The 144,179-nt window shown below is 38.9% G+C and overlaps 1 protein-coding gene and 1 pseudogene across 1 annotated transcript; one reads left to right on the top strand and one right to left on the bottom strand.

Annotated features, from left to right (window-relative positions):
• Window positions 1-71,532: 71,532 nt before the first annotated feature.
• Window positions 71,533-110,233, bottom strand: MAP3K7CL (MAP3K7 C-terminal like). Its single transcript, XM_068545727.1, has 5 exons — window positions 110,152-110,233; window positions 108,039-108,147; window positions 94,905-94,966; window positions 84,677-84,792; window positions 71,533-72,604 (listed from the first exon to the last, which is right to left on the bottom strand). The coding sequence occupies exons 2-5, from the start codon at window positions 108,106-108,108 to the stop codon at window positions 72,424-72,426; spliced, it is 429 nt and encodes a 142-aa protein (XP_068401828.1). The 5' UTR covers window positions 108,109-108,147; window positions 110,152-110,233; the 3' UTR covers window positions 71,533-72,423.
• Window positions 110,234-110,956: 723 nt separating this feature from the next.
• On the top strand, window positions 110,957-131,305 carry LOC137765969 (large ribosomal subunit protein uL11 pseudogene; annotated as a pseudogene).
• The last annotated feature ends 12,874 nt before the right edge of the window (window positions 131,306-144,179 follow it).

Genomic DNA, 144,179 nt, shown 5'->3' with positions numbered 1-144,179 from the left:
TAATGAAATAAGCATGGCTACAAAAGGCAGGGCAGTGGAAGGACTAACATTTACTGAATATCTCCTATGCACTAGGCTCTGAGATGGATGCTCTTCATATGGTATCTTATTGTTTTAGTTCTCATATCCCATGAAGGAAGTGGGATTATCTCCATTTTACAGTTAAGGTTACCATTTAGAAACTTTCCCCAAAGTACTCAGATCTTTACTACCAAAGTCAGGTCTAGAACCTCAGTCTGATTCCAAAGTCTACATTTTTTCTGCTACATCACATTCTAAAGTCCTTTAGTCTAAAGTCCTCAGGAAAAAAGAATATTTTCTTCCTTCATACTTTGGAAGGACAGCAATAGGATTAAAGAAAAATTTTAAAGAAACTGGTCCTCTGAAAAATGGCAAAATAGGAAGTATTTTATAAAGGTCACTTCCTTTGAAAAATCCCAAGAACTCTGCATTTTGTTCATGTTGCAATTTAAGTAAAAAGGTATTTTTTGAACTTTAATTAAGAATTCATTAAGGTATTTTTTAAAAAAACTGTAACCATATGGAAAAATATTGGTATTCTTGAACAGAGGCAGTGGTATAGAAATATGAAAATAGGTTCCATAGTCAGACAGAAATCCTGCAATCCTGACTTTGCAATTTATGCACTACATAGCTTTGGGCCAGTTATTCAACCTCCCGGACCATTAGTGTCCAGCTCTGAAAGATGTAGGTAATAGAACTTCTTTGTGTGTTTGCTGCGAAGAGTAAATAATAGAAGTAAGGAGCGTAGCATAGTCCCAGCATATTATAGGTGTTCATAAATTATAGGCATAAGTTGAATATCATTATTTTTGAACTGCAGGTGATTCAACTGTGCAGCCAAGTGTAAAAAGTGGCAGTCTGAACTATTACACATAGAATGGATGGATAACAAGGTCCTACTGTATAGCACAGGGAACTATATTCAATGTCCTGGGATAAACCATAATGGAAAGGAATATAAAGAGGAATGCCTATATATGTATAACTGAGTGACTTTGCTGTACAGCAGAAATTAACACAACACTGAAATGAACTATACTTCAATTAAAAAAAAAAAGAAAAGAAAAAAGAATTTCAGTAAAAAGTGGAAGCTCTGCTCAGTGGTTTTAAAAAATACTGATGCCTTGGTGCACATCCAAGAAATGTTGATTCAGTTGCTCTTAGGTGAGGCCTTCCTGAAATCTTGAAAACCTTTGCCGTGTGATTCTAATGTCCTGCAAAGTTGAGGCTGTCTGGGATAGAAGAGTAGTGGTGGTAAATCGTGGTGGCAGCAGGGGATGGAATGAAGACTCCAAGCCCTCCTAATAGCTTTGACACATCATAGGGAAGGTAGCATGTGGACACCTGTTACACAGGAGGCATTGTTTATTGGTCAGTGCTGGCCAGACATGCTGCGGCAATCTGCCAAAAAGAGGTCTGCAGCCTACCCCCATCCCATGTAGGGAGACTCCACTCTCCCTTCTTGCTAGCCCATACCAGAGGGAAGAACAAGGTAGTGGGAATTTTAAAAATTTTGTTGGGGAGAAGAGTATTTCCCCATTTCTTCCTCTAAGCCATAAAGAAACAGGCTTATCCATACCAGGGAGAAGATAATCTTTACACCAAAATTGAAATTTTAAAATGAATAAGACTGAGTTTTACATACATTTCTGATGACCTACCACTGTGTACCATATCATTCTAAAATGTAGTGGCATAAAATAGCAACTATTTTATTATGCTTGCCTCCATGGATCAAGACTTCAGAAAAGCATAATGGGGATGTTTCTCTGTTCCACAGTGTCTGGGGCCTCAGCTGGAAAGTCTCAGTCAGTTATTTTCACTAACATAACTGATACCTAGCCAGGGATAATTTAATGGCTCAAATTTTGACCAGAGTTAAATACGGCTTCTGCCTGTTACTTGAGCTTCCTTGCAGCATGGCAGCTTCTAGCTAGTCAAACTTATTATGTGGTCTAGGATTCCAAGAAAAAATGTCAGCTGGTATTTTATAACCTCAGAAATCACATAGCAATTACTTCTGTGATTCTCTGATGGTCAAAGCAGTCCCAAGATCACCCAGATTCAAGGAGAGGGAACAGAAACAACACCTGTCAATGGTAAGAGAGTCTTGGAGAATTTTCCAATACGTAAATAGGTCTGAGCTAATGCCCAGAGTGACAGGAAGTTAGACACTCTGGCCAAGATGTTGGTAAGAGACAACATACCAAGCAGGAGCTAAGATGGTTATACAGTGCATTTGGGAAGGAAGAAGTTATTAAAATAAAAGTTTTATGTTTATGCCATATCCCTTTAAGAATCCTCGATAAACCACTTACAACAATATTCCATATGCAAGAAGAAACCAGAATCCGTACACTTATGTGAAGACAAAACCCAAGAAATCTATCATTTAAATATGACCCGTTGCCACATGCTTGCCTCTCGGCTTAAGAGACAGTTTCCTCTGAAACATTGACTAATTAAGAATATTCTGAATTAGGTATCCTTTCAAAGTTAAAATAAAAGTTAGAATTTTCAGTTATAAACCTCTTTATAAATCTTATTTGTACATAACCCTGCCAAATATACTGCAATGCATTAGCATAATTTAGCCCTTGTCTCAAATTTTAGGAAAATAAGTGTCTCTCTCAAGATCACAAAATGAATGTATGCAAGCCTCATATTTTAACATATGACCCAAGATAGGTGCTACTTGGAAAACAATGGATACTTCCTGAAATAGTATATCTTGTTTAAAAAATGTTTTGAACAGTCCTTTACAAACTGAAAAAGACAGGGAAAGCAGGTGATTGCATGCCTTCCCCTATAGCTGGTAGTTGCAATCTGCTGCACTCTTTTTCCTAGAGAGATAAGAACTGTGAATCATACCAGCTCTTGCTTTGAACACAGCCCACAGACACTGTGAGCAGATGGGCTTTTTGGCACTAGAACCACACTTTGCTGTCCACCACAGGTGAGTAGTAGGTACCCCCTTAAATAAGCCACAACTGCTAATTCAAGAACTAGCCAATTATGAACATGACAACCAACTCATGGCAGCATGCTATACATATTTAAAGAAAGCTGACAGTCTTTGGACTCTACTTAAGTAAAGTAGTTTACACATATTAGAAAATGGTAGCCAATCACTGTATCAACAATCATGCCAGTTTTCATAATTGTATGTTACCTACAAAACAAATTAGGAACCCTTTCTTCAAATAGGTAGACATTGCAAATGAGATTGTAAGATTTTCAGTTACGGTGGTAGCAGAAAACACTGTGCTACAACAAAGGTGGGAATTAAGAACATGAGAAAACACTCAAAGAGATGATAGGCCACACTAATTTCAGCCAAATATGTGTGAAGAACTCCAACCCATATGTAAGGAGACATGAATTCCCCTTAAACCTCAAAACCCCCATAAGGGATCAGGCAGACAATTGAAACTACACCCTGTGTAGTGTGTGTGCACACAGTGGGATGGAAGTCTAGGGTGGGAGAGAGGAGAAGGAAGAGTATTCATTTTTTGTGGGACACACCATCCATAGACTTCTGAAAAAGACTTCTGAAGGATGTGGGGAAAATGAAACCCTCACACGTGCTGGTGGGAATGTAAAATGGTTTAACCATTTTGGAAAAACAGTCCTGCAGTCTCTTAAACCATAGGCCAGCAATTCCACTCTAAGGATTTACACAAAAGAAATGAACGTATGTGTGAATGTTCACAACAGAATTACTCATAAGAGCCAAAAACTGGAAACAACCTAAATGTCCTCCAAGTGGTAAATGGATAAACAAAATTTGGTACATTCATACAATGGACTACTACTCATCAATAAAAAGAATGAACTACTGATACATGAAAAAACATGAAGGAACCTTAAAAATATTATACTAAGTAGAAAAAGTTAGACACAAATGACTACATAGTCTATGATTCAATGTACATGAAATTTTTAGTGAGGGCCATATTTGGAGACAGAAAACAGACAAATGGTTGCCTGGGGCTAGGAGTAGGAGTGGGAAATTACTGCAGACTGGCAGCTGTGAACTTTTTACTGTTTGACAAAAGTGTTTTAAGTGTCCAGGTTTTCATCAAAAATTACGAGTCATACCAAGAACCAAAAAGACCTTCAACCAAATAAAAATGACAATCAGTAGATGAAAACACCGAGATGACAGAGTCTGAAGGAGTTACTTAAAATTTTTCAGTAATACATTATATATTTTTAATAGGATGGTGGCTTGGTGACTTTAGAAATTAATAAATCACTTAACAATTCACCATTTGAGACGAACAGATAAATGGTAGTGAATCTGTACAGTAGGATATACTTAACAATAAAAGGGAACAAACCAGTGATATATCTGACAATGTGAATGAATCTGAAAAACATTACGTTGAACAAAAAACTCTGGATGTTAAAAAAATACATACTCTGTGATTCTATTTAAATGAAACACTAGGAAAACTGATCTACAGTGATAAGAGAATATCAGTAGTTGCCTGGGAAACTGGAAGGCTGGAAGACAGTTTTGGATGTGATGGAAATGTTGTAGATCTTGACCGTGGTGATGGCCACTAATTTGTGGCTAGGCTCAGTCTGCCAGGTGTGCATCTGGGCTCTGTCATTTACCTTGGCAGGTTAGTTAACCTTTCTGGGCCTCAGGTCCTTCACCTGTAAAATGGGCATCATAATAGTAGTGTCTAGTGCATAAGGTTGTTGTAATTGTTAAGAAATGGGTTAATAAATATGAAGATGTTAGAGTGCCTGAAGAGATAGAACTGTCTAGAGAGATAGAACTGTCTAGATGTGTTAGCCATTATTGTTGTTAACAAAGAACAAAGTTATATAGGCGTAAGGATGTTTGTTACAGTGGGGTTTTAAAAAGTAAAAACCGGCTTGCATAGAAGTGGAAGCTATGATGTTTTCACCTGATGGAATATTTTGGAGTCATTACCTGCATTACCTGAACATTAGAGAACCTGTTAGTATAACTTGTGGTGTTAATAGTTCACATGAGAAAAATCAGGTAAACATCTCAACAAAGGCAGAAAATAAATGACATAAAATCCAACATCCAATCCTTATATAAAGCAAAATAGGTCAGTTTTTATAATCACATCAAAAGCCAGCATGAAATTTAATGATAAGACTTTAAGTTTTCCATTCAAATTACACAAACAAAGCAAAGGTGCTATCACCACTACTACAATTCATTGTTCTGGAAGCAAAATTCAATGTAATCAAATAAGAAAAGTAAATAAGGACTCTACATACTGGAAAGGAATATACAAAATTGTCATTATTAGAGATTATATGATTTCATAAAAGGTTGAACTAAAGTGGCTGGTTAAAAATGTCATTTATAAAAATGAATAGTTTTCCCACATATAAGTGATATTTAGGTAAAAATTATTAAACAATCTCTCAAAAGAGCAAAACAAATAATTAGGAATCATCTTAAGAGTGAATGTGCAGAACAAATACGAAGAAAATATTACAACTTTGCTGAGGAGACATAAAAAGAAAGTTGAATAAATGTTCCTGTATTATTATCAATTCAATCTTCAAAGAAAATCAATCAAAAAGGAACAAGACTTTGGGAGGTATTTGACAAAACTATATTAAATTCATCCAGAAGATTAAATACACCAGAATAACCAGGGGAAAAAATTTTTGGAGAAAATAAAATGAGAAAGGACTTATTTTATCAAAGGTTAAAACATAAAATTCCAGGAGCTAAAACATTTAGTGGCAGGACTAGTATATTAGTGATCTATTGCATAACAAATGTCCCCAAAACATCAGCTTACACAACACAAGTTTTTATCTCATCATTTTTGTGAGTCAGGAATCTAGGCATGGTTTAGCTGGGTTTTCTAACTCTGGGTGTCTCACAAGGCTACAATCAAAGTATCGTCCAAGGACATGGTCATCTCAAGACTCAACTAGGGAAGGATCTGCTTCCAAGCTCACTCATTTGGCTGTTGGAAGGATTCAGTTCCTCACAGGCTGTTGACTAGAGATCTTCCTCATTTCCTTGCCATATGCCCTCTCCATAGGGCAGCTCACAACATGGCAGGTGGCTTCACCAAAGCAAGCAAAGAAAAGGGAGAGGAAGGGAAGGATGGGAAAAGTGTATCACTTTGAGTCCTAATAGGAAATTGATGGTGCACTCAAATTGGGTAATTTGAGTAGAGTTCAATAGGCTGTTCACAAAGGTAGAGCACAGTGTAGAGAAACAAGCAAGGCTAGTTCAGTATCCTAGGACTCAAATAGCAAGAAAGGGAGCAGATATCAGAGGAGGAAGGTAGGAGCTTGGGAGAGAGAGAGAGAAAGTTTGAGAGAAGAAGCCAGCCTCCAGCAAGCAGACCAGAAAGAGCCTGGGGAGTAAATACCAAAACCTCTTACTGCTTCCTCTTTCTAGCTTCCTGCAGCTGCTCCCATTGGCTGAACCCAACAACAAGCTAGAAGCACATTGATATGATCCACATGCAGATCAGTCTCCCAGGGAACAAGCAAGGTGGAGAGTGGTAGAGAGTGGAACTGGAGGGGCCCAAGGAAAACATTCTTCATAGCAGAGTATCATTTTCTAATCCACACAAAAGTGTCACAGAGTGGGCAGCTATCTTAGTACCCACATTTTATAATTGCAAGAAAACAGAAATAATTTAAATGTTCATAACTGAATTAATGTACATGATACAACAGAATGCTATTGAGCTTTCTTTAAAGAAATTATAGTTTATTTTATTTTCTTTATTTTTTAATTTTTATTGAAATATAGTTGTTTTACAATGTTGTGTTAGTTTCGGATGTATAGCAAATGATTCATATATATATATATATATATATATATATATCTTCTTAGATTCTTCTCCATTATAGGTAATTACAAGATATTGAATATAGTTCTCTGTGCTATACAGTAGGTCCTTGTTGGTTATCTATTTTATATACAGTACTGTGTATAGTTTATCCCAAACTCCTAATTTATCCTTCCCCCCACTTTTCCCCTTTGGTAACCATAAGTTTGTTTTCTATGTCTGTGAGTCTATTTTTGTTATATATACAATGGAATATTACTCAGCCATAAAAAAGAATGAAATAATACCATTTGCAGCAACATGGATGTACCTACTAAGTGAAGTAAGTTAGACAGAGAAAGACAAATATCATATGATATTGCTTATATGTGGAATCTAAAAAAATGATATAAATGAACTTCTGAGCTTTTTCAAAAAAGACAAATGAGGAAAATGTTTATGGACTGGTCTGAAAAAGAAACCAAGACATTTTAATATGTTAAATAAAGTATGAATGATTCTCTCAATGTATGTGTGCACTTCTAATAACATGTAATGTGGAAAATATTACATTATATAAGAATAAACTTTTATACACCTGGAAATTTCTAGAAGGATACCTGAAACTCTTAAAAGTGGTTCACTCTAGGGAGTGACGGGAAGGGGGAAGGGACTGTTGGACGGAGGAGAGAATAGGAGACTTCACATTTTCATTTTATATTACTCATAATGAAAAAAAAAAAACTTAAAAGTTTACTTTGGCAAAAACTCTTTTTAGTATTCTTTACCAGAGATGTAATAATACTGTGAAAATACAGATGATATAATATTAAGGCATGGTGAAATTTCATACACAATATGATTATAAAAATATTTTTTTAAAAATATACAGGGGAAAAAACATCTTTAAAAAGGAAACACCAGACATTACCAGTGGTTGTGTGTAGGTGGGATTACTGGCATGTTTTAACTCTTTGTATTTCCTAAGTGCTTTTAATGAGAATATGATACTTTTACAATGGAGAAAGGAAATATTCTAAAATCATGGTTTTAAACTTTTAAAGAAGTGGAAATCACTTTCAAATGAATTCTTATGCAGAACCCCAATCATAAGAATAACATTTAAATATTTTCTAGGTGAATTTTGAATGCTAAAAGTTAAAAATATTGGGGAACATCAAATATAATAAGATATTAAAACACCTTCAATCTCATTACATAAAGATACAGAAAAGTGGGTATTGTTATCAGTCATCACTGAATGTTTAAAAAAAAAAAAGTACAAACACATTATTAGTACTTTTTTAAACCAAGTTCTGATTTCTCAGTTTTGTTCTTCATTGGACAAAGAAACAGATTCTAGGAAAATTTTGAAAGCTGGAAATGTTAAGTTTAAACATGAGAATAAATAGAATTTTTAGTCCTAGCTTAAGCTGAATAGGTAGTTTAGTTCTAAAAATCTCTACATATAGTCTTCTTATCAGGAGAGAAAAGATGGTTATAAATTGTACTATTTCAAGAGTTTGGATGGAACCCCAGATTTCTAGAATCTGGAAAAGGAGAAAGACAAAGGAATGTTTGTCTTTTTCTTGAGTGATGCTCACCCCCACCCACGTAGCTCTCCACAAAGAATGAAAGCCATGTGAAAATTCTTCTTCTCATTTATGACTAAATGAAACATTAGAACACTTGCTGTAAGATATAATTTTTAAGGGAAGGTTAGCCAGTCTTCTTGGAAGAAGAAATGAAATCATCCAAAAAAAGCACTTTGGAAACTCTGATGAAAATGGGGAAATAAGCCCTTCCTCTTGTGAATAAAGATTCAGTGTTACTGTATCTAGTAGCGAATAAGCTGAAAATAGAAACTGTTAAACAGGGAGCTTAATGTCTGTCGATACAAGAAAGATAAGTTTACATAAAATTTACTACCCAAATTAGAAGTTCATGTTACCAAAAGGCAAAAATTCTACTGGAAAAAAAATAATAAAAATAAATAAAAATAAATAATAAATAGTAATAAAAAATTAAAAAATAATGATCATTCAGTACTATGCATTCTACTATTTACGTGAACAAGAATCATTACATCATAAAGGGGAAACGGCTAACTGGGTGCTGCATGAAATAGCATTGGATAACTTTTATCTTTTATTAACTCAAGAACTGTAGAGTTATAAGGGATTGAGATGTACAGCATAAACCTAAGTTTTTCCATTGGGAGACTGTAAAACCCACATTCTGAACAGAGGTCAAAATAAAGTTCACTGCCTGCATTTCCTCACCTTCTTTATCATAAGGATTTTGAAGTATGAGAAAGCTTCATGTGGACATTCTTAGGAAAGATGAAAAAATGTTTTTCATTTTTCCCCTTGTACAATCAATTAAAATATGAATTTTAAATGTAAAGTGTGAATATAGCTATAATTTCTGATTTTTAAAAAATTATTTTAATAGGCTTTATTTTTTAGGGCAGTTTTAGGTTCAAAGCAAAATCAAGAAAAAGGGGCAGATATTTCCTACATACCCCCTGCCCTCACTCATGCATAGTCTTCCAGCTTCTCCATTATCAACATCCCCCCTCCCAACCAAGAATGTACATTTGTCACAATTGATGAACCTACGTCAACACACAATCATCGGAAATTCGTAGTTTATATTAGGGTTCACTCTTGGTGTTGTACATTCTATGGGTTTGAACAAATGCATAATGACATGTATTCCCCATTTTAGTATCATACAGACTAGTTTGTCCTAAAAATTCTCTGCGCTCCACCTATTCATTCCTCCCTCCCCTGATCCCTAGCAACCAATGAACTTTTTGTCGTCTCCACAGTTTTGCCTTTTCCAGAATGTCATACAGGTAGAATCATACAGTACGTAGCCTTTTCAGGCTGGCTTCTTTCCATCGGTAATATACATGTAAGTTTCCTCCATGTGTTTTCATGGCTTGATAGATTTTCTTTTCTTGACACTGAATAATATTCCATTATCTGGATGTACCATAGTTATGTATCCATTCACTTACCAAAGGACATCTTGGTTGCTTCCAGTTTCAATGGTTATGAATAAAACTGCTTTAAACATCTGCAGTTTTTCGTGTGAATGTAAGTTTTCAGTTTCTTTGGTTAAACACCAAAGAGTGCAATTCCTGGATTATATAGTAAGAGTATGTTGAGTTTTATAAGAAATCACCAAACTGTCTTCCAAAGTGACTGTACCATTTTGCATTCCTACCAGCAAAGAATGAAAGTTCCTTTTGCTCCACATCTTTGTCAGCATTTGGTGTTGTCAGTGTTCTGGATTTTGGCCCCTTTCAAAGGTATGTAGTAGTATCTCACTATTGTTTTAATTTCATTTTCCTGATGACATGTAATGTGGAGCATCTTTTCTTATGCTTATTTACCATCTACGTATCTTCTTTGGTGAGGTGTCCAGTGTTAGTTCTTTTTTTTTTTTTTTTTTTAATTGACATATAGCTGATTTACAGTGTTGTGTTAACCAGTGTTAGTTCTTGGGAAAAATACTCCTCAGAAGCATAGTCAAATCCCTGTCTGCAAAAGCACAGCCTCAAGAGTGGTCAACCTCAAATTAATATCCCTGCATAAATTTCACAAAGCTTTCAAGTGAAGAAATTCTTTCCTTTAGAAGAAAATCTGGGGTTTGCTAAGCCAGCAAATGGCTTGAAATATGAAAACCTGGATTTCAGACTCTGCTCACTCTTAGAAGCTTTGAGCAAGACACAACTTCACTTGACCTCAGTTGCTTCATTTCTAAATCAACAGGTCCCAGATGACTATCACATCCCATAACTCCCACCGACATCATCCCAGAAATACTTGTTCTAACAAATCCAGGTTCAGGTGAAGATTGTTCTGTAACCTGGTTCTGCGTTTCCTCCTAACACCTTTTCCCGCAAGATCACTTACTTAAACATTTTAGCTTGTTCAAGACAATGCCCTATGATAAACCTATAATTATGTCTCTTATAGCCAAGCATTCTAAACAGATACCTTTTAGCTAACAGTGTAGCCTACACACTGCTTGTTCTTAATAAATATTTGCTAAAATGCATTAAAGAGTATAATCTGAACCGTTTGTCTTCATAATTACTAAAAAGCATCAAATTAAAATGTGGGTTATATTTTCTTAAACCATTTCTCATGAATACAAAATTTGAATTGGGTAGAAATAATAAATTTGAGGTATATTCATGAAACATTTCTCAAAATCATTGGCAAGTCACAACGTTATATCTTTGCAGCATACTACTATATTATGTTACTACTCAGCTGTAGTAGCATAATATGACCTTTAATAGGAGTAGTATTCTTATCATAAAATTTGACTAAATATCTGCCAAAAAGCTCAAAGCCCTAGGTTTGAAAGAAAATATGAGTAGAGATAAATTTGTGTGCATATTTTTAACATTTGACTGACACCGTTTGGAATGAAAGAATATAGGATTTACAGGTCCGATCTGTCCCTGTAAGCTGTAACTTTGGGCAATTGATTTTAACCAATGGCCATCACTTAATAATGGTCCTCATAGTTTGGTGTGTGGAGAGTAGAAAAAATATACGGAATCCCAATTTAACTCAGATTTTTGTGCTGATGGCACAGGAAGCTCGGTTCTTTTGTGACAGTTAGCTTGATGGCTCTGAGAAACAGCTTGGGAATGGCATCAAACCACCACAGTGTGTTTTGTTGTAATGGAAGTGGTGGAGGTCATTGTGGTTTCAGTGACTGAGTTTGCAGAGAGTGGGCAGAGAGCAAAAAGTCACCGAAATTTATCTGCCCACGCTCTGCTATAAGGTGAAAGTGTGAAGCTTCTCTGAAGTTGCAAGTGTGAGATCGTTTGCAGCTCCGACAACCCTGGGTCAGGTCCATGCTTCCAACAGTGGATCTTTTGGATGTTTACAGAAACATATGCCTAAAACAAGTTCACCCTCTTCGGCTGCCAGGATGAATGCCCCCATGGAGCAGGTCTGAGCTGTTTTTAGGGGCATGGCTTGGGCAAGCTGTTGAGAAATGTGGCCTACTGTGTACAGGATTCCTGACATAGGTAATTAGGGCTGATGGTCCAGTTTTCAGAACTCTCCCAAATTAGAGGAGGTTCATGCTAGGTCTGGTCTTGCCCAGCTCTCTCATCATTGCTTCCTGTCTCTCTGGTAAGGGTCCTGAGGAGATGCTTGCCAAGACGAGCACATGGAGAGACACACTTACCCTAGTAGTTGGCAGATCAGAAACAGAAACTCAGTTGCCTGAGTTTTCGTCTAGCGTATTTCGCAGCCACACTTGGGGAGGGTAAATAAACCATTACTATTTATTCATTTGCCTATGAAAATAATAGTTTAACTCTTCTGCTGGATGGAGTACGCATCAACACAGAACCCTTTGCCGTACGCTCTGCTTTGTGTACGGTCTGGCCACAGACTTCTTTTGGAAGCTCCTAGTTTAGCTTCTTTCAATTTACAAGACATCCACGTGGAGGTTCCTGAGGAACGATGTGTTCAAATATTTGAAATACCCTAGGCCTCATCTTCCTAATCTTTAACACACCGCTCTTAACAAAATTGATTTATATTTTTCAACCATGAAAATATAAGAACTCAATGTGGTTGTGAGTTCTGGAAACCATCCTTCTTGAAAGTACTTACTTTTTTTGAGTCTTTAAAATATTCAAGAATAATTACAAGACATGAAATCCTAAATATCAAGTAATGGGATACGACTTTTGTCCTCCTCCACAATTTTGGGATTTCTCGCTCTTTCATACAACTGCTGATTGATTGAGAGAGGAGTCCCTTGACTTTCTAATTTTTTATTAATAAAGCATGAAAGAATTGTTGCCATTAAAGATGAATCCAAACCCTTAAAGGGATGGTAAATATGGGCAGAGACATAAAAAATACGGGAAGAAATGGGACCCCCTCCACCTTCTAAAGTTCAAAAGGACCCATATGAAATGGAAACACATAGTGTTAGAACAAGAAGGGACTTAGAAAATATCTACACCCCCCCACCCAGCTTTCCATTTCATAGAGGAGTACACTGAGGGAAGAAGTTTGGCCCTTTGTGACCAAAGTAGAATCAGAAAATAGATTTCCTGTTTCTTTCCATTAAACCAGACCTCCATTACTAAATCAAGGTAAGTCAATGGTGTTCTAGAAGAAAATCTGCATTCCACTCCACCTTTTTGTTCATAGCATTCAATCTTGTCCTTTGTTTCACAATGTAGAAAGAATAAAGGGGAGATAAAACAAGGGAAATATTGCAACTGGTGAGACATGGTTACTTCCTTATTGCGGTGGGTATAGAAATAAAATATAGGGTGTTCCACAAAGTCAGGAAACATAGGATAAAAAACTCACTGTCAAAAATGCGTCAGTTATATTGTCAAACAGCTTAGTCTGTATTTCTTCAATTTTCAGACCCCTTAAAAAGTATAATGATTAGGGCTTCCCCGGTGGCGCAGTGGTTGAGAATCTGCCTGCCAATGCAGGGGACACGGGTTCGAGCCCTGGTCTGGGAAGATCCCACATGCCGCGGAGCAACTAGGCCCGTGAGCCACAACTACTGAGCCTGCGCATCTGGAGCCTGTGCTCCGCAACAAGAGAGGCCGCGACAGTGAGAGGCCCGCGCACCGCGGTGAAGAGTGGCCCCGCTTGCCGCAACTGGAGAAAGCCCTCGCACAGAAACGAAGACCCAACACAGCCAAAAATAAATAAATAAATAAATAAATAAATAATTTATTTTAAAAAAAAAAGTATAATGATTATACTAATGCCCTGTACTTCCAGAATTTTTGGACAGTCAGTAGTGTTCTTTTAGAGTTTTTTTTTCCATTTTAGCAATTAGGCCCATTGCTTTAAATCTAGAGCAAATCCACCTCATTTGGAAGCATCTTGAGCCTATTATTTGACAATATAACTAACATATTCTTTAAAAGTGTATCCTATATTTCCTGACTTTGTAAATACAATATAGAATGGGGACCAAAAGACAAACAGCAAAAATTTATTTGTCAAGAGATGCAGTAGATGAATAATGTAAGCTGGCTTCTACAAGTGGCTAAGACCTTTTGAAAAATGCTGAATATGTAAAACTATGCTCTGATACTTTTGAACTACTTAAGCCTTAAAAAATACCAATCTCATTTTTTTTTAGAATGTGCTGTTTTGATGCTAGAGTTTCAGCTCCCCAAGGGTAAAGGGGTATATGTCAGTTTCATTCACTGTGAGTTCCCAGCAGTTGGAAATGTGTCTTGGCACGTAGAAAGCATTCAATAACTATTTTAAAATGAATGCTACCATAACATGGAAAAAGGATTACTTCGATTTGGCTAGTGAAACAAACAACAACTCATCTGAACATGGAGCAGTAGAGCAAAATCCCCAGCGACTCTTGTTCAAGTATGAGTTGCATAATGAGAATCTCTCTGACCTTGTAAGTTATCTAGAAATTAAATCAAATATGTCAGCTTAACAAAGACACCATGGTGAGTTATCTTGCAAATTCATCTTCTGCATGTCTAAGGAAACACAGCCCCTTTTGACAGACAGCCACAATTCATGGTTTCATGATATAATTGACATAATTGCAGCGCTTAAAATAAGTTTTTCTTACTTTTGGATAGCTCTTACCATTCTCTAATGCACAGTGTCTATTTTTAGAAGAGGATATAAACAGTGAAGAACAAACATCATAATTATACCAAGTATGTTCACATCATTCTTTTTTAAAGGAAAATTTCCTCATTGTAAGTAAGTTATTGTCAAATATATCTATATTATAGAAGCCTAATTCTGAGAGGCTGCTACTTTCATTGGTAGGATGAAAGAAAGGCACTAAGGGAACCTAATGATTTATAAAGAAACTGAGAAAGTGGAAAATATTGGGAATTAAAATAAGACAGACGAACCAAGCTTTGAGTTTCTATGGTATCAATAACTATCACTTTGCAGTTGGAGGTGGAGACTCTCCTCCACCTGCCTGACATACTTTCAGGAAAAGTCTAGGTTGAGGTGTGAGGTATGTAGGCGGGGGCCCCAGAAAAAAATTATGAAGAAGAGTTGTGCTCATTTTGAAACAAAGCAGTGTGTAGATCATAGAAGAGCTACTGCTGGAGGCGTGCGCAGAAAACCCAGGCAACTTGACTGTGAAAATGCCAACCCAAGTGGCTGCATCTCAAGAAAGAGAATTTTATGCTAAATCAATCTCTTTGGGGCATGAAATAGAATCTTTTTTTCCCTAGCAATATCTTTTTTCCCAAGCATGAGTTGTAGAATCAAAGAACCATTGTTCTCATCTGAGTCTCACCACTGGCCAATGGTGGGTCGCTGGGCAAGTCTCTCTCTGGTCCTCTGTTCTGCATCTCCAAATCGGAGAGGACAGTTCCTCTTCTCATGTCCGGAGGGGCCTTTGCACAGGGTCTGGCATACAGGAAACCATCAATCAGTGGTGGCTACTCTTTTTCATCTTTTGTATGAAGGGGTACGGAAATTGTTTTTCATTTCTTTTTGTATTTTCCCTTGGTATTTTAATCAAGTTCTTTTTGAAAATATTGAGCTCTATGGGAATTCCCTGGCAGTCCAGTGGTTAGGACTCTGTGCTTTCACTGCTGAGGGCGTGGGTTCAATCCCTGGTCGGGGAACTAGAATCTTGCAAGCTGTGCCGGGTGGACAAAAAAAAAAATATTGGGCTCTACCCAAAGTGCCAACGTGGAGTAAGAAAAGGTGATATTGTCATTGCTTGGATTTGAAAGAGAGTGGCAAATGCAGGGAGTCCTGGCACAGGAGCTGCAGTTCCAAGAGGTATCTCAGCATGAAAGGCAGGGGCACCAAGGAAAGAAGCTGGGGAATCTGGGACAGTTAGTCCTCTCCTTATTAACTGGTCCGTATTAGATATTCTTTTCTTTTCTGGCACTAGACTGTGTGCTCTGTTCATTTATGTGTTTAGTTACTCGTTCCATTCAACACAAATGCCAGGCATTGTACTCAATGTGGGGGAGGGGATAGATAATGGCTGGGAGCCCAAGTGAACTCTTTCAAATCCCAAGATCCAGGAGCGGAACAGACAAGGAAACTGACAAATGTAATGCTGGATGATGAAAGGAAAGGGTTTCAGGAAATGTTCCCATGCAATTCCATTTCTGATAAAAGACCACTAGTTTTGGTGCCAAAACACATGTAGATACGGCAAAATATTTTACTGATATTATGTATTACAATATTTATTGTCTTTCAAAGAGACCAATAAAAAGAAATAATTACAGAAGGGTTTATTTTACTTTATTAGCAAAGATAGTTTGCATATCCAGGAACCATTTTATTTTTTGAAAGAGAGGGAAATTCTCTGATTATTCTACACTGAAATCAGATTCTTCTTCCATTTCAAGTTTTATTATAAGAATTCATCATCATCATCATCATGAAGAACCTAGGGGCAGGACAGGAATAAAGACACAGACGTAGAGAATGGACTTTAGGACATGGGGAGAGGGAAGGATAAGCTGGGACGAAGTGAGAGAGTGGCATGGACTTATATATACCACCAAATGTAAAATAGATAGCTAGTGGGAAGCAGCCACATAGCACATGGAGATCAGCTCGGTGCTTTGTGACCACCTAGAGGGGTGGGATAGGGAGGGTGGGAGGGAGATGCAGAGGGAAGAGATATGGGGATATATGTGTATGTATAGCTGATTCACTTTGTTATAAAGCAGAAAGTAACACACCATTGTGAAGCAATTATACTCCAATAAAGATGTTGTTTAAAAAAAAAAAAGAATTCATTATTGCCACAGGTCAGAAGCACCCATCCTCCAAGGAAGTCTAAAAGTGAAGAAAAATAGTTCTTAATTAATTAGTCAACCAATCAAGTAATTCATTAAAATCATACAAATAGATGCATTTATTCTTACATCTCACTTTTCTTCCATCTTCTACTTCTTGAACTCATCTTGATGCCCAGGTCTCTGGGTATGTCAATTCCTGCATCTTCTGGCCTGGCTCCAAACCACAGTGATTTTGCAGCTGCAAAAGCACTGCTACAGAGTCAGCCAAAAGAAGAACAAAGTGGACTTTTATAAACACCAAAGCCACCAAATGAAATAAAAAGATGAAGTCAAACATATAGAAGCAGCTCACAGTATAGGAGACATGGTTTAAGGCAGGAATCGGGGAACCTCAAGGGAGTTAGTTAGAACAGAGTCAGACTTCATCTTATAAAAGGAATGCTGGTATAGGCCTTCCCTGATGGGAAAACCAAAGAGACCTTCTCTGTCTCTTTCATATGATAGCCCTCAAGGATAGGAAAGATAAATCTGGGGATCACAGGCTTCTGTAGAGAGCCTTGCCTTTCTCATGAACTTACATGTCTGGCATATCAGCCTGATGTGATGAATTATGCTATTCTTCCCCATATTGGCTCTCTTCCTTGTAGGGTGATTACACATCCCAGCCCATTTCCAGGTGACTCAAAGTGCCTCTCTATAGGTGGAGTATACTTCTCCGTCATCTTACCAGGTTTGACCATACGACTTGTCTGAGCCAATGAAACGTAAGCAGAGGTGAGAGTGTGCCAGCTCCAAGCAAGCACTTTGAAGAATCACATTTTTTCAGCCAATTCTGTTTTTCTCTCTGCCACTAAAATAGCACGTCCCAACTAAGCACTGCTCTTTTGCTGGTTCCTGGAAAGAAGAGATACCTGGAGTGGAACTGTAGCCACTGATGAACCACTATCACCATGTAATGCAAGTTGGAAATGAAAATGTGTTAGTGTGAGCCCCTGGGATTTGGAGACTGTGTGTTACTGCAGCTAAACTGACTAATATATCTGATACCACAGAGTAGTAGTACAACTCCATTGGGATAAGCATCTCATCTCTAAGGGCATCCCATCCCTTAAGGGACTTGGATTTTATTCTAAAGATGAGCCAAAGGAGATTAAATAGGATTGGTTCAAGCCCTATATCATCTGTAGTCTGAAAGTACCAGGGATAAAAGAACAATGGTTGTACCATGCTAGAAGAGCTGGGTTGCTATAAGGTAAGTCATAGTTACCCTGACAAGTCATAATTAACTGTTACACATTTCTGGGAGTGGCCATGAACTAGATCAATGTTGAAGGAATGGGGCATAGCACAGGTTTATATTTGCCCCACTACAACCCATTTCTTGGAATCCACAGCAAGTTAATTTGTCCTCCATTCCTGGAATCCAGAGAATAAACACACACGGTCAGGGCTATTAAAGGGCCACTAAAGAGAAACTACTTGTTTGGGCTCCCAGTTCTGCAACTGCCTTTATGGCCCCACCTCTTCTTTTTAATTTGTTTGTTTATGGGCTGTTTGACAGCTCTACTGCTAAGCCAGTGGCCTTGGGGTGCAATTCCAAATACTTTAAAACTCAAAGTTAGCATGTTGTTTTTTTTTCAAATCAATTAAAAGCATTTAAAAGTATCTGGAGCAGAAGCCAAGAGCAACCAAAGTCCTAGCCATCTGGACAGGCCCACAGGGACTGACAGGGCCTGACAAACTCCATCCTGCCAGGACCAGCAGGGAGGGGAGAAGAACTGTGATTCAGAAAATGAGTTGGATGGCAGAAGAGCAGGGCTAGGCAGAGGGGATCTGTTCCTAGAATGCCGCTGCCTAATCCAGGAAGGACAGACAGGGCTGGGAAGCTGACCACAAGCATAGCTGCTCCCCAATCCCTGGCAAGCTTAGCTTGGTGGAGGGGCCCAGGCCTCCTGAGAGCAGCAAGCAATGAGCTGACTGGTGCAATCAGAGATGCTATCTACTGTCTTTGGAGTGATTCTTCAGAAAATTAGTAGCAAAGAGGATTCATTCTTCGGCTACGCCCACTGGAGGGGATGACTCACCCTCCGGGACATAAAAGTCTGGAAAGGATGAGCAGAAAGAACTCAGGGAAGGCAAAGCTTGACGGAAGCAAAACAAGTATTTTCCACGGAAGTCCTATCACAGAGCAGCCACAGCCGGCAAGGACGTTAGATCCAGCTTCCTCCATCAGGCCAGTCCCCTTCTTTTACAGATGAAGCAGCTGAGCCCAGAGAGGTGAAATGACCCACCTAACACCATAGCCAGTGAGAGCATGGCAGAGGCAGGGCTGAGGGCCGACATTCCCATCTTCTGCTGAGAGCTCTTTCTTAGTCCCCACACTGGCCTGTCTGCAATAAATATAAGGGCTTTGCAGGAACCCTTAATGTCCAATCCAGAGCAGCAATGAGAAGGTGTGACCACCACAGGAAGGGCTTATGACTCTTGTTGCAATTGACAAGTGATCAGCCCAGGACAATCACCTTTCTACTCTAAATTTCCAAAAAGGATAAGGGGATAAGATATTGTTGTATGGATATTATCTACATATTGTGGAGGTGAAAATCAAACCATGTGACCTCCAAACCATTGAAACTTCATATTGGAGAATTCTGCAAGTCATCCACGTTGTCAGGGGTACGGAGCCTCCCTAATGAGAATTCCATAAAGCGTAAGTAAGATACATCACCCTCCACTGGGGCGGGGGATAGGGAAGGTAGGTGGGTGGAGAGGAAAGGGCCTAGAAGAGGAAGGAAGATGAGGGAAGTGCTTAACAAAAACATTTACTGACAAATAATGAAAACAAAGAACTTGGCTGGGGTGGGTGCTCTTAAATTAGGTTTTCACGTGAGAAACGAAGCAAAGGACTCATCTGAAATCTTTGCAGGGAGAAAAGAGAGCTGTTTTAATACACTGGAGTGGGGCTTCCCTGGTGGCGCAGTGGTTGAGACTCTGCCTGCCAATGCAGGGAACAGGGGTTCGAGCCCTGGTCTGGGAAGATCCCACGTGTCGTGGAGCAACTGGGCCCGTGAGCCACAACTACTGAGCCTGCGCGTCTGGAGCCTGTGCTCCGCAACAAGAGAGGCCGTGACAGTGAGAGGCCCGCGCACCGCGATGAAGAGTGGCCCCCACTTGCCGCAACTGGAGAAAGCCCTCGCACAGAAACAAAGACCCAACACAGCCATAAATAAATAAATTTTAAAAAACAAAAATACACTGGAGTGACAGAAAGATCTTAGAAATATACAGAAAAATGCACATTTCTGTAGATTTCCCTCACCCTTGCCAGTTGCCATACTTTCATTTCCTCCCAAATCAGATTCTAAACAACCATTCAGCAAAATATAATACATGACATCCTAAACAGATAACTTCAGCTCTCAGAAGAGCAACTTAACTTCATTCTACAGTCATTTTCAGGCTTCAGTGGAAGATGCTCTTCCCTGTATCACTTGCTTGCCTTCAGATGGCACCGAATGATGAAGTTCACAGGAGGAAACACTTCTCTGGTACTTGCTGGATTCGCTTAGTCACTTCATCAAATGGCCTCTCATGGTGCCTGTTTCTGCTATGTGGGACAGACTGTAACCAGAGTTTCTCTTTGCATAAACCACACAATAACCATAACCTCAGAATAGCTTTCAGGGAGTACTGAGCTGTGACAAAACTCAAACAACAGTGTACATTAAAGGGTTTCAAAGAATCACTGAGGCATCTGAATCCTTCTGAAAGTGATTTTATCACCAGGTTACCTAATAGGGACCAAAACCTGTTTGAAAATTAAGAGAGAATGAGAAAATAGATAGGCAATGTGATACCATGTAACTCGGGCTTTTCCTCTGCAAAGAAATCTAAAGCAGACACAAGAGGGCACTTGAGCCCATACTCATTTTAGAAGCAAATTCTTTGTAATTCCCTCCATTCTCCTAGTCCCCTTACCTCAGGTCGCCACCCGCCACCCTGAACCTGTTCCTTAAAGGAACTAAAACCCACCTACAAAAGGGAAAATATTCAGTGGATTGATTTTAAGCTCCACACAACAATGCATCACATCTCAGAGCAATACTGATGCTAGGATTGATATTAAAACAGAAATTTAGTCTTTGTCCAGAGTAGTAACTTTATAGCCAACTCTTGATCACAAGGCATGATGGGGTCACAGAGATAGCATGGCTCACACTCAATCCAGAAGCCTTTTCTAGTTTCAAAATCACCCTCCCCAAGAAGGGTGAGCAAGGCTGGTGTGAGAGAAACCAAATTGGTCAGTTGGAGTTTCATTTCCCTCCATTCAAGAAGTCATGATGAAATGCCACAAAAGTAACTGCTTTAAAAACCACCTAGATTCCCCAGGTTATTTTCGATTACCTCATGGGAAAGAGCAAAATATATGTGTGCTTGTTCATACACACACAAAAAACTTTAACAAACGTTAAAGTACAGATTTTTATAGGCTACATTATCTGATCCTAATTAATAAAATTATAAGTAAATAATAAAAAGGTGATCGAAAATATCTTAATTACCTGGGCTTTAAGAAATAACCTCCAAACTAATCCTAGGTTCGTTTTCTTCCCACTAGTTAAGACCTCAGGTAGGGTATACAATGTGAGCTGAATTGGGTCCTCCTCAAAATCCGTATGTGGGAATCCTCTCCACTAGTGCCTCAGAATGTGACTGTTTTTGAAGAAAAAGTCTGTAAAGAGATGATTAAGGTAAAATGAGTTTGTTAGTGTAGGTCCTAATCCAATATGACTGATGTCCTTATAACAAGAGGAAAGACCACATGAAGACACAGGAAGAAGACAGCCTTCTACAAGCCAAGAAGAAAGGCCCTAGGAAATACCCACACTGCCAACACCTTGATCTCAGACTTTTAGCCTCCAGAACTGTGAGGAAATAAATTTCTATTGTTTAAGCTAGCTAGTCTTGGGAATTCCCTGGCAGTTCAGTGGTTAGGACTCAGCGTTTTCACTGCCAAGGGCCTGGGTTCAATTCCTGGTCGGGGAATTAAGATCCCCCAAGCTGTGAGGCGTGGACAAAAAAACAAAGCCAGCTAGTCTTTGCACTTTGTTAGGGCAGCCCTAGCAAACTAATACAGTATATTAACTCTTTCACAGTTTACATACATACCCCAATGCATACATTAGTAAGTCCAAAATTCAACATTAAGAAGTCACTTAAAAACTAAATACAATCTGTCTCTCACATTTAATGTTTTGTTAATGTGCACAGTTCACTGGAACCGTGTCTGAATAACTGAAATTATGACAAGGTCAGCCTGGAAATTTAGGCTATAAATCCTTAACACTTTATCCAACTAGGTTACTATCATCTCCATTTTAAAGATGTGAAAAATGAAGCCTTAAAAGGCTAATCAACCTGTTCATGTTGTGCAACTGGAAAAGGGAAGGGCTGGTATTTGAACCTAGGTAGCCAGAGTCAGAAGTTGTGTTTTTGGGACTTCCCTGGTGGCACAGTGGTTAAGAATCCGCCTGCCAATGCAGGGGACACGGGTTCAAGCTCTGGTCCAGGATGATCCCACATGCCGCGGAGCAACTAAGCCCGTGCACCACAACTACTGAGCCTGCACGCCTAGAGCCCACGAGCCACAACTACTGAGCCTGCGTGCCACAACTACTGAAGCCCACGTGCCTAGGGCCTGTGTTCTGCAACAAGAGAAGCCACCACAATGAGAAGCCTGCACACGGAAACGAAGTGTAGCCCCGCTCGCCACAACTAGAAAAAGCCCACACGCAACAAAAAAGACCCAATGCAGCCAAAAGTTAATTAATTAAAAAAAAAAAAAAAAAAAAGGAAGTTGTGCTCTAAACCATTGTGGGACACTACCTCCCCAAGCAGGGAGAAAAGAGACTGTGATAAATTCTGAGCTTTAATGGCTGACAGAAAGGCTGTATCACTGGCAGAAACAGAGAATATCCCAAAGTTTTGTTTTGAGGAAAAAGCTAATGAGTTGAATGTTAGCTCTGCTAACTCCCACAGGGACCCCGAACAAAGAGCTGGGAGGAAAATAATGGGGCTCCCATTATTTCTCCACTCTCCCAAGTGGAGAAAACGGAACCCTCCTACACTGTTGGTGGGAATGAAAATTGGTGTAACCACTATGGAGAACAGTATGGAGGTTCCTTAATAAACTAAAAATAGAGCTATCATATGATCCAGCAATCCCACTCTTTGGTATATATCCAGAAAAGATAAAAACTCTAATTTGAAAATGTATATGCACCCCAATGTTCATAGCAACACTATTTACAATAGCCAAGACATGGAAGCAACCTAAATGTCTATCAACAGATGAATGGATAAAGAAGATGTGGTACATATATACAATGGAATATTACTCAGCCATAAAAAAGAACAAAATAATGTCATTTGCAGCAGCATGGATGGACCTAGAGGTTATCATATTGATTGAAATAAGCCATACAGAGAAAGACAAATATTATATGATGTCATTTATATGTGGAATCTAAAAAGTAATACAAATGAATCTGTATACAAAACAGAAACAGACTCACAGACACAGAAAACAAATTTGTGGTTATCAAAGGAGAAAAAGGGGACAGGGATAAATTAGGAGTATGGGATTAACAGATACACACCACTATATATAAAATAGATAAATGACAAGGATTTACTGTATAGCACAGGGACCAATATTCAATACATTTTAATAACATAATGGAAAAGAATCAGAAAAATATATATACATATATATATAAAACTGAATCACTTTGCTGTACACTTGAAATTGTAAATCAACTATACTTCAATAAAAAAATAATAATGGGGTTCCTCCACAGAAGCCGTGGAAGTAGATAAGACCTCGAAGAAGATCATGAGGAGAGAGGAGAATGACAAGGACTTCATCTGAGTAGGGCCACAGTTAAGGTGAGAATGAAAAAGAGGCATCTGGGAAGAAGCCAGAGAGGGAGAGCAGAACCAGGGATCAAGGGTAAAATAATGTTAAGAATACGGTGGTAAATACATTAAATAGCAAACCAATGATTTGTGTCGTTAGCAAATTGAAATGTGCTACATTAAACTATTATGACGGCAGGCAATAGATTGGACTCAACTTTCTAATACTGAGTTATTTGGGTTGCTATACGATAAAAAAAAACTAGCATATTTTAAAACAGTTGTCAGTGTTCTCTTAAGTATGAAAAAATGTAAAATACATAGAAAGAGAAACATACTATTGGCCTTGCAAGTAATCACAATGATCTGAATATGAAAGAATGCTGTAAAATCACTTTTTAAGTTCAGAAAAATATTTAAGGGCTAAAATATCCAACAGAAAGATAGTTACATTTTGACAAGAGAATGGATATTAGTAATGGAAATATCTAGTGATCCCTAATTGAGAAATTAAAGCTGTAGTTTACTAAGAAAAATATAGAAACCCTGTGGCTTGGCTAAATCTATGAAAAGAAAAGATCTTTTAGTGAAGTATTATTGTTAATAGAAAACTACATATATTCCACACATTTATTGTCATTTTTCAAAAAATTATACTAAATCTTACTACTTAACATAGAAACTCTGAGTTGGAAAGGTCATTTAAGCTAAATCAGCCCAACATATATATCAGCAGGAATTCCCTCTGCTACATTCCTAACAAATGGTCATTCAATAGTCCATATCTTTGCCTCCATTAATTATAGAAAGTTCTCCTTAATATTGACTTTAAAGCTGCCTCCCTATAACATCGATCAAATTCTTCCCTAGAGACAAGATAAAACAAGTCTGGACCAAAATAATTAGCCTGTTTCTCATTAATTTCCTCTTCTGCACATTCCTAATTCTTCTATTTGATCTACTAGAACATAGTTTTCAGACCCTCCCTGCTGGGCCATCATTATTTGTGTGCATTCCAGCTTAGCCACTGACCCTTAAAATGTGATGGTCAAATTTTCACACAATACTACAGCTATGTCTTGACCATTATAGTTGTTATTCAACAAACAATAACTGAGGATCTATTAAATGCAAGACACTGGGAATATAAAGGGGTATAAAACACAGCATTTAGAACTCAGATCTTCTGGGGAATATCTGCAGTATAAGACTGGGTTAAGTTTCTGGCAGCCATGTGGTATTTTGGTCTCACAGAAAATTCACAGTTGACTGATTTGTCCATGTTTTATTTTTGTTTTCTCAAAAACTGCTGTCAAAAAAGGTTTGTGTATCTTATCACTGTAAAAGTGACCTTTTGAAGCTGACAATAGGAACTAACATATTTCATGTCATTTTATAGCCAGTTGTCCAGCCTGTTGAGATCATTTCAAGCCTCTCATCCCAGCTTTGTAAACTGCACATTTGTAAATTTTATACATAAGGCTTTTATGTTGATGTCCAAGTCACTGATAAAAATTTTCACAGGAACAGTCCAAGAACAAAGAACAGTGGCATGTCTGGAGAAATTTACTGCCAGGTTAAACTCCCTTGATTTATAGCCTCCCACGTGATTGTCCAACTACCTGAAACGGCGTCTGTTTGTAGCATCAGCGATCCTGCATGCCTCCATCTTGTTCTTAAGATTATTCAGATAGCCTTTATCCAATGCAGTACAATAATAAAGATTGCCAAGGGTTTATTTGTGCTATTTATATTTACTTCTATGGGAAGAAGAAAAAGAAGAACTGTACAGATAGCTAACTGATAAGAAAGCCAAAGGAGGAACCAGCCACACAAACAACAGCAGAAACAGTCCATAAAGAAACCACAGGGCTCCAATAGTGGGGCACACCACCAAATCATGTGTAAATGGTCCTGAGAATGCAGAAATCTTTATCCCATTAGAAAATGTCCATCTTTCTGGGAAACATGCTTCTTCACTCTCCCAGGAATATTGTGAAATAATTTGGGGTGTGAAAAAGGGACACACGGTATAAATGTTATAGGATGTAGATGCAATGATTATAGACATGGAGGACACCTGCCTGGGTCATGGAAGACAGTCTTCATGGACTCTGGCAAGAGCTGATCATTTTTTGGACAGTATTGAGACTTGTCCTTTTTGGTTATCAAAGGTAGTTTTAATTTGAAGTTGTTTCTTACTTTATCTTCTTCTATGTGGATTTTGATCCAATGATGACAACTGGAGTTCCCAGAGCTAATAAGTATATACTTTGTCTGCTATTTTTATGATGATCATAAAATCTGGGATAAAAGAAAATGGGAGTTTACTTTGACCTATTCTTAGCAAATATATGTTAGTCTTTTATTGATTACCATCTTCTGTTCCAAGAGTTCATCAGTCATCTATCTAATAAATGGTTCTAGACGTCTCAACTCTATTTTTTAAACCTTTGCACATTACCAGGTTTCTCTTCCTTCTCCAATTTCCTAATGTCTCTGACAATACATCCTGAAGACCTTTATACTCTGAGAGGCAATTTATCTATACTGAAGGCATGATCACATTTCAGATCACTTGAGGCTCTCTTATTCTCTCTTTCTAAATCCCAGGCTTGGTGACAAAGTGGAAAGAAAACAACTTTGGATTCAGAAAATCAAATATCAAACTCCTGGCTCTGCACCTGTTAGTTGTGTGATTCGGGGCAAACTGCTAACCCTAACAAGCCTCATTATGTTTCTCTGTAAATTGTAGATACCTCATAATTCACAGGGTTACCATAAGAATTAAATGAAAATATGCAAGCAAACCAAATACATTTTAAAAAATCAAATAAAATCCAGCAATATATATAAAAAGAGTTATATAATATGACTAAGTGGGTTTTATCCTGGAAATGCAAATGTGGGTCAGTCAATGCAATCCATCATATAGAGAGCCTACAGAAGAAAACCCACATGATCTTATCAACTGATCAGAAAAGGATTTGACAAAATTCAACATCCATTCTTGATTAAAAAGACAAAAACAAAAACCTCTCTGCAAACTAGGAATAGAATCAAACTTCCTAAACCTGATAAAGGGAGTCTTTGGAGGACCTTCAAGATGGCGGAGGAGTAAGACGTAGAGATCACCTTCCTCCCCACAAATATATCAAAAATACATCTGCATGTGGAACAAGTCCTACAGAACACCTACTGAACGCTGGCAGAAGACCTCAGACTTCCCAAAAGGCAAGAAACTCCCCATGTACCTGGGTGGGGCAAAAGAAAAAATAAAAAACAGAGACAAAAGAATAGGGACAGGGCCTGCACCTCTGGGAGCGAGCTATGAAGGAGGAAAAGTTTCCACACACTAGGAAGCCCCTTCACTGTTGGAGACGGGGGGTAGGGGAGTGGGGGTGGGTGGGGGGAAGCTTCGGAGCCACGGAGGAGAGCGCAGCAACAGGGGTGTGGAGGGCAAAGCGGAGAGATTCCCGCACAGAGGATCGGTGACGACCAGCACTCACCAGCCCGAGAGGCTTGTCTGCTCCCCCGCCGGGGCGGGCAGGGGCTGGGAGCTGAGGCTCGGGCTTCGGTTGGATCGCAGGGAGAAGACTGGGGTTGGCGGCGTGAACACAGCCTGAAGGGGGGCTAGTGCGCCACAGCTAGCCGGGAGGGAGTCCGGGAAAAAGTCTAGAACCGCCTAAGAAGCAAGAGACCATTGTTTCGGGGTGCACGAGGAGAGGGGAACCAGAGCACCGCCTGAAGGAGCTCCAGAGACAGGCGCGAGCCGCGGCTATCAGCGCAGACCCCAGAGGCAGGTGCGAGCCGCGGCTATCAGCATGGACCCCAGAGACGGACATGAGATGCTAAGGCTGCTGCTGCTGCCACCACGAAGCCTGTGTGCGAGCACAGGTCACTCTCCACACCGCCCCTCCCAGGAGCCTGTGCAGCCCGCCACTGCCAGGGTCCCGTGATCCAGGGACAACTTCCCTGGGAGAACACATGGCGCGCCTCCTGCTGTTGCAACATCACGCCGGCCTCTGGAATGGCAGGCTCGCCCCGCATTCCACACCCCTCCCACCCGCTGGGCCTGAGTGAGCCAGAGCTCCCTAATCAGCCGCTCCTTTAACCCCCTCCTGTCTGGACAAAGAACAGACACCAGAGGGCGACCTACATGCAGAGGCAGGGCCAAATCCAAAGCTGAACCCCAGGAGCTGTGCGAACAAAGAAGAGAAAGGGAAATTTCTCCGTGCAGCCTCAGGATCAGCGGATTAAATATCCACAATCAACTTGAGGTACCCTACATCTGTGGAATACCTGAATAGACAATGAATCATCCCAAAATTGAAGCCATGGACTTTGGGAGCAACTGTAGACTTGGGGTTTGCTGTATAAGACAGACTAGTTTCTGATTTTTATGTCTATCTTAGTATAGTTTTTACCACTTATTATCATTGGTGGATATGTTTATTGGTTTGGTTGCTCTCTTCTTTTTTTTATTACATTTAATTTTTTTATTGTAATAATATTTTTTATTTAATAACTTTGTTTTATTTTATTTTACTATTATTTTCTTTCTATTTTTTCTCCCTTTTCTTCTGAGCAGTGTGTCTGACAGGGTCTTGGTGCTCTGGCCAGGTGTCAGTCCTGAGCCTCTGAGGTAGGAGAGTTGAGTTCAGGACATTGGACCACCAGAGACCTCCTCACCCCACGTAATATCAATTGGTGAGAGCTCTCCCAGAGATCCCCGTCTCAACACTAAGACCCAGGTCCACTCAATGACAAGCAAGATCCAGTGCTGGACACCACATGTCAAACAACTAGCAAGACAGGAATACAACCCCACCGATTAGCAAAGAGGCTGCCTACCATCATAATAAGGTCACAGACACCCCAAAACACACCACTGGATGTGGTCCTGCCCATCAGAAAGACAAGATCCAGCCTCATTCACCAGAACACAGGCACCAGTCCCCTCCACCAAGAACCCTACACAACGCGCTGAACCAACCTTACCCAGTGGGGGCAGACACCAAAAACAATGGGAACTATGAAACTGCAGCCTGTAAAAAGGAGACCCCAAACACAGTAAGTTAAGCAAAATGAGAAGACAGAGAAATACACAGCAGATGAAGGAGCAAGGTAAAAACCCACCAGACCAAACAAATGAAGAGGAAATAGGCAGTCTACCTGAAAAAGAATTCAGAGGAATGATAGTAAAGATGATTCTAAATCTTGGAAATAGAATGGAGAAAATGCAAGAAACATTTAACAAGGACCTAGAAGAACTAAAGAGCAAACAAACAGTGATGAACAGCACAATAAATGAAATTAAAAATTCTCTAGAAGGAATCAATAGCAGAATAACTGAGGCAGAAGAAAGGATAAGTGACCTCGATGATAAAATAGTGGAAATCACTACTGCAGAGCAGAATAAAGAAAGAAAGAATGAAAAGAATGGAAGACAGTCTCAGAGACTTCTGGGACAACATTAAACACACAAATGTTTGAATTATAGGGGTCCCAAAGAGGAAGAGAAAAAGAAAGGGTGTGAGAAAATATTTGAAGAGATTATAGTTGAAAACTTCCCTAATATGGGAAAAGAAATAGTCAATAAAGGGCACTTCCCTGGTGGCGCAGTGGTTAAGAATCCGCCTGCCAATGCAGGGGACATGTGTTTGAGCCCTGGTCTGGGAAGATCCCACATGCCGCGGAGCAATTAAGCCCGTGTGCCACAACTACTGAGCGTATGCTCTACAGCCCGTGTGCCACAACTGCTGAAGCCCATGTGCCAAGAGCCCGTGCTCCACAACAAGAGAAGCCACCGCAATGAGAAACCCGCACACCGCAACAGAGTAGCCTGCGCTCGCCGCAACTAGAGAAAGCCCATACGCAGCAACAAAGACACAAAGCAGCCAAAAATAAAATTAATTAATTAATTAATTTAAAAAAAAAAGAAATAGTCAATCAAGTCCAGGAAGTGCAGAGTCCCATACAGGATAAAAGCAAGGAGAAACACGCCAAGACACATATTAATCAAACTATCAAAAATTAAATACAAAGAAAAAATATTAAAAGCAGCAAGGGAAAAACAACAAATAACATACAAGGGAATCCCCATAAGGTTAAGAGCTGAACTTCACCAGAAACTCTGCAAGCCAGAAGGGTGTGGCAGGACATATTTAAAGAGATGAAAGGGAAAAACGTACAATGAAGATTACTCTGCCCAGCAAGGATCTCATTCAGATTCAATGGAGAAATTAAAACCTTTACAGACACGCAAAAGCTAAGAGAATTCAGCACCACCAAACCAGCTTTACAACAAATGCTAAAGGAACTTCTCTAGGCAGGGAAACACAAGAGAAGGAAAATACCTACAATAACAAACCCGAAACAATTAAGAAAATGGTAATATGTACATACATATTGATAATTACCTTAAATATAAATGGATTAAATGCTCCCACCAAAAGACATAGATTGGCTGAATGGATACAAAAACAAAACCCGCATATATGCTGTCTACAAGGGACCCACTTCAGACCTAGGGACACATACAGACTGAAAGTGAGTGGATGGAAAAAGATATTCCATGCAAATGGAAATCAAAAGAAAGCTGGAGTAGCAATTCTCATATAAGACCAAATAGAGTTTAAAATAAAGACTATTACAAGAGAAAAAGAAGGACACTACATAATGATCAAGGGATCAATCAAAGAAAAATATATAACAATTGTAAATATGCACTCAACATAGGAGCACCTCAATACACAAGGCAAACGCTAACAGCCATAAAAGGGGAAATCGACAGTAACACAGTAACAGTAGGGGACTTTAACACTGCAGTTTCACCAGTGGACAGATCATCCAAAATGAAAATAAATAAGGAAACACAATCTTTCAATGACACCTTAAACTAGACGGACTTAATTGTTATTTATAGGACATTCCATCAAAAAACAACAGAATACACTTTCTTCTCAAGTGCTCATGGAATATTCTCCAGGATAGATCATATTTTGGGTCACAAATCAAGACTTGGTAAATTTAAGAAAATTGAAATCCTATCAAGTATCTTTTGCAACCACAACGCTATGAGACTAGATATCAATTATAGGAAAAACTGTAAAAAATACAAACACATGGAGGCTAAACAATACATTAATAAATAACTAAGAGATAACTGAAGAAATCAAAGAGGAAATCAAAAAATGCCCGGAAACAAATGACAATGAAAACACGACCACCAAAAACCTATGAGATGCAGCAAAAGTAGTTCTAAGAGGGAAGTTTATGGCAATACAATCCTACCTCAAGAAACAAGAAAAATCTCAAATAACAACCTAACCTTACACTTAAAGCAATTAGAGAAGTAAGAACAAAAAAATAACCCAAAGTTAGCGGAAGGAAAGAAATCATAAAAATCAGATCAGAAATAAGTGAAAAAGAAATGAAGGAAACAAGAGCAAAGATCAATAAAACTAAAAGCTGGTTCTTTGAGAAGATAAACAAAATTGATAAACCATTAGCCAGACTCATCAAGAAAAAAAGGGAGAAGACTCAAATCAACAGAAATAGAAATGAAAAAGGAGAAGTAACAACCGACACTGCAGAAATACAAAGGATCATGAGAGATTACTAAAAGAAACTATACGCCAATAAAATGGACAACCTGGAAGAAATGGACAAATTCTAAGAGAAGCACAACCTTCTGAGACTGAACCAGGAAGAAATAGAAAATATAAACAGACCAATCACCAGCACTGAAATTGAGACTGTGAATAAAAACCTTCCAACAAACAAAAGCCCAGGACCAGATGGCTTCACAGGCTAATTCTATCAAACATTTAGAGAAGAGCTAACACCTATCCTTCTCAAACTCTTCCAAAATGTAGCAGAGGGAGGAACACTCCCAAACTCATTCTATGAGGCCACCATCACCCTGACACCAAAACCAGTCAAAGATATCACAAACAAAGAAAACTAGAGGCCAATATCACTGATGAAGATAGATGCAAAAATCCTCAACAAAATACTAGCAAACAGAATCCAACAGCACATTAGAAAGATCATACATCATGATCAAGCAGGGTTTATCCCAGGAATGCAAGGATTTTTCAATATACACGAATCAGTCAATGAGATACACCATATTAACTAATTGAAGAATAAAAACCATATGATCATATCAATAGATGCCTAAATAGCTTTTGACAAAATTCAACACCCATTTATGATAAAAACTCTCCAGAAGGTAGGCATAGAGGGAACCTACCCCAACATAATAAAGGTTATATATGACAAACCCACTGCCAACATCATTCTCAATGGTGGAAAACTGAAACCATTTCTACTAAGATCAGGAAGAAGACAAGGTTGCCCACTCTCATCACTATTATTCAACATAGTTTTGGAAGTTTTAGTGACAGCAATCAGAGAAGAAAAAGAAATAAAAGGAATCCAAATTGGAAAAGAAGAAGTAAAACCGTGACTGCAGATGACATGATACTGTACTATACATAAAGAATCCTAATGATGCTACCAGAAAACTACCAGAGCTAATCAATGAATTTGGCAAAGTAGCCAGATACAAAATTAATGCACAGAAATCTCTTGCATTCCTATGCACTAATGATGAAAAATCTGAAAGAGAAATCAGGGAAACACTCCCATTTACCATTGCAACAAAAAGAATAGAATACCTAGAAATAAAACTACCTAAGGAGACAAAAGACTTATATGCAGAAAACTATAAGACACTGATGAAAGAAATTAAAGGAGATACAAACAGATGGAGAGATATACAATGTTCTTGAATTGGAAGAATTAACATTGTGAAAATGACTATACTACCCAAAGCAATCTACAGACTCAGTGCAATCTCTAACAAACTACCAATGGCATTTCTCACAGAGCTAGAAAAAAAATTGACAATTTGTATGGACACACAAAAGACCCTGAATAGCCAACGCAATCTTGAGAAAGAAAAACGGAGTGGGAGGAATCAGGCTCCCTGACTTCAGACTATACTACAAAGCTACAATAATCAAGACAGTATGGTACTGGCACAAAACAGACATATAGATCAATGGAACAGGATAGAAAACCCAGAGATAAACCCACGCACATATGGTCACCTTAACTTTGATAAAGGAGACAAGAATATACAGTGGAGAAAAGACAGCCTCTTCAATAAGTGGTGCTGGGAAAACTGGACAGGTACATGTAAAAAAATGAAATTAGAACACTCCCTAACACCATATACAAAAATAAACTCAAAATGGATTAAAGACCTAAATGTAAGGCCAGACACTAGAAAACTCTTAGAGGAAAACATAGGCAGAACACTCTATGACATAAATCACAGCAAGATCCTTTTTGACCCACCTCCTAGAGAAATGGAAATAAAAACAAAAATAAACAAATGGGACCTAATGAAACTTAATAGATTTTGCACAGCAAAGGGAACCATAAACAAGATGAAAGACCATCCTCAGAATGGGAGAAAATATTTGCAAATGAAGCCACTGACAAAGGATTAATCTCCAAAATTTACAAGCAGCTCATACAGCTCAATATCAAAAAAACAAACAACCCAATCCAAAAATGGGCAGAAGACCTAAACAGACATTTCTCCAAAGAAGATATACAGATTGCCAACAAACACATGAAAGGATGCTCAACATCACTAATCATTAGAGAAATGCAAATCATATCTACAATGAGGTATCACCTCACACCAGTCAGAATGGCCAACATCAAAAAATCTACAAACAATAAATGCTGGAGAGGGTATGGAGAAAAGGGTACCCTCTTGCACTGTTGGTGGGAATGTAAATTGATACAGCCACTATGCAGAACAGTATGGAGGTTCCTTAAAACACTAAAGATAGAATTACCATATGACCCAGCAATCCCACTACTGAGCATATACCCTGAGAAAACCATAATTCAAAAAGAGGCATGTACCACAATATTCATTGCAGCACTATTTACAATAGCCAGGACATGGAAGCAACCTAAGTCTCCATCGACAGATGAATGGATAAAGAAGATGTGGCACATAAGTACAATGGAATATTACTCAGCCATTAAAAGAAATGAAATAGAGTTATTTGTAGTGAGGTGGATGGACCTAGAGACTGTTATACAGAGTACAGAGTGAAATAAGTCAGAAAGAGAAAAACCGTATGTTAACACATATACATGGAATCTAAAAAAAAAAAAATAGTTCTTATGAACCTAGGGGCAGGACAGGAATAAAGATGCCAACTTAGAGAATGGAAGGGTAAGCTGGGACTACACATTATTTTCAATGTGACTACTAGAAAAATTTAAATTACATATGTGGTTAGCATTATATGTCTATCAGATAACATTGACCTACACAGTTCTTTAGGAAAGAATATAATAACCACCCAAGGTGTTTTAAAGTAATTTTTAGCAGGCATACATTTTTTAATATAATAAAAGGAAATTCAGATCTTATAAAACTTTACTGAAGAAACTCCTTGATGAAATTCAGAAAAGAATCAAAATAAAGGACTCAAAATTGAAGAAGTCATGGTAAAGAGGGCTAGTGATGAGCACTGTATCCATTTAAATGTAATAATACCAAAAAATACAGGAATTACGGTTACAAAGCAGATTATAAGTATTATAAATCTTGATAATATAAAAAGTAACAATATAACAGGGGTCAACAAACTTCCTGAAAAGGGCCAGTAAATATTTTAGGCTTTGTGGGCCATATGGTCTCTGTCAAGACTATTGAATTTCACTGCTGTAGCTCAAAAGCAGGAATGGATCATACATAAACAAATGGGTTTGGCTGTTACACTAACACTTTACTTACAAAAACAGGGACATTTGTCCCCATCAAGACTACTCAGTTTCACTGCTGTAACCCAAAAGCGAGGCTAGACAATACAATAAAAAAATGAGCATAACAGTTGAGCAAGTTACAATAAAACTTTATTTACAAAAACAAGCAGCAAGCCAGATGTGGTTGTAGTTTCCTAACCTTATAACAGAGGGAAGGGAAAAGAAATGTGGTACAATAAAATCCCCATCTTCATAGTGAGTGTTTAAAAACTATCATCTAAAATTGAAATATATTGTTTTTTTAAACACATAAAATCCATTTTTTAATTTTATATAATTTCCTTTAAAGAGGACTTTTCACAGAAAATAATATCTTTGGAGATTAAGAAATCAGTCTAAAATTCATTTATTTCCTCCATTTCACCTAAGTTTGATTTTATCTATCAGTTCAATTCAAATAATGTTGAAAAAAATTTCTTATTTAAGAAAATTACTCATAGATTCTTTTCTATGTCACAGGATTAATGTATTCCTTCACTGTTGCTGTTTAACTTTTTTTATAACCACATCCCCAAAAATGAGTATGATTACATTTCTTTAAAATGGTCATTGAAAAATATTTTTACCCATCAATTTCACTTGCAACTGAAAAACTTCAGAGTATAAAATAAGCAATTGTGTTACAATTACGATCTGCCATGTGGGTCTAACATTCTCCAGATTTGACCCATCAGAACCATCCCTGCTTTTTCTCTGAGCTCCATACTGTTTTTCTGTAAAGCGTTAGCTATACTTTAAAATAAGCCACTGTTTTTGTTTTTTCAGCTTAGGCTCATTGGTTATCTCAGGTCAAATATCCTGATACTCTGTGATCCCCTCTCATATCATCTGACCCTAAAAACATATCCCTCCAAAGTCAAAGAATGTGTTTTTCTCTTCAAGTCATTTTGACAGGTATCCAATTCCTAAACTAAAGAATTATAACAAATGGAATTTAGGGCGTGAAGACCACTGAGGGGAGAAAATCCTTTCATCAAGACCATTGTGTCCAGTCACCATTTCTGCTCTAGTTTTTGTCCTTTAGTTAGGAAAAAAAAAAAGAGCCCATTCTCTGAAGGTAGAGTCCTGTTCATAGAGCACAACTAAAATCAAAAGGGACTTCCCAGTTCTCTGAGAAAAACAGCAACTGGAGCTTCATAAGAAAGTGCCAGTAACTCATAAACAACTCAGATATCTTTTACAAGGGAGATTAATTTCCAAAACGATAAATCTTTTGCCTGATACTTGTTCAAACATGAACTCAAACTGCCTGAACCCTTTACCAGATACTGTCTTTCAGGATAATTTCTTTTTTTAATACTTGAAAAATCTTACTACAATTCCATGCATGGCTAGAGCAACTTGAGCAAGGTTGCCAATCATTAATTAAATGCTAACTATTTAAATGTTAATGCTTTTAATAACTTCTACCATGTATTTGAACATTAATCCAAATATAATGGTTCAGGCCTAAAAAGAAAAAAAGAAAAGCTTTTTAACCTGAATAATCCCCATAATCCCTCACAAGTAATCTCATCTCAATAACCATCCATTTTCTGAAGATCGCCCTCACTATGATAGAACCAGTTTATCGTAGAAGAAAAATGAAGTTCCCCATACTGTCCCAATTATATCTATTTTCTTCTGATCTCATCATGGTTCTTAGGCTTTGTCGTCTTGGTGGCAATGTATATTGTGAATTGTAAATTTTTATGATAGATATATTTACTCAAAGATCATTCAAATACTTAAAAACAATTGACTCTTGAAGAGAAAAATCTATTCCGGACTTCAGATAGGATAATTCTCCTGCACGCCTTAAATAGTAAGGTACATCATCAAACCCAAAGTGCCAAACACTCAGGGTCCCTACAGAAATAGTCATTGTGTTTGTTCAGCTGCACATAACCCCACCTATCTCAGCCCTATGCATGCCTGGTATATTTAGTAACCGTTCAAGTTGCTTATCTTTCTTTAGCATATTCCTTAATAATCCTAAGTAAGAAACTTCTGCCACTCTAAAAATGTTTGCCCATTTTGCTTAGTGTCAATGAGTCTTTTGGTTTGATATTCTTTCACCCATGCTCTGACTCAGAGGAGTTTATCACTTCTCCACAAAATTCCATTAAAGGAGTTTAGATATGAGATTGTATTAGCAATGTAAGAATCACCGGTGTCTGCATCCACAAGAGTAGCATTGTGGTAACCACCCAAAGGCAATATGAGAGTCAGAATGGCTGGGCCAATGAAGCCCGTTGCTTTGCTGCAGAATGTCTTGATTTTTACATCTTAGTCAGTGATGAGGAGAGGAGTGAGTAAGGGCTATGGTGAATTTGTATTAATATATCCAAAATATTGGTAGGTGCTTTCTGGATTCCAAAGAAAAATGATGAACTACTAAATAATTTCTAATCAAGCCTCAACAAATTTTTGTTCCAGGAAGACAAGGAGAAGTTGCTGTATTTGTTCTTTTTTTTTTTTTTTCAATTATGAATAAAGAAGGAAATAAAAAGGAACACAGGTATTTAAACAGCAACATCTGAGATCTAGATTCAATTCTGGAAGGATGTTTAGACCCATCAGTTAAATATAGAAATGATTTACTGGATGAGTTTGTAAACTTCCCACATGTCAGGGTTTTAAGATCCTGAACAGTCATTAGAAAACAACCACTTACTCTGGACTTACAAATAATCACTTTCAAAAAAAAAATCATGGGTCCAAAAACTTTAATATGTCTCCCTCACTAGTACTGACAATCTGTCTAATACTATGGTTACAAGCATGGCTTCTGAGCCAAACTTCTTGAGCTCAAATCCAAGCTCTGCCATTTATGAGCTTGGTCAAGTTATTTATGAGCTTGGTCAAGTTAATCTTTTGGTGACTCAGTTTCCTTGTCTGTAAAAGTATCCACTTCAAAAGACTGTTGTAAAAATTAAATGTGTTAATTTAATGTGCCTGGTGCATGGTGAGCATTACCTGTGATGGTTGCTATATTTTTATTGCACATCTCACTTTCCATTTCTCACCAGGATAAAATACTTTGTTTAAATTTAATTTGCTTAATGTCTTTATAGATGTAGCCTACTATGGTAACCTGGCATAAAGGCAAAGAGAAGTGAATTATTAAATTCTATTATTCCTCATCTATTCACTCACTTTATGTGTTCACTCATTTATTCATCTGGCGTGTATCGAACATCTATTATGAACCCTGTAGAGTGTAGGACCCTGAGGGCACAAAGGCAAATAAAATATAATCTTCAGGGAACAAGAGCAAAGCATGTGTGCTACTAAGCACATCAATGTCATAGGTCTTATGATAGAAGAATGAACAGTGCACAGTGGAGGTATGAGTGAGGGAAAGAAGAATTCCACCCTGGAGAAGCGTTAGGAAAACTCCATTGAAGAAGGGTCCTTTGAGCTGAGTACTGAAAGATGAGCAAAGTTTCCCTGGGGTCTGGGTCAGTTTGAGAACAGGTTCTTCTACATGCTCAATACAGTAGCCTTAAAAAAAAAAAACATAGCCCAGCTTGAAAGAAGGAAAAGGGAACAAACCCGTAAGTTCAAGACATGAGAGGGAAATCAAATGCAAAGAAGTCAATCAAGCTGACTTAGCAGCCTCCCAAGGGGTTGTCAGCCCTCCTGAGGAATGGAGGCTGCGTTTTAATGTCCAGGCAAGAAAAAGAAAAGGATACAGCCCATGTGAGGTGGAGAGCTGAACTGAGATCTCTGCACTTAGCCAGGGCCATCTATGAAAAGGTAACTAGAAATACTCTACCCACAAGCCTAGAGAAGCAGCAAGTACGTTTGCCATCTGCCTGAAAGTCAGAGTGGGGAAAAATTTGAAAACCCCAAACCCAAGCTACACATGTATGTGAGGGTCCAATTTATATTTTCCCCATGGTATCAAAATCCCAAGCTAAGACATTAACATAAAGCTGGTGTAGGACCCAAGAAACCACTAGAAAACTAGTCAAATTGGTACTTCCACTGCCTAAAGCACTATTCCCATGGGGGAAAAACCAACCCCTACTGAAGATGATCTCAAAATAAAATAAAAATAAAACATATCATACAGGGACTTCCCTGGTGGCGCAGTGGTTAAGAATCTGCCTACCAATGCAGGGGACACAGGTTCAAGCCCTGGTCCAGGAAGATCCCACATGCCACAGAGCAACAAAGCCCGTGCACCACAACTACTGCGTCTGCGCTCTAGAGCCCTCAAGCCACAACTACTGAGCCTGCGTGCCACAACTACCAAAGCCCGCGCACCTAGAGCCCATGCTCCACAACAAGAGAAGCCACTGCAGTGAGAAGCCTGTGTACTGCAAGGAAGAGCAGCCCTGCTCGCTACAACTAGAGAAAGCCCGCGTGCAGCAACAAAAACCCAACGCAGCCAAAAACAAATTAATTAATTAATTAATTAAAAATAAAATATCACACAGAGACACACTAGGAATCAATCCATCATCACAAGACAGAGTCAGTAAACGTAACAAATGGAAAATTCACATCACAAAGACTAGATATAATAGATCTGAGCAAGACTTTAAAATAAATATGTTTTAAATAACTAAGGAGATAAAAGAAGGGATAGAAACAATGAGAGAACAGGATAATGATGAAAAAAGACAAAAAGCAGAGGTTAATGCAGCATGGTCCCTTTAGATAATTACTTGGAACTCAGCACCTCTAAAGTGGGTAGGTGGGTGGGGAGTGGAGAGATGTGGGGTGATTGTGTGTACTGGTAGGGGAGCAGATGGGGGAAAATGGAGAAGATGCATCAAGAGATAACCCCTGAGAGGTGGACAGGATCAAGTTATGCAGGGTCTTGGATGGCATCCTAAAAAGTTTAACTTTACCCCTTAGCGGGAAGACTTCGAAAAGTTTTAATCAAGAAAGTAATGAATAGATTTCTTTTAGAATGTTCTCAGCAGTAATTGGAGAATGTTTGAAGGGAGATAAGAATGAAAAAATGGAGACTACGCAGAGGATTTTTTTACAGTAGACCATATATCTTTAGTTCCAAACTGAATTTACAGGCCCAAGGAACATTCATATACACTAACCAGAGTTCCAAACTTGGATTGCCCTGCAAGCACCAGCAGAGCCCCAGAAGCTGCAGGACTGCTCCCAGCTTTAACGCGCATAGAGCACTTATGCTTTCAAACTTTCCAGATATTGGGGGTACAGAGAGAAATAAAACATGAGCTCTGTGTTTCTCTCCTCCAAGTTCTCACAAACTAACAAGAGAATGAGACATGAACATAAATAATCATTACACAATGTGATGTATATAAGAGAGGTACGAACAGAACACTATGGAGGCTGGGGCAGAGGGCTGTAGACAAAGGCATTACAGAAGACGTTTGAGTTGAACCTTGAAAGAAGAATAAGAACATTCAAGGTAGAAGGAATTTTGTAACTGCAAAGGCTCATCAATATGATGTAGTTTCAGGAAGACTTCCAATGAACTTCATATAGTGGTGATATTCTGTCATATAAGTCATCATGCTGTGTACGTGAAGAATAAAGCTTTACCTTCAGGGAGCTTCTAATGTAATGATAATTCTTTTTTTCACTTTTTTATATTTTTAATTATAGTTAATTTACAATATCTTGTTAGTTTCAGGTATACAGCACAGTGCTTCAGTTATTTTTTTCCAATTCTTTTCCCTTATCAAAATATTGAGTATAGTTTCCTATGTTATACAGTAGGTCCTTGTTGATTATCTATTTTATATATAGTAGTGTGTGTATGTTAATCCCAACCTCCTAATTTATCCCTCCCCCTCCCCCTCCCCCCACTTTCCCCTTTGGTAACCATAAGTTTGTTTTCTATATCTGTGAGTCTCTCTGTTTTGTAAATAAGTTCATTTGTATCATTTTTTTTCTAGATTCCGCATATAAGTGATATAATATAATATTTGTCTTTCTCTGTCTGACTAGTATGATAATCTCTAGGTCTATCCTGGTTGTTGTAAGTGGCATTATTTCATTCTTTTTATGGTTGAGTAATAATCCATTGTATATATATATATATACTACATTTTCTTTACCCATTCATCTGTTGATGGACATTTAGGTTGCTTCCATGTCTTGGCTATTGCAAATAATGTTGCTCTGAACATTGGGGTGCATATACATTTTCAAATTAGAGTTTTTGTATTTTCTGGATATATACCCAGGAGTGGGATTGCTGGATCATATGGTTATAATTCTTTATTTTGGTAAACCATAAACATTTTACAAGCATTACACACATTCTCTTATGTTATCCCCACAATAACTCTGCAAGGTTGGTCTTATTCTACCCATTTTGAGATGAAGAAATTTATTAACAGAAAAGTAATTAAAAACAAGTGTGTGTTATCATGGTAGTGGGTCCACAGTAGTTCCAGTTCACAGCGAAATTCACAACTGTTGTGGTCAGTTGTGAATCTAGGCCAGAACACCATGTTTTTCTTTCACTCTTCCTGCTCTGACAAGGTGACTGTAGGGTGGCAGAATACGCCACCCCAAAATATGCCACTTCTGGCATAAGGATTATTTTGAGCTGAAGGCAGTTGAGAAGAAGCAGATATAAGAAAAGTTCTCTGTAATCCTCCTATTTGCCTAAAAGCAGGACATAAATTTACAAAGGTATCCCCTCTCCCTTCTCTACCAGGAAGGACAAAAGTTAATCACCAGAGATAAGTTAGGTTCTTATCAGCCTGGAGAAGGCACCAGGGGGATCCACATAACAAACTTTACTAATTAGCCTTTATCTACCATTAGTTCCCCATATATTTGCCTTCCTACAATTTACTGTCCTAGAAGCTCAAAGTTCTTCTCCTTTGTCTTGTCATGTTTCTAAAAATGTAGTTAATGTTCCTTTGCTAAGGTGCTATATAAGCCCAAATTCTGCCAACCTTTTGAGTTACTCATCTCTGAGTACTCCCATGTGTTAAGTGTGAAACACATGCAAATAAATCTGTTTGCTGTTCTCTTGTTAATCTGTCTTTTGTTTGTCCAATTTACAGAGCTCCAGCCAGAAAACCCAGGAGAGTAGCACAGAAAAAAAAAATTCCCCTCCCCTGAAAGTACTCCACCTCTGTTCAGCGGACAAATCCAGAACTTTTGGCTGGTGGGTTGTCCAGGGACAACAGATTACTGAGGGCGAGTTGATCTCAAGAAGAGTGTGACATTGACACCCTGCACGTCCTGGTCCTTCCTTCTACTCCCTAGTTCCACTCTGATGATTCTGCGGCCTCCAGACCATCCTCTCATGTACCAATCGCCCTTTTGCCATGTTCTCCTCAGGGTCTCAGTCCCAGACTTATACGGTGTTTACAAGCAAGCATCTGAAACTGCTTGCGTGGGTGTTTGATTAGAGTCTGGGAGTGCCCCTGGGTTGAAGTGAAGGTAAGACAGATGGAAAGGGAAATACACAGATATCGGGTTAATATTCAAAATAACCTCTTCATTTGTGTTGCAGCCTACAGGGGAAATTGGAGATCAGAAAAGGAACCGCTAATTTAAACTTAGGAAATGTGCCAAGACCAGAGCTGGGCTGGGATGGAAAAGAGGCATTTGGAAAGGAGAAAGAAGCTTATAAGTCTGAGGACTGGATGGGACCTGAGAGATCTTGGGAGTCTGTCCTCCTGTCACCTTTGCATCTTGACCTGGTGGGAAGAGACACGTAAGCAAAGATCCAGCTTGGACCAAATGGAGCCCTGAGAGGAGGCCAACCTAACAAAAGATGTCATTAATGTCAGGAAATGGTGGGAGAACAGGAGGACTCAGAGAAATATAAATCTGTGAATAATGAGAATTTCCTTTGATAAACAGAGCCAGTGTTAAAATTTTATTAAGTACATAATTCTTGTCCATTAAAGCGTCCAATCTCTTGATGACCTGGGAGACCCTAGGGGAACAAATTGTTCTTAAGAATGTACTATTTTTTTGAACAGCTGATATTCATTGTATCCTCCTACTCACAAGCACATTAGAGTTAGTGGGACTTAAACTGCTCTCTCTTCAAGGGGAAGCTACCTCTTGGTTGTAAATTACACATCTTTGATTGAACATCAAATCTGCTAGACCACTAGCAAACTATTGAGAAAATTAATATTCCACCAGAATATACTATCATTTAAATCTGTAAACATACTTTGAGTTCTGGGGAAGAACAGCCATATACAAATAAACTCTTGGTGTGGAATTAAGTCAAGTCAGTAAACCACTCTTAGTTTAGTGCAGGAGCTGGCAAACTTGAGATCCCTAAGGCCAAATCTGTGTGCCACCTGTTTTTGTAAATAAAGTTACATTGGAACACAACCATGTCCAATCATTTATGTATTGTCTGTAACTACTTTCCTGTTACAATCGCAGAGTCCAGTAGTTGTGAAAGAGACTGGATGGCTTGCAAAGCATAAAATATTTACTACCTGGCCCTTTACCAAAGAGTTTACCAGCTCCTGGTGAGTCGTAGATTTGTTGATTGCAATATGTGATTAGGAATACATCCCGATCCTACCTATTTTCCTCTCCCCAATAAACATTTATTGAGCACCTATTCTGTAATAGACAGTGAAATGAATAGACACTGCAGGGAGAGGGGTACAAGGATGAAAAAGAGAAGGTTCCAGCCAGGAAAACTCTAAAGGCTGAGAAACATGAGTTATTTCAAATTGTGTGCTAAGTACTGAGATAGAAATATGTGCTGATATTATGAAGGCAAAAAAGGAGGAGAACTTACCAGAAACTAGAGAAGGAACTCTGGAGACATCAGACCTCAGCCAAATGACAAAGGATGAGTAGAAGTTAGCCAGTGAAAGGGCTAAAAGGAAACAGATGGCACAAGAGCCTATTGTGACCATCAAAAGCCAAAATTTGTCTCTTTGCATTTCTGCTGTAACAATCTTTACTGAGATAATAGATACCTCAGGCTGGAAGTGGGTGGGAGGGGTCTTGTACATTTCATAGTTTGCATAGCTGACATCATAATGACTACTTAAAGACTAATGAAGAGGAAAGAAAGAATGAAAAGCTTTAATATTAAACTTGTGTAAAAAGAAGCTCTTGTCTCCACAAAACTCTAGTTTTATTTTTAAAAGCCACTTAGAACTTATTGATAAATAATTCTACTTGCAAAAAGTATAAACAGCATATTTTTTTAATGTGCAAAAGTCTGGACAACATCCACTATTGTAACAGAGTACGAAATAAAACTTTTTCTACCTCATTTTTGCCCAAGCCCCCAAAACCAATTCAATAGGTGGCACAAAACCTCTAGAAGAAATTCTTTGTAAACTTGTCTACATGGTATGAATTGGAGAGAACAAAGCAGGTCCTAAGCACCAAAAGTATCTCTTCCACCAGCCACCATAGTGCCTTAAATTCTGGTCATTAGAGGCACTCCTGTGGATTAACACAGTAAATTTCCAAAGGCCGTTTACTGTTCAGGTGTGTACATTTGGTACCCAAGAGGTATCACACACAAATGTCTTTTCTTTCACCAAAAACACTAGCGGGAATTTTTTTTTTTTTTCTGATTAGCAAATGAAAAGGAAAACCTAAGACAAAAGACACACAAATCCTGCCAGGGTTTAGGAGGCTAGAAAGATCTGTAGCTTGAGATACTGCATTGGAAGATGTAAATGGATTATACATTATAGAAAAAGGACCAGAGAACAAATAGGAAGCATAAAGACTGAGGGCTTGTTTTTCCATACGGAGTGTCTGTGAATACGTGTCTGTGTGTTTGTGCTTCTGTGTCTCTGTGTTTGGCAGGGGTAGAGGTTACAGAGGGAAGGAAGGCGGGTAAATATATCCTAAGCCTAGTGAAGGTATTTCCACATATTAGTGTACAACATGGACTATTTGGAGGTGATTCAGGGTTAACAAGAGATGAATATTAGTATTTTTCCATTTTGAACATCATACGCTAAGGGTTAGGAAAAGTTTTTTTATGCATTTATAGTTCTTGCTCTTTATAAATCATGTACCCCATCATTTTGGGATTGCTTCCACCAAATGCCCTTTAATTCTCTCCATTTCGTGAGGGTTATCACAGTGTGTCATTTCTCAAGTCCTAAAGAGAAGTGTTATCTGTGCATGAGTCACCGAGAAGTGACTCAAAACTCATCTACCCCACATTCTTCCAGCTTCTCTACAGGAGGTGTAAGGAGATTAATAAGGATGTCTTTGCATGTTTGTCCTACCTCCCCATGGGAGAGTGGGAAGAGTGTTTTTCTCTCTTTCTCAAGCTGTCTTAGTCAGTTCTGGCTGCTATAACAAAAATACTGTAGACTGGGTGGCTTAAATAGCACATATTTATTTCTCACAGTTCTGGAGGCTTGGAAGTCCTAGATTAAGGTGCCAGGCAATTCAGTTCCTGGTGAGAGCTCTCCTCCTAGTTATGTGGTAGACAAAGAGACAGGAACCAAACTCATTTGTGTCTCTTCTTATTCAGGCATTAATCCCATCAAAGGACCCCACCTTAATGACTTAATCACCTTCCAAGGGCCCCACCTCCTAATACCATCACAATGAGGATTAGGGCTTCAACAAGATGAGTTTGGGGAAGACACATTTAGTCCATAGCACACAAAAGAACCAGTTATAGAGACAGGGGTGTCTTGCAGGAGGGATTATGACATCTCACCACCACTACTCTCTCCCCACTGAACCCCACCCCCCGACAGCTGATGCCAACTAAGTTGGAGAAACTCCTGGACCCCGCAATGGCATAGGTCCTGAGTGGAGTTTCTCAGGGAAAAATGAACTAGAGTTTCCTGGATTTGTGGGGAGGGATACAGGTGCCTGACTCTCACCTGTCAACATCTAATGAGAGGCTGGGCTAGGGCTCCCTCCTAAGCAAAGTGAAGAGAGGACCCACACCTTCAGACTCCATCTGGAGCCAGGTGAGGAGTGTTCTATGGGTTAAATGGTCATTCTGGAAGGTAACCATCTTGAGAAGTCTTGAGTGGACCCTATGAAGGGAGACTGCTTGACAGAGCGAAGAAACCTTTGTAGAAGAGGCTGTGGGAGGAGCTCCATCAGAGGAGGTAGCTAAGCACAGCTCATAAGCAGTCATCCAGACACGGGGTTTACTTCGTAACCGGAAGGTCTTGAACTCAAAGCCAGAGAACGAGGCAGCGCGCGAGGGCCCTTTGGGCATTCTCACAAACCACTGCAGGAGAGAAAGTGTTGAGTGTGCATTTGGGCCTCTGTCCCCAGAGGGCCCAAGACACCAAACTGCAGCAGTGCCAGCAAGCTAAGCTTTGCCTATCCTCTGGCACTCCCCACCCTCCTGCATCCTACCCTGGAGGCATGAGAAGCAGCCGGTAGTCAGCGAAAGATAAGGTGGAGGGAGTAAAGAAGTAGACCACATAGCCCTGCCCCACATGCAGACCTCCAGACCCAACAGACCAGAGCTAAAGGGGGGGGGAGGGGGAGGGAGAGGGGGTGTTGAAAGAAGATTATTTTCTACTTTGCCTCCTGAAAAGTCCAGCCCATTCAAAACGGGTTCTATATCCAAAGCACAATTATCAAGCAATGGGGCTGGTCCCCTTACGTTGTATATAAACCAATCTGGAAGGAAAGGCCCAAGGAAGATGATGTTTAAACACCATTAGCATTCCATTTAAAGCAAGGAAAGAACTCGCAGGGAGCCAACCACTGCTGCTAGTTCATTTTCTGAGGTCTTTACTGGGTGGCCAGTAAGCAGTGTACACATCTGAAAATGCAGTCTCTTAATTAGTCTAATTTCAAATTTTAAATGCCAGCCAGAAAAGGATAAAATATACCAAAGGTCTTGGTAAAGTCGTTCAAAAGTAGTATAAAGAGAAGCAGAAGATGGAAGAGTTATGGCAGCAGCAGTGATTTCCCAGCACCAGGCTCATGTGATTTTCAATGTACTCAGATTTTCCTCCGTCCTTTTTCTGGACACCAGTAAAGCCTTCCCAGGGGACTACCGGTGTGAGGGTGTCTTGGACTTTATGTCAAGCACTTCTATCATTTGTATAGCATCATCTAATGGACCACTTACGTTACTATTCCAAGAATATAACTCTAAACAATGGTTCTACAAATATTATGAAATTTGTTCTCATCTGAGGTACAAAAGGGCTTCTTTCCTACATATCAATACATCAACTAGAGAATAGCATTAAAAAATAAAAATGTTGCTGTAAGTTTTAATTTAACAAAGGAAAGAAAATATTCCTAGGGCTGCATTGTTCAACATATTACATGTAGCTATTTAAATTTGAATTAACTAAAGTTTAAAAAATTAAATAAAATTCAACTACCATATGATCTAGCAATTCCACTTCTAGGTATTTATCCAAAGGAAATGAAATAACAGTCTCAAAAGATATCTGCACCCTTGTGTTCAATTGCAGTGTTGTTCGTAATAGCCAAGACATGGATCAGTAAATAAATGGGAAAGGAAGATGTGAGATAGATAGATAGATAGATAGATGTATATACATAGAGATATAATATACACAATAAAATATTATTCAGCAATAAAAAAGGAGGAAATCCTGCCATTTACCACAACACGGATGGACCTTGAGGGCATTACGCTAAGTGAAATAAGACAGAGGGAGGCAAATACTATATGACTGTAGAATCTTAAAAAAAATTTTATATGTGGAATCTTAAAAAAAAAAAAAAACAAACTCATACATACAGAGAACAGACTTGCAGCTACCAGAGGCAGAATGTGGGAGGGGTAGGCAAAATGGGTGAAGGTGGTCGAAAGGTACAAACTTTTAGTTTTAAGATAAATAAGCCCTGGGGATGTAAGGTATGGCATGGTGACTATAGTTAACAATACTGTATTGTGCGTATCTCAAAGTTACTAAGAGAGTAGATCTTGAAGTTCCTATTGTAAAAAAAAAATTTGTAACTATGCAGTGATGGATGCTAAGTTGATTTATTGTGGTAATCATATATATATATATATATATATATATATATATATATATATATATCTCACATCATTATGTTATACACCTAAAACTAACACAGCGTTACATGTCAATTATATTTCAATTTAAAGAAATAAATTTTTAAAATTTAAATAATTTTTCGGTCGAACAAGTCATGTTTCAAGTGTTCACAAGCCACATGTGGCTAGTGGCTACCACATTGGACTGTGTGGATATGGAACATTTTCATCATTACAGAAGGTTCTATTGGACAATGCTATTTTAGAGTTTCAGAGCCAATCATTTTTGACACTGAGAAAACACTCCTTTCTCCTCTGCCTGACTAGATTCTTAATATTTTAATCTTCAGTGAATTGAGCTTCTATAAAGTATGAAGGTACATGATATCAGAAGCTTGTAAGAACAGAATATTATTTCTTATTTTAGAGACAGGCCAAGTTCCCTTGATAACTCTATTTTTAAACAGCCTTACTAAGGCCAAAAGACATGTAGAAATCCAAAGTTGCAAAACTTTTTCCTAGAAGCCTGAATGCCTTTCAGATTGCTTACAAACCATAAAAATTCAGCACTGGGAGATTTAAAATGTTGAATTAATAACCTCATGCATTGCAGCTTTTTCTCAGACGTTTTCATGGCTTCTCTACTAAGCATACAATGCACTTCTTTGTATTACATTCTTTTCCCGTATTTGTAATTTTCAATTCCCTTTTGAATGATACATATTTTAATGTATTAAGGCTACATTATTTGCTGATGTGGATAGATATTCATGCGAATATTACAGAAAAGAGAACTTTCAGGAACATTTTTGGAATTCTGTCATCTTAGAGTCTGATAAAACTAGAGACTTTTTATATGCTTGGAACAAGAAAAATTATGAGTTTTGACTATTTTAAAGTTCATTATACAGCTCTTCTTCTCCACCAAAGAACAAGCTGAAGAAATCTTTGTCAGAGTCTAAATTTTTCTCTAATTACTTCCTCTGGAAAGACTTGGAAGGTTGGGTCATCAAAAACAACATTCATTGTCTAGGGAAGACATGTTCAAAGCTCAGAAATTTTATCTAATATTTAGCCAGAATACGTTATTTAATCTGTCTAGAGTGGGAAAATCTGTGTTTAACCTATAAAGTCTCATTATGATTTTTTTTAAACTGTCAGCAGATTATAGGGAGACTGAAAAGACATAGCTTCTTTATAAGCAATATGGCCGCCAACACAGAGTAACACCTCCATGTTCTCCGGGATCACTGAAGCCCACAGGGAAACAACCTGGATAGAGAATTCTACATACGTACTTGTGTGATGTTTACTGCGGCTACCACTGCACAGTTCTGGCGCCAGACTTCTGAAAATAAATTATTGTGATGAAGAATGTTATTTTTCACATATGCAGAATATTTTTTTAACTCTTAGGAACCTTTTTGAAATGGAAAGGGATCATTCATACACCCCCCCGACCCGCATTTCTTACAGTTAAAGAAAGACAGAGAGACTGAGTTTGGAAAACTAACGGACAATATTCAACAATTTGCAAAATGTTTATTAATTTCTAAAGTTTACTGCAGTTCTCTTAGTGTTATCCCAGACCCAGCATGGGTTTATATAAAATAAACCACCAATGATATTAGAATCCAGAGGAAGGAAAGAGTATCAAAGGTTTGGATTGAAATGAACGGTCAAGGTTTTGAATTTCCAGGAAGGGAAGCATTGCAATGAATTCTAGATGGAGTAGGCAGGGAGAGAAGGAGGTGACAGGAATGAGCTAACTTCTGTCAGGAAGAGTAATAATGCAAAATGCTGTCATCAGTGATTTCAGACTTTAGAGTGCACAGGAATCACATCTTTCCAAAATGTAGCTTTTAATAAAATAAGTCTGGATTAGAGCCTGAGATTCTGCATTTCTAACAGACTCCCAGGTAATCCAATGCTTTGCTTCCATAGACCACATTTTGAGTAACAAAACTGTGATAGATTCAACTACCACAATCACTAAATAACTCACATTTATATTGATGCTTTGTTGTCTAAGATCGGCTTTCATATGTTTTACTTCATTTGATTCTAAATGAATGAAACAGGATTCTGTGTGTATCTGCTCTTATACGTCACCTCAAATCTTCTACATTGCCTTTCCCAAACTGAATGTGATTAGCTATGTTGGCAATAAAAATGCTCCACACTCAAAGAAGCTTGAAAAATGTTGAGGTAAACACAGGTAGATAAGTTCCTTTACTACAAGCCTTTCAGAGCCTTTAACACAAATGTACACTATGAATCTTCAAGAAAGAGAATTGATCACACATAATGCTTTCTTCATAGTAAAGCTATTAACACTTCCTGGAGTAGCTTCCCTATGCTGTGAATAATGAGGTTTTGAATACAAGTTCGGAGGTCTCATTGGTTCTTAAGTTCATAGATGCTACTTTGCTCAGTGCAAGTGGTGACCTATACTTACGTGAAAGTCGCTGATAAGAGAGTTTTCAAAGATGACCAAAGCATCAGGTTAGAAATAATGATCACCTTCGGGCCAGTCAGGACAATCTTTGCAATCAATCAGATGAGGTTGAGCAGAGAGCGACTTCTGTAGAAAACGCTGGAAAGAGCATGATGCTGAGAATGTACAGAAGACATGTTACAGAATTAGGATGTTACCATTTCATACGGTACAACATAGCTATAACCTGTTAAGAAATGATAGTAGCAAACAGAACAGACCAGTCTTCTGTGTACCAAACAGAAATGGACCGACTCATGAAAAGTAAGACGTGAAGTGCCCAACCCAGGGATATGGTTTAAACAGAAGTTTTCCAATTGTGCTGCATAGTGCCTTGTAATCATTGCCTTTGCAAGTGAAGACTAAGAGCAAATGCTTTGCAGCATGAGATTTGGGAAGCCTGATCTCACCCCTGCCCACTATGATGACTGGGTAAGAAGCTTCTAACTATATAAAATATGTGAAACCCAAAGCTTCAAGAAATACTTCTCTGACGTTTACTTGGACTGGTCATGTTGAAATAAATGGTAGATCGAGGGTTTGCCTACAACAAGTGGACACAGGGTGCTGATGGGCCACTTCCTTCAGTGAATTCTGAGTAAGCGAATAATGAACTTCTTCCTTTTAACATAAAAAATGAAAAGAGCTTCAACCAAACTGGCTTTATCTTTTATGCGTATGTAGAATTTTATGCTTTCAAACTTCAGGAGGAAGTAGCAAATATACTCTCATGATAGCTAATGAGGCTCCCTGATATCAAAGTCTCATCTCATATGGAACTAGAATGTGATGATTCTCAACATTTAACTGCATCAGAATCACCTGGAAAACTTGTTAAACACAGATTACTGCAGCCCACCCTAGAGTTTCTGATTCAGCAGGACTGGGATAGGGCCTGAGAATTTGAATTTATAACAAGATCTCAGGTGACGCTGCTCTGCTGGTCCAAGACCCACACTTTGAAGAAGACTGCTGGAATGGAAGGAGCCTTAGTGATCGCCTGGGCCATCCCCTTTACCTTACAGATGCAGAGTCTGAGGAACACAGAAGAACTTAGCACCCAAGCTGGGGCCAGAAACCATCCCCTTGACCACAAGTCATGTGTGCCATCCCTGCAGTATACCCAGATCTCCGCTGCTTCAGTCATGTCCAGTTTCTCAGAATGTCACACAGCTCCTCTCTACGCTCTCCTCCTCTCCATTCCTGTATCAGGAAAAATTGTGAAAGACTTTGATGTGGGCAAAAAATTACTGGGTGTCCTGTTCATCTACCTTTCTAGTCTATCTTTGCCTTTTAATGTCTTTCAGCTATTTTATGACGCTAAAAGTTGTAGAAAACTGATAATAATGCAAATGATTCTTGTCAGTAAAAATGCAAGTGAACTGGGCCTTGTGAAATAAAATTGATCATTGTGTTATTAACCAGATATGCCTCTATTTGTAAAACTATTTCAGCATTCTCAGTTGCCTGTGTGTATGTGTATGTGTGTGTGTGTGTGTGTTTCTTTTAATTCTCTCTTGATTTTGTAACACCTTACTGGGTCTCACGTTAAGTAATGAGTTAAGTAAAATCACTGACATGTGCTCATTTCATGTTTCTATGATTTGTGTATCACAATTTTACTTTTTTTTAAAAAATTATCTTTTAACATCCTAAAAAGGGGGAGTCTTCTTGCATGACAGATTAAGGATCTTCAAAACTCAGCTCCTTCATAGAAGCAATAAAAGCAGTGGCAAAAATTGTCCAAATCAACTTTTTCTGGAAGTCTGGAAATTAACTAAAGGATTGCAAAGTTCCAAGGAGTGTTTATCAAGAAAAATCGTTGAATTTTGGTAAGAACAGCTAGCTGCTTTGTGGCATTTTAACTTGACCTAATCCCATCTTCCTCTCCCCATCTCCATGGTAGCCTTGAAAACAAAAGGCATCACAACTATGGTAGTTGTGCAAACTAGCAGTCTAGCAACCACTGTAGAGGGTAGAATGGATTTAGAACTTCCCAAAAGCCCTGTAGTTGTTAAGATTTGACCAGTGTTGCAGCTCATTGAAAATCTCCATTCTCAGGGCTTATCTTTATTTGACCTGACTCAGAACATGCTCTGTGCCAACAGCCCCATCTCTAGGGAATTTGTTGGAAAAAAAAAAAATCAGTGACAATTGTTTAATATTGCAGCTGCCTGGGATGATGTTACTGGGCAGAGTTAACCAAAACACTTAAAAAGAACAACTGGGGAATATGCAGGACTTTTAAAAGCTCACACATATTCTTAGGAATCTAGAAGACCAGCATAGGGCTGTGTGTTTGCACAGGAAAGACCAAAGAAAGTTCTAAACTCTCATTGTTAGCTTGCCTTGATGCTCTGCACAAGCAGAAAGTAAAGGCTAAGGTAGAGTTGTAAACTGCCCGCAGGATCATTGAAGATATACCCCAACCCACATATAGCCAATCAACAAAAGCTGGGAGAGTTACTGGTTCAAAGCATTTATGAGAATCTCTTCTAATCATTAGCTAAGACTTCAATGGCCACACATGACAAAGAACACAGACTTTATAGAATTAGTACAGGAAAGTCACAAACAAATGAATAAACAAACAGCAACAATAATAACAAAAACAAAAACAGCAACGACAACAAATCCTGGGGACAAGACAGTGTCTGATTGTCAGAGTCACAGCAATACATTATTTTAAATGTCCAGTTTTCAACAACAAAAAAAAATGAGATACACAAAGAAATACAAATGCATAGCCCATCCAAAAAAATAAATAAATAATCAGTCAATTCTCCCTGACAAAGTCCAGATTTGGACTTACTAACCAAAGACTTTAAGATGAATGTTTTAGTTCATCTAGTGAACTAAAGGAAACCATGTCTAAAGAATTAAACGAAAGTATAATAATTCAAAAATACAATTAAGAAGACAATTCCATTTAAAAGAGTATAAAAAAATAAAGTATTTAGGAATAAGTTTTTTTAAAGCATAAAACTTGTACTGAAAATCTGTAAAACATCATTGAAAGAAATTAATATCTAAATAAATGCAAAGATATCCCATATTCATGGATCAGAAGACTCTATCCTTAGGATGGCAATATTCCACTAATTGATCTATAAATTCAACTCAATCCCTATCAAAATCCCATCTTCTCTTTTTTGCAGAAATTGACAAGCTGATTCTAAAATTTACATGGAAATTCATGGAAACTGAAATACACAAAGCAATCTTGAAAAAGATGAAGAAAGTTGTAAGATTTAGACTTCCCAGTTTCAAAACTTACTACAACATTACAGTAATTTAGACAATGTGGTGCTGGTGTAAGGGTAGACATATAGATTAATGGAACAAAACTGAGTTCAGAAATAAACGCTTACATTGATGGTCAATTGGTTTTCAGCAAGACAATTCAATTGATAAACAATAATCCTTTCAACAAATGATGCTGAAACAACTGGATGCAAAAGAATAAAGTTGAACCCCTACCTAAACATCATATATAAAAATTAACATAAATTTGACCATGACATTGGGTTAGGCAATGGTTTTTTAGATATGACACTAAAAGCACAAGCAACAAAAGAAAAAATAGATTAATTCAATTTCATAAAAAGTAAAACCTTTTTGTGGTTTTACTTTACAGTAAAGGAAGTGAAAAGACAGCCCACAGAATTACAGAAAATATTTGTAAATCATATTATATATCTGATAAAGGGCTTATATCTAGAATAAAAACAAAACAAAACTCTTACAACTCAACAATAAAAAGAACCGAACGAAAAAAGGAGGAAGAATTTCCTCCTTGTAAATGATACTCATGAAAAGATACTCACTATTAGTCGTTAGGAAAATGCAAATCAAAATCACAATTCGATACCTCTTCATACCCACTAGATGGCTGTAATCAAAAAGACCAGTAAGAACTATTGAGAAGGATGTGGAAAAGTTGAAACTGTCAGACGTTGCTGGAGGGAATGTAAAATGATGCAGCCACATTGGAAAGCTGTTTGGTAGTTCCTCAAAAAGTTAAACATAAAGTTGACCCAGCAATTCCTAGGTATATACCAATTCCTACTCCTACCCAAGAGAACTGAAAACATAGGTTCTCCCCAAAATTTATAAATTAATATCCATAACAGCATTTTCATAATAGCTAAAAAGTGGAAACAACTCAAATGTCCATCAACTGTTGAATAGATAAAATGTGGTATATCCATGTAATGGAATATTATTCAGCATGAAGTACTGATACACGCAACAACATGGATGAAACAATATTTTTCTAAGTGAAAAAAACAGATTCAAAAGGCCACATATTATGATTCCTTTTATATGAAATGTCCAGAATGAGCAAATCCATGGAAACAGGAAGTAGATTAGTGGTTGCCAAGGGTTGAAAAAGGGGGAGTGACAGCTAATGAGTACAAGGTTTCTTTTGGGGGTAGTAAAAACATTTTGAAATTGAAGAGTGGTGATAGTTGCACGACTCTGTGAATATACTGAAAATCACTGAATTGTACACCTTATTTTTTCCAGGTTTATTGAGATATAATTAACATATAGGATTGTTTAAATTCAGGGTGTACAGTGTCATGATTTGATACAACTATGTACTGTGAAATGATCACCACAGTAGGCTTAGTTAACACCTCCATCACCTCATATAATTTTCATTTCTTTTTGGTGACGAGAACACTTAGATATACTCTCTTAGCAACTTACAAGCATATAATATGATACTGTTAACTATAATCACTGTATTGTACATTAGATTCCCCAAAACTTATTTATTTTATAACTGAAAGTTTGTACCCTTTGACCAAACTCTCCCCATTCCCCACCCCCTGCCCCTGACAACCATTCTACTCTCTGTTTCTATGAGTTTGATTTTTTTTTTTTAGATTCCACATATAAGTGAGATCACACATATTTCAAGGTCCATCCATGTGGTCACAAATGGCAAGATTTCCTCCCTTCTCTGGATAAATAATACTATATATTACAGCTTCTTTATTCATTTATCTGTAGACAAACACTTGTTTCCATATCTTGGCTATTATGAATAATGCTGCAACGAACGTGGAAGTTCATATATCTCTTCAAGATCCTGATTTCATTTCCTTTGGCTATATGCCCAGAAGTGGGATAGATGGATCATATGATAGTTCTATTTTTAATTTTTTGAGGAACCTCCATACTATTTCCCATAGTAACTGCACCAATTTACATTCCCCCTAACAGTGCAGAGGGATTCCCTTTTCTCCACATCCTTGCTAATATCTTGTGTCTTTTGATAATAGCCACTCTAACTTGTGTGCAGTGATACCTCATGGTGGTTTTGAGTTGTATTTCCCTGATGATTAGTGATGTTGAGCGTCTTTTCATGACACTCTTTGGAAAAATGTCTATTTGGTTCCTCTGCCTATTTTTTTTTTTTTGCTATTGAGTTGTATGAATTCCTTGTATATTTTTATATGAACCCCTTATCAGATATATGGTTTGCAAATATTTTCTCCTATTCTATAGGTTGCCTTTTTATTTTGCTGAACCTGTCCCTGTTGACCAAACTGGAACACTGAGTGTATCTTCCCCACAGAAATAATACTACACGTACTTCAGCCACTTGGCAGTAGGATATGCTTGGTGGGCTAACCCAGGAGTCCTCCTAACAATCTTAGAGGATATGTAAGAAACAGAAACTGCATTCCCACTTCCAAACAACCAGTTTATAAATAAACGTTTAGATCAAACTCATTCTTCTGTTCTTCAGCCAAAGATATTTTATGTCTGTCCTTCTTTATGTTTGTAAGCAAACTGATGCTGCAGTTCTACAGGAAACTCCTGAATATATGTTCTGAAAACTTACCTCCTGTGACCCAGGACCTTGGCCAGAGAGAGCGCAAGAGGAAGATGGAGCAGGGGTTTTCCTGAGGGTGTGGCAATAGTAATGACTCATGCTACTTCCTTATTCTAACATTTTCCATCAGTGGGGTGGAGAAAGCCCAGTCAGGCCTGGGGGAAGCCATCTTTATTTAGAGGGTGCCCTTTGTATCATGACTGCTTTTTGTTTTCCTTTTGCCACAATGCAAAGCAGGGAAATTACAATGCAGAACAAGATAGAGTTTAAGATGACAAGAAGAGTCATCTGTTAAATAAATGCAACATACACTAAAATTAATTCCCTAGTGTATGCAAAAAAGAAAGGCAAACTCAGCATATTTGTGTTTTGTGTGTAGTCAGGTACTAAATGACTCTTGAATCATACAAAGCCAATAAAGAGAAAAGAGACCAAGAGGAAAAAAGAAGAGGGAGGAGTGCAAAGAAGAGGATAAGTGTGAACATAAATTAGCTTTCCAATGTGCGTAGTCTAGATAGTATCTCAGTTCCCCAAACGATGTTTGTTTTGTAATTTCACTGCATTACTCTTTCAGATGTTTTCTCTCTGGATGGCTAGAGGTCCACAGCTCCAGACTCTAAATCTGTCTGTTAAAGTAAAGCACTCATGTCCTTTCTAGGTCTCTCCACTCATAAAAAGAGGAATAATTGAGGTTTTTATACCTTGAGAGATTTCTCAAAGTATTGCACAGAGATTAAACATCAGCAATTATATAATGCTATCCATAGCTTAAAACTGAGGGGAAAGAAGCCAAGTTGTTAAAGAAACCAGAGCCAAAAAAGGATTGCTGTTTGATTCATTGAACCATACTGGTTTTGAAATACTATAACTCAGGTCATTCAGTGAAAGAAATATGTTTGCTTAAAATTTTTTCTTCTTTATTAAAAAGAGAGACAGAGTAAGGAAGGCATGAATTGTTGTTCCATAAAACAGGTATAATTATACCCACTGTATGTGATGTTATAAAAATTAAATTTTAAAAATTATAGGTAAAAAACTACAGATAAAACACAGTGTCTGGCACATGTATCGGTAAGACTTGTCTGTCATAGTTTTTACTTTTATTGTTCTTACTCATTGTTATTATTATAGAGGTGGATCTGAGAGTGACAGAGTGCCTGCAGTAAATGGATGACTGATCCAAATCATTCAGAATGCTTGTGTTGTATCTTATGGACCATGTACAGAAAATAGAATGATATTTCAGTTTGTATTTGAAAGTATAATTAGTTGATACCAGACCCACAAAAGAATCCTTAATTTTCATGTTATTATCCAAAATGAATTTCAGTGTCAAATTCTTGTATGTGAATCTTTGACCCCCCAATAATTAATTGTATTCACTAGCTAATTTCTGAATCTTGAATTATTTATAAATACAAAGATGTAAGATGCACCAAAAGCACCTTTTAAAGAAAAAATATGAGAAAAAAATGTGAAAGATTTTGAACTTTACTAAGTGTCCTGTCCAACTCATACATCTGGGTTATCTAGGCCTTTGTTTGCCTCTAACTAGGCTATTTCACAACCTTTTAGATACAGAAGTTAACTTAGAGAAAATTAATTGTAGTGCAAGTAATGCCTGTCCATAAAAATGCAAATTGTGTTCCTGTGGATATTGACCAGTTTTACCAATTTTGCATCTATTTATAAATTCACATTCTTTACCTGACTATAAATGGGTGCTTCTCTTTTGCACTGGTTGCAGAAGCTATTGGTCTCTCTTTAATTCCTGAGTTAAATATTTGATACATGTACATTTTATATTGTATGAAAGTCATGATTTTATCCTCATTGAAAATTTATCCTTTAATAATTATAAGCTTCAAACTTACATGACTTTCTGAGGAACACATCTGAAATTCAAACAAGTTACCTCCCTTGCAAACTGTCTAGCCAAGGACAGAATTATCTTCTTGTGGTTCCTGAACAGTCATTGTTAGAAAATCAGTAAGTCAAACATGGTTGTCTAAGCTTACTAAGTAAAGAGCAGTGCTCTGGGCATTTTTGGATAGCTTCTTCTACACACACACACACACACACACACACCTGTAAAGTTTCTAAGGCAACATACAAATAGTTTAAACAAAATGAGTTAAGATCTGTCTAAATGAATTCCTGGAGAGAAGATGTGGAAGCCAGATGTAAGTTAAAAGAGGACAGCAATATTTGCCCATCTCACAAGAGTTTATTCAAGGCTACTACTCTTTGATGTTTTAAATTAAAATTTAATTAATGTCTTTTGAGATAGAAAAGCATTGAAAACATTTTGTTCTCATATTTTATTATTACAGTTGTATTTTTTTAATATAAGAATAGAACTCTTCAGCCTTTCTCTAGGAAATAGGTTGCTAAAACTTCAGACCTTTCTTTTTACTTATTTTAATCTTACATAATTACAGAATTGAATATTTTACAACTATAATACCATTCTAATTAAGTAAGTAACATTTTATATAATTGAAATAATTATGTGGGAGGAAGTTCGTCAACCCAACTATATAACTATTCCTGTAGGTTATAGAATTGTAAAGACATTTAAAACATATTTCTATGGGAAGGTGTAGTGTTTCTAACAAAAGTGGTAACAAACTATAATCATATGAGTAGCTGACGCTTATAAATAATGACCTTTTAATGATTATGACTAATTATATTAGTGGGTGTTTAATAGAAAAAGGGAGAAAGTATGAGAATTTAATTGTGTGTCATCAATGTGGAGCACTTAATAAAAGATTACAGAAACCTAGAGAGAGCTTTTTAGAATGAACTGCAATATCTGTTTTTAAAATTATTAATACTTCTTTTACTTGTGAGTATTCTTCATGCATTGCCTGTTATTAAACTTATTAGAAGGTGAAATAATTTTGTCAATCACTACTCAGGCATCACTTCCCCTGCAAAATAATCCTTGATGTTTACAAGACAGAAATGTTCTTTCCTTTCTGCTCACACAGTGTATATGCCATAAGTGCTCAGTAATTGCTATTTATACATGGGTCTATAAGTGTGGTATAATGGAAACAATATAGAAGTTGGAGTCAAATCAGAATGAATTCCAAAATAACTGCTAGTTGAGTGATCATAGATGAGCAAATAAACATTATGAACCTCAGCAAGATGTGCATAATAATTGTTATAGTATTATTGTATATACTTATATATATATATATATATATACAATAGTATTATAGTATTATCGTCAAGATTAAGGGAAATTACGTATGTTGTTACCTGGAGCATAGTGAGTGCTCAATAAGATTATATAAGTATTTCTACCTCTTTCCTACATCATAAATAAGCTATTTTTGTCTGTTTCATTATATATTTGCCATAGAGCCTATTACCATATTTACTATAAAATGCTAAATAGATATTATACTAAAAAATTGGAAAAACCTAACATTACAAGTTCCTTTAACATTGTTAGTATTGTTAGTATTTCTCACACCATCCCTCTTGTTTTGATAAGTCATCATTAGTATTCATTATTTCCTCGCCTTCACTAGAAATGGTGTTTTGACACCAGTGATTAAAAAAAATGAAAATGGTTGAGAAATTCATGATCCTTGCAAAATGCTCCTGGTGTTTCTTCTTCATTATTTACAGAGAGAGACTAATGCCCAACCTTGCTGAGTTGGGTAAGGATGAAACTTTCACCCAGGCTCCATCCTGCCTGTTCACAGACTTTGGCCTAGGTGAAGGGGGCAGGGGTGGTCAGAGGACTGAGACTCTGACATGTGAGGAGTCACCCAGCCCGACTCAGCCATCTAGCTGGGTGTCTCACCACCCAGCTCCCACATTCTCACACTGGCCAAACCAGATTCCAGCCAGTCCTGAACCTGCCACTGTCTTTTCCCCTGAGATGTCGTCTACCTGAACTCCATCTCCTCACATTTTGGCTTGCGTCCTTTGCAGCTCAACTTACTTCCCATCTTTTCTAGAAAATCTTTCCTGAATTATCTCCCTTTCTCTAATAACCCCCTTGCACTCCCCTCCCCACCACAAGAAACAAAAATAATCTCTTGTAGGCCATGTTCCTTTCTCGTAGGGTTGACAGAATACAGGAAGTCCAGTCAAATCTTAATTTTAATAAACAATTAAAAACTTTTAGTATTAGTATGTCCCAAATATTCCATGAGACGTATATATACTATTTGTTGTTTACCTTGAATTCAATTTTAATCAGGCACCCTGTATATTTGTTTAGTAAATTGTGCGCCCCTACTCTCCTGTCTTGCGCTGTAGTATGGTATTATGTCACTTGTCTTGTATCACACCGTGAGTCATACGTGTTATCCAGGCTGCAGGCTCTTGAAGACCAGGAACAGTGTCCAATTCCTTTGTGTCACCACCACTTCTACCTCACCCTTCCTGATGCTCCACACCAGTGTCTTAAATGACACTGAGAGAGCAGGACTAGGGTCCTCATTCATTCTTTCATTCCTTCCTTCAGTTATCAAATATTCATTAAATACCTACCAGCTGCCAACAAACACTGAAGTATATTCTGCAGATACAACTTTAAACAAGATACAACTACTGTCCTCAAGGAGCTCTCAGCTCATTCAGGAAGACAGGCATGTCAGGAAGCCATTTCAATCAGTACGATAAATTCTAAAATAGGGTAAGATGAGAACACAGGGGAAAGGCACCAAACCCAGCCTTCAGGGGTCCAAGGAGACGTCTGAGAGGAAACAGCAGTGAGACGGAGACCTAATCATTAACAAGAGTTAACCAGGGGATGGCCAAGAAGGCATTCCAGACAGAGAGAGTGGCATGAACAAAAGCTGAAAGTAAGAAAGAACATGGCATCAATGTTTAATCAAATCTTCCTTTTAGTTCAAGTTTTTTCTGACCCATGGATGCCACTGTCTTTTGAGGACTCAAGCCTCTTAACAGGTTTTCTCAAGGAATTCAATGATGAGAGCTCTTCTTTCTCTCTTACCTCATCACCTCTAGGCTGGTTTCTTTTCTCCTTGTAATCTAAGCATTTTGTTCAATAACGTAGAGCTAAAAGTGACCAACTGTCTTGGCTTCCTCACCTTCCTTTCATCAGTCTCACTCTCCCTGCTCCATCCAAGGTTCTTTCTTATTTTTCCCTCTGTTTACTCTTTCCAACTCTTGTTCTCCCATGGAGACTGACGCCTCTAACCATAGCTACTTTCTAATCCTCTTTAGGTGATTCCACTCACCCCTCATTCTCTCTTTCCTACATAATCCGACCACACTCCATATAGTAGTGGTGAGACATTTGCAGGGTTCCAACACTAAAAGTGCAAGAGAAAAGAAAAGAGAAAAGAAAATCACATCCCTGGTGAGAGGGATAAAAAAATGAAGAAAGGCAGTTCGCAGGTGAAACCCATTGAAGTAAAGCTGCTTCTTAACAATGCCTTTTGGATTAATCAGCTGTCCTTAGTCATTTCCACAACCCTAGCTTGTAGCACAAAGCAAGCACTCAGTAAACTGTTGACGTAAGAATTTACCTTTTTCTAATTTTCTAATTTACCTTGTTCTAATTAAATTTTCAGTTATGGCAAGTGGTAGAATTGAACAAATATGATGAACAGCAGCTAGCTGTCTGTATAAGTGTGAAGCTAGGAATTTGAATATAGAATTTGTGATGACACAGTATTTGTGATGGTTAATTTTATGTGTCCAGTTGACTGGGTGGCAGGATGCCCTGATATTTGGTGAAACATTATTCTGGGTGCTTCTATGGGGGTGTTTGGGGATGAGAGTAAGATTTAAATTGATAGACTGAGTAAAGGAGATTGCCCTCCCTAATTGGGTGGGCCTCACTCAATCAGTTGAAGGCCTGAATAGAGCAAAAAGGCTGACCTGCCCCCAAGTAAGAGATTCTTCCTGCCTGAAAGTTATAAAATTGGGACATCCTGGTTCTCAGGTCTTCAGACTCAGACTACGATGTACACTATCAACTCTCCTGAGTCTCCAGCTTACAGACTCACCCTGAAGATCTTGGAACTTACCTGTCTTCATAATTGCATGAGTATATATATATATATATACACACACACACACACACACACCCATATATACATATATATATATATATATATGTATGTATATATATATATATATATATATATATATATATATATATATATATATATGCTATTGGCCCTGTTTCTCTGGATAGCCCTAATACAGTATCACAGGAAATAAGGTAATCAGAAGCTACTTTGATTATAATACCCGCCTCTAATTTGCCTTATAAATTTTTCATGATCCAGGTACATCCCTTCTCCCTGGGTAATTAGATCACTCTTTACTACATGTGGGTGATTTGATTCTTACAGGCCATTTTTCCATATTAAATGTCTAGGTCCTTTGAAGAATATTCCTAGTTTATTTGGTAGGAATCAATCCCCTACAAACAGCCCCACAATGTTTGCCACATGTGTATCCATGACAATAAAGCTGCCTCAGGTACTGCATCATATTAGGGGTGGTCAGAAGACAGGGAAATGTCTGTGAGCTCTGATATTCAGGAATAAAAGGTAAAAAACTAGGTTAAAACCAAGTAATGCTTTCTCATCAGACACTCTCCTGTCCCATACTGTTATACAAAAGTAAAGATTGCAGAAGTAATAGAAGATGCAAGGACATGGGATGAGGGGATGAGGTGAGAGTTTAGTGAGGACTTCAAGGACATCGAAGTGTTAAACGTACAGCACTAAGCAGGGCCAACATCACAGATGTGCCATCTGCACAGATGCCCAGAAGGGCCCTGCACTGACTTTAGCACTCTACTGTCACCATCTTGAGACTCTTAATACGTTTTGAAACAAGAGGCCCCAAATTTTCATTTTGCACTTGGCCTTGCAAATTACAAAATTGGTCCTGATGCTAAGTAAATCTTCCTTTAAGTTTGGTAACCAGTTATAAGTTAAAAGTAAATGTTTATTCAACTTTCCACCTACTGATTATTCTAATGGTCTTATGTTAGGATCCAAGAATAATAGCAAACCAAACTGAAATCCCATCATCCCATGCTCTTCCCACAGATGGAAAGAACAGCAGGTAAGAAAAGACCTTGAGCAACAGCCATCAGGAACTACGTAACAACCGGTCCTCGTGCAGAGCTTGAGAAGAGATGCAAGTTAATTAGCAGTATTTACAAGAGCTTGGATAACTGCTTCTAAAATCAAGGACTGAACCTCTAATAATGGGATGACTTTGGCCCCTTGCCAGTGAAATGGCTTCAAAATGCCCAGTCGAGGAACTGAGTAAAATAATTTGGCACCATTGTCAAAACCTTCTTTTGCCATCCTTCACTCTTGACAAGCTTCCCTTGACGTAAGAAAAAAAAAACTGCCTACAATCTGCACGTGTATTACTTGCTATACAAAAATGATCACCTGACTTCCATTTCAGGCATTAAAAGAGACCAAATATCGTATTTCCAGGTTTTAGACAACACATTCATATAAACACAAATGTGCATCAGAGCTTTCCATTTGTAAAAGCATTTGTATTTAACATACTCTGGATAGATATTAAAAGTGAAAGAATTTGAATATGATTAATATATTCCAAGAACTCTCATCTGGTGGGACAGAGGAAGGCACTGTCACCCAATTTGATAAATGGAGAACTTGGCCTGCTGATTTGGCAATACTTCTGACCAGCTACCAAAATAAAAGACTGCACCAACATCACTGCTGACTCACAACTGTCCTGAAGGTTTGAGTTTCCCTCCTGTGGCAGAATATCCTACTTGTACCCTACATGTTTCACCGCCTATACTTCTCTCCTTCTTCACTGCTAAGTTCCAGGCAATAAGATTGTATTAGTCAGAGTTTGCAGAGAAACAAAACCAATAGACATACCTATATAGAGAGATTTATTATAAGAAAATGATTCCAGTGATTATGAAGACTGGTAAATCACAAATCTGCCATCTGCAAGCTGAAGACCTAGGAAAGCCAATGGTGTAGTTCCCATCTGAAGGTCAACAGGCTTGAGACTCAGAAGGAGACAATGTTTCTATTCTACTCTAAAGGCAAGAAAGAACCGATGTCCCAGCTCAATGCAGGCAGGCAGGAAGAGTTCTCATAGAAAAGTCAGCCTTTTTGCTCCATTCAGGCCTTCAACTGATTGAGTGAGGCCCACCAACGTTAGGGAGGGCAATCTGCTTTATTCAGTCTTCCAATTTAAATATAAATCTCATGCAAAAGCACCCTCATAGACACACACAGAATAATGTTTGCCCAAATATCTGGGCACCCTGTGGCCCAGTCAAGTTGACACATAAAATTAACCATCTCAGGAAGGTCATTGGAAGCATCTTGTGGCAGCTCCCAGGATAATCAGTCCACTCCTAAGTTGCTCCCCTTCTTTGTCTCTTCCTCCTCCAGCTGCCACCATCTTGGACCATGACAACAAGGGACATACCTAAATAATGGCAGAAAAATTTGGGGCTCTGAAGATTTTGTGGAGCAGAAACACCATATCAGCCCAGGACTCTATATCCCCAGTCTTCTACATCAGAGAAGAAAGAAACTTGCACCTCGTTTAATCTGCTGTTATTTGGTGATGATGGTTTGTGGAAAAGGAGGGGATCTGTGAAAGCTGATGCTAATCCTAACTGATATATCTCCCTTTCTCTCCCATTTCACACTACAGGAGAGAATGATGGATTGGGCAACAAATTAGCTAAAATACCTATGACTAGAAAGAGAGAAAACCCTAAGACCTATGTAGCCCTCAACTCTACAGTGAAGGTAACAATCAAACTTTATACAGCACAGTAAAGCTTTTGTGCAGCCTTTCACGACATTACTTTATATCTTTCCAAAAATAACCTTGTGAGGCAGAGAAGCCTTATGTTTTAATCTTCATTTTTCTCTCTGAAAAACCTAGGATTGTCCTTGCTTAGATGATAATTTGGTTTTGATTCTTCATATTAAGCTAAGCAAAACCATGCAGTATCAAGTGGGCAACAATATCTTATTCAATAGAATTCTATCACTTTACAAACAGTTATGGGGAGCTTTAAAACTTCTTTATAAATGCAAATTAAGCCTTAAAGCAAGATTATAACGGTGAAATTCTGTTTTAACCTGATGGACACCAAAATGACTTTGCTAAATTTAAACTGCATTTCAATGGAAACCCATGGTCACTGTGGAACCAAAGGATATTGAGCCTGTTGTTTGTTTGCTGTGATCGTTTGTAGATAAAGCAAGGAAACACTATTATTTGTGTCACAGTGCATGTTAGCACTAAATGCCAGGAGAAATCCTAAAGCTGCAAGAACTCTTTCATTTAGCCCAGAGTTTCTCAAACTTGTGTGACCATGAATCAGTTTTTTCGTTTTTTGGTTTTTTTCTTTTCTGGTTTTGTTTTTTATAAATACTTTACATTTCAAACACTGGTGTTGCAAGAGCATGTTTTCAGAAGCACTATACCACTTTCTATTTTGAGGGCACTTTCTTCTCACTCAACGTACTACAGGGTAGGACAGGGTTGGAGGGGGCAGGGGACAGAGGATTACATGGCTGCACTTGCGGAGTTTTCTCCATACCACCCTCCTTAACTAGGATTACCAGTATTAGCCAATAAAAATACAGGATTCCCAGTTAAAATTGAACTTCAGATGAACAGCAAAAAAGAATTTTTTTTTGTATAAGTATGTCCCATGTAACGTTTGGGACCTACTTATACTGAAAATCTGTTCATTGTTTATCTGATTTCTGAAATTCAGTTTAACTGGGCACCTTGTATTTTGTCTGGCAACCCTACCCCTAATCCATCGCCAGGGAGGAGGAGCTTCTGGTCGTCCTGGTGTATATTTCCAGGCATTTAATGGGGCTTTATGACTAGGAAGGAGCGCTGGAGTCAAATCACAAGCCTCTGCCCCCAAGTTTGTAAACAGTCTCTCCATGAAGTTCTCTTTTTTCGGCCTCTTTTTGTGCTCCTCTTCCTTACAAGGACCTGAGTTAATATCCGGTAAGACTGAGATTTAGGGCAAATGGAGATGCCTTGCCTGAGCCTTAATCCTAAATCTCAAACTCAAACCTAGGTTTGCAGAAAGTCTTGCTTTGGGGGTTTTCGCACCAACAATAAAGAGGTTCCCTTTTTCTTATTTCTGGACCAGCTAGCTATAGGTCAATGCATGCTGCTCAGTAGGCTTAACATAAGCTATTGCTATCCCTACAACTATTATTCTTATTAGCACCCTAAATATCTGTATTGACAATATCGCAATGGTTGTATAACGGTTTGGGGGTGGGGGGTCAGGGTACTCAAACGTCATCAACACTCATCTCTCTCTACTTTAGAGAAAAGGAGAACAGACCACCAAATAGAGATTTGCACACAGACCACAATGACCCCCTGGTAAGTCTTGAGTCTTCTTTCTTGCCTGGGATCTGAGAACTGACTGCTGTGTTCACTGTGTTCATTTCCAGAAATCATAAAACCTCAAAATTTGATTGGCCAGATGTTCTAAGAATACTTAGGGCTGGACACAGTAACAAGTTAAATTTTAAATTTTTTAATCTTAAAAAAAGAAAGCACCCCAACTTACCCGCAATCAATTTCTTGCTTTTTTTCCCAGCTATTTTTAAATAATCAAATCACCATAGTCTCTATAGCATTCTGGAGATTACAGGGTTTGTGAGTCATATCCTTATTTACAGGAATGATGGGGGAAAGTCAGCACTTCAGCATTTACTCCATTTTTGAGAAGTGAACAGGCAATTAAAAAGCTCAGGGTGGCGAGAGGAAAGCCGTTTAATATATAATTTTACCTTGTCCTACTATTTCTTTATCTTTCCCTTTTCAAGACTCAGACCTGAGAGAACTGCCACTGCCCAGACACGTCCAGTGACAGATACAATATGTTAGTGTAGCAGATGGCAGACGCATATTCTTCCTTGTTTGGCTGTTAAAAAACTTGATTCCTCCTTTTTTTCACACTGGCTCAGTCCTTCTGCTTAGAATTTCTTGTCTTAAACTTCTTAGTCCAAAAGAACGAAAAGTTTTTAAAAGAGAAACTCCTTGGGGAAAACTTTGTTTTCCAGCTTGTGTGACTCAGACCATCAACTCATGGCCGTTATTGTAGCCTCAATAATCTACTCTCATAAAAGCCTCCTCTTTTATCTCCCTGCCCCAGAGCTGTCTGAGAAATGTGCAAATAGGAGGACTGATTAGGAACATTTTCAAAGTTTCAGGGAGCAAATTGAAATCGATATGATTTTAACACTAGACCTTAAAGCCCCCCTGAGTACATAAGACACTTTTCTTTCAGGGAGCATTTGTTTCTAACCATGGGAAATAATATATTCCCCGTTAAATAAAACATAGAAGGTTAGAACTGGAAGGGTGTTCAATGAAGCTAAAGGTTAAGGCTATCAGCTTTGTGGGTGATTTCATCTCTGCCTTGTGGACATTTCACATGTGTGACGTGATCTGCACGTCCATCTTTGATTATTACCATTCTTTAAAAATAACATGGACAGGTGGAAAATATTGTCTCAAAAGTTCTAACTGCTTAAGAATATTCTCTTACAAGCTGTGAGTTTGGCAACTTTGAAACATGAAATAAACATTAAAAAACAGATCATAGAAATCTTCATTAAAAAGCAGGATTATTAGTGTCACTCAATTAAATATGTTAATGGTGACAGTGGAGGTAAGTTCTGTCTTCTGTTCTAAGCCAGGCCACATGATACGATTAAGGGTTTACCTTCTCTCTAAGGAGAAAAATAGTCACTAAAATGACTTCTCAAGTAAAATGTATATAATAACCCTATACAAATAACCCTATCAACTGTATAGCTAGCTAAATCTGTATAGTATAAATAACTCCATACAGTATAGCACTCTAAGCAACTTAAAATGAAGTAACTTAACAAAGAAAACCCTTAAAACATGTTACCCTAGAAGATAATGTGTTAACATGTTGTCCCTGTACTTGAAAGTCTTCAGTGGCTTCCTATTGTTTTTAGGATTAAGGCCAAAATTCTTAGTGTGATCTTCAAGGTCCTGCCTTATCCTGCAACCTCATCTTGTACCACACTCTCCATACCTCTTCATGCTCAGCCACATGGGCCTCCCTCCAAGTCTTTGAACATGCCCCAGGGCCTTTGCACATGTTTCACTCTGTCTAGACACCTTCCTCCTCCTGCCTTCTTTGCCTCTTTAGCTTACTCATCCATCAGATCTCAGCTCAGTAGTCACCACCTTGAGGAAACCATCCCAGACTCCTCATCTCAGTTAGATTCTCTTTCGTATATGAACTCATAGGCTATATTTTTTTCTGTTTGGCACTTACCTCATTTATTTGTTTTATTTTTTATCTATTGCCACATAACAAATCACCCCAAAATTTAGTGGCTTAAAACAGCATTTATTATCTCAAAGTTCCTGAGACTCAGGAACAGGAGCAGCTTGGTGGGTGGCTTTGGTTCAGAGTCTCTCACGAGGCTGCAGCCATTTGCAGCCTCACCTGGGACTGGAGGACTTGCTTCCCAGTTCACTCGTGTGGCCTCAGGTCCTTACCACGCGGGCCTCTCCGTGGGCCTCTCCGTGGGCCTCTCCGTGGGCGTCTCCGCGGGCCTGCTGGAGCTTCTTCAGGACACGGCAGCCAGCTCACCCAGAGCAAGTGATCCAAGAGAGAACGGACGAGAAGGAAGCTCTGTGTCCTTATGACCTGGGCGTAGAAGCCACATACTGGCACTTCTGCTTTATTCTGTTTGTCACAAACAAGTGAAGTCCACCCCACACTAAAGGGGAGGAGAAATAAGCTCTACCTTTTGAGGGGATTTTTGGATATATTTAAAACTACCCCAGGTAGGTATTTAAGTAAATGTTTACCTTCCCTACAAGCCTAAGGATTCCTTGAGTACTGGACCCACATTTCTGTTGTGCACTGTTGTGTCCCTGACACCTTCCAGAATGCTTGGCAAAACACAAGCATTGAGAGAAAGAAAAGAAAGAAAGAAAGAAAGAAAGAAAGAAAGAAAGAAAGAAAGAAAGAAAGAAAGAAAGGGAGAAAGGAAGGAAGGAAGGAAGGAAGGAAGGAAGGAAGGAAGGAAGGAAGGAAGGAAGGAGGGGGGAAGAAGGAAGAAAGGAAAGAAAGAAAGAAAAAGAAAGAAAGGAAGGAAGGAAGGAAGGAGGGAAGGAAGGAAGGAAAGAAAGAAAGAAAGAAAAAGAAAGGAAGGAAGGAAGAAAGGGAGAGAGAGAGAAAGAAAGAAAGGGAGACAGAGAGGGAGGAAGGAAGGAAGGAGGAAAGGGGAGGGAGGGAGGGAAGGAAGGAAAGAAGGAAGAAGGAAGGAAGGAAGGGAGGGAGGGAGGGAAGGTAAAAAGTCAATTTGCATTTGAATCCCAGCCCTGCGAAACACTACAAATTATGTAACCTTACTTTCTGGCTTTGGGGAATGGGGATAATTATAGCTACCTCTCAGGCTGTTCTGAGAATTAAATAATACAGCCTATATGACGAACCTGGATTTTTCTGGCACAGAAAGGGCTCATTAAACATTACTTTTATTCATCTTTTTGCTTCAGTGACACCTGCCATCCATCCCAAGGCACGTGAATTCTCCTTCTCATTTTGTCTCTCCCGACCCTACTAGTCTGTTCCTCCAGTCCAGCTGCTGCCACTCTCCCTTGCTGCACACTCCTTCCTATGAGCCTCCTGACAATTTCTGGTATCCATCCATCCTGTACACCGCAACCCTATTCACTGTCTTCAAGACCAGCCCTGACCATTCACTCCTCTTTTCAAAATGTTTATTTTGTCCAAACTCTCCCACAACCAGGGCCCATTGGAACTTCTCAACTTAATTTGTCACTATCCCCCTACATATACCCTCTGGGAAGACTATCTACTGCCTCCCAAAATGTGGAACACTGGGATTGCATCATTCATTTTTGCTGTTATTCTGCCTTGCACTTGGTAAGTAAATAGTAAACTTCTGTTGAATTGAATTTGAATTCCAGATCCCTTTTAGTTCCTTGTTTGTACTGAGTTAATGATACATCCAAGCCCAGGTACCAGAATGACATCAAGATACGAACACCAATGAGTAGAGACTGGACTTTTAGTCACCTGTAACCACATTCTTTTTATGTCTATATAAACTAAATGGCCCACAAATAGCAAATTCTTTAGCAGAGCAATTACACAGTATAATGTGGGTTACATTTTTCTTAAATTCTAGCTCTAAAGCAAGCACTTCATCTTAATACTAATAGAACCTCTGTGCTCATTTTTAATGCTCTATAAATTTTTCATTATTGCTAATAGCAAGAACATTGTAAATATATTTGAAGATATAAAATTCTTAAATGATTCTGTGTTATACAGACGATAGGCAGTGGTAAATAAGATTGGAGGAAATTTGTCAAATGAATGAAAAGATGAAACTGACAATATAAGAAATTTTGCCTTTAGGTTTCTCTGACAATGCTACAAAAGTAGATGTTTTTATATTTTTAATGAATAAAAGTCTGCTTAAAACTCACACTCCTATGTGGAATCACTATGTGGTACACCTGAAACTAATATAATACTGTAAATCAGCTATACTTCAATTAAAAAATATTAAAACACACACCTATAGAAATGCTTACTTTTGAGTCATAAATAGATATCTTTTGGAAACATAGTAAAATTCCAGGCTGAGACTAGAGCAGGTATGAAAACTATTTACTCAGTGTCTCCTTAACATAATAACAGTGTGTTCAAATGTTTTGACCTGGTAAAATTATTTTCATTCTAGTAGAGCAGAGAGATTTTGGAACTATATTTCACTGCCCTCCCCTCCCATCTTCTATACGGTGCCATGACTGCTTGAATTCTGTAAATACATGTAACCCTCTTCAGATGGGCAGTGATCAACAACTAATCGTTGTATTTAAAGTCAGGTAACTTACCCTTCATCCTTCTATTCCATTAACCTTAGATTTATATAAATTTAGTCAACAAGTCCTCCTTTATATCAGTATATATAAGCCTTGGGGTTATTTTAAAAAGAAGGCTCTACCAGGATAATAGGGACTTTCACCTTTAGTTAAATGTTAAAGCAGCTGAAAGGTGAGTAGGCTCACATAACATTCAAGCTTTGAGAGCTATAGAAAAGCTTCATTTTACAAACGAGGAGACTGAGGGTGAGGATGCCAAGGACCTTACGGAAACACACCATAGGACAAGAAACCCATGGCCCTGCATCATGTTTCCGCTTGGCATTTGCCCACCTGCCCAGTGATTAGTCTAACCCAAGGTGCATCAACCTCTGTGCCACTGGCACATTGGGCCAAACAATTCTTCACTGTTGTGATGCTGTCCTGTGTATTGCAGGATGTCTAGCATCAACCCCAGCCTCGACTCTCCAGATGCCAGAAGCACTCCCTCATCCTAGTCGTGACAACAAAAATATCTCTAGACTTTGCCAAATGTCCCTTGAGGGTAAAGTCACCCCCAGTTGATAACAACCCCCAAGCCATCTTATTGCTTTAATCAGCTATTCTCTTGTATGTTTTCTGGGCAAATACTTTAAGACACTAATGAGCATAGTCAGTATAGAGCTCTGAGTTATTTATATGAGAAACCACAGTCTTACAAGAAAAGGGACTTCACCGCTTTTCTGGCACTTCCAAATACAACTAAGAGCAAATTCTGACTAGGGTTAACCCATCCCAACTTTTAGCATAAATTGAGGTTAAGAAAGAGACAGAATACAGACTGAGAGTTTTGATCTATGTTTAATGAAAAAGAAGTTACAGGAATAGAAATGGACATAAAACAAAGAGATCAATTTGGCAAAATATGGTGATAGATAGAACAAGGGAAAAATCATTTTAATCTTAAATTTACTCAGATATTCTTATTAGTTATCATGGATCCAAAACATCTCCTTAAATCCAAAACAGAGTAATAGTTAGAATTTTACTGTTCAAATTACTGGGATGTTTTCATGGGAACTCACCAAAGTAATGTCCAAACAATACTTTTCCATTTCTCCCAGAACACACACAAGCAAAGGCAGAGATGTTTACCAGGAGGTAACGTGGCATGGAGAAAATGCAGCCTTATCAGCTTTTTATTACAACAGCAAGTTAGCACTGGCAAATGTGCTTCTGGCACAAACATGCTTTCCGCTAATATTTTCATGAGAAAGCTTTTATGATATGCAACCATTTATTCTTAGTACAATCAATCATTGAGGGATTAAACCTAACTCTGATGAACATAAATATATTTGGAGGAGTTTCTGACAGTTCAGATTAGAGCACCGTAGAAATATTAAAGATGTGAAATTTAAAAATACACAGATATGAAACTGCAGTGAGCATCTTACTACTTTGTTTCATGGCTGAATTCTGTTCATGGTTCTTAGTAGAATCAGTCAATATTCTATTTCTATCATTTTCTACCCGGATCTACAGTATGATTGTATCTTGCTAAATAAGAAAAAAAAAACATCTTTGGAAACGAATTATGATCTCTGAAAACATCTGGTAATAGGTTTGTTTTAATTACCTTATTTAAAATAAAATAACCTTTCTCTCAAACTATATCAGGCAAGCATTAAACTCGTTAGTATAGACGTCGGCCATGTGGGTAATAAGGAGAAGCAATAGATTTTACTCACTATCCTTTTAAAATAAAAAATCTTTTGGCCAGTGCATAGCAGCCACCAACCTCTTACGCTCACATTGAATAATTTCAAGTTAGGACGAGCCCTGTCTCTTCTGATACTGTATTCTAAGTTTCTCCAGTTGTTCTATACACTGGGACTGGGCCAGCTTCAATGTCCGATTCTCCTCCGTCAGTGCCTCAAATTCCCGAGCCAGCTGAGCGGCGTCCAGCTTCTCCTTTTCTGCCTGATCCAGCTTGGCAATGAGCTCCTTTCTGAAGATTCAGGGGGGCAGGTGAGGAAGAAGCATAAAATGTAATGCCAACAAATTAAATTATACAGCAACAGCATAATGGAAGTCGAACATGTCATTCTACTCTTCTCAATTTTACCCATCTCTGCTTGCCTCCAATGAATTACTTTTATTTTTCCCAACTTCACAAATGTTAGATGCCTTTATTTTATTCCAGCACCTCGTCTAGATATATCCAAAATATTAAACATATACCAGCGCAGATATAGAGAACAAATGTATGGATACCAAGGGGGAAGGGGGGGAATCGGATGAATAGGGAGATGGGGATTGACATATATCCACTATTGATACTATGTAGAAAATAGATAACTAAAGAGAACCTACTGTACAGCACAGGGAACTCTACTCAGTGCTCTGTGGTGACCTAAATGGGGAGGAAATCTAAAAAAGAGGGGATATAAATACACATAAAGCTGATTCACTTTGCTGTACAGTGGAAATTAACACAGCATTGTAAAGCAAATATACTCCAATTAAAAATAAATAAATAAATAGAAATAAAATAAAATAAACATATACCAGAAAAAGCTCAATAAGTCCTTTGGCAGTCAAAAGGGGTGATCTTTTAAAGAGTACAACAAATTATAAAAATTATGACTATTTTGTAGGAAGAAAACAGAAAAATTTGCTTGTAATTTAAGATGCTATTGTCTTACGGGTGGGTGAATCATAGTTTGTCCCTTACCTAAGTTTTGTCCTCCAAATTCAGTTATTATCTTCTTTTGTTTTCTACTTCTGAGTTTAACAAATCTTTACTAGGCAAAGTAACAAATCTTTATGAAGAAATTCCAGTTGCCTCCTACAGATATTATTTTCCATGTCTTTCCTTAGTCTTTATATATATCTTGTCGCCCTAACTAACAAAGCAGTATCTCTATGTCTGGTGCTGGCCTGACTCCTGAATTTAGGAAGCAAGCTAAGGTTATTGGAGGGAACTTGTAGTGATAACGCCTAAAACAATAAATATTTGTAAATAATTCATTGATGTAAATACACATAATAAGGAGCTAAAGATTTGCAATCTATATTTAGATTTAATAAACATGACAACCCAAGACAGGTCCACTCCCCTTATATGTGTCAGTTAATCCTAAACTAGACTTAACTGAGTTTTCCTTTGCCTCAACATAAGGGTATGTCGTATTTCTTTCTCCTCTGTATGCAAAATTGCAGAGACCTGGAAGACCACTTGAACCAAGTGATTAAACTTGACATCATTAGTAATGAGACCAATAGATGCCCCATGCATCACAAAAGACACAACATCTTTTCTGTGGTATTCCTGCCAAAAAATATACACATCAGACAACCTCAAATTGAGGGAAATGTTACAAAAGAATTTGAAGCCTGTATGCTTTAAAATGTTAAAACTGCTTCATATTTAGAAAAACTAAAGAGAAATGGCAATGAAATGCAATGTGCAATTCTGGATTGGAAAAAAATAAGCTGTGAAGGACATTATTGGGAAAGTGACGCAATTTAAATATGGCCTGTGAATTAGATAATACTACTGCATCAATGCTAAATTTCTTAATTTTAATTATTGTCCTGAGGTCAAGTGAGAGAATGTCCTTGTTCTTAGAAAATACTCACTGTAGTATTTAGGGCAATGGAGCATGATATATATATATATCTACACACATATATATAATTGTATATGTGCATGTGATATAGACAGATGGATAGACACCCCATCTCCTTAAGAGAGAAAGAGAGAGAGAGCCCCGGTAGTATGTAGTTTTGGGAGAGGGAGAATAAAGCACAACTGGGAAAATTCTTAATAATTAATGAATGCAGTAAAGGAAGTATGGGGGATCTTTTTACCATTTTTGTAACTTTTCTGTAAATTTGAAACTATCAAACAGTTGCCCCAGGAAAAGGATAAAAAGCAAATCAGAATAGAAGTTCTAGTATTTTCTTCCTGCATTCAACAGACTGCTTTGTGTACCCAATTTGGTGACCACTGAGCAAAACCAGGCACTGGAAAGAAAGTGCCCAACAGGGACAAAGGGAAGATAATCTGGAACATTCATATGCATATACACAAGGTTCCTTTGGGCCCTTATTGATCTTTGAATCTTCCATAGTATTTGGAATATAAAGGGTCCCAGAGATAAATTAGAAGTTTGGGATTAACATATACACACTACCATATTTAAAATAGATAAACAACAAGGACCTACTGTATGGCACAGGGAACTATACTCAATATCTTGTAATAACCTATAATGGAAAAGAATCTGAAAAAGAATTTATATATATATATACTTGTATAAAACTGGATCATTTTGCTGTACACCTGAAACTAACACAACCTTGTAAATTAACTATACTTCAATTTTTAAAAATGGTTTTAAAAAAGAATATAGGGAATTCCCTGGTGGTCCAGTGGTTAGGACTCCGCTCTTCCACTGCAGGGGGCAGGGGTTTGATCCCTGGTCGGGTTTGGTGCGGCCAAAGGGGAAAAAAATATATATAAAGTCTCCCAATAAATACTTATTGAATAAATATAATTGAAGAGTAAGGTACCTCAGAGACAACGTGTATTTTAAAGATGAGGAAACAGAAACTCAAAGTGCTTAATATAATTGGAAAAAGTCACACACCTAATAAGAAACAGCCATGAATCGAACCTATCCTTCTGATTAAATGCTTAAGGTTCTTTGCCTCTAAACATAGTTTAAGCAATAAATGTCAATAATTAAATATTAGTAAAGTTTCTTACGTAACTATCTTAAAGAAATCGATTAGTAAAACTTATGTAAGTAAAAAGAGACATGCCTCTAAATCCCTCACCCATCAGATCATCTATTCCTGTTCTTTTCTTCCTTTCAAATTAACTGTGTCACACAAATAATGGCTACTGTCCAGGTTCCATATCTGACCTCATTTAAAACTCCTGAGGATATCTGTTATTAGTTTTGACTAGTAGGGAAAATAAATCACAAAATCACAGATTTTACAACTAAAAGGAATGGTCATGATTGTCTAATCCAATTTTCTTGCATTGGAGAGTCAATAATAATTTCTTCCTTACTGGAATCAAGATGACTCAATTGATAGGTTTCTAAATTAATTTCATGTATTTGATAAGCAGTTACACATCTATTTAATGAATACTGTCAAAACGTCTGTTGCCTCCTGTCCAAGACCTTTTTATATAGACAAATTGATGCTCATTCATTAGCAATTCATAATTAAACCCTGGCACATCAACCTACAAAGATAATATTACAAATAGATGATCTGAGGAGCAAGTCAATATGTATAATTGGCTAGAATGTGGTCCTGCCTTTGATTTCTTGTTTATTATTTCCCTTCAGCGTAATGTGATAAAGGTGTAGAAGACCATCATTACAGGAATCTTATTTATACCATAGTTTTCCAGATGATGTACCTCAACAGTGAAAAGGTCATAACCTTGGGTCCACCATAGATCATCTGCTGGCCCCATCCTAAGCCACATGCCTGGAAAAGTTTTTATTTGCTAAAACAAATGGGGGAAGGGGAAATCCAAGTGAGTCGGTAAAGAGAACTTTAAAACTTTCTGCAAACTAATTTCAAAATTAAGGAGATTCTTTATGCTGTAGGAGGTTGGGAAATGGATTCATCATTAGTACAAGTATTTCTCTGTTTCTGGAAAGACCAGAACTCTTGGAACTTTCTAAGTTGACTAAAGACTTTGATTTGGAAAAGACAAAATCCTAGGCAGTTTAGCCCCCAGGAGCTAAAGCGTTTTGAATAATACTGTAATAAAGGGACTTCCCTGGTGGCACAGTGGTTAAAAATCCACCTGCCAATGCCGGGGACATGGGTTCGAGCCCTGGTCCAGGAAGATCCCACATGCCGCAGAGCAACCAAGCCTGTGCGCCATAACTGCTGAGCCTGTGCTCTAGAGCCCGCGAGCCACAACTACTGAGCCCATGCTCTAGAGCCATGAGCCACTACTACTGAAGCCCACGCACCTACAGCCCGTGCTCCTCAACAAGAGAAGCCACCTCAATGAGAAGCCTGCGCACCACAATGAAGAGTAGCCCCCGCTCGCCACAACTAGAGAACACCTGCGTGCAGCAACAAAGACCCAGTGCAGCCAAAAATAAATAAAATTAAATTAATTTAAAAAAATAATAGTGTAATAAAATACTATCTTCATCATAGGGAGAATTTTAGCTTAAATTGTGATTTAGACTGTACTGTTAGTGGTTCTTGAAAGATGTGTGTTCTAGCACCAACATTTATACACAGGAGAGGAGTAGAGCTTCAAGATGGCAAAAAGGATGTGAAAGTCCACCTTCATCTTATGCAGGTGGAGGAACAATAAATGGTATTGAAATGGAATTTCAAAAAAGTCTAGACTTTTGTATTGAAGCCATACAAATGAATGATGCAGGAAGAATAAATCTACCATATCTTCTGGGAGCCAAAGGGCAACACCTTACCTTTGCAGGAAGAAGTAAGATTTGCTCTAGAGTTTCTCAGCCTTGGCACAGTTGATCTTTTGGGCCAACTCTTTGTTGTTGGTGGCTGTCCCAGACATTGGCATTATAGAACGTTTAGCAGTATCCTCGGCCTCTACTCCCTAGACGTCAGTAGCACCTCCCCTCACCCCACATCATCACAACCAAAAATGTCTCTAGACATCGCCAATGTCCTGGGGGTAGGAGGCTGAGGAATCAGCCTAGTTAAAAACCCCGACTCTATAGGAAATGGAGATTTCCACTATCAATCACCCGAAAAAGAGTTAAATTCTGGGTTAGGAGTAAGGGGAAAGGCAAAATGTTTCCTCATTCTGTTTTTTGTTTGTTTCCTTATTTTAATTAATTAAGTAGTAACTTTATTAAAGTATAGTTGCTGTACAATATCATATAAGTTACAGGTGTACAATACAGTGATTCACAAATTTTAAAGGTTATACTCCTTTTATAGTAATTATAAAATATTGGCTATATTCCCTGTGTTGTACAATATATCCTTGTAGCTTATTTTATACCTAATAGTTTGTAGTTTTATGTGCCTACCTCTACACTGCCCCTCCCCTTTCCCACTCCTCACTAGTAACCACTAGTTTATTCTCTGCTAGTCTGCTTCTTTTTTGTTATATTCTCTAGTTTGTTGTATTTTTTAAATTTCACATATAAGTGATATCATCAGTATTTGTCTTTCTTTTAGACATAGACTTTTAAATAACTATGATTAATATATTCAGGAAATAGAAGAACAGATGATATATTTCAATAGAAGACTGGAGTCTACAAAAAAAATCAACAGAATACATTAATGGAAAAATTAGATGAATTCCAAGTAAAATCTAGAGTTTGTTAATAGTAATATATCAATGTCAGTTTCAACAAATGTACCATGGTAAGGTAACATGCTAACGACTGGGGAAACTGGCTGAGGGAAAAACATTTCCTCATTCTGCTCCCCTAAGATTGGAGTTTCTTTCCTTAGCAAGGGAGACAAAGTTAAAGGCACTCTCACTGAAGAGAGGTAAATATTCTGTCCCTTTTAATGTGGCTCCAGGCAGAGAGGATTAGGTGGAGAGATACCTGAGAATGAGATTCCAGTTAAAAGACTGGACTGCCTGTAATTAGGTATAAAAGGCCCAAATCATTATGATTGGGGCATAAATGGAAAGTGTAATCTCAGAGTCTAATGAAATCTGGTATATTGGGATTTCACATAAAACTAAATCCTGAAACAAAAGAATCCCCTTGTCCACACGGGGAGGGGGAAGGGTAAGCTGGGACGAAGTGAGAGAGTGGCATGGACATATATACACTACCAAACGTAAAATAGATAGCTAGTGGGAAGCAGCCGCATAGCACAGGGAGATCAGCTCGGAGCTTTGTGACCACCTAGAGGGGTGGGATAGGGAGGGTGGGAGGGAGATGCAAGAGGGAAGAGATATGGGGATATATGCATATGTATAGCTGATTCACTTTGTTATAAAGCAGAAACTAACACACCATTGTAAAGCAATTATACTCCAATAAAGATGTTAAAAAAAAAAAAAAAAGAATCCCCTTGTCCACACCTCTGCCTCTGAGCGAAGAGTCGAGACAGTTCTTTGGTCCTTCTACTCAATCACTTGACAAGTATTTGTTGAAATCCTATTGCAAACCAAGCCCTGTTCTCAATTCTCCTTAGCCTAGTTAGTCTCGGGGAGTGTATCTCCACTGTTGGAAAATGAACTCAAAACCTATAAATTATACAAAAGGCATCTTATCCATATTAGACATCTTAGGAAAGAGGATAGAACTTTCCCACACATTACTACATACCCTGCAAACCTTTGTGGAGAAATACCTCCATTTACTGTTTCTTTAAGACCATGGAAACCTGCTTTCTGAGGTCTGTGTAAAGATTTAAGAAAAATGTGCCTGGAATAAAAAAGCGAAGTTTGGTTTTCAGTGTTTTCTAACTGTGGTATCGTTTTGCAAAGAAAATTGTACCCTGAAGTGAAGCAAATGAAACACATACAATTGAACTTCCCCTGTTTGGCCCTTGTACAGTACCCCGCCCCCCATCACCCTCACCATCCCCAATCTCTGAGAGGTTCCCTAGAACACAGTTTAAAAGCCTCTGCCTTCAGGAATGCCCATAAAGAAATAAATGTTTCGGATTAATCATAAAAACCTCTTGTTGTTGGAAATTTCAGGATAAAGTAAATACCATGACTAAAACCAAATCAGAAAAGGGCTATTTCTAGACTCTGCCTTTACAAATTACTTACGCTCCCTTTTCCCCCATCCTGATATGTTCCCCTCAATGAGACGTTGCTCCCTCAATCATCATTTTATGTATCTTAAAAAAGCCATGAAAATACAGGTCTTATACTGATTGTGGTACTCCCATATGAAAACACCTTTCTAATGTTTTGCAACTAAAATTATATATAACATTTTTAAACTCGATAATAAAAAGACAAATAACTTAAAAATGGGCAAAGGATCTGAATGGACATTTCTCTAAGAAGTCATAGAAATGCCAAAAAGCACATGAAAAGGTGTTCAACATTTTTAGCTATCAGGGAAGTGTAAATGAAAACCACAAAGAAACATCATTGTACACCCACTAGCATAGCTGTAATCAAAAAGACATAATAGGTGTTGGCAAAATGTGGAGAAATTGGAAACTTCATACATTTCTGACGGGAATATAAAACGGTGCAGCCACTTTAGGAGCAGTCTGGCAGTTCCTCAGAAGGTTACACACGGGGTTATCATATGACTCAGTGATTCTACTCTTAGGTACACACCCAAGTGAATTGAAAAGATACATCCACACAAACGCTTGTACATAAATGTTTGTAGCAGCATTATTCATAATAGCCAAAAGTACAGACAACCCAAATGTCCATCAACTGACAAATGGATAAATAAAATGTGGTATAACCATATAACAGAACATTATTTGACAATAAAAAGGAATGAAGTACAGTCATACCTCATTTTATTGCACTTTGCTTTATTGTGCTGTGCAGATATTGTGTTTTTTTACAAATTGAAGGTTTTTGGCAACGCTGCATCGAGCAAGTCTATTGCCACCATTTTTCCAACAGCATTTGCTCATTTCATGTCTCTGTGTCACATTTTGGTAATTCTTGCAATATTTCAAACTTCTTCATTATTATTATATTTGTAATGGTGATCTGTGATCAGTGATCTTTGATGTTATTATTGAAAAAAGACCACGATTCGCTGAAGGCTCAAATGATGATTAGCATTTTTTAGCAATAAAGTGTTTTTTAATTAAAGTATGTATGTTTTTTTTTAGACATAATGCTATTGCACACTTAATAGATTACAGTATAGTGTAAACATAACTTTTGTATTCACTGGGAAACCAAAAAATTTGTGTGACTCTCTGTTGTAATACTCGCTTTATTGTAGTGGTCTGGAACCGAACCTGCAGTACCTCTGAGGTCTGCCTGCACTGATGCGTGCCCCAGCAAGGATGAACCTGGAAAACATTATGCTAAGTGAAAGAAGCCAGTCACAAAAGACCACATACTGCATGATTCCATTTACCTCAAATATCCAGAATAGGCAAATACATAGAGACAGAAAGTAGACTAGTGGTTGCCAGTGGCCGGCGGGACGGAATGGGGAGTGACCACTCAGGGGTACAAGGTTTGTTTCTGGGGCGACGAAAATGTTCTAAAATCGTGACGGTGGTTTCACAGCTCTGTGAGTCTACTGAAAACCACTGAATTATTTTTTAAGTCACTGAATTATTTCTTTTAAGTTATATAACATTTTGCAACCTGACTTTTCTAAGATTTTATCTTTTTCTAACAGTCTAAGTCAATCTTTTAAACACCAGAGCACCTCGCACAATCTTTCATGTATAGAGCAGAAGAGTGGTCTCTCCTCTGAACAAGATAAAACACAAGCAAGTTTTACTAACTGTAAATCTATTTGTAGAACTAATTATAGTTTAACCATATATTTTTTAAACTGCCAAACAATTCAGCGATAAATATCAAATGCCATAAAATATCTGTACCTCACTTCCATGAGTTTCCATTACATACACAAAACCTATATGTGTTCTATAAAAATGCTTATAATATTTATTGAAAAAAGTATGTATACATTTTATGTTACTATATAAGCAATTATATAAAAATACCTATTCACATCCAAAAGGCCTAGAAAAAATAGGCAAAAATGATAGTAGGAGTTCTGTAAAGATGTCAGAATTCTTGGTAAATTTTTAAAGCTTTCAATAAAATTGTCATTTTTTTCAATTGAGAAGAGAAAATTTTCCAATGAAAGTAAGAACAAGCTTCTTGTATATCACTGGTCAATAAGCCAGAAGCTATTCTTTAAATTAAATTCATCCCATGCTGAATTTGTAATCCCAGAAAATGTTTGACTCTCTTTATCCACCCAACAGACATGATTTAAAACAATAGTTATAATCAACTCTTCTCCTCTCCCCTCTGCGAAGTCTCCCAAACTAGGTCCAGGGAGACCCCCTCTGGAGATGAGAGAGAAGTTCAGCTTAACCTGTGCCCACATGGCTCCAATATTCAAAAACTCTCTTTTAAAATACCTGATTTAGTGACTCTCTGTGTGTCCAGCGTATGCTAGCCAATCACTGGAAGCAACATAATCAGCCACACTTTATTAAATGATGGGGAAGAAATTCTCATCCAAATCATCAAAAAAATGGAGAGTGCATTTACTTGGGTCAAATCCATTTGGCCCAATTTATCTTGCTTGAACACAAAGACTGTTCAGGAAAATACCTGTTGTAAAATGAATTTTTGCTTCAGTAAAGTGTTAATGAAAACACGGATCACCCATAACCCTTGGAGGACAAAGTTCATTTATTTATAGATATAAAATATAACCCTACTTTGAATTTTAACAATTTATCTTAGCAATTCTTTATTGCTGATATTGGCTCCATATTTTAAATACAGACCATACAAATTACAAATTTAAAAAATGCATACATGGAGCATATAACAGTTTCCTATCATCAGCTACTGTAAATCACCCCTATTGGTATTTTACCCTACATGCAGCTCCCTATTCAGTGATTAGGATCCAAAGAGATGTTAAAGGGTATCCAGGTCTGCAGGGAACTATACATAGTCAGAAAGGACAGAAACTTCAGTGGATAACTATTGATAACACTAGCCCACAAAAAGTGCCCAAAGAATCATTCCAGTGAATTTTCCTTCACCCAGGAAAAGCACTGATCACTGTGGGATGGTTGGACTAGGGATACAGGTTAAGCTCTTTTCAAGGATAGCATTTGGACAGGTGAAGAGGAAGGAGGGAGACTCTATACTGAGAGCCTGGTGTGAGCAAGGGCACCGAGGTGGGAAAAGTGAATAGGTCAACGTAGCTGAAGACGAAGGATGAGCTAGAACATTCTGCAGAGGTACTAAGGCCCGAGGTAGATCTTTCAATCCAGGCCAAGCGCTGGGTGCCCTTCTCTAGCAATAGGAAACCATAGGCAAGGAAAGCAGTTATAATATTACATTGATCAAGATTTGAAATAACAAGTGCTGATCCCAAATGGCAGAAGTGGGAATGAAGAAAAGGAACTTGAGAGACTTTATAAAAAAGAAAGGAAAAAAAAAATCAAAGAATTTGGTCTTTGCCTCACATCTAGTCAATTATTAGGAAGAAAAGAAAAAAAAAAAAAAGACAACATCATGGTTTCAAGAAAACTCCAAAGTTCAAAGAGGTTTAGGGAGGAAGTAAGATTAGTTTTGCAGAAACAGCAGGAATATGTTTTAATAAAAGAGCAGATGAATCACTCTCATATTGTTATCCTATTGTATCTTTTAATGCAATATACAAAAATATAAACTTACAAAATATATAATTTAGTGGGTAAATCTTGCATTGCCCCCACCCAAAAAAGCTACACATGGGGTTAATTTAAATAACACTGTACTTCCAGTCTAAAGTGTTTACAAATAAATACATAATTACCTGGGGCTTTTTTCCTATCACAACACCACAGTTCTCACACAGACACACACACAGACACACACACACACACACACACGTACACCCACGGGAAGATACCTTTATAGGCTACTATTATACGAGTCCTCCTTTAACTTAATCACTGGTCACATTATTAGTAAGCTTCCTCTGTTCCTTTATGAAACTGTTTTTAGGGCTCATATTGTGTGTAAATGGACAATCTAAGCATTCCGACCAATTTATGAAAACTCTTAGACCAAAAAGAAAGTCTCAGACATACGAAGGAAACGTTGTATTTCTGATCTCCTCGTAAGCATCATTCAATGCCCTATAACCAAAAGTCCAGGTAAGACTTCATGTTTGAAGCAAGGAAGTAAGAAAATAACATGCTAACTGTGGTCTTACAGTGAATGTAGAAGTCTGACCCTAAAACCCATGCTGCTCCCTACCATATTATACTGTGCAACCACCATTCTGGGGAGTCTCCAAAGGGTCCCACGAATTTCATAAATCTCTCAAAACAAAATATATTTCATTTATATTCATTTAAAAATTAAGTTTTATATAAATATAAATACAAAGTATAAATATTGATATAAATATGGAGTGATACCATGTATCACTCCAGTAAGAAGAAGGGAAGAAGCAGAAACTTACAGACTCACAGTATGTTTGGATTATGTGTCACTCATTCAACAAAAATTTATTCAGTATCTACATGCCATGCACTGTGCTAGGCTTCAGAAATATGATGGTGAGAGACACCTGACTATCCTCCCTTTTATGACACTTACCACTTAGCAGGAGATGCAAATATTCATCAAAAGATCTCCCTAATAAACGTGTAAGTACAAACTGACCAGTGCTATGATGCTTTGAAAGTATGAAAGAATGGGGATCACTGGGTGGACATCAGCAGAACTTAGTGCAATCAAAAGGAGGAGAATTCTGAAGCATAAAGTTATGAGTAAGTAAAGTGATAGTGCTTTAATTAATAGAACTGCCTAATTCCCTATAGCAGAACTGTAATGGTAATAGAAGCTATCAAGATAAAAACTTACTGGACTATTGGGCTATAAAATGTAGTTAGGCAACTAATCCATTTACATTATTCCAAAGAGACATCACAGTGGCTTCTTTACTTGATGTGGGTACTCCACCATTCAAGCATTAATTAAAATTCACCCCAAGACAAAGTGCTCTGGGGCCTTTGGGCACATTCACATGGAACATAATGTGGCTCGAGGTGGTATTTTGGTATCTTTAATTTCCTGAACTAAAGAATGCTTATTAAAAAATTAAATTTGAGTAGGAAGCACTCCTGTGGTTCCTCTCACTACTCTGTAAAGCATTTCATCTAGCACAGTTGCATTTGGATCACTTCTAGAATCAAACATGACATGCATGTAACCTCTGAACCATAGAATGTCAGTTCTCCTCCCGGTATGTCTCCCTCCCTCTTGCTCCCATGCTCAGCCTTTTCCTCCCCTGCCGTTCCCAGTCCACGACCCCTGGTCCATGACCAGCAGTCAGTATTCAGGGCTGAGGGTGCGCAGGGGGACAGTACTTACTTTCTTTCCTCAAGCAGGGCGATTTCCTTTTTGACCTCACGGTATTCTTCTGCTATCTGGCAGTGCTGTTTGAACACCTGCATGGATTCCATGGAGTCGTGACAAGGCGGCAGAGGCTTCACAAACAACAACAAGAAGAAATCAGTCCATTTCCTTGTGGCAGAATAAATTACCAACCATCCTGCTCTACTGATGTTCTTTAGAAGGAGAGTTTTTGCATGAGAATAGCACTGTCCATCCACGTTGGACAGAGTTCAGCTGATTCTACTTGACTGCAAATAGAGAAGCGGTCTGATCCTCCCCACATGCATCTTCCAGTGTTATTCCGGGGCATTCTCAGGCCCAAGCCAGAGCCATGAGACCCATTACAGGTCAGTTACCTGGCATGAGCTGGAGGAAAAATAAGTTCCCTAATAATTCTGTACTTCTCCCCAGAAATCTTAAACTCTGCTTTAGAGAATTAGTGATGGGGAAATAGTTCAGTTGTCTGTTTCAATCCCCCCTTGTTTTCTGTTCCTGTAGCTCTATCACATCTTGTAGAGTGGAGGAGCCCTACAAGAAAGGAATCCAATGAACTTATTTATAAACAAAAATAGTCACAGATATAGAAAACAAACTTATGGTTACGAGGGGAGAATGGGGGGGTGGGTAAATTGGGAGATTGGGATTGAGATATACACACTACTATATATAAAATAGATAACTAATAAGGACCTACTGTATAGCACAGGGAGCTCTACTCAATACTCTGTAATGACCTATATGAGAAAAGAATCCAAAAAAGCGTGGATATATTTGTATATGTATAACTGATTCACTTTGCTGGACACCTGAAACTAACACAACATTGTAAATCAACTATACTCCACTAAAAATTATTTTTAAAAAAAAAGAAAAAAGAAAGGAATCCAAACTGAAAAAATGATGCTGGCCTGGAAATAATGCTTGCAAGAATTAGCAAAGCGTATGAAAGACCAAACCCCAAATAAAACGATGCTTATAAAGTGTGTGGCCAAAGAGAACAAGGCTTCCTGTCTTTGCTTCTCTCCCATCCATGAGGGAAACAAAGGCCAGCATGCAAGCCTTTCTAACCGAAACATGTTGAAAATCTTCTTTCCAGAAATTATTTTTAAAGAACTAGCTTTTCCTGAGTTTGTAATCCTTAGTTCTAATTAGTGGCACATTATTAAAAGCATTACTTGGAGAAATACTAGCTAATAGTCTTTTAAAGAGCTTTTTAATCACCTTTTTCAATTATTTATAGAAAAATGTTATATAATATCTGAGAAATATGACTTAATTGTTAAATAGTTCTTCTGTCTAATCCTCTCTTCACAATAGTCTTTATATGTAAACTATGTGTCTGACTAGGTCATAGTCTCACTAATTTTATATTAGTAAATGAGAACTAATGAATTTCTTACTACTTGCTCCTCTCACAATATATTCTTCAAGGACACAGATTTCTTTGGGTGTCATATTTAGTGACCTCACCCAGGATGCAAAAGAAATTCTAGAAAGTTCTACAAAATTCTATAAAATCTGATTGATAAATAAGATGACCCTTCCTATTTATCATGAAGCCTCTGAGTAGAGATCTTCTAAAGGAAATAAAATTTGAAATAGACTTGCATGAAATTAACCTTTATGTGGAACATCTGTTGTGTTCTAATCCATGGAAATTCATCTAATAATTATATTATGTAGCATCTTTCCCTACTGCCCCATGAACACATTCACAGCATAAACTCAGCCTGTTGGAGCCATTATCTCTTTCTATAGTGAAATAAATTAAAAAGTAGTGCCCAGGAGTATTACAGTACAACTCACCCCAGGATATAAAGCCATTGCCAAAGGCATTCAGAACTCCTGGCTCCTCCAATCCTAGAAATCACCACCCCCTCATCAATTTTCACCTGTTACACTGGCAAATGACCAGGTATAACAGTAAGGGGAATGAAAGCAATTTACTCTGGGCACCCTCACCAAGCTGCTATTAAATCATCTGTGCCCTGTTAAAGGATTTGCATACTGGTAAGCCCCAAGACTCAATGCATCCTATTTCCTGTCCTTATGAACACTCATAAACTACACTCAGTTCAGCCCATAACTTGCCACATGGAGGTACCTGAACCACGAATTCAGCATAGTTACCTATGTGACAGCCAGAAGATTTCAGGAGTCTGTGTTTGCATGCCTAAGAGGATACAGATGAGAGCAGCCATGGAAAGGGAGAAATGCCCTTTGCTGCTATAATTTAAAAGAAAAACTGAAAATTACAGATAATAATTTTCTTAAGAAGAGAGAGTCCTCTTTTCCCCCTTGGCTTGCCAACCCACAATGCTTTTTACTAAGGGGGAAATGTTTTCATGACTTCTTTTTTTATTGGCACTATTTAATTGTGGGAAATTTGAAGATATTTTTACGTACAGGTAACATGATCATGCTAAGGGGACATTAGGATATGGAGTATTTCAGGATATATTCAGTATCCTCATATGTTCTCAGCAGGAAGATCATGCTATATGTCACAATATTTTCAAGATTGCCCACAATTAAGAAGTAGTGCCAATTTTTTAAAAAGCCAAAAATACTTAGTGTTCAGTGTTTCAGGGAGTAAAAGGATGCCAGGTGTCACTTCAGTTTCCGGCTCCTAAAAGCTCTGTCTATACCCAGCCTGACATGTAACTCAGCAGCACTACATGTTCTTCCAATTTGTATGAAAGCATTAAAGAAAAAAAATTAATTATTTTTTAAGCAAGAAGGGAAGTTATATTGCACAACACACCACAACACTGTAAAATTATCTCATTAGTTGCCAGGGGCTGGGGGTGGAGGGGAGGTAAGTAAATGAGGAATTATTATTTAATGGGTATAGAGTTTCAGTTTTGCAAGATGAAAAAGTTCTGGAGATTGGTTGCACAACAATACGAATAAAAAAAAAAAAACAATACGAATATACTTACCACTACTGAACTGTACACTTAAAATTAAGAAGATAACATTTGTGTTATGTGTTTTTACCACGAAAAAAAAAAAGTTTAATGCAAAAAAACGTATCATTAGATCCTTCTGCTGCCCCCAGCCCGTCTTCTAAGCATTGCTACCAGGATTCCCTATCTGAGACTCACTTCATTCACACCCTACCTTTCTCTCCTTCCCAAATTTCTCCCCAGGGAACTTAAAATTTCTCACCCCTTTATAATTCAAAGCCATGTACTACTAAGCCCAAACGTTGCTGGACAAATCAAAGTGCCCTCTGGTCAGCAGGACCCACTGTTCCTAGAAAGCCATTTGACATCATTGGATGTTTACTCCAGTTCAGGAAACTCATCAAAGAATTTTTTAAACACATATTGTTCTCATCCCAACAGGAATTTACCTGATATAAAAAATAGAACTACAGAGTAATGAAATGTATTGTCCTGCATGACATAGCACACTCTCATTGTTTCATGATATAATGTGGGTTTGTGTGTATGTGTGTTGTATCATAAGGTCCTCACTGAGAGTGACTCTCTCTTACCTTCTTATAAGCCCTGAAAACAGGAGAAAATATACGACAACAGGGTTCACTGAATAAAGTGTTTACCCGAGGAAATAGATTCCTAAAATTCAAGCACAAGAATCAGGTTTCCAATTTAAAATTGGAGCTACTAGTAGGCTTACATCATGTGACATTTAAAACACTGGCACCCATGAATTAATCAACTGTACATGGATTTAAGATACTATTTTATTACAAGATATTGAATATATTTCCTTGTGCTATACAGTAAATCCTTGTTTACCTATAAAACTTTTTATTTCAGTTCTCATTGCTTGATTTTGACGATTTCAGCCAAGAGATTTTCATACTTATAATCCTGTGCTGGGAATGGGCAAGCAATAAATAAACTCCATGTTGACAGTGAATTTCTTTTCTCTTCAGGAAGAGAAAGTTTCCTTGTTATTTTCTCCACAATTACCCTACATCCTCCCATGGTTTGGACACATTTATCACATGCTCTTGCTTAAAGAATGAAATATTGAATTTCAAAGAAAAGGAAGCCAAAGATATTTCATGTGAAAATGAAAAGGTAAAAGTATTCTTCAGGCACTAGGGGACAAACTCTGTAGGGTCACAGAAACAACTTTCCCGGTCCACTCAATGCCATGGTATCTGGTCTACTCACAACCCAGCCAGTTCTAAGAAGGTTAAATTAAGACCTTTCCTTAACAGTGTCTCAAGGCAACTTTGAAACACATTTTCCCAAGACACAGATTGGGGTTTGGATGAGGTCAGAGCCCAGGAGGAGGCACTTCCTCCACACCCCCTTTCTTCTATCCCCCCTCATCCTGCTACTGCCTGAGGATGGAGCTTGCAAGGGCTTTAAATTACATGGCAGTGTGAGAGAGCCGCTACTATCTCTGGTATCCACCCCAGTCATCTGGACCAATTTAACAAGATGAAGTAAGAGAGAAACCACAGGCTCCTGTTCCAAGAATGCCGGCTTGAGCCACACCATCCCATCCATCGGTTTATAGCAAAGCTCCTCCCGAAATGGACTCTGTCCTCTGGAAGGAGCCCCGTGGGAAAAGACCCAGCCAAGCATCTCTCCGCAAGAGGCAAAGCCAGCTTAAGCGTTTCCGTTTTCTACTTGGCTTCTTCAAATACTACTGGCCCCATCCATTTCAAAAATGTAAGAATTTAATTTTCCTCTCCCAGCTTCCCACACAGAAGATATATTTAGGGAGCTAAATATTCTACAGTTGCTGAGCAGACTGTATTTGTATGTATTCCTTGATTCTCAGTGTTATCTTTATTTTGGGGGCAGAATGGGGGTGTCTGGCTTAAATTTATGTTGCATTTTAATGTCGCCAAATTAACAAGCATAATTTGTTAAAACTAAATGGAAAAACACAGACAGGACTAATTGCAATATTTGAAAACTCTGTTATCAAGAACTGTAAATATTTCTTAAATATTTTAAGAATTGACATTTCTATAGTGTCTACATTATAGTCAAAGTCAGCACTAGTAATAATTATACTACACATCTTATACATTATATAAGATTGGAATGAAGGATATTTAAGTCATTTCTATCGATGTAGGCAATATTAAAGGGAACAAGAACTCGAGTGTCCCAAACGCTTCTAACAGTGCATATCCTAATGAACTGGGCTTCCCAAAAAAAAAAAAAAAAAAAAAATTAAAGGGATCAAATTAAGCTCCAAGTTATCTATATATGTTTTCTGTGTGGTCCCAGCAGCCAAAAAAACGACTGTAAGATACTTTTCAACGTGTACGTGAGAGAGAAAATGGCAGACATTTTTTCAGTGTTTTCTCTGGATGTTCAAGACTAGTGCAGTAGAATCCTAGAATGCTAAGACTCCTCCATTTTCTACCATTTTTGTTTCCCAGATAGCAAGTGATACACTGATGCAAGACCTAAAAGAAGTTTCTGGGGTGACTGCTCGGACAACAAGATACTATAGTACACAACCAAAGCTACGAAATTGTTTATTTGTGGAGGTGACATCAGTTTCTGGACTTAACCAAACTCTGTCTGAGAAAAAAGCAAGTTCAATGTGTACCACGGAGACACCTGTTACTGTCTTCTCAGAGTAGATGGGAGGACTTTAGGTGGGATTGAAGCTATTGCTCAATTTGGTTTGAAAAAATAGTCATATTGTTTTCCAAGTACCTTAGCTTAAAGAAGAGGGCATCAGCATCTCTGTTCCTAACTCAAAAATCCAAAGAGATGCTTCTCTCATTTCATTTTACACATATAAAGATACTAGTGCTTAAATATTTCATTCAGTAAACAATTTCACTAGGGAAGGAAATTAACATTAATTGAGCAATTATTTTGCCAAGCACCGTGCTCGATCTATTCATTATCACATTTAGTTCACACAACGATGTGAGATATTATGTCCACTCTGCAGGTCAGAAAAGTGAGGTTTACAGAAAGTAAATAACATGCCCCAAATCACAAAACTAGTAGGTGTGGAGCTGAGGTCCAAATTCATGCCAGCCTAATGCCCGTGCCTATGCCCCAATCACTGTCACTCCCATTACCAAGTTTATTACAATCTAGTCATCAGCATGTCCTCCACCTGATTACAAATAAAACATATTCTTCTTTCCGGGGCAACAAAGCTTAGCTTTGGATCATCTATAGGTCAAACCACAATCTCCAAAACATAACAATGTGGTTAAATTTTAAGACAAATTTGGTTCTGACCCAGACCTTGGGACTATTAAAGGATTGTGCCATCCTTCAGAAAAGGGAGGGAGGTCAATCATTACCTCCTCTTCAAACAGAAGGAAACTGAGGCCTAAAGAAGAGTAGTGATTTTTCATTCATTCTTACAAATGGACATAGAATTGTACCTCCTTTCTTTTGACTGTATGGTCTAAACTAGCTCCACCCAAACATTGCCCCTAATGGACATGAAGAATTTAGAAACCAAATTCCAGGAAAGGAATCCACACAAAATAGAACCAACCTACCACCTGCCCCTGGGCTGAGGCCTATAAAGAGATGCTCATTTTAACACCTACCTTACCCCAAGGTCTCTTGCCCAACATTTTGCATTAATAGAGACATTGAGAAAAATGTTTGTCACTGCTATTCTTGCCCAAGGCTTTTTTTGGCTTCTGTGAAAATAGATGCCCCACAAATTACATGCTTAAACATGTCCACATTCTTGGCAAAGCAACCGAAAAATCTTGGGGGTCAAATTGGTGATAGCGTATCTACCAAACAGATACTTTATAGCTGCATTTTATAAACTATGAAAGAACGTGTAATGGATATCAGAAAGTCAGAATAGATTTTACTAGGTTGTTCTATAACCACATTATGGCAACTGCGCAAGCCAGAAACCAAAAACTCTCCACCTATCAACATAATTTAAGCGGGCCATAGGTTCCACCAAAGCTGTAAAGAGATGAAGGCTACCTAGATTCAGAATCAGAGATCTAGTCTGAATTAGCAAATTTATGTAGACCAAAATTTGACCTCATATTTCTCATCCCTAAAGTGGAGACATAATAGTTAGCTTACACAATTGTTGCAGGGATCAAATGAGGTCATTTGTGTGGAAACCCCCCTTGCCTAGCGGTACTCAATATGCATGGGTAAGATTTAAATCTGAGGGTATTCAGAGAGTAAGGCTGGCAATAATCAGCTGGCATCAATTATTTTTCACTGGGCACATTTATAAGGCTCTAGCAGAGATAAGTAAGAGTCAGTTCATCTTCAAGCAAATAGTGACAACCACAAGGCACTTCATATGCCTTTGTAACCTAACTTTTATTTTTCTGTAGAGGATTATGATGGTTGGTTAAATGCCAAGAGCCATTATTATGTGATAAAAGCACACCGGACCGACTGTAAAGACAGCCTGCTCCGTGGAATGGATTGTTCCTTTCATACATAAAGCATTTTCATTGCTTTCAATAGAGACTTCCTGCTGCAGAATGTCTTAAGTTTATATGCTTATGCTAAGCATGGAAACAAGAGTCTGCTTTTAGATGTAGCTTTCTGTGATATCTTTCCCCTCCCAATCCCTTCCATCTTATATTTTAGTTACTCACACCCTGGAGTGTAGAATAAACATAACTGACAACAGCCCTAGACAGAGGCAACCCTAACCAAATGGCTTGACCACTGGTAAATGTTTATAACAAACTCAATCATATCATTCAGCCAAAAACCAAGCCCTTACTTAAATGCTTTTAGTTGTAGTGCTGGGAATGTCCTCTCTGTTCATGAAGAGGCAAAGCAATACCATATTTTAGGGTGGGGGAGTTGGGGGTATCATAACCCCTGAGTCTGAAATCAGCTTCTCAACTGACTAATTCATTAAGGATCAATGAAGATGAAATAGTCTCATTAGATTAAAATAATTAAGTAGACTTAATTTCTAATATATGTCAAATGGAATTAAAGCTATGAAATTCAAAGGGATCTTGCGATGCTTTAACAGAAAAATTATCTGGATAATTGCCAGGGGTGCTATGAATCCTGGGAAGAATGATCCACGAGCCAGGGAAGACCATTAATGTTCCCAAAGGAAGAAAACTGTCAGCACAAGAAAGTAGAATTAATGATCCATAATAGTGGTGGGGGAATGTGAATCTAAACATGCTTTCCCTCTTCTATTTTCAAAATGCATTAACTCCTTATTTTCAGCTGACTCCTAAGATAATAAAATAGCTTTGCGGTGACAGTAAAATAAAGGAGAAAAACTGTGACTAGGAAGAAAATATAGTTATTATTTTGCAATCCCAACTACACCATGAGCAGCACACACAGTCCATCAGTGAGGACAGAACCCAAGCAAGGAAGGTTGTACGTCGCGTAAGCACGCCAGGCGGAAAAGCAGAGGAACAGCTGAGTCGCCCTCCATGGTGAGAAGAAGAGAGATTGGGGGATATGTTTAGACAGCAGGAACCAGAGAGCTGGGTTGAAGACCCTGCATGGGGGACGGGAGAGGAAGGAGATACGATGGCTGATAGCAGCAGAGGAAATTTTAGAGGAGAACAGAGCTGTCTTTTGGCAGCTGCAAGGTCATTAGTATAACCTCCTGAACAGTCTTCCATAATCTCTACATTACTGATATTGCTCTGCTGGCAGGCTTTCTGTCTGAGGGCTGTGACGATGCCCAGGACTGTGCAGAGATGAGATAAGAGCTCCTCCAAGAGGTCTGGTCACACCTGAGTTGTGTTGGATAGATTTTCAGGGGACCACCCAAGCAGTGGCGCACCAGCTCTTCAGACCCAACCTAGTCGCTTCCAGGTTTTAATTCAGTGCACTGGGCACAGAGACAAGAACTGGAGCCAAAAAAAAAAAGGACTCTATCTTGGGTTGCGTAAGGGCTCATTCTTGGTTCTTCCCACCTCTGTCAAGGGCTGTTCTGGTCCAGGGGTCCCAAACTCAAATGACTTCAGGACACCAAGCGCACCCACAAATGGGAAGTGCTACCAAGTGTAAGACAAGAGGAAACATCAGTTGGGAACTGGAGGTGGCAGACCCCTCCTAAAGGCTTTCAGAACCAGTATTTAGAGAAAAAAGTGGTGACTAAGCAAATATCTGTGCACAGGATTCAAGACCCCTATTAGACTGGTCTAAATGTGACAGCAAAGTGAAGTACCCAGGCGAATATTTGACCCAAGGCCAATATCCAGGTATTTTAGGCAGAGCCTCTTCCTAAAGCCATCTTTTCTGGAACCACCATATATCACCTAAAGAAAATTAAAGTGTCATAAATTAGCTTCTTTCAAATAATTCTGGTGTATTAAAATGAGATATCTTTGATAGGTCATCCATAGACTACACACACAAAATATTTTTCTCATAGGTCAAACCAGACAGTATTCAGAAGGCTTAACTTAAAATAATTACATTCTATTACAAATTGTCAGAAAACTGGGGAGAGGGTGAGCGTGGAGTAGAGAAAGGAAGATTATTCTGAAGTCTCGCCACACATGACAAGTGTCCCCTATAGTTTATCACTAAATCACTAATCCAAAATGGGCCAAAACTGCAACAGCCCAGAAACATCCACAGCCAAGGAGAGCAGGGACCAGCCCTGTCCTCAGGCTCCAAAACTCCTTAAAAGTAGGAGCTTACACCCTAAGTTCTTTTTTTAAAATTAATTAATTAATTAATTTAATTTTGGCTGCATTGGGTCTTCGTTGCTGCACGAGGGCTTTTCTCTCTAGTTGTGGCGAGCGGGGGCTACTCTTCGTTGCAGTGTGCAGGCTTCTCATTGTGGTGGTGTCTCTTGTTGCGGAGCATGGGCTCTAGGCATGCGGGCTTCCGTAGTTGTGGCACGTGGGCTCAGTAGTTGTGGCTCGCGGGCTCTAGAGCACAGGCTCAGTAGTTGTGGCACACGGGCTTGGTTGCTCTGCAGCATGTGGGATCTTCCCAGACCAGGGCTCAAACCCGTGTCCCCTGCATTGGCAGGTGGATTCTTAACCACTGTGCCACCAGGGAAGTCCCCTAAGTTCTTGCTATTCTCGTGCGATAGCCACATAAACAGATAGGGGCATTACCTGAGGGCTTCATGACCTTGAAACCCTAGAAATGCAAACCTTGATGACGTGAAATGTCCCCCACTCTGTCTCCAGGTCAGTCTTTCTCAATTAGGCAAAATACAGTGACTTTTCCACTCACTGTATTTTGTGAAACTAAGGAGGAAAGAGGAAAAACTGCAGAAAAATCCTTACCTGTAGCTGCTGGTCTAATTCTGGAACGACCAGAGGAATGGCATCTTCAGGAGGTGTATCATCTAAAACATGAAAATAAAATGATTCTTCACTATTAGAGCCCTTTCTCTCAGGAGAGTTTTCTTGCTGTTACCATCTTTGGACTTGCACCGTCAGTATACATCAGTTAGGGACAGAAAGAATGCAGAAGGCAATTTTGCTCATTTTTTGGTACAAACAGAAGCACAGAAGGCATAGTTGGTTTGACCAAAATTTTGCAAACAAGTATCAGAATCCTCAAATGTTCAGCCTAGTAGTTCTCCAATTAAGAAGTACTGCTTATCTTTCAAGACTCCTACGTTAGCCAAAACCAAAAAATATGATATGCAGGAAAGTGCTTTATTTAACAAGGTAATAATGAGGTGACCAGAACAACCTCACTGGGACAGAAGAACGTGTTAGTGGAAAAAAGTGTTAGTTCTGCTCTGAAAGACTCCAAGGGTGGCAAGCTTTGATGGGTTTTCCCTCGGCTCTTACCACAAACCACCACTGACAGGCAGTTGACCAGAGCTTCCTCTGGGTTACAGTGGGTGACAGGCAGTAACCCGATCAGGGTGTTTCTTCCCAATGTACCAGGCAGCAATCCCAACCCAAGGCCCATATACTGTCCTGATGCGGGAGAGCCCGCAACTCTGTCCTCAGCTGCCTTCATCTGGCTGACTGGCAATAGGCAGGTGTTGCTGGATCAAAAGAGGTGGTTCACAGAAGCATCAGAGGAAACCTGAGAGGAGTTTATCCAAATCTCTTCAAGAACATACTTCTGCTCTCCTTGCCATAGCCATAAGGCTGACCTCCTTAGACTAAAAAGATGATGAGAATTGTACCATTCAATTATTTGGCAAGGAGGAGAGTTTTTCTACTGCAGAATGTCTAACGGAATTCATGCCAATTGAATTCATATGGTAAGAAAAGGTAAGAACCTAGCTTAAGAAATAAGGTGAGTGGAGACAACTCTATTCCCCTTCTACCCCTTCATATTCAGAAGTAACCACTATCCTGATTTTAGAGGTTATCATGCATATGTATGTATTTATATTTTTATTATGTATGTATACACCCACAAACAATATAGGTAATATAGTATTACTATGCATGGATGATTTTAAACTATAAATTGAATCACATTGTAGATATCCTTCTAAAATTTGTTCTTTTCTTTTTTTGATTAACATTATGTGTTTGAGATTGAACTAAATAAACTTAGTTTTAGTTTGTTCATTTAACTGATATAGAGTATTCACTCATTCATTTATTATTGGAATGTATTTGTCCTTTTCCTATTGGTGAATATTGAGTTCCAATTTTTTGTAATAATAAATAATGCTGCAATGAAAAAAAAAAGAAAAGGAAGAAAAGTTGTGCATACATTCAGAATAAAGTGCTTCTCAAGAATAATATGATCTTGAAGTAGAGCATTTTGACCCTCACTAGGAAGTTTAAAGAGTTATGGGATCTAGAGCAGTGAGTAGCTATTGGTGTTTATTCCATTATTTTCTACAGATAAAGATAGAAGTATAGCGGTTCAGGTTGGGGTTTAACTAAGTAATTTTTGTACTAATGAAGACTGTCCTTAGAAGTTTAAAAAAAAAAAAAAAAGAACATACTGCTGACCTAGCTCTGGTACTAGAGGACAGCCCTCTTGTCAGCAGAACCTCTGTATCTGGCTCTGTGGGTCCACTGGCCATAGATTTCCAATCCTCTCCTTGTTGACAACATCTACCACAGGTATGACTACGAGAATACGATGAAATACAGGCTACACGAATAATTTCAATACCAAATCTATTTTAAATTATAAGAAAGAAAGATCATGCTTTTTATGTTCTCACTACCATAAACAAATTTATTTATAAAAACTGTTGAAGTTCTCTCTGAACCAGAAGAAGTAATACGGGCCATACACAACGCATAAGCAAGCATCCTCTCCCTACTCACTGACAGTACTATCCAGAATAAAACGCAGCACACGAGGAGCTCCTGGCTTCTAAGAGATTACGTTTCTTCAAAGGCACCGAAGATAATCACCAGAAATATCATTCAGACAAGGACAGTATTCACCTCATCCAAACACCTTCAGGGCCTCTGCTATATTTTAGTCGAGTAGTGTAATAATACTCCCACTTGAGTGGCTTCAGACAATGGCAATGGGGCACCAACTGTGAATCCATTTGTTCCTGTACCTGCCACACAATGGATGCCCCCAGGTTCACCGACGCTATGTAGCTGCAGAGAGCAAGTAGAAACAGGGAAATCTTCCCAAGACTCTCGCTGCAGGCTGGAGTGCCATCTCACAAGGAAACAAGGAGAGTCAATCCCTTGGCCCTTGGAATGCTTTCTTCTACTCGGAGGTGACAACTTCTGCCAAATACTGTGGCTTTTTCAATCCACCCCATCATTTGCAAAGAATTGGACAAAAAAACAGAAATTTTTTTTTAAAAAGACAGAAATAATCATTTGTTTCTACTGACCCTTTGGAGATAGCCTTATATAAAACCTATAGTTTCTTTATAAAATGGACTTTGGTCTAAGGTGTATTTCAATTTACTTCAATAAAATATCAATAACCCAAACATCATGATTATTTCCGCTCATTGAGTTCAAGGCTGGAACAACTTGGTACGGGTAGATGGGAACATATCATACTTTGGCATCCCAACCTTAATAGTCACAGATGAGCAGCCACTTGTTAGAAGGAGAAACCACTTCTACAAAGTACAGAGAAGATAGTACATTCTAGAATTCTAAAAGATAGCCAGGAATGGAACTCAAGGCTTCCTGGGACTTAATCCACCTTCTTCTCTGTGAAGTCACGCTCCTTCCTGCTTAATTATTAAAAAAAAAAAAAAGGAAAACAGATATTCATTTGCATTACTATAGTAAATAGCAAATATCTGGTATGACCCAGAATTAATAAAGCCCATTATAAAAATCTGTCATTATTGATAGTCACACCATGTAAAGGCATATATATATGGGACCAAGCTGATAATTTTGCAGATAAGTAAAGGCTTAAGATTAGATTCCTCGAGTTGGAAAAAAAAAAAAAGTCTAATTGATTGACATAGAAATAAACATATAATAAATATTTTAGAAAGACAAAATAAAAGCAAGAGTTTTGTTAAAGTTGATTTAATCCAAGCAGGAAATGGCATTGGAAACAAGAAAACCAAAGACAGATGTAAGCAGATGACTGAGTTTGAAAGCCAGTCCTGTATTTCACTGCTTGATGCCATCTGGTTTAGCTGGCATCCCTGCCAGCCAGAAATTTCAGTGCTTGCAAAGCTGCTTACAAAGCTGCTCCAAGTTGATGTGTGGTGTGTTTACTTTTAAACAGTGGCTGCCTTCTTTGACTGGTTTTAAAAATAGGCAAATATTCTAAAAGCAGAATGATGAATCACAGGATTGGGCCAAAAAGAAAGAAGGAAAATGACTCAGGCAGACTAGTAGCACAGCTGTTCCACAAACATTTGGCCAAATCGTTGTAAAACATTTTGACAGTGATATCAGATCGGAGTTCCTAAGAGCAGTTAAGTTTGTTTTGACAATTCCAGAAGCACAAAGTAAATTGTACAGTAGCTATGCAAGACACCCCCTTGAAAAGTCTGGCTTTTTTGAAAAAAGGAGAGTAGTTGCTAGATATGTTCATAATGTGATAAAAATCAGAATGCAAGTACTATTTTGTTAAAATTTATTTATCAATCCAATATTTATTAAATGCCTATTACATTCAAGGCAGGGACTGAGGTTCTATGCCAAACTGGCAAATCACTTTACCACATTTTTTAATGCATTAAGAAAATAATTCATAGGCTTCCTTTCCAAAATGGCACTGTGGGCTTGATGGACCAAGAAAAATGTATCCTCAGGAATTTGTTAAAGGACGAAAGATAAAGGAAAGAATGAAAGAGGAATTTTTTTTTTTTTAATAAGCAGATGTTCACTGCTTGTTTTGCAAACACAATGTGACTAAGTCAATGGTACTTAATATAGAACTTTCTGATTGGTATCCCAACCATTATGACATACCATAGTACATTTTATGATGGGCTTGTCTCAGTGTCTATTTAGCAGCTGTTGGGTTGCTTTGGTGGTTATTCTGTTTCAGATTTCCTTAAATTGTCTGCTCTGTGCTTCTCCATGAATCAGATAAGGGAGGCCCATTGGGTCTGTAATCCAAATCCTCACTGTTATTTAGTAATTATTCATCCAGAGCTCTCAGATAATGCTACAGCTGGAAGGAACTGGTGGTCATCTGGTCCCAGACTCTCAGAGCAGAGCTGAGAACAAGGGCCCCACGAAAGGAAGAGTCTCATAAGACTAAAGGGTGTCTCCCCGCCCAGGGCTCTTTTCATGCTGCCCTGTGCTTCTTCACCTTCGGCTTCATGGGTTCCCATGCACTTGTATTTCATGAGCCAGTAAAATTTTCCCCAAAACATTGGGAATCATGCCCTTAGACTGTCCAAATTTTTATTCAGCTAGTGAAGATTCCAAAACAACGACCATGTATCTTTAACATCCCTTTATGACAGAGAACATTTTAACACCAAAATTATAAGACAAATATAATCTTAGAATGCAAGTGTATCCATCATAATGGATAAATTTAGCTTTATAGACAAACACACACACACAACCTCACTGTGCTGTCCTTATTTCTTTTGCTTTACATCAGAGAGGAAAACTTCATCAGAACCAGACCAGGTCTGAGAACCAACATTTGAGAACAACTGCTCTAGACAACATCTTGACTGGACTTTGGAGTCAACTCTCTCCCCCTCCCACTGTGCCCTCCATCCTAAATATTGTACAGCTGGGTCTACGCTGGGAAACTCCAAATCCTTGGTAGAATGAGTGTCGGTTTCCACACAGAGAAGAAGACCTCAGGAGAGGGAGAAGTCACGCTCAGAGAACATCCCCAAACCTCACTCCACTCCCCAACCAGGAACTTGGAGAGGCAGCTGGCCCAGAATCCGTTCAACCCGTCTACACTTCCGGCAGTCGAAGCCGGCTTCGTGGGAATGCACCTGCGCAGTCGCAGGAGCTCTTCTCCGAGGCGGGCCCGCGCTTGGTTTAATGATCCGGGTACACTGTTTTGAAATTCTTAATAATTTTTGAAGAGCCCCAGAATGTTTGCACTGTGACACATTATGGTCCTGCCTCCAGGACAACCCCTGAGTGCTGGTCTCCTGGAGACTGTCCTTCAGGGCACCAGGGGCAAACTGACACTTAAGAGGCAAGTGAGTTGGGGCAGTGGCTGCACTGCAGAGGCTCATGAAAAACCTTTCCTGGTAACTGTTTGCCTGTGAAGGCTCCTAACCACTAAGGACAGCAGGTTGGTGCCATTTGGTAGGATGGATAAACCTGCCTTTGAATCTCTGGGTTGACCAGTTTTTAATTGGTGAATGTGGACAATCAACATAATCTCTTTGAGACTCAGTTTTCTCCTCCGCAAAATGGACGTCATATTCCCCGTCTCAGAAACTTATTAGTAAAGGAATGCATATGTCAACCATTTCGCCTAAAGCCTGGCACCTAGGAAATAATCAGTAGTAATAATGAATGCTTAATATAATCGAGTTTAAATTCCTTTTCACCATAAACTCAATCAAAGTGGTAATGGGGAGGCAAGGCACGTGTGTGTGTGTGTGTGTGTGTGTGTGTGTGCCCGCATGCGCATATGTGAGTATGTGTTTAATGATGGGGGTTAAGGGTATCTTCATCATCCGAATAATCCAAAGAGAACAGGTAGGGTCAAGATCACTGACTCTAATTACTGAGTTCTCCCCAGGCCAAGTTAAGGGAGATTTCCCTGGTGTGGCCATAACCTCAGCTCTCTTCATTTAAGTCTGAATTTTAAAAGCGTTTCTCTTTTACTTCCTTATCAAAGCACTTTCTATCTAAAATATTATTAAAAAACATTTTTTTAACTTACACATGAAAGGTCTTTGAGTACTTTCCCTTTAAATCTAAATCAAGATTCACATTTTATTTTTAGAAATAAAATAAGTGACATAAGTTTACAAATCACATTACCAATATATCAAAAAACTATTTTAAACTTTCTGGATACCTTGGGTCTTGTTAGAGCATAATATCATTTTGAAACACATCAAAAGCTTTTTTAAACTTTGCTTTCTGCTTGTTAAACATTAGAGATGCGAATCTAATACACATTGAATTTTCAGGGACCATAAAATTAAAACTATAGATATGGATATGGATAAAGGTAGAGCTTTCGTATGATACCTAGCAGATTGTCAATTGTTTATAATTAATAAAAATCACCATGTTACCTTAACCAGCACCTAAAATAGTCAGGCAAACAAGATCATACATCAAATAGACTGAATGATTTTCTCTGCATGGAGAGACCTGATTCAGTTTAAAGACAGATTTTATGTTTCTTTGAAACACTCATCTAGTCACTATTATTGTAGCTATCATTTTGTGAATCTTATTGATTTATCCTTTTGTAAGAATATTTTGACTTATTTAGCTTAAAAGCATACTCCCTCACCCAGAAACATCTGCTTCAAGATGAACTCGTTGGAAGTATATTTATTTGTCAGACACCACTAAGTAAAATTTACCTCTCCCTTTCTTCTTTCCTACTCTGTGAAAACATATCAGAACTAACTTTCCTCCATCATTTCCCAGGACCACTGGGGAGGCTATCTGCTGACAGGAACAATCATTCTTTTCTCTTATTACTTGGATCCTACCTCCAAATGGGCAATAAAGTAAAAACAGCCCCAAGGGACTGGCTTTGAATCCCTTCCCATTATTTATTAACTGCTTGATTAGAGGCAAGTTATTTAACCTCCCTTAGCCAATGTTTCCACATCTGTAAAATGGGTATAATAACATCTTCCTGCAGAGTTGTCGCCTATACTAAATTGATGAGATAGTACAAGTAAAAACACCTAGGGACTCCATAAGCATTCATTTCCTTTTTGACCTTTCTTTACAGCCTTAAGCAACAGATTCCAACCAATAAATCCAGTTGTATCTCAAAGAATCTTCACCCGATATCAGAATAACAAACTCAAAGGGGTTATAGATACTGTATTATTGATTTTATAGTATTTGATAATTAAGTTCTACTGTGGTTCTCAACTCTGTGCTCTGTAAAGGATGTAAATATAGCAGATCCCCCCCCCCACTCCCACCCCACTCTTGAGTGGTTTTCAACTTATTGTTATCAGTACATGCTGAGGCAGCCCTAAAGGTAGGGTCAGAGTTGGGACAGAATGCGACCTGGGAGAGTTCAAAGAGGCTCACCCAGCCCATGTCCCCAAATGCCATGCTTACCAAGTTGGCTGGTAGAATTCCAGTGGGAACTTTATCCCTAGACCTCCTACTGATACACAAAAATACACCCTGAGAGAGATAAAAAGGTAAACCTCGACACTTATTGCTTAGTGTGAATGAGGTTTTCCAGAGTCTTTCCCAAAAGCAAGGATTGAGACTGTGAAGAGAAGAGAGTACGGAAATTTGGGGGCCCTGAAGAGGGAGAGAGAAGTAACACCAAAAGGTACCAGAGGGAGAAAAAAGTTGAAGGAAGGGGACAATGACAAGAGACATTTCACCTGCATCACAATTTTGCTGAGAGCCAGTTTTGCACATGTATGCAGAAAGACATTCACACGATACCCGGTTAAACTAGATTCAAGGATAGCTACTTCAGCTACTCCACATAATTCCCACTGCCACACAAAACACCAGATGTGTGAGGACAAAATAGTATTACTTAAGCAGAGTGGGTCTTTAGTTTTTTTAAACTAAAGGTCTTATGATTAATTCATGCCCAGGTATGAAAAATTCTAATAGCTTGAAAAAAAAATTTTTTAAACAAATTGTTGAAAGCTACCAGCTAGGGCTGATACCAGTATCCTTGATTCTAAATAACAACCAAAAAAATTGTTTTAAAAAGCCAAGGTCTAGATTTACACAAGAATGTGCCAGATTTTGGCTCTGCTGAAGATAAAGAAAATTCTCAAGTAATTAACATCAAATCCTCACGTCTGTCTAACTCTAAATTCTCTCTAATTGGAGAAGGGCCAGTGAGTCTCTAATAACCCAAGAAGTGGGATTCCTATTTCTCTTCTGCACATTTTCTATTGAGAAAACTAACTTCATGATGGTCCCAATTTAGAAAGTCAACTTTTTGGCATTCCCAGTTTGGAGGTAATACCAGTCATATCATAGTTTATTAAAGACAAGCATTGCTGGGAAATTCCTGGCTGTCCAGTGGTTAGGGACTCCATGCTTTCACTGCCGAGAACCCGGGTTTGATCCCTCGTTGGGGAACTAAGACCCCAAGATACCGCAAGCCTCTCGGTGCAGCCAAAAAAATAAATAAATAAAATAAAATATATTCTTAAAAAAAAAAAAAAAGACAAGCGTTGCTGCCTCTGGGAGTTATGGCTAGCTAAGTGTTACTTAAGGACGGGGTCTAATGGTAGGCTAGAAATGTTGATTGTATTTTAAAAGGCTTTTTTTCCCCCTAACAACTTGCTTCCTTTATTTAAGCCCCTAGAGGTCCCTAGTCTTTTTGAAAACTTCTGGCTCATTCTGCTATCAACAATCAATGATCAATTCCCCATCTCCCAGGTCAGTCTGTCACCGAGTCCTTTCAACCCTTCCTTCCAAACGTACTCTGAATTCAATCATCCCATTCCATTCTCTAATCCAGGCTTTCATCACTTTGTCTGTGTACCATGATAAAAAGCCCCTTGCATTCTCTCATCTCCCCACGTTCTAGACTATCCCAATTGAACACTCACCATTTTCATCATATTACTCCCTTGCTCAAGAACTCTTGAAACTCTATTGCTTCTGATCAAATCCAAACTCTTTCACTGGACTTTTAAGATTGACTTGGTAACTCTAGTCTACTGCTATCTAAAATAGACGTTCTACCTAAGACTCCAGCACAATGCCCAGCTCAGAGTGGGGCCCAGTAAATGGCAGGAACTCTTCCACAGTTCAGACCTCTGTTCCAGCTGAAGAGAGTTTTAGTATTTCCTGAACAAATTGTGCTCTTCCTGACTTAGGTTTTGCTCACGTTTTCTGTTTGAAGGGAAAAGGAAGAAGAATTGTTAGAAGATGTGTAGCTTCCTTTTCTTATACCTGGCATCCAGAAGTGGCACCTTTCCTACACTACCTTTCTATACACTACCCGCCTTCAAGCCCAGGATGACTATCACATCTTCCAAGAAGCTGTTCCCATCTGCTCTGGGTGACAGATTTTTCCCCATAAGAGAGATCATATTGTACTTCTACCTTATAAAACCCATAGGAGAGATCATATTGTACTTCTCTTTGCACATATCACCAGCCTTTGGCAGAATGCTAGAAATATAGAAACTAAGTAAAGCTCAGCTAACTGATAAGAGCAGAAGCAGAGGTACCCACAATCCACCAACTGGATAATTACTCCCTAAATAATTGCAGCTCAGTTATACTATACACCCTGCCTTGACAAGAAGTAGAAGTGTGAGATGTAGGTGAAACACAAAGCTGCTTCATGGTTTATACTTTCCTTCATTTTCCAGAATCAATCATCATAAACACAGGGGCTAGCTGAGTCCTTAATTTATGTCAAGTGCTATGCTACATGTTTTATCTATATAGTGTCATTTAATTCTCACAACAACTCTGTGAGTTATTACTATACACATCTTATGAGAAACTGAAGTTCAGCAAAGTTGAGTGACTTACCCAAGATCACACAAACAGTGATGGAAATAGATCTAGAAACCACAGCTCACTGATTCCAAAGCCATATTCCCTTAACCTCTACACTAAATTGTCTCAGATAAATATGCAAAAAAAAGAAAAGAAAAGAAAAGAAACGGTCCCAACATGACCAGAGGGATAAACACCGTATTAGGCTCATAAGAAATGAACAAGTCAACATTCACAGGCAAAGACATCTCCTTTTCTCATGGACTCTGCTTACTCCTCAAGAATAAATTCAATAATAAGGAATTACTCCCTAAAAGTTTACCTTAGTTTTCCCATTTATGGTAAAAGTCTAGGATTTTTCCTTTGTTTTCCCCCTAAGTGTGTGGTCTATGGGCCACATGCAGTGGAATTCAAAAGGCATGCACAGTGTGTATGATGGCAAGTGTTGCTTGGTGTGACACTCCACACACTCCTTATTCGAGAATTCAGAGGGAGTGTCCCCAGATATCTGCAAGGCATCTTTCTGTGCACTTGTAAGCTCAGGTGCATGGGAAAATACAGATTGCTGGGCTTCAGTCCGAGCCTACTGCAGGAGGAGTGGGGCCATGGAACATATGTTTTTGATGAGTGCTCTCGGGTGATTATTTTAAGAAAGACAGAGAAACACAGAACCCCAGCTCCTGTCTTGGATTCTCTAGTTAGGTGCCCTTTCGAGAGATATGGGGACACATTGATCATTTTACAAAATTTAATTTTAGAAGGTTCTTCATAAGCCTTCAGGAGCATCTTTCTGTAGAACTAGAAGTCAGGAATTACTTGAAATAAATGACAAGCCTTATTTGAAGCTACTGTATCAAAAACTGTGAATTTCAGAAGTGGGCATTCTTGGGACATTTGAAAGAGACTGGAACAAACCAATCTAAAATGACTGATGAAAAACATGCAGGAATTCCCAGCCAGGGGCCAAGAGGGTTCAAAGGATGGTGGCAAATTAATTACAAGTTGTACATCTTGTACTTCAAGGGAGAGTCTATTCATGTAGCCCAAAGAACAAGATCCACCTCTCCATGGTTCTTTTCTGTACATAAATTAAATTTTGTTAAAATGAATATGAGGGACCAATATGTGTATTTGTGTTGCCCAAAATTATGATATAATAATATTGTTTGAAATAACCAAGCTTTATATACTAAATTTTCTCTGTAACACTGTTGATTGCGACAGGACTTGTCCTGCTCATGTGGGACATGAGCACAAGGAAGAAAATTGTACATCTTCTTTCTCCCTTGGGATTTTGGGTTTACATGTGTCTGTCTTGAGAGCTAGCCACTCAAGCACTGATTATTCCTCAAAATCTTGCATTTATGAAATGCGTAAAAACAGAAGGAGCTTTTCTTTTTTGTTTTGTTTTTAATTATAGACTCTATTTTTTAGTGCAGTTTTAGGTTTACAGATAAATTGAGCAGAAAGTACAGAGAGTTCTTACATACTCTCTTTCCCTACAAACATAGCTTCCTTTTCTTCCTAGAGATGCATGATGGGATAATGAAGAATTCAGACAGTCCAGTCTAGGGACCTGAGTTTAAATCATAACTCTGTTACTCACTAACAGTGTGGTCTCTGGACCTTGATCTCTGTCTCTGCAAACTGGAAATACTAATGCCTACATTGCATGGTTATTTTAAAGATCAGAAATAATATAAGTGAAGATCTAATGCAATGACAAATGCAATTAATGGTAGTTGTCATTTCTTAGTTGAGACAGATTGGTTTGCCTTTTGGGAGGTTTCCCCTTCATCATTGTCTTGCAGGGCAACCTTGATTGGGAATAAAATATAACAGCGGCCATGGGAAGAGTGTTGGAAGAAAAGATGATGAAGAGTCAAGGCTTCACCTCTTCCTACTCTAGAACGAATTCTCCACTGGGGGCTGCATAGTCCAGGAACCCCAGGGCAGAGGTGTCACCACCATAATCACTTGGTATAGTAAAGTCTAAATGGGTTGTGTAGTGTCAGACTTCACAGAGCCCAGATCCTTACTTTGCATTATTTTGGGGCGGAACCTGTCCCTTTTCAATCATTACTTTTTAAAGCATTCCTTCCTACAGGATCATTGTAGGAAGGAAGGACGGAAGGAAGGAAGGAAGGAAGGAAGGAAGGAAGGAAGGAAGGAAGGAAGGAAGGAAGGAAGGAAGGAAGGGAGGGAGGGAGGGAGGGGAGGGAGGGAAGAAAGGGAAGGAAGGAGGGAGTGAGGGAGGGAGGGAGGGAAGGAAGGAAGGAGGGAATCAATCCTCAGAAGATGCAAGGTTTAAATGATAATGTTGTTTAAGCATATGACTATGTGATTTTAACAGATGACATTAGACTGAAAGCAAAAGATGACACCAGTGGAAGAGATCCAAGCCTTCCCTTCCTCACTACTGTGACCTCACACCACCTGAGGTCCCCTGTCAAAGACGGTGGAACTGAGTATGTGTGTTAAGAGGTCATTGAAGGAAGCCATGACAAAGGGCTCTAAGTAGGCAGCCTCACCTCAGACCATACTATTTCAAGAAGGTCCGCCTCACCTGTCCCATTCATCACTCCCGCTGAAGTCTGTTTATTTAGCCGGAAGTGTGGGAGCACCAGTGAGAAACCAGCATTTGGAACTTAGGCTTCAGGAAATGATGCTGGAACTGGGACAGTGATATTTTTATATTACCTAGCCAACTGCCAGCTCTTAATAAACATTTCCTCATGCAGTTTTAACAATGACATAATTTGTTCTCATTAGAAATTGTTATAGCTCCATGAATTTTAAAATAAAAGAAAACTAAAATGGAAAAAGTAAAAAAATAAGAAGAGGGACTTCCCTGGTGGTCCAGTGGGTAAGACTCCGTGCTCCCAATGCAGGGGGCCCGGGTTTGATCCCTGGTGGGGGACCTAGATCCTGCATGCATGCTGCAACTAAGAAGTCCGCATGCTGCAACTAAAAATCCTCATGCTGCAAGGAAGTTCCCGCATGCCGCAACTAAGACCCAGCACAGCCTAAATAAATAAATACTTTTTAAAAAAAGAAGAAGAAGAAATGTGCTCAAACAACCAAAGGTTTGGAGATGGAAGCATCACCAGAGGCGTTTCTGGAAGCCACTCTCCAACGATGCATGATGAAGAATCACGCTCCCCATCATTGGGTCATGCCAGGCATGCATTTTTTTTTTTTGGTCGCACAACCTGCAGGATCTTAGTTCCCCGACCAGGGATCGAACCCACGCCCCCTTCAGTGGAAGCTCGGAGTCCTGACCACTGGACCGCCAGGGAAGTCCCCAGGCATGCATTTTTAAATGTCCTTTGTGGAACTAGAAAAAATGATGGTAAGAAGGCGGCAGGCAGGGGAGGCAACCCTTTCCCTCAAAGCAGAGCATACCTGAGGCATTATCGAGGCTGAAGGCAATGCGTACTGGCTTATCCGCAGGTACCCTGGCTGTGCTGATCATGTGGGCACCTGAGCCTTGGCCTTCCTCCTGGTCTTCCAGCTGTAAGGACAAGAGAGAGCCATTGTCACTTTACCCAACATTATCCCTCGAATACTCAGAGGCCTTTGGAACTTCGAGGGGAAAGTTAGTAAGCACTGCTTTCTTATTTTAAAGATATTCCTAGCTCCTAGCTTTCTTTCCCTACACCTGCCCCATTTATAATTCTTTTTCTGGCTTATAAAAAAATGTGCTTTGGAAATATATCTAGAATGAAATATAAAAGATGGGGCAAAATCTCCACCCACCTCACTTTTTTAGTATCCCTTACACTGACCAGTCCAACCCTGGCCCTTTGAGGTCTTATATAGTATTTTATTTTTAATTGAGGGGGATAAAGAAGTCTTAATAAGGCATCAGACATCTTTTCACACTCAAAAGCCTAAATTGGATCTGAATTATTGATCTGGGAGTGGTAACAAATAACTATCATGGAATTATTTCAAGAATACCAAAGACTATTTTAAAATATCCCCCAGTTATATTATGAATAGTATGTGCTTTAAATATCTGATTAACTACCTGTTAATCTACCAAACATTTCTAAGGTTGTGTGATATGAGCAAAAGACACATCCTAAAAACATCCTATTGATGATCTACATCACCTACTAAATTACCATTTAATAAACTAAGATAGAATGAATGGAAAAGCATGCTACAGATAATATGGGTTGGGGTGGGTGAAAATACATGAATATTTCTTTGTATAATAATTTAACCAAGATATTTGATAATTTTTGTTCAATGGGACTAGGAAAAGATATTATTACAAACACAGATATCTTTGTCATTTAAATCCATATATTTAACTTTTCTATTTTTAGTCATGCTTCCCCCTAAGCCCTCTACTTTCCTTCTCATGGAGACAATAAACCAAAAACTCTGAATGACATTTTAAAGAAAATGTCTCTAAAAATGGCAAAATATAAATCATCTCTTTAACCATCCTTAGCGAGATTCTGGGAACTGCTTTAGCAGGACATTTTCTCACAGCAAGGTTTCTGATTCTTTCCCATAACTTTTCTCTATCTAAAAATAGTGTCTAGAACACTGAATTTTGTCTTTACAATTATTTATAGAGCCAAAGCGAATGCATACATATATATATATATATATATATTTAGACATACATACATATGGAATCATCTTATCACCAGTATATGAAAAAAGAACATGCTTATATTAAACACCTAGTATAGCTTTGGAGAAAAACCAGCAACTGTTCATCACCCAGTTAGAATCATATTTGGCCCATTCATTTAACACTACAAGTAGCAATGAACCATAAAGCACTCCAAGTCATGTCATTCTAAGTTAGAAAAAAGTATTAATGTGAAACATTCGACTCAAGAAAAGGGTAATATAAAATCACTGTTACTTGACTCAAAATTTGCTTTATCTTAGCTCTGACATACATTTCTGTGCAGTCTCGTCTGCTTAGAATCAACCATCTCGTTAGCCACCTGTTCCTAGGGAATAGAACAGACTGTCTCAAATTTAACAAAACAGACAATAAAAAACCCCTTAAAGTTGTAGCCAAAAGGAAAACATCTTATTGTTACACCCTGTACCATCACCAAACCATTTTATCGTAACATCTGAGGATGAAAAGCTTCACTCCTCTTTTGGCTAAATCTCCCAATGCTCTCCTGCACCAGGAAATAAACCACAAGAGGCGGAAATTTGCCTCCTGGGATTTTGTAAATAGATCTCTGGCAGGGTTTCCAGCCACGGGAAATGGAATTGATCAACACAGCTAATTAGAGTCCCTCCCCTCCACACAACAGAGAACATCTGTCTGCCTCCCAAAGGATGGCGGCGGCAAAGTTGGGTGGATTTTGAGTTCCACACGGTGTCAGCCACAAGAGCCCCTGAACCAACTTGCCTTTTCATCACACCGCCGGGGGAAATGGGCCACTGATTCCTCCTCTCGGCGGTAGCAGAGCTTTGGTTAAGTTGCTGGTGCTCTGAGCGTTTAGTTGGGTTTTCACACCTGTCGCCTTACCTCACTTAGTTGAGTGTCTGCACTTGTGTAATCCAGGGCCAGCCACTGCCTTGGCCGGTCGTTGCCTTTGTGGAGCACAGACCTAGTGGCAGAGCCGGCTGCACCTGCCGCATAGCAGCCGCTGACAATCTGAGGAGCAGTGACAGCTGGGAGGGCGGCTCGCTGCTACCTGCTGTCCCCCAGACCCCGGCGTCCCACGGGGCCTCCCTGTTCCGCTTCCCTCCACGACCCCTCTCTCCTTTCCTTGTCTCTCCAACAGCCAGGATGTTGTCATGCTTCTAGAAAAAGCAAGAGCAAAAGAAATCCCTCCTCCTGTCAGAGGCATTGATAAACAGCAAGTTGTGGAGAGTCCAAATGTTTTAATTCATTAGTCCTGGCAAACCTAAAATACAAACAGACTTGCTTCACAAGACAGGAATGTCTTCAGCGTGACCCAATCGGTGTCTGTGTCTATTCCAGCAAACTGGCAAAGATAGCATGACTCCAGTCAGCAAAAATGTCGGCCGCTCCAGTCAGCTCCCCGGGACCCAGCCAACTTGGACAGGCCACAAGCCGACTCTCAGATGATGGCAGCGATGATTCGGCTTAAGAACGTGAGGTCTGAGGTTGAGCTGCTGTTGGGCTTGGTGACTTGATCCCATCTACGGTGCAACCGACCGCAAACCGAGTCAATGGTAAACAGGAAGGGAAAGTTCAAACTGTTCAAACTTTTTAAAAGCTATCAACCTGAAGATGGGTAGTACTTTAAAAGAGTTGGATGGTGATGTTGAGGTTAAATAATTAAAGATAAACAAGTATCCAGAGAATGCACAGACTGGGAGAAAATCTTTGCAAAATACATACCAGGTAAAGGATAGGTATCCAAGATATAAAAAGAACTCTTAAAACTCAACAGGGTTTCCCTGGTGGCGCAGTGGTTGAGAACCTGCCTGCCAATGCAGAGGACACGGGTTCGAGCCCTGGTCTGGGAAGATCCCACATGCCGCGGAGCAACTGGGCCCGTGAGCCACAACTACTGAGCCTGCGCGTCTGTTGCCTGTGCTCTGCAACGGGAGGGGCCGCGATAGTGAGAGGCCCACGCACCGCGATGAAGAGTGGCCCCCGCTTGCCGCAACTAGAGAAAGCCCTCGCACGAAACGAAGACCTGACACAGCCATAAATAAATAAGTAAATAAATAATCCTTCCCCCCCAAAAAAAACAATTACGTTACGTTTATAGATTAAAAAGACAAACAAACAAAAAACTCAACAGTAGGAAAACAACCCAATTTAAAAATGGGCAAAAGATATGAACAGACACGTCACAAAAGAAGATATAGAGATGGGAAATAATCATATGAAAAGATGCTGAGCACCATACGTCACTAGGAAATTGCAAATTAAAACAACATTGAGATTCCACTACACCCCTCTGAGAACGGCCAAAATCTGAAACACTAACAACTCCAAATCCTGGTGAGAGTGAAAAATGGTGTGGCCACTTTGGAAGACAGTTTGGCAGCTTCCTACAAAACTAAACATGTACTTACCATTAGGATCCAGCCATCACACTCCTTGGTATTTACCCAAAGGAACTAAAAACTTATGTCCACACAAAGACTTACACACAGATGTTTATAGCAGCTTTATTCATGATTGCCAAAACTTGGAGGCCAACAAGAGGTCCTTTCATAGGTGAACGGATAAACAAACTGTGGTACATCCAGACAATGAAATACTATTCGATAATAAAAAGAAATGAGCTATCAAGCCACAAAATACATGGAGGAAACTTACATGTATATTATGAAGTGAAAGAAGCCCATCTGAAAGGCTACATATTGTATGATTCCAACTATACAACATTCTGGAAAAGGCACAATTATGGAGACAGGAAAAAGATCAGTAGTTGCCAGGGGTTTAAAAAGAGGGAGAGAGGGGTGGAGAGGGCGAGAGAGATGAATAGGGAGCATAGGATTTTTAGGGCAGTGAAACTATTCTGTGTGACACTATAATGGTGAATATATGTCATATGTTTGTCAAAACCCATAAAATGTACAACACCAAGAGTTATAAACTACAGACTTTAGTTAATAAGACTGTGTCTATATTGACTCATAAATTGTAACAAATGTACCACGCTAATGCAAGATGTTAATAATTGGGGGAATCGGGGAGGAGAAGTGGGGGGGAGGGGATAGAAGGGAACTCTGTGCTTTTCACTCATTTTTTTTTTTCTGTAAACCTTAAACTGCTCAAAAAATGTTAAATAAGTAAAAGGATTTAGCAGGTTTCCTTGGTCTAATGAATAAAAGGCTAATTTGTCATGCTATCCACAGTAATAAGGGGCATAGATTCAGATGATTAAAAACATTCACATATAAACCTATTTGCATTTCTGACTGCAAATCTTTCCAGGAATTATTATTACTGTTTGACGTTATTTTATGGATAATAATATCATCTTACGTATTGCATTAAAATTGATCAAAAAGACTCTTTTTTTAAATAAATTTATTTATTTTTATTTACTTATTTTTGGCTGCTTTGGGTCTTCGTTGCTGAGCACAGGCTTTCTGTAGTTGCGGCGAGCGGGGGCTACTCTTCGTTGGGGTGCGCGGGCTTCTCATTGTGGTGGCTTCTTTTGTTGTGGAGCACAGGCTGTAGGTGCGCGGGCTTCAGTATTTGTGGCTTGTGGGCTCAGTTGCTCCACGGCATGTGGAACCTTCCCGGACCAGAGCTCAAACCTGTGTCTGCTGCATTGGCAGGAGAATTCTTAACCACTGCGCCACCAGGGAAGCCCCAGAAAGAGTCTTATTCAAAAGAGTTTATCTTCATCTTCCCAATAATCCTATGAAATAAACATGGCCAATACTGTCATCCCTATTTAACAGATGAGCAAACTGAGACTCAAACAATTTAAGTAAACAGTTCAAGGATAAATGATCATTATGGAATAATGACCCAGATAAGATCCAGGTTTTCCAAATTTTAGTTCGTGCTATTTCCACTATACCAGGATGCACTGTGTATGAAATATCAAATTGAGCTGTTTCATTATCGATGTCTGACACTCAACTTTTGGAGTGAAGGAGACAAAGGTATAACTTTCTTCATCTATTAGCATCCAGGTTCATCCGACACCAGCCATCTTTACCATGACACCTAAATTCAACCTCAAGGAAACCGAAGTTGTGGATCTTGTGTGTGTTAATGGGGAAGTGGATACCAATTCTGCACTGGCTCCCAAATCAGCCCACGGGTGTGTCTTCAGAAAAGCTGGTGGTGACAAGGACATTGCCAAGGAAATCAGTAAGTGGAAGCATCTGGATTCCAGTGAAACTGACCCTTCAGAATGGAAAGGCCCAGAATGAGGTAGCACCTTCCTCTTCTGCCCTGATCATCAAAGCCCTTGGCGAACCAACCAGAGACAGAACACGGCAGTTATACATTAAATACAATGGAAATATCACCTCTTATGATATTGTCAAAAGCACCTGACAGATGCAGCATAGATCTTTATCCAGAGAATTCTCCAGCACCTTTACAGCAATCCTGGGGACCACCCATTGTGTGGGCTGCAATGTCAGTGGCTGCATCCTCATGACATCAACAGTGGTATGGTGATGCCAGTTGGTAAAAAGATACAAAGGAAAAGATGTCATTAAAGGATAATATGACAACAACAACAAGAAAGGAACAAAAAGAATACATCTAAATAGTCTAAATGTGCTCTGTCCAAGCCTGATCACATAAATTCAAGGCTTTAATAATAATATTCACCAGTTCTTCTGTTCCCATGGGAGCAGTGATGTATTTCTTGGCTCTTTATCTAAACACTTCCAAGAGGGTAACAAATCTGAAACTCAAGTGAAATCCCTTCCCACAACTGTAACCCAAAATAACTACATGGTATTTTAAGAATTCAGTAGAATTATACTAATTCAATCCAGAAAGGATAGTGTGTGTACATCAAAATATTAACAGATTAACAGTATGTCTCTGGATAGAAGCAATATGTAAAATTTTTATTTTCTCCTTTTCAACAGTAAATGGATTTTTACTGTTACATGGAAAGTTATTTTTAATGGAATTCAAGGAGCTTTTCAAATGATGAACCCTTGACTTGCTTCTGAATTATGGTCTATAATGCACACAGAGGCTCATGGTACAGACTGTCCTCACAATTAATGTGATCTCAATTTCTTGATACAATTCAATAAGCATCTTGGGAAGACTTGGTATGTGCCAGTCTAGCATTTCCCAAATTTGCCTCATTGTGGGTTCATGCCTCTTAAAAATACCTATTCCCAGGCTCTGCCATGGGGTGACTCAGTAGGGCTGGGGTAGGTCCAGGGTTTTATAAATTTAAGCAAGAAGTGCTAATATTTGTGTACAGCATTTAGAGAATGGTTTGAAAGGCATTTTCATCAATACTTTAAAGTTAGCTCTCCACTGCTGTGTGACATATGTAGCCTATAATCTCCAAAAGAAATGTTTCACGATGGTGAAGTAATTAGTCTTCCCTTATAACCGTCAGTCAGCAGTTTTTTTCTGTAAAGGATCAGATACTAAATGTTTTACACTGAATGAGCTCTTACAATCTCTGTCAGAACTACTCATCTCTGCCATTATAGCACAAAAGCAGCCACAGACGAGATGCATTTGAATGGAGAGGCTCCAACTTTATTTACAAAAACAGGAAACAAATGGACATGTCTGTGTTCCAGTAAAACTTTATTTACAAAAACAGACAGCAGCCTGGATTTGGTCCACAGCCATGGTCTACCAGCTCCTATCTCACCTCACCACAGTCTGAAGCTCCAGTGGACATAGCTCTCCCAGAGGGGCAGGGCAGAGTCTCCTTGGAGAAAATTAACTTTTCATTTTTTGCCACTCTCAGTTGCCTCTCTTCTATTCATCCCTCCCAACTCCATCCCCACAGAAAAACTCTTATATGTCAGACTTTTCTTCACAACAGCCCCAAAGTTCTTCCTTTCTTTCTTTTAACATCTTTATTGGAGTATAACTGGTTTACAATGGTGTGTTAGTTTCTGCTTTATAACAAAGTGAATCAGCTATACATATACATATATCCCCATATCCCCTCCCTCTTGCGTCTCCCTCCCACCCTCCCTATCCCACCCCTCTAGGTGGTCACAAAGCGCTGAGCTGATCTCCCTGTGCTATGCGGCTGCTTCTCACTAGCTATCTATTTTACATTTGGTAGTGTATATATGTCCACGCCACTCTCTCACTTCATCCCATCTTCCCATTCCCCCACTGTATCCTCAAGTCCATTCTCTACAGCTGTGTCTTTATTCTCGCCCTGCCACTAGGTTCATCAGTACCGTTTTTTTAGATTCCATATATGTACATTGGCATCCGGTACTTGTTTTTCTCTTTCTGACTTACTTCACTCTGTATGACAGACTCTAGGTCCATCCACCTTACTACAAATAACTCAATTTCGTTTCTTTCTGTGGCTGAGTAATATTCCATTGTATATATGTGCCACATCTTCTTTATCCATTCATCTGTCGATGGACACTTAGGTTGCTTCCAGGTTCTGGCTATTGTAATTAGTGCTGCAATGAACATTGTGGTACACGTCTCTTTTTGATTTATGGTTTTCCCAAAGTTCTTCCTTAACCCTGCTGTTCTATAAAGCACTGACACATCTGTTTGAAACAAACACAGGGGAATAAATACTTCAATAAGCAAGTAAGTACAAGGATTTAGCATGTTTCCTTGGTCTAATGAGGGGAAGGCAAACTTTTATGAGATGTACCACAATAAAGCTGTATAGATTCAGGCGATGAGATTCTTCCCTTGGTTCACGGGACTGAGAGTGGAAGGGCGGGAAAGCGTTGTGAGGACCTGTTGTGTGCTGTGAGATGGTCTCATGCTACTGTTCTTTTGGGTGGTCTCTTCCTCTCCTCCTGACCCCAGTCAGGCCTCAGCTAAGATTTCCCATGGTCCCAAAGAAGTCTCTTTGCAATCCTTACTTCCAGTGATGTTGCCATTCCTTCCCAAACCTCCTTGTCAGGGTAATACAGTGAAAGATCACAAAGCGAGGATTGAAGCTCCAAAGCAAAAACAAGGTAGCCCTCCTCCGAGAACTTCTGATCGTACACTGCCACAGACTTTCTTTTCTTTTTTTTTCTTTTGGCTTTCATTTTAAAGGTGACCGGGAGCCACTTTTGTAGTCCAAGTTCACTTCAGCCTTAAGGTAGCAGAGTGACCAACTTTCTATCAGTTTTGCCCTAAAGCTCAAGAGAGGTGTGAGTAGGATTAGAAGCTTTAAACCACTCGAAGAGTTCTATTTCCTGGGCTTGGTGTTTTTCTTGTTAAAAGAGACAGAACACTGTGAGGTACTGGCTCTGTCTCTTGCTGGTGTGGGACTTTCATAAAGTTACTCAACTAATGTGTCTCAATTTCCACAAGTATGAGGAATAATTTTAGTATCTCTTATAGGTGGTTTTGATGATTAAAAGACAGTATAGGGCTTCCCTGGTGGCGCAGTGGTTGAGAATCTGCCTGCCAATGCAGGGGACACAGGTTCGAGCCCTGGTCTGGGAGGATCCCACATGCCTAGGAGCAACTGGGCCCGTGAGCCACAACTACTGAGCCTGCGCGTCTGGAGCCTGTGCTCCACAACAAGAGAGGCCGCCATAGTGAGAGGCCTGTGCACCGCGATGAAGAGTGGCCCCCGCTTGCCGCAACTAGAGAAAGCCCTCACACAGAAACGAGGACCCAACACAGCCAAAAATAAATAAATAATAAATAAATAAATTTTAAAAATTAAATTTAATTTAATTTAATTTAATTTTTTAAAAAGGCAGTATAAGTAAAGTACTTACAACAATGCCAGAAAGACAATAAGCACTATGTAAGTAGAAATTATGAATTCATGGGGGCAAAAAACATAGGGAAAACCACACCCAACAGTATTAGAAGAGTTAGAAGATCTAGGTTTGAATTATGATTCTGCCTTCAAAAGCTGTGTGAGTTTAGAACAGACACTTTACATCTCTGGGACCTGTTTTTTCATCTATACCAGTGGTCTGCAAACTTTTGCTGTAAAGGGCCAGAGGGTAAATATTTTAGACTTAGGAAGCTGTACAATCTCTGTGGCATTTCCAGTGGACCCTCCGTATTTCTGGGTTCCACATACGTGGATTCAGATGCAGAATAAGGAGATACAGAACCCGTGGATACAGATGCTGTACCACACTATTTTGTATAAGGGACTAAAGCATCCATGGATTTGGGTAAGGGGGGGGGCGGTCCTAGAACAAATCCACTGCTGAGGGATAAGACTATACTCATCTCTGCCATTTCTATTGTGGAAAGCAGCAATAGACAATATATAAATGGATGGATGGATGCCAATAAAACTTCATTTACAAAAATAGTAAATAAATGGGCACATCTGTATTCCAGTAAAATTGTATTTATAGACACTGAAATTAGAATTTCACACAATTTCCAAATGTCACCAAATATCATTCTTATTAATATTTGTCAATGGTTTAAAAATTAAAAAAGCATTCTTAGCTCATGGACAACACCAAAACAGGTAGTGGGCCAGATCTGAACCAAGGTCCATAGTTTTCAGACCCTTAACCTATAGAATTCGCCAACAAGCAAGCAAAGGAAAAGTTAAGGTTTCCCAAGTTGGAATAATATAGTGTGTGTGTGTAGCCATTGTTTTGCCTTTTAACCTTATGTAGAATTTGAATGGTTTTATATTATAAGCCTATCATATATAGTTGATTAGATTTGACTTACATGTTCCTATTTCTAAAATAACTTAGACCTCAGGCTCTTGGAGAGAGAATGAAATTTCCTTTAATATTCTTGACTATGAGAAATCATATTTATCTTATATATCAACATTTGCATGTTTCCCAAGAATACAATCTGGAAGGATTACTAAAACCAAGTTTTAAAACTTGTCACTATAGTACAGATAGATTTATTTTATTGTTTTCATGTTATCCTAAGGAAAACATAAATTTATTATCTGTAAAATTCCCATCGTGCACCCCAACAGGCAAGACCACTCCCGTCTTTAACACAACCAAAAACACTGTCATACCAAACAACAACCAGCACAGCAATAACTCCCCAACATCATCAAACACCCAGACAACATTCAAACCTCCAGTTTTCTCACAAATGTCTTAAATTATTTTGGGGGGTTACCATTTTTGTTTTTAGGATTTTTTTTTTTTGCTTTTAATTAATTTTTATTGGAGTATAGTTGCTTTACAATGTTGTCTTAGTTTCTACTGTACAGCAAAATGAATCAGCTATATGTATACATGTATCCCCTCTTTTTTGGATTTCCTTCCCATTTAGGTCAATCAAGGCCCAAACAATTTTCAAATATATAATTGATTGCTACTCTTCTTACATTTTAAAAAATCTATAGGCACCACCTCCAACTAAGTTTTTGGCAATTTATTTGTTTTAAAAACCATAGAGTTTCCCACAATTGCACCCCCATCATGTCATTTAACATGCCTCTCTGTCCTCTAGATTACCTGTAAATTGACAATGAGATCCAGAAACTTGATCAGGTTCAAGCTTGCTTTTTTCTTTTTTTTTTTTTTGCAGGACTACTTCATAGGCAGTGAATAATATTCTTAAAAGAAAACAGGGGACTTCCCTCGTGGCACAGTCGTTGAGAATCTGCTTACCAATGCAGGGAACACCGGTTCGATCCCTGGTCTGGGAAGATCCCACAGGCCGCGGAGCAACTAAGCCCGTGTGCCACAACTACTGAGCCTGCGCTCTAGAACCAGTGAGCCGCAATTACTGAAGCCCGCATGCCTAGACCCATGCTCCGCAACAAGAGAAGCCACCGCAATGAGAAAACCGCGCACCACAACGAAGAGTAGCCCCCGCTTGCTGCAGCTAGAGAAAGCCCGCACGCAGCAATGAAGACCTTAGATGATTTTGATAATAATGTTATTTAAGTAAGAACAGCATAAAACTATGCGTAAGCGTCTTACAAAACTTTAATAAAACCAAATTTATAAGGCTCTTATAAAACCAAGTTTACAAATTGAATACAAATAAAGCACCAAAGCTAAAATAGAATTTGACCACATTAATTTAACATGACAGAATGCTTTCCTGAAAATAAGCAAGTACACAGAGCTTGAATATAGGACTGCTTCTCGAGTGCTGATACATTAGGGTTCCTCCTCTCCACACTGCCACGGGCATGATGACTGGTTCCTTGTGGGACTTTTCTTCTGTGACCTGCTTTGAAACCCATGTTTGAGTGGTACCCATGACATTCTTGGCTTTCATACAACAAGCACACATTTAAGGAAAGTGCTGAACACCTGGGGTCTGTAAACGTTGGCCTCCTTTATTTTTCTAACCACAACTGCTTCATTTGTACCATATTAACACATGAACACAAGCCTGTTAAAATCAAAAGGCCTAAAGCGATGTATCCCAAATGCCTTTCTGACATTTCTCAAATGAGCTTCAATTTTAAGGTCACAATTTTACTAAAATTATTAAGGAAACTCATTGAACTATTTCTAAAAATCCCAAATACTGAGCTGCATGATCCATTAAATATGGTGGCTTTCTGCCCTTTTAGTGTATGTCTTTACTTCGAAAGCCTTCTGTGCAAGAGAGGACCAAATGCCAGGCAAACCTCCCATGTGAATGAGAGAAAAGAAAAAAGTTTTAGATCTGATTTAGGATTCTTTTAGTTGCAAGAGTCAAAAGCCAATTCAACACTGGCTTGAATAACAAAGAGTATTTACAGGCTCACATCACTAGGAAATCCGGAAGGCTTCTTGTTTCAGAAATGGATTTATTCAAAGGCACAAAGACATCAGGAATCTGTCTTTCTCCACCTCCTGGGTCAGCTTTCTCCTATGTTAACTTCGTTCTCAGATGGAGTGCCCCAATGAGGTAGCTACCAGCTGCCTAAACTTACATCCTCCCAGCTCAAAAGCCCAATAGAAAGAGAATATCCTTTTCCTCAGAACATTTGGTTAGAATAGTCACTGGCCAAGCTTGAATGCCATGTCCATTGCTGTGGAAAAGGAGTAGAGCACTTGGACAGTGTCATGAGTAGAGAGAGAATAATTCTCCAGATTGATAAATTAATGTTGGGCGTACGAAAAAAAGAGAGAGAGAGGGAGGGAGGGAGGGAGGAGAGAAGAAAAGAGGAAAAGAAGGAGGGAGGGAAGAAAAGAAAAGGCCACTTAAAAATCCTATGCCCCAGGACATGGAACCAACCTAAATGTCCATCGACAGATGAATGGATAAACAAGATGTGGCACATATATACAATGGAATATTACTCAGCCATAAAAAGAAACAAAATTGAGTTATTTGTAGTGAGGTGAATGGACCTAGAGTCTGTCATACAGAGTGAAGTAAGTCAGAAAGAGAAAAACAAATACTGTATGCTAACGCATATATATGGAATCTAAAAAAAAAAAAAAACTGGTACTGATGAACCTAGTTGCAGGGCAGGAATAAAGAGGCAGACATAGAAAATGGACCTGAGGACGTGGGCTGGGAGGGTGAAGCTGGGGCAAAGTGAGAGTAGCATCGACATATATACACTACCGAATGGAAAATAGGTAGCTAGTGGGAAGCAGCAGCATAGCACAGGGAGATCAGCTCGGTGCTTTGTGACCACCTAGAGGTGTGGGATAGGGAGGATGGAAGGGAGGCTCAAGAGAGAGGGGATATGGGGACATGTGTATGCATATGGCTGATTTGCTCTGTTGTGCAACAGAAACTAACACAGTATTGTGAAGCAATTATACTCCAATAAAGATCTATTTAAAAAAATCCTATGCTAATATCCTCATAAGTAGGATGTGTCAGTGTCCCATGAAAATATTCTAGCTCCAAGATGATGATAAAAAATGACCTTGATGGGGCCAGACACTCAGCTAAGCTCTTTTCATACATATGACACCATTTAATTCTGAAAACACCCCCTTTAAAATAGCTACTGTCATTCCTGTTTTATAGAAGAACAAACTGAGATTCAGAAAGGTTTAGTAATTTCTCCAGAGTTCCAGAGCTAATAAATCATTGGAGCCAATTTGTTTGCCAAAATAAATCTCTTCATCTACAAACCAAAATCTGTTTAAAGCATACAACTAAAAATTGCCTTTGTAAGAGATAACTTTTCCTATTGCCAGACTGGGAGTCTCAAAAAGTGATTTCTTTAGGAAAGAGAAGTGCAAAGTCTCGGGAAATACAAAGAGATTTGTTTATTTTTGTAATTTAATACCGGTAGGTACAAATCTGATCACCTCATCCAATGAATAAGACCTTGAGTTATTCCTTGTGCAAGGAATTAATATGAAGTCCATATAATTAGCAATCAGAAAAACACGGAATATTAGAATAGAATAGGATCTTAATCCAACTCCTTCTTGAGGAAACAGGCCCAGCAAAACTGTTACGCCTGTGAACTGGAGAACAAAAAGGAAAGAGATCAGTGCTAGAAGTTTATGCCTGTTGCAGCGGCATCATTCTTCGTTTTTTAGCTTAATTTATACAGAAGTACAGTAATACTATCCAAATAATACCTTTGAAAGCAGAATGAGACTCTGAGAAGGCAGGGATTTATAACATTTAGATTTTGAAAGAAAGGTAGAAGTGAGGTAGGAAAAATTCCTAATCTCACCAATCCTTCTCACACAGGACTTCCTCTCCACCGTCTCTGCGTGCAGAATTGGCAACAAAATGGGGTGAATGCTTCCTCAGAGATCTTCACAACATCCGGGTGATGACTTCATCACTAAACTCGTACCTTGACTCTCTTCTAGATCATTCTCCCCACAGCCACCATTGTTTACCTTTCTTTAAAAAGAGAGGACTGGGTCACTATCATACCCTGTGGAAAGCATCTATTGAGCAGAGGCAGCTTTCAGGGACCCTCACTCACACAGACCCCTTCCAAAGCCCTGGGTGGGACCCTTACAATGGGTTCACATGGTCACATGTCTTTGTAAACTTTGCAAAAGTAAGATATTTTCATTGCATGGGTTAAGACTTTTGTCTCTTACCATTCCAACTTCCCCTCTGTCACACTTCCACACCTGCACTGGGTGAAAATGGAGAAGGTGTGAGAATTTGGCTAAATGGAAGTTGAGTTGGGGATACATTTACTGTCCATATATTTATGTGGTTCTCTATGTCAGTATAGAGGGTGTTGCTGCTCAAGCCAGTGTAGAAATCTCTACCAAAATTACCCCACTGCCCACTGTGCCAACTCATACAGCATGACAGCACAAAGGTTCAGGACCATCAGTCAGCTCATCAGTATTAATGTGTCCTAGGGGGCATTGGTGATTTCGTTATAGTTTGAACCCTTTTCCCCCTTTGAGTAACCTCTGTTGTCTCCCCACACCCCCCTTATAGGTTGGTTGTGGGGAGACAACAGAGGTTACCCAAAGGGCACAGTCACTTTTGGGTATGACACGATTCCTGAATAGTGTCACAAAGACCAATAGCATGGCGAGTTGCAACAATCACCTAAATGAGACGCTGCTGGTAGGGAAACATTTTATCGTTGAGGCAGTGGTATTTAATTCATCAAATCACCAACTCAAACTTTTCCATTTGATTATCAGTTTAGATATACTCCATGTTTTCAGAGGTAGGGTCAAAAGCAAAACAACACAGAAGTGCAGTGGGTGGAGAGTGGGATGTGGTTTAGCAATTCATCTGTTTGTGGGAAAAGTCACAAAACACAAAGACAGAAGAAAGAGGAGTCTAGTTCCATAAATGGCATCAAACTGGTTTAGTAATCTTTTCATCTTGGTTCTGTCTCTAACTCATTTAGCCCCATCGAGTTTGTCACTTCATGTCTCTGGACAACAGTTTCTCATCTGGAAGGGAAAGATTTAAAACTGATGCTCTGAAATTCTTTACAATTCTAAACTCTTTCATTTTAGGAGGTGGAACAGCCTCTAATTGAAAAAGGAATTATCCTCAGAATTCTTTCCCTAGTTTTGATTTAGTAAAGAGTCAAATGGTTTGTAATAAACCAAAAATACATTTACAGCAATTGTCCAGAAAAGAACAGAATGAAGATAATCCTTCTTCTTTTTCCTGTTGAAGCCGGTTACCAACACCACCCCCAATTTTACTGCTAAACTCCCTTAGTCATCAGATATTTCATACCCGACCAAAATCCATTCAGTCCCTGATTATATTGTGAACCCCGAGGATGTCCAGAAAAGTGACACGGAAGAGATCATGTTTTGTTCATCAAAACATTTTTCAAATTAAGCCATCACATCCTAAAATAGTGGATTAGAATCACCCAGCAGTACTTCTTCCTGAAAGCATGCAAATGCACACTCCTAGTTTAGAAGTGGAGTGTCAATTACTTGTGCAGATACAAAAATGACTAATAGCTAAGGCCTAATAAGACACCTGTCAATTTCCCTTTTTTTAGCTCAGCTACTTTCAATTCATAGGAGTTGCTCAACACAAACAACATTTTGCTGACAGTTCTGTATGTGCTTGAGCAGTGATAGCATTCAAATTAAAATGGAGTTTCAGTTATTTCCATCCCCTTCTTAAAAATACATTTTAAGAATTACAGTATTAACCACAAATGAATGGCTGGCCAGCCTCTCAAATGAGTTGCAGAAATAGCATTGTTAAGTCCATCAGAGAAGGGGCAGTTTCCCATCATTGCTCCAGCTAAAGGAGAATGAAGATTTCCTATAGGAGTCTACAAATAGAAACTGACATTTTCTTGGAACAGACATATTCCAGTGAAGGACAGGAGATCACCTCCTTTTGAGATTTAAGAATACATTAAATATAAGAAATCTATCAATACTTAGGACAGAGTTCACAAATGCTTTTGTGATAAAATGAGAGCTTGCATTATTATTTTTTTTTTAATTTATTTTTGGCTGTGTTGGGTCTTCGTTTCTGTGCGAGGGCTCTCTGTAGTTGCGGCGAGTGGGGGCCATTCTTCATCGCGGTGCACGGGCCTTTCACTATCGCGGCCTCTCTTGTTGCAGAGCACAGGCTCCAGATGCGCAGGCTCAGTAGTTGTGGCTCACGGGCCTAGTTGCTCCGTGGCATGTGGGATCTTCCCAGACCAGGGCTCGAACCCGTGTCCCCTGCATTGGCAGGCAGATTCTCAACCACTGCGCCACCAGGGAAGCCCAGAGCTTGCATTATTAACCAACAAAAAGCCTCCCTTAAGGTGAGCATGACCAAGATAAGAATCAAAGTGATACTTCACAGACTGCCAAATTAATCCAAACAATTCAAATTAGACAAGTCTGTACTACAGGGCTGTTTATGGTCTGAGTTCCACAAAAATGGCAGAAAAACACTCCTGAATATGAAAAAAAGTGTATTACGTTAAAAAGCCCTCTGGACTAACTATAGCTAATTCACACTTTGAATGGTAAAATTATTTATATATTCAAAATCTTAAAGAACTCTCTTCAGAGTCCAATTAGCATGGCTTTAGAATTCTATTTCCAAATTTAGATTCTCAAATTCACAATGAAGAAGAATGACATTCCCTTTTTACCAAGAAAAAGTAAATGAAGATTAATAAGAATGTCGACAGAATAGTATTTTTCACTCCGTTTAAGTTTTTAAACTAAGATTTTAAGAAAATTTTATCTGCCATTGATCTGAGATGTTTTTAATAATTTTCTTTAAGGGCACATTAAGAACAAAAAGTAGAGTAATTTTAACTAGGCCTTTCCATTTGTGTCTACATGGGCAGTAAGAAAGAAGAATTAGGGCTCATGTTAGTATATTACTAATGTTAGAACTAGAAGATTTCTTTTATTTTTTTAAATTTTTTTAACATCTTTATTGGAGTATAATTGCTTTACAATGGTGTGTTAGTTTCTGCTGTATAACAAAGTGAATCAGCTAAACATAAACATATATCCCCATATCCCCTGCCTCTTGTGTCTCCCTCCCACCCTCCCTATCCCACCCCTCTAGGTGGTCACAGAGCGCTGAGCTGATCTCCCTGTGCTATGCGGCTGCTTCCCACAAGCTATCCATTATACATTTGGTAGTGTATATTTGTCCATGCCACTCTCTCACTTCGTCCCAGCTTACCCTTCCCCCTCCCCGTGTCCTCAAGTCCATTCTCTACGTCTGCGTCTTTATTCCTGTCCTACCCCTAGGATCTTCAGAACCATTTTTTTTTTTTAGATCCCATATATATGTGTTAGCATACAGCATTTGTTTTTCTCTTTCTGACTTACTTCACTCTGTATGACAGACTCTAGGTCCATCCACCTCACTACAAATAACTCTATTTCGTTTCTTTTTATGGCTAAGTAATATTCCATTGTATATATGTGCCACATCTTCTTTATCCATTCATCTCTCAGTGGACACTTAGGTTGCTTCCATGTCCTGGCTATTATAAATAGAGCTGCAATGAACATTGTGGTACATGATTCTTTTTGAATTATGGTTTTCTCAGGATATATGCCCAGGAGTGGGATTGCTGGGTCATATGGTATTTCTATTTTTAGTTTTCTAAGGAATTTCCATACTGTTCTCCATAGTGCCTGTATCAATTTACATTCCCACCAACAGTGCAAGAGGGTTCCCTTTTCTCCACACCCTCTCCAGCATTTATTGTTTGTAGATTTTTTGATGATGGCCATTCTGACTGGTGTGAGGTGATACCACATTGTAGATTTGATTTGCATTTCTCTAATGATTAGTGATGTTGAGCATTCTTTCATGTGTTTGTTGGCAATCTGTGTATCTTCTTTGGAGAAATGTCTGTTTAGATCTTCTGCCCATTTTTGGATTGGATTGTTTGTTTTTTTAATATTGAGCGGCTTGAGCTGCCTGTATATTTTCGAGATTAATCCTTTGTCCGTTGCTTCATTTGCAAATATTTTCTCCCATTCTGAGGGTTGTCTTTTCATCTTGTTTATGGTTTCCTTTACCGTGCAAAAGCTTTTAACTTTCATTAGGTACCATTTGTTTACTTTTGTGTTTATTTCCATTTCTCTAGGAGGTGGGTCAAAAAGGGTCTTGCTGTGATTTATGTCATAGAGTGTTCTGCCTGTTTTCCTCTAAGAGTTTTATAGTGTCTAGCCTTACATTTAGGTCTTTTATCCATTTTGAGTTTATTTCTGTGTATGGTGTTAGGGAGTGTTCTAATTTCATTCTTTAACATGTAGCTGTCCAGTTTTCTCAGCATCACTTATTGAAGAGGCTGTCCTTTCTCCATTGTATATTCTTGCTTCCTTTATTAAAGATAAGGTGACCATGTGTGCGTGGGTTAATCTCTGGGCTTTCTATCCTGTTCCATTGATCTATATATTTTTTTTGTCCAAGTACCATACTGTCTTGATTACTGTAGCTTTGTAGTATAGTCTGAAGTCTGGGATCCTGATTCCTCCAGCTCCATTTTTCTTTCTCAAGATTGCTTTGGCTATTTGGGGTCTTTTGTGTTTCCATACAAATTGTGAAATTTTTTGTTCTAGTTCTGTGAAAAATGTCATGGGTAGTTTGACAGGGATTGTACTGAATCTGTAGATTGCTTTGGGTAGTATAGTCATTTTCACGATGTTGAGTCTTCCAATCCAAGACCATGGTATATCTCTCCATCTGTTTGTATCACCTTTAATTTCTTTCATCAGTGTCTTATAGTTTTCTGCATACAGGTCTTTTATCTCCTTAGGTAGGTTTATTCCTAGGTATTTTATTCTTTTTGTTGTAATGGTAAATGGGAGTGTTTCCTGAATTTCTCTTTCAGATTTTTCGTTGTTAGTGCATAGGAATGCAAGAGATTTCTGTGCATTAATTTTATATCCTGCTACTTTACCAAATTCATTGATTAGCTCTAGTAGTTTTCTGGTAACATCTTTGGGATTCTCTATGTAGAGTATCATGTCATCTGCAAATGGTGACAATTTTACTTCTTCTTTTCCGATTTGGATTCCTTTTATTTCTTTTTCTTTTCTGATTGTTGTGGCTAAAACTTCCAAAACTATGTTGAATAATAGTGGTGAGAGTGGGCAACCTTGTCTTGTTCCTGATCTTAGTGGAAATGGTTTCAGTGTTTCACCATTGACAACAATGTTGGCTGTGGGTTTGTCATATATGGCCTGTATTATTTTGAGGTAAGTTCCCTCTATGCCTACTTTCTGAAGGGTTTTTATCATAAATGGGTGTTGAATTTTGTCAAAAGCTTTTTCTGCATCGATTGAGATGATCATATGGTTTTTCTCCTTCAATTTGTTAATATGGTGTATCATGTTGATTGATTTGCATATATTGAAGAATGCTTGCATTCCTGGGATAAACCGCACTTGATCGTGGTGTATGATCCTTTTAATGTGCTGTTGGATTCTGTTTGCTAGTATTTTGTTGAGGATTTTTGCATCTATGTTCATTAGTGATATTGGTCTGTAGTTTTCTTTTTTTGTGACATCTTTGTCTGGTTTTGGTATCAGGGTGATGGTGGCCTCGTAGAATGAGGTGGGTAGTGTTCCTCCCTCTGTTATATTTTGGAAGAGTATGAGAAGGATAGGTGTTAGCTCTTCTCTAAATGTTTGATAGAATTCACCTGTGAAGCCATCTGGTCCTGGGCTTTTGTTTGTTGGAAGATTTTTAATCACAGCTTCAATTTCAGTGCTGGTGATTGGTCTGTTTATATTTTCTATTTCTTCCTGGTTCAGTCTCAGAAGGTTGTGCTTTTCTAAGAATTTGTCATTTCTTCCGGGTTGTCCATTTTATTGGCATATAGTTGCTTGTAGTGATCTCTCATGATCCTTTTTTGTTCTGCAGTGTCATTTGTTACTTCTCCATTTTCATTTCTAATTCTATTGATTTGAGTCTTCTCCCTTCTTTTCTTGATGAGTCTGGCTACTGGTTTATCAATTTTGTTTATCTTCTCAAAGAACCAGCTTTTAGTTTTATTGATCTTTGGTATCGTTTCCTTCATTTCTTTTTCATTTATTTCTGATCTGATCTTTATGATTTCTTTCCTTCTGCTAACTTTGGGGGTTTTTTTGTTCTTCTTTCTCTAATTGCTTTAGGTGTAAGATTAAGTTGTTTATTTTAGATGTTTCTTGTTTCTTGAGGTAGGATTGTATTCTTCTAAACTTCTCTCTTAGAACTGCTTTTGCTGCATCCCATAGGTTTTGGGTCATTGTGTTTTCATTGTAATTTGTTTCCAGGTATTTTTTTGATTTCCTCTTTGATTTCTTCACTGATCTCTTGGTTATTTAGTAGTGTACTGTTTGGCGTCCATGTGTTTGTATTTTTTAAAGATTTTTTCCTGTAACTGATATCTAGTCTTATAGCATTGTGGCCAGAAAAGATACTTGATATGATTTCAATTTTCTTAAATTTACCGAGGCTTGATTTATGATTCAAGATATGATCTATCCTGGAGAATGTTCCATGAGCACTTGAGAAGAATGTGTATTCTGTTGTTTTTGGATAGAATGTTCTATAAATATCAATTAAGTCCATCTTGTTTAATGTATCATTTAAAGCTTGTGTTTCCTTATTTATTTTCATTTTGGATGATCTGTCCATTGGTGAAAGTGGGGTTTTAAAGTCCCCTCTTATGACTGTGTTACTGTCGATTTCCCCTTTTATGGCTGTTAGCCTTTGCCTTAAGTATTGAGGTGCCCCTATGTTGGGTGCATAAATATTTACAATGGTTATATCTTCTTCTTGGATTGATCCCTTGATCATTATGTAGTGCCCTTCTTTGCCTCTTGTAGTAGTCTTTATTTTAAAGTCTATTTTGTCTGATGTGAGAATTGCTACTCCAGCTTTTTTTGATTTCCATTTGCATGGAATATCTTTTTCCATCTCTTCACTTTCAGTCTGTATGTGTCCCTAGGTCTGAAGTGGGTCTCTTGTAGACAGTATGTATATGGGTCCTGTTTTTGTATCCTTTCAGCCAGTCTATGTTTTTTGGTTGGAGCATTTAATCCATTTACATTTAAGGTAATTATAAATATGTGTGCTCCTATTACCATTTTCTTAATTGTTTTGGGTTTGTTTGTGTCGGTTTTTTTCCTTCTCTTGTGTTTCCTGCCTAGAGAAGTTCCTTTAGCATTTGTTGTAAAGCTGGTTTGGTGGTGCTGAACTCTCTCAGCTTTTGCTTGTCTGTAAAGGTTTTAATTTCTCCATCATATCTGAATGAGATCCTCGCTGGGTAGACTAATCTTGGTTGTAGGGTTTTTCTCTTTCATCACTTTAAATATGTCCTGCCCCTCCTTTCTGGCTTGCAGAGCTTCTGCTGAAAGATAAGCTGTTAACCTTATGGGGATTCCCTTGCATGTTATTTGTTGCTTTTCCCTTGCTGCTTTTAATATTTGTTCTTTGTATTTAATTTTTGATAGCTTGATTTATATGTGTCTTGGAGTGATTTTCCTTGGATTTATCCTGTATGGGACTCTCTGTGCTTCCTGGACTTAATTGACTATTTCCTTTCCCATATTAGGGAAGTTTTCAACTATAATCTCTTCAAATATTTTCTCAGTCCCTTTCTTTTTCTCTTCTTCTTCTGGGACCCCTATAATTCGAATGTTGGTGCGTTTAATGTTGTCCCAGAGGTCTCTGAGACTGTCCTCAATTCTTTTCATTCTTTTTCCTTTATTCTGCTCTGTGGTAATTAGTTCCACTATTTTATCTTCCAGATCACTTATCTGTTCTTCTGCCTCAGTTATTCTGCTATTGATTCCTTCTAGAGAATTTTTAATTTCATTTATTGTCTTGTTCATCATTTTTTGTTTGCTCTTTCGTTCTTCTAGGTCCTTTTTAAATGTTTCTTGTATTTTCTCCATTCTATTTCCAAGATTTTGTATCATCTTTATTATCATTCCTCTGAATTCTTTTTCAGGTAGACTGACTATTTCCTCTTCATTTGTTTGGTCTGGTGAGTTTTTACCTTGCTCCTTCATCTGCTGTGTATTACTCTGTCTTCTCATTTTGCTTAACCTACTGTGTTTGGGGTCTCCTTTTCACAGGCTGCAAGTTCATAGTTCCCATTGTTTTTGGTGTCTTCCCCCAGTGGGTAAGGTTGGTTCAGTGGGTTGTGTAGGCTTCCTAGTGGGGAGGACTGGTGCCTGTGTTCTGGCGGATGAGGCTGGATCTTGTCTTTCTGTTGGGCAGATCCGCATTTGGTGGTGTGTTTTGGGGTGTCTGTGAACTTATTATGATTTTAGGCAACCTGTCTGCTAATGGGTGGGGTTGTGTTCCTGTCTTACTAGTTGTTTGGCATAGGGTGTCCAGCACTGTAGCTTGCTGGTCATTGATTGGAGCTGTGTCTTAGCCTTGAGATGGAGAGCTCTGAGACAGCTTTTGCCATTTGATATTACGTGGGGCTGAGAGGTCTCTGGTGGACCAATGTCCTAAACTTGGCTCTCCCACCTCAGAGGCTCAGGCCTGATACCCAGCTGGAGCACCATGACTCTGTCAGCCACCCAGCTGGTCTTCTAAAGTGAGGCCACCTGCAGCAGCCTGACCAATGGAATATTCAAATTGAAAATGTTGCCTTAGCACTGGGTGCTAGAGGAGATCTCCATCGTTCCATACCAGAAATAAAAAAGGAAGGACAGCTCCCTTATATGTTCTAAAGATTTCTGACAAAGGCAAAAATCAATTCAATGGGAGGAAGGACAGTCTTTTCAACAAATAGCGGAGAAATAATTGGCTACTCATATGGAGAATCTTGATCTTTACCTCCAAGCTTGGGTTTTTATGAATCTGAAGTGGTTCCTCCACTGTCTCTTTCCCTTTCTGCCAACTGAAGCAGAAAACTCTGAGGCTTTAGAACAGAGCAGTACTCCTCAACATTGTCGAGGTCATCAAAAATGAAGAAAGTATGCGAAATTGTCACAGCCAAGAGGAGCCTATTGAGACATGAAAACTAAATGTAATGCTGTATCCTTGGCTTCCCGCAGTCTCCCAGGCCCACGTCCCCAGCAAGAATTGGTTCCCGAGCCTGAGGTTTCCAGGTACCCGGAAGAGGGAGGGGCGAGGCGGCAACAACTGGGCGGGTAAGGGCGAAACGCGCGCCCAGGAGCGCCAAGACTCTGAGAGGCGGTGCAATTGGAAGATTTCTTTTAGATCGCCTAAATTATCCCCTGGTTTAACCTATGAGAAAACGCATCCATAATTTATATTTTTATTTTTAAAATAATTTATACTCACAACTTTTGTTCATATTTTAATGACAAGGTCCCAATGTCATTTCCTTGACTCTTCTAAATTCTTATGGCTTAATAAGGTAAGAATCTCATGGCTTGTCCAATGACAGAGTTAGAATAGCTTGAGGTCTATTCTAGAGTTCTACAGCACTGTCAATAAAGGACAAATGCCAAATAAATTTTTAAAAACTCATGAGCTACATATCGTCACTTTCTACCACTCTGTATGGAACATTAAAAGCATTCAAAAATACTGATTGAATGACTGAACTTCACTGAAGAAAGCACGGAGTATATGTAAATAAACTAGGCAGGGAGCCATAGAACAGACCCTGCTAAGCCTCACTTTACCACCAACTCACTGTTTCCCTGAGCTGGTAACAAGCTCTTCAGTTCCCAGATCAACCCACTGCCATTTTTTAGATTTAACTAATATTTACATAGATTGCATATGTGCCAGACACTACTCTAAGGACTTTAAATACAATAATTCATTTAATCCTCACAACAGTCCTAAGAGCAGGGCCAGCTCCCTGGGCAGCAACACCAGGCCTCATGCTCCAAAGGACCCCACACTTGGTTTAATGCTCTGTTCCCGCCATCTTGAAATTGGATCAATGAGCACAGCATTTTCATAACACTGGAATTTGAACAAGGGGCTCTGCAAGTTATGTAACGAGTCCTGTCTAGAGGATTAACACTATTCTCACTCCCATTCTATAGATGCAGAAACTGAGGCAAAGAGAGGTTAAGTAACTTGCCCAAGGTCAAAAAGCTAGTCATTACTGGAGCCAGGATTCACACCCTACATGTCTCTGAACTCACGGGGGAGACATTGGAAGCCATTATGCTCAGGTCCCTGCTAGTTCTACAATTCCAACTAAGGTGATTTACTAAAAGGAATGTTGATTTCACTCTCTCCTCCTTCAATCAATGCTTTTTATAGATGCAGAATTGCAGTGGATAAAGAAAAAGAGATGCTGCATTCACAAAAAAGCCTAATTTGAAAAAAGAACTGCTTAGCTAAATGAAAGGTGAGAGGGTTTTAAATGGCCATGGCAGGGGCTTAGCTATTTAAATGACCAGCTAAACAGGATAGTTTTTGGCTGTTTCAAGCTCTGATCCCTAAATTAGAGCTCTTAGGAGTGGGATCCAGAGCCCTACATGGGGAAGACCAAGTTAGCTGAGAATGGCGATGCCACAGCAGGGGCCGGTCAGATCAAAGGAAACACTCTGTGCTTCCTTTTATAGAGGTGAAAACAGCCTAACTGCCCTGTGGTCCAATGGACAAACATAAATAAAAGGCTTGCGTCAGCTAAGGATCAACTACTAAAGAAAAGAGTTAAGACTGCCTGAGGGCTCCGAGTCAAAGGTCAAGTAACCCGTTGAGAGAAGCATTTGCATCCTTTGGCTTTCAGAGTTTCCTGCCTGACCCTTTCCATCTTCATCTTCTATCTAAGGAAACTGTGGGTGTTTTGCTTTGACTAAAATCTATGAGCTCAAGGGGATGGACTGCGGACATTCCTCACGAGTCCAGGGCCTGATCCACATCATGTAAGCTCTGAAAGTTATTATCAGCAGCAGCAGCAGCAGCATTTGCTAATGTTTAGTTTTCTATCTGCATTCTGCTTCTGTTTTTTTTAAATCAGAATAAAAATCTTTTGTTTTATTAATTGTAAAACTAACTTCCAAATATAGTCCACTAAAAAAAAGCCACCCAAGTTTTTAAGTAAAAAATAATTTAGTGTAAAAAAAAAAAAGCCACCCAGATTTGGGCAAGAATGATATCTCCAAGGAGAACCATGGAAGCTGCTATCCTAAACCAAGTATACTCCTCATTGCCAAGTGCCCTTGCCCAGTGTAGACTAGACCGTGTGAGCAACACTGAACAGACCCAGAAATTGATGGTGTAGTCTTACACGAAACGAATGGTTTTAAAGAATCTTAGTGTTCTCTGATAAACCATATTAAATAAATAAATCCAATCATGTTATCTTCTGATTGGATTCGGTAAAGGCAATGGGATCCCATAGTTCTTAGACTCTTTTATGATTTTCTGCTTAGTTGATATGAGGCTCTACGACTTTTTTTTTTTTTAATAAATTTATTTATTTATTTTTGGCTGCGTTGGGTCTTCATTGCTGTGCACAGGCTTTCTCTAGCTGCGGCGAGTGGGAGCTACTCTTCGTTGCTGTGTGTGGGCTTCTTGCTGCGGCAGCTTCCCTTGCTGCAGAGCCTGGGCTCTAGGTGTGCGGGCTTCAGTAGCTGTGGCACACGGGCTCAGTAGTTGTGGCTCGTGGGCTCTAGAGCACAGAGCCTCTATGACTTTTAATATTTAGTCAATTAACCAACAGCAGTGTCCTTTAGGAGGTCTCCCAGCCTGTCTCCCTGCTTAGAACTACCAGGGACCAGGTAAGGATTCCGTAAGTGTCTTCCCCATCCTCAAACCCATTCTGCATTTGTCTTTTGTGAGACAACCTGTCCCTCTAATCTGGCCCAGAATTCCTTTTAGTGGCATCATTGCTCTGTGTGTAACCAAAAGTCAGAAACACTGACCCTCAAAGAGCAGAGCTGAAGACACACCTGTGAAGGCTGTGGCTGGTAGCAGACAAGCATGGGAGAATGGTTGTCTGATCCTGACCCCTGAGCCCAGGAACCAACTGCAACCACACAGCTCACTATCTACATTAACATCACTCTACTATTCCAGGAAACTTGGAAGATGAAGTTGCAAATAACTTGAGCATTTCAGGAACCTCCTCAAAAAATTCATTTATCCAAGCACTAGACCATTCACTGGTCCTCGTCAGAGCAAATATCCCCTTCTCAGAACAACAGCTCCCTTAACCAGGTTTATCAGATGAATGTCTATGCTTCCTGACTGGTTTCACAACTCTCTTTATGTCTCCCAATTCTCCGTTACTATATTACAAACTTTGCCCGAGCCCAGTCAACCCCTGCCGCGTTGAAAGACCCGCCTTACCCCAGACCCCCTAAATATCCCACCTTTACCATCTTACCCCTAGGAAGCTTCTTAGACTCTGCTTTGCTTTATCCACATTTTTGGAGGCTCCTTTCAGGGAGTCAGTAATCAATATTCCCTTCCCTTCCACTACCAACTCCAACCCATTTTTCTCCCCTGCTCACAGGATGCTGAGTAATAAGCAACTGGATATAAGGAAAGCCTTGGGCTCTGTGGGGGGTTGCAGAGGAGAGAAGTGGTGCAGGGCTTTCTTCCTGTGGGTTGGAAGAGGACTTGGCAATCAGAGCTGGAGAACCCAGCTTGGCCTGCAGGGATCTATGGACCCCAGGGAGACCATCTCCCTGGCCCTCGAGAGGTGAGCTAAGCACTCACAGATCACAAAGCTGGGAAAGCATGAGACAGAAGGAGAAGGGATTGTCCTTCTGCATGTCTCAGCAGTGAGCCAGTGGTCTGCCTGCATTTATTCTGCTTTCCTAGGAGGCTTGGCTGCTGCCATTTGGAGACCTCCACAAGCAGAACTATGCCACGGGGGGTAATGAAGAAAAACTGACACACATAAGAGGCTTAGCGGTCAGAGAGAGAGAGAGAGCAATCAATTGGATTGTTCCGATTTAGCACAGGCCAAGAGAAACAGAGGTGGAGGAGAATGCCTAGGGGAAAAAAATGAAAAAAGTCCCAAATCAGGTTCAAAAATAATCTGAAGCTAAAAATGATCATTTACAGCTGACATTTCATGAGATGAGTTGCAGGAAAAGAAGGCCATGTTGAGATTCAAAACAGTGGTGTAAAATATCTAATGGAATAAATATCTTAAAGCACAAAGCAAAAACATAAATAGGTGGAAATCATGAAAGAAAAATAAAGAATTTGGAGAGAAAACAGCTACAATCCAAGAATTCTATAACCAAATATTCTGCCAGTAAAAACAATAACAGAGGTTCCAAGGCAGAGAGGGAGATAAAAAGAGGAAAAACAAATGAGTAATAAACTATGAATATATACATACATACATACATAATATAGATAGGTCAATATAAGCACTAAAACATTATATATATGTATGTGTGTGTGTATATATATATATATATATATACACACACGTAGTTACATACATATATATCTTGATAATATATATGTAAATGAACAATGATTTAATATCTAAGAATGAGTTAAAAGTATTACTAAGTTAACATTGGGCTTCCCTGGTGGCACAGTGGTTAAGAATCCACCTGCCAATGCAGGGGACATGCGTTCGAGCCCAGGTCTAGGAAGATCCCACATGCCACGGAGCAACTGAGCCTGCGTGCTGCAACTACTGAAGCCTGTGCACCTAGAGCCCGTGCTCCACAACAAGAGAAGGCACCGCAGTGAGAAGCCCACGCACCTCAACAAAGAGTAGTCCCCGCTTGCTGAAACCAGAGAAAAGCCCGTGCACAGCAATGAAGACCCAGTGCAGCCAAAAATAAATAAATAAATAAGTAAATAAAATTAATTAAAAAAAAATAAGTTAACATTTACTTACCTATGAAAGAGGTGCTGTTTTAAGTTCTTGTCATGCAGTAACTAAACATTTGCAAAATCCCTTATGACGACAGCACTAGTATTACCCCCACTTCACCAAGGGAGAAACTGAGGCACAGAATGATTAAGTTTACTTAACTTGTGACTTTTACCATAGTCACAAAACAAGGAAGGGGCAGAACCAGGATTCCCATGTTTTTAAACACAACAACCCTGCATCATTCTCAAAAAGGGACACTTGAAGAAGAAATATACGGCAAGGAGAAATTCTAAGAGGAGTGTAAAATCAAAAGTTCTCAACTATTTCACCCCAAAGTAGTGGAGTTGAGAATTAAAGCTGGGAGGTAGGGAGGATTTAGAGTAAAACTTCCAAAGGTCTCATTTGCTGGGAGGGAAAGTGGAAGGAAGAGTAAAATATTCTGGAGGAGTCAGCTAATCAAGATGGGAGGGATGTATGGTAAAGTATAAGGAGCATCTTGATAAGAGAGATAAGTGATATCTTGTTTCCAACAATGGTAAAGAAGTACATATATAATTATGAGGACCACATAGAGAAGATACAATGAAAAAGTATAGTCATTATCAAAGGAAAAGGAATGAATTGCAATATGATCGGATCTAACAAAGAAACAAAAAAGAAAAAAATAGAAACCTAAAATAAATAAAAAATGTAAAATCAGGTGTGGAATAAATAGAATGCCTCGATCATTAAACTACAAAGCAGAGATTGTCAGATTTGGTTAAAAAAGAAATCCTAGCTGTATACTAATTACAAGAAAGACACACAAAGCAAAGTGATTAAGAAAGGTTTGCCTCTATAAGGGTAGAGGATTACATCTAATTTCAATTCTTCCAAAACTACAGCAAAAGGTTCTGTAATGAATGAGCACAGAACCTTAAGGAGATGGAGAATTGGAGAGGCGGCAACACAAAGTTTGGGTTTGGAAGTATCCAGATGTGAGATAAAGATGGCTTGGCTCACCGGAAGTGGTAAGCCATCAGCAGAGAAGGTCAGGAACCAACTTGAGGACTTCACTGGTGGCACAGTGGTTAAGAATCCGGTTGCCAATGCATGGGACATGGGTTCGAGCCCTGGTCCAGGAAGATCCCACATGCCACGGAACAACTAAGCGCGTGCGCCACAACTACTGAAGCCCACGTGCCTAGAGCCGGTGCTCTGCAACAAGCACAACAAGAGAAGCCACCGCAGTGAGAAGCCCGTGCACCGCAACAAAGAGTAGCCCCCGCTCGCCACAACCAGAGAAAGCCCGCGCGCAGCAACGAAGACCCAACGCAGCCAAAAATAAATAAATAAATAAATAAATTTATTAAAAAAAGAAAAAAAAGAAGAACCAACTTGATACAGTGCAGAATCCTCCAAAGGCTCAGGAATTGGTGGCAGCAGGTACCTCTGGAAGTGGGGACAAAGCAAGAAACTAAAATAAGAGGATGTGTTGAAATCTGCTTGAGACACAGGCAGGCCCTGAAGTCCCTTTTCTACTCCACACTCCTGTCCCCCACCTAGTGGAAGAGTGGGGCTTTGTTCTCTGGAGAAGGGGGAAGAGAGGCTGTGTGGGTGCACGAACTGGCGACGGAGAGATTAAGTCAAAGTACACAGGGTTCCTGCCCTTCTCCACTTCCACAATGCTGATGAGCCCTTGCTCTCCAGACAGGCAGGAGACTGGAAGAGTCTTCTCAGGGGACCCTGACGGGCCCAAGAAGACAGATCTAAAGATAGTGGTATCAGGAGGAGAAGGAGTTCCCAACAAATTCCACAGCCAGATCACCTGCAGTCTGCCAGCCTGAGAGGGCACTCAGAGTTTCCCTCCAGGATTTCAGCTCCTCCCTTTTAAACAAGGGCAGGGCTTCCCTGGTAGCTCAATGGTTGAGAACCTGCCTGCCAATGCAGGGGACACGGGTTCGAGCCCTGGTCTGGGAGGATCCCACATGCCGCGGAGCAGCTAGGCCCGTGAGCCACAACTACTGAGCCTGCGCGTCTGGAGCCTGTGCTCCGCAACAAGAGAGGCCGCGACAGTGACAGAACCGCGCACCGCGATGAAGAGTGGCCCCTGCTCGCCGCAACTGGAGAAAGCCCTCGCACAGAAACGAAGACCCAACACAGCCAAAATTAAATAAATAAATAAATTTATAAACAAGGGCAGACCACGGAGGATTACCAGATACCTGAGGAACATCTCTAATGTGGAAGATAAAGACCAAAGTTGGATATGTATAACTGATACACTTTGCTGTACAGCAGAAACTAATGCAACATTGTAAATCAGCTATACTCTTAAAAAAAAAACACACAAAGAAGGCATCTTGGAAGAAACAGAGACTGATGAGTGATGACAGAGGAAAAAATACTTTAAAATATACATATATATATACACACACATTTAGGTTATATATAGAGAGAATATTCTATACATATATATATATATTCAGATTTAAAAGAAGATAATCCATCCATGAAACAAAATGGATAGCATAAAAAAAGAAACATTCAGAGAAGGAAAAGAAGTTCTTTGAAATTAAGAACATGAAAGTAGAAATGAAAAAACTAAGTAGAAAGGGTGGAACAGAAAGTTTAAGGCCTACCAGCAAATAGAGCAAAAAGACACAGAGATGAAAAATGAAAAGCAGAGGTGGGGGACATAAGAAAATCTGAGAACTAGTGCCACCAACTTTGAATAAAGGAGTTTCAGAAGGTGAAAAAGTAGAAAATGTACCTCAAAATTAATGACTTTAGTTAAAATTTGTAATTAATATGGGTGACTGAAATATATAATTGCAGAGAAATATAAATATATGTTCATATAATGGATGTGGTTTTTTATGAAGGAAAAACTAGATTAATTTTGTATTTAAGGTGAAATGTCTCATCCCAGCATTTAATGGAAGACAGCAAAAGAAAAAAAAAAAAAAAAACTTGAATGGATACAAGTTGTAGAAGATTTGAAGTAAAGTAAAAATACGCTCAAATTTACTGAGTCAAGGAAATACAAATTAAATGCACAATATCACTCTATACATCACTGGACTGATAACCTTTGAAAACAGATAACATCTCTTGTTAACAGGGTTACAAGGAAAACACACAGTTATGCATTGACAGATTAATGTCTTCTTGGAGAGCAGTCTGACAACATCAATTAAAATTTAATTCTACATACCCTTTGGCCCAGAAACCTCACTCCTGGGAGTCTGCATTATAAAATCAGAAAGCTGCAGTACAAAGGATTTATGTGAAAGATAGCTTATTGGAGCACAGTACATGATGGCAAAGATAGAAACAAAGTGAATGCCCATCAGTAACGGAACGGTGGATTCATTCATATTATTTTTATATGAGGGAATGGTCTATAGCCATTCGAAAGAATGGATCCACGCCATGGAAACTGGCTTGGAGGGATCAGTCCCCGGAGCTGTTGAGTGAAAAGCAGCAAATGCAGAAAAGCATGTATAGTATGATTTCTTTGTATAAAATATATGCATAGAGATATGTGGGCTTCTGCATGCATATATTTGGGTAGGACTGTGTGAGGTTGGAGGAAAATGTGAAAGGACACTTTTGTTAACATGGATTGGGAGAAGTGGGTAATGTGCGGATACTAGGGAGGGGGAGAGGGGAAACCAAGCAAAAAAGAAAAGAAATTCACTTAAAAAAAGAAGCAACATTTGATCACATTTATACATTTATGCACAGGTGTACACATTTTTTTAATTTATAGGAAAAAAAATTGCTTTATTTTCAAAAAAGGGAGAGACTGATTCGATAAGATGAATTCATTGTCACTTTGTGAAGCACAGAGCATCTCATGATTTGACATCCTGACTTGGTAAGTTTCGATTGTGAGGGTAAAGGTTGAGGATTTGGTTTAAATGTCATGTCTCAGATGACTTATTTTAATATTGGGATCTAGAGGATTCCCTGGGCATTGTGCAGAAGAGGAATTATGAATAACAGAAGAGGTGTAGAAAAGACAAGGAGAAAACTAAAGCTGAAGGAGTTTACCATTTTGCATAGGACCAGCTTGAGGCACAACTGTTTATAAAGTTGGCTTTTGAACAACAGGAGCTGTTGAGGGTCCACTGTGCAGGTCCACTTATACGCAGATTTTTCTCAACAGTAAATACTACATTAGTATACATGATCCGTGGTTTGTTGAATTCGCAGATGCAGAACCTCAGATACAGAGAAATCTCAGATACAGAGGGCCAACAGCAAACTTTCAACTGTGCAGAGGATTGACCACCCTAACCCCGGCATTGTTCAAGGGCCAATTGTATAAATTGCAGTTTATCCTCAAATTCAGGGTACTATCACTTATAAACACATACCATTACTATACCAATTCTGTGTGTAAAGGAAAAGTGCGTTATTTAAGTTAGATATGCAATTTGTAAATCAACAAATGCATTTCAGTAAAGTGAGAGTCTTATGGAATCACCAATCAAAATCCATTCCTAAATTTATGTCTACACCCATTGACCAAGAGAGAACAATTGGTAAGATGGGGTTTTGCCCAAAGTCTCACACATATGAAAGCCTTTACACCTCCTGGCCAAGCATCTTTTTTAATTTGTAAGATTTCTCTAACTTCAAGGGAAAATAGACTTAGCCTACCTTTCTATTACTAATCAAAATTAAATTAATTACTAGAGGAAATAGTAATAATGACATTAATTAAATGGGTGTAAAATAAGCATTACTCAAATGTGCACTGTCATTGTGTGTAACGGGATTTCTTCTTTCTTGGAACTCACAGCACTTAATACTCATCCAGACCCCTTCCTAGGTCCACAGAGCTTTCTCCAGGAAAGGTCTAGAGCAGAAGGGGTTAGAAAAGAGGAGGGAATAAGCATCCTCTCCCAGGCCCAGTGGTGGTTGTAATTTGGAGATGGGATGACAGATGAAGCTTCTTGGATGGGGTCCATGGAGGGTAAGAATGTCAGCCTCAAAGGAAGATACAAAATAGCAGCACAGGAATATAATTCTTCAATGAAGAAAGGGAAGTTCTTGGACTCTAGTGCTACTCTTCTGGAATCAGAAAATGGTTTGGGCCAGCCTACATTGAATTCAGATTCAACTTGAACTTTGGGGCTTACCTAAGTATTTTTTCATGTTTCATTTGGACTAATTTTCACACAATTTGAGTCAATTAAACACTGCAATATTATTTCAGACTGTTTTGTTTGACCTCCAAAACATTCTATGGTTTGTTTACTGAGGCAGTAAGATGAATTAATACAACCACTATCACAGGTGTTTTACTTTACAGTTTACAAAATGTCTTCTCATTCTTTCTCTTGTTGGCACTCTCAATGGGCCTGTGAGATGGCACTAATAAAGCTGGGATAATTATTGTTATGTTAATTTGACAAATGGGAATACTGGGACTCAGAGGGGAGAGTGGCTTGCCCAAGCATACCCAGGTGCTGGAAGGTTGACTGCCATTCAAATTCAGGTCTTCTAAGATTACATGCAGTATTGGTATAAGTACAGGGAATGTGTATTTTTATATGCTACTGATGTGGGTGCCAATTGCTACAATGTTTCTGGAGGACAATTTGGCAATAGGTATCAACATCCTTAAAATAGGTGTCTAGGGAATTCCCTGGTGGTCCAGTGGTTAGGACTCTGAGCTTTCACTGCGGGGGCCTGGGTTCCATCCCTGGTCAGGGAACTAAGATCCTGCAAGTCGTGCAGTAAGGCCAAAAAAAAAAAAAATAGGTGTCTTAGCTAGAGCTCTAATAACAAAATACCATAGACTGAGGGGCTTAAACAACAGAAATTCAGGGTTGTTGGGCGAAACACATTATATTTCTGAACTTCATATCCAAAAGGAGAGATAATAGCAGTACATACTGCTTAGAGTTGTTATGAATATTATGAAGCTCTAGTACAGTACCTGGCAAGTCATAGTTTCCTTATCAGATATTTTCATTAGCCATTAACAGAACACTCAACAAAAATGGTTTAATCAATGGACATTTATTCTCTCAAATAACAAGAAGTCCAGAAACAGGATTAGTTAGTTTAGCATCTCAGTAAAGTCAAGGCTTTTTATTAGCTTCGCTGCTGTTTTTAATAACTTTATTTCCTCATGGTCTCAAGATGGCTGCTGCAGCTCTATAGCCCACATCCCCACATGACAACTTCCAAAGTTAGGTGGTGAGGGAGGAAAATCCTCCCCAGAAGCCCTCAGCAGATTTCCCCAGAACTGGATTACACACCTACCCTAAATCCTAGTGCAAAATCCTGCTCAAAGCTGGGGCATCAGACTAGAGGGGAACTAGTGGCAGGGGTGATTTGATTACAAGTCTTACGATTCTGGACTCTCCACCAGAGGTCATGCTTCAGGGCTGCCTCGTGTAGCTGTGCAGACTGTGATCAGTACAAGGGCCCTAGACCAAAAGAAGTGGGTAGGGACCAAAACCCAGCTCAGCTCTGCTCTCTAAGCCATGACCCCATTGCTGAGCTCCTTCTACCTGAAGAAGGGAACATCTTCTTCTTCAGAAGGGCCACCTTTTGGTACTCACAAAGGAGGCTTAGGCTTGCTAAGCCCTGGACCACCCATAGGAAAGTGCTTCTTTCTAATACTAGTGGAGATTCCATATGGGCTACCTGGAACCCTGTCTGGCTTGATCCTAGAGACTGGGGACCAGGATGAGCCTACCGATGGGAAGACAGGGAGATTCAAGGGACCCCAGTTGTGGGAAGAAAAGGCCAGGAGCCAGGCCAGGACTGTCTAGAGCCTACTTTCACAGAGCTACCTTCAGCAATATTTTAAGGAAAAAAATTTCTTTCTGTGCTACCGTAAAACGGAATCTCCCTCCATGTAGCCTTCCTCCAACAAAGCTAGAGTGCAGGGCCATAGGCTTTCCAGCCAAGGGGTAACTCTGGACAGGACACACCCTCAGTCCTAGGCAGCATGGGTAGGTGACTTAAAGCACTCTTGAACGTCACCACCCCTGTTCCTCCACTGGCCCATCTACACTGAACTTCCAGAATAAGATCTATGAAAAGAATGCCCCTGTCAGTGAATTTCTTATAGCTCTTTCCTGAGTGTACCATGTGTTTTTGTGCCCCTATCCCTCTATATGTGATGTTTATCCCCATGGCCTGGAGTCTCCTCCCCCTACCCCACTTCTCCTCCAGGTAAACAATTACTTGCTCCTTCCTTCAGGATGCAACTTGAATGTCCTTTAGATCATTAATCAGATTTCACTGGGATTATGAGTTTACAGGTATGACTCAACAACTAAGCAGGCCCTCCTCCGGGCCAAAGACCTCATCCTTATCATTTCATCTTTCAGCTCAGAGCACAAGAACCTCCATGGATTGAGCCAGGATCAGAACGAAGGGCAGCACCTGACCTGTTGAAGGTTAATAAATTAGCATGGCATATCATCAAAAAATCTACAAACAATAAATGCTGGAGAGGGTGTGGAGAAAAGGGAACACTCTTGCACTGTTGGTGGGAATGTAAAATGATACAGCCACTATGGAGAACAGTATGGAGGTTCCTTAAAAAACTAAAAATAGAGCTACCATACGACCCAGCAATCCCACTACTGGGCACATACCCAGAGAAAACCATAATTCAAAAAGAGTCATGTACCAAAATGTTCATTGCAGCTCTATTTACAATAGCCAGGACATGGAAGCAACCTAAGTGTCCATCATCGGATGAATGGATAAAGAAGATGTGGCACATATATACAATGGAATATTACTCAGCCATAAAAAGAAATGAAATGGAGGTATTTGTAATGAGGTGGATGGAGTTAGAGTCTGTCATACAGAGTGAAGTAAGTCAGAAAGAGAAAAACAAATACAGTATGCTAACACATATATATGGAATCTAAGGAAAAAAAAAAAAAAAAAAAAGGTCATGAAGAACCTAGTGGCAAGATGGGAATAAAGACACAGACCTACTAAAGAATGGACTTGAGGATATGGGGAGGGGGAGGGGTGAGATGTGACAGGGTGAGAGAGTGTCATGGACATATATACACTACCAAATGTAAAATAGATAGGTAGTGGGAAGCAGCCGCATAGCACAGGGAGATCAGCTCAGTGCTTTGTGACCGCCTGGGGGGGTGGGATGGGGAGGGTGGGAGGGAGGGAGATGCAGGAGGGAGGAGATATGGGAACGTGTGTATATGTGTAGCTGATTCACTTTGTTATAAAGCAGAAACTAACACACCATTGTGAAGCAATTATACTTCAATAAAGATGTTTAAAAAAAAAAAGAGAAAGAAGGGCATTAAGTAAACAAACAAACAAAAAAATTAGCATGGCGTGGGGGGAGGGGTGGAAGAGAAGGGAC

Source organism: Eschrichtius robustus, chromosome 6 (assembly GCF_028021215.1).
Source record: "Eschrichtius robustus isolate mEscRob2 chromosome 6, mEscRob2.pri, whole genome shotgun sequence".
Taxonomy (NCBI): Eukaryota; Metazoa; Chordata; class Mammalia; order Artiodactyla; family Eschrichtiidae; genus Eschrichtius; species Eschrichtius robustus.
This window is presented reverse-complemented; position numbering and strand designations above follow the sequence as displayed.

Coding starts and splice junctions, on each gene's coding strand:
- MAP3K7CL (XM_068545727.1), bottom strand. CDS start 108,108: ATGATCAGCACAGCCAGGGTACCTGCGGATAAGCCAGTACGCATTGCC. Junction 84,793..94,904: donor AATTAGACCAGCAGCTACAG/GTAAGGATTTTT, acceptor TTGTTTGTGAAG/CCTCTGCCGCCTTGTCACGA. Junction 72,605..84,676: donor GCCCTGCTTGAGGAAAGAAA/GTAAGTACTGTC, acceptor CTGAATCTTCAG/AAAGGAGCTCATTGCCAAGC.